This window comes from Panthera tigris, chromosome D4 (genome assembly GCF_018350195.1).
Source record: "Panthera tigris isolate Pti1 chromosome D4, P.tigris_Pti1_mat1.1, whole genome shotgun sequence".
NCBI lineage: Eukaryota > Metazoa > Chordata > Mammalia > Carnivora > Felidae > Panthera > Panthera tigris.
The window spans coordinates 87,532,501-87,665,000 of NC_056672.1; the positions used below are offsets into that span (position 1 = coordinate 87,532,501).

General features: G+C 53.2%; 3 protein-coding genes and 1 long non-coding RNA gene across 12 annotated transcripts in view; 3 read left to right on the forward strand and 1 right to left on the reverse strand.

The window, feature by feature from the left end:
• Positions 1 to 16,441, reverse strand: part of FNBP1 (formin binding protein 1) — a 140,297-nt gene extending 123,856 nt beyond the window's left edge. For all 6 annotated transcript variants that reach the window (XM_042963674.1, XM_042963677.1, XM_042963676.1 and 3 more), the window contains exon 1: positions 16,312 to 16,441. In XM_042963674.1, coding sequence (XP_042819608.1) covers positions 16,312 to 16,335 — 24 coding nt within the window. In that variant the 5' untranslated portion in view covers positions 16,336 to 16,441. The remainder of the gene's footprint in view (positions 1 to 16,311) is intronic.
• Positions 16,442 to 16,722: 281 nt separating this feature from the next.
• Positions 16,723 to 17,958, forward strand: LOC122233117. Its single transcript, XR_006210580.1, has 2 exons — positions 16,723 to 17,454; positions 17,627 to 17,958. It is a non-coding gene; the product is annotated as an uncharacterized LOC122233117 (long non-coding RNA).
• Positions 17,959 to 23,770: 5,812 nt separating this feature from the next.
• Positions 23,771 to 87,705, forward strand: GPR107 (G protein-coupled receptor 107). 3 transcript variants are annotated; one of them, XM_042965189.1, is made up of 18 exons: positions 23,771 to 23,827; positions 45,952 to 46,074; positions 46,409 to 46,459; positions 46,714 to 46,793; positions 47,548 to 47,687; positions 50,193 to 50,230; positions 51,673 to 51,729; positions 55,046 to 55,156; positions 55,482 to 55,615; positions 59,645 to 59,720; positions 61,483 to 61,556; positions 61,933 to 62,050; positions 64,485 to 64,615; positions 66,684 to 66,727; positions 79,049 to 79,098; positions 80,685 to 80,768; positions 81,086 to 81,204; positions 87,334 to 87,705. In XM_042965189.1, the coding sequence occupies exons 2-18, from the start codon at positions 46,009 to 46,011 to the stop codon at positions 87,428 to 87,430; spliced, it is 1,470 nt and encodes a 489-aa protein (XP_042821123.1). In that variant the 5' UTR covers positions 23,771 to 23,827; positions 45,952 to 46,008; the 3' UTR covers positions 87,431 to 87,705. The 3 variants fall into 3 exon arrangements, with proteins under 3 accessions (XP_042821123.1, XP_042821121.1, XP_042821122.1); XM_042965187.1 differs by lacking the exon at positions 23,771 to 23,827 and adding an exon at positions 23,958 to 24,298; XM_042965188.1 differs by lacking the exon at positions 23,771 to 23,827 and adding an exon at positions 32,842 to 33,813.
• A 24,311-nt stretch (positions 87,706 to 112,016) lies between these two features.
• NCS1 (neuronal calcium sensor 1) overlaps positions 112,017 to 132,500 on the forward strand; it is a 50,027-nt gene continuing 29,543 nt past the window's right edge. Inside the window, exons 1-2 of one of the 2 annotated variants that reach the window (XM_015536069.2) lie at positions 125,656 to 125,870; positions 126,489 to 126,554. In XM_015536069.2, coding sequence (XP_015391555.1) covers positions 126,509 to 126,554 — 46 coding nt within the window. In that variant the 5' untranslated portion in view covers positions 125,656 to 125,870; positions 126,489 to 126,508. Of the gene's footprint in view, positions 112,081 to 125,655; positions 125,871 to 126,488; positions 126,555 to 132,500 lie in introns of those variants that run through there. The other variant, XM_042964640.1, reaches the window with a different exon arrangement.

Here is a 132,500-nt window from a genome sequence, read left to right on the forward strand (position 1 = left end):
GTGGCAAAAGCTGCCACGTAAGAAGACGGTAAACACCCAATATCCAATCTGGGTACCTGGATATAATCTCACGAATGCAAGACTGAACAGAAATTGGAAGTCAACAGGTCGAAACGTAATCGAATACCCTGCAGTCTCTCTCAAGAAAGAGCAGATTAAAGAAAAAGGAATCATCGCCACAGCATGTACCAAATGGGCTTTATTCTACCCTTGATGTGGAGCTATCCCCTCTGGAAGGGCTGGGTTTCCACAGCTTGCTGTCACGAGCCAGTAAATGCGTCCAAATCTATCTTGACTGTATGCTCTCCAAGAAACTTTGTGTGGAATCCCGCCCTCCACCTAGATTAGCCCACAGGGAGAAAACGTGCAGCCGGGCATATAGGAAACACTGGCCTCTCTCTGGATATACCCCTCCTGATAAATTTAAAATCTGCATTTTGAGTTCTTCGTCAGTCTTGGGAATTTGGTTAGCGTGAGTCACCTCCAGGTCTAGCAAATCCGTTAGCTTAGTGAAAGCTGGGGTACAGACGCTGGCCAACCCCTGTCCAGACTGTACCACCTGCGCAGAAACAAAGGACCGGAAAGAAGCAACCGTAGGTTTTGGTTTTAGGCCCAACGGGGTTACAAAAGCTGACAGGCTATTTAACCCACAAGCCAAAGTGGTGAACTGGGCTCATCCTCCCAATCGCCCGGCTTGCTACTCAAGACAGACCCTACTAGGTGTTCTGTAGACATTTGAGGCCCCCCGAAAGTTCATTCTAGCCTAATTCCACCCATATAAAAGTAATACTGAGAGGGGCTCTGTACCCCCACATGATGAGTCCAATCAGCCTGTTAACACAGCCGGGTCTACAGCAACCTGCCTTCTTTCCAAGCTGCTCAAGGACAAGAACCACGTCTTGGCGCTTAGGAGATGCTCCAAAAATAGGTATTGTGGACAAAGTATGGATGTCTCCATCATTCACATCATATCTGCATCAATATATGCAGTATAATGGTTCAATAAGTCTATACACGACTCAGCACACATCGTGGAAAGTATACTCTTAATCACCTTTACCTAGCAAAAAAATTGTTTAAATGTTTATTTATTTTCAGAAAGAGGGAGACAGAGCGTGAGTGGGGAGAGGGGCAGAGAGAGAGAGGGAGGGAGAGAATCCCAAGCAAACTTTGTGCTGCCCCAGCAGAGCCTGATGCGGGGCTTGATCCCACGAACCGTGAGATCTCGACTTGGGCCAAAATCAAGAGTCAGATGCTTAACCAACTGAGTCACCCAGGTGCACCGCCCCCGCCGGCCCCGGCCCGCCTCCCCTCTGGGAACCACCAGTTTGTTCTCTGTATTTGAGATTCGGTATTATCCCTTTTCTCTCTGTTTTGTTTCTTAAATTCCACCTATGAGTGAAATTATATGGTATTTGTCTTTCTCTGACTTATTTCACTTAGCATAATACCCTCTAGGTCCATCCAGAGTCTCTCAATGGCAAGATTTCATTCTTAGGGGTGCATACATCTTTTTGAATTAAGAGTTTTTTGTTTTCTTGGGGGTAAACACCCAGTAGTAGAATAGCTGGGTCATACGGTAATCCTATTTTTAATTTTTTGAGAAACCTCCGTACTGTTTTCCACAGCGGCTGCACCAATTTGCCTTTTCACCAACAGCGCAAGAGGGTTCCTTTTCCTCCGCATCCTCACCAACGTTTGTTATTTGTCTTTTTGATTTTAGCCATTCTCACAGGTGTAAGGTGATATCTCATTTCATTTGCCCTCCTCTGACGATTAGTGATGTCGAGCATCTTTTCGCGGGTCTGTTGGCCCTCTCTATGTCTTTTTTGGGAAAACGGTCAGGTCTCTGCCCATTTGTTGATCAGATTATTTGTGGGTTTTTGGGTGCTGGGTTGTACACATTCATTATATTGTCTGGGTATTAATGCCTTATCAGACACATCATTTGCAAGTATCTTCTCCCACTCGCTAAGTTGTCTTTTTGTTTCGTGTGTTTCCTTCACTAAACAGAAGCTTTTTATTTTGGTGTAGCCCCATGCTGTTAAAATTTACATACCGCCCAAAGCTCTCTACAGATTAAAGCAATCCTCATCGAAAGACCAACAATGGTTTTCACAAAACAGAACAAATAATACTAGATCACTTACTTTTAAGGCCAAGTAAAATTTAAACGTAAAAATTTAGAGGCGCCTGGGTGGCTCAGTCAGCTGTGTGTCTGATTTCGACTCAGGTCACGATCTCACGGTTCATGAGTTCGAGCCCCGCGTTGGACCTCTGTGCGGACAACTCAGAACCTGGAGCCTGTCTCAGATTCTGTGTCTTCCTCTCTCTCTGCCCGTCCCCTCTTCATGCTCTCTCTCAAAAACAAAATAAACATTAAAAAAAAAAAAATCTTTTTTAATAATAAAAATAAAATTGGGGCGCCTGGGTGGCTCAGTCGGTTGAGCATCCAACTTCGGCTCAGGTCATGATCTTGCGGTTTGTGAGTTCGAGCCCCACATCGGGCTCTGTGCTGACAGCTCGGAGCCTAGAGCCTGCTTCGGATTCTGTGTCTCCCTCTCTCTGTGCCCCTCCCCTGCTCGTGCTTTGTCTGTCTCTCTCTCAAAAATAAATAAAAACATTGAAAATAATAATAATAATAAAATTAAAACTTAGAGTCATAGTGGGATGCCTGGCTGGCTCAGTTAGTAGAGCATCTGACTCTTGATCTCAGGGCCTTGAGTTCAAGCCCCATATTGGGCACGGCGCCTACTTAAGAAATAAATGAATAAAAATAAACATGTAGCGTTATAGTGAAAAATATATTTTACATGCACACGTATACTAACAAAATCCAAATTTTTTTTGCCCAAACATTGCCAGTCATTTCCATATATACCTATCCTAGTGCAAAAAATTTTAAGCTTCTTTGTGTTCTTTGTTAAGAAGAGGTCAATCTCTGGGGATGCAAGCTGGTGCAGCCACTCTGGAAAATAGCTTGGAGTTTCCTCAAAAAACTAAAAAAATAGAACTACCCTACGACCCAGCAATGGCACTACTAGGCATTTATCCACGGGATATAGGTGTGCTGTTTCGAAGGGACACGTGCACCCCCATGTTTATATAGCAGCACTATCGACAATAGCCAAAGGATGGAAAGAGCCCAAATGGCCATCCATGGATGAATGGATAAAGATGTGGTCTATATAGACAATGGAGTATTACTCAGCAATCAACAAGAATGAAGTCTTGCCATTTGCAACTACGTGGATGGAACTGGAGCGTATTAGGCTAAGTGAAATTAGTCCGAGAAAGACAAATATCGTATGACTTCACTCATAGGAGGACTTTAAGAGACAAAACAGATGAACATAAGGGAAGGGAAATAAAAATAATATAAAAACAGGGAGGGGGACAAAACAGAAGAGACTCATAAATATGGAGAACAAACTGAAGGTCACGGGAGGGGTGGTGGGAGGGGGGATGGGCGAAATGGGTCAGGAGCACTAAGGAATCTACTCCTGAAATCACTGTTGCACCATATGCTAACTAATTTGGATGTAAATTTAAAAAAATAAAAAATAAAACAATAAAAAAAAAAAGAAGTCAATCTGAAACTAAGCTGAGACGTAACATAATTCATCAGACGTCTCAGGCAGCAAACATCCAGCTTTTGGGGGGAAATAATGTCACTTCAGGATAACTTAAAAAAAAAATTGAGATAGAGAGGCTCTGGGTGACTCAGTCGGTTAAGCGTTTGAGTCTATCGTCTTTTATCATCTTGGTGAGATGGAGCCCCACATGGGGCTCTGTGCAGAGCGTAGAGCCTGCTTGGGATTCTCTCTCTTGCTGCCTCTCCCCTGCTCACTTTCTCTCTCTCTCTCTCTCTCTCTCTCTCTCTCTCTCTCTCTCAAAATAAGTAAATAATTGTCGACATACAGCATTATTAGTTTCAGACGTACAACATAATGATTCTATATTTGTATATAATGTGAAATGATCACCACAGTCTACCTAACGTACCTAATTACAACTTTTTTTTTCTCGTGATCTGTAAGAATAACTTTAAAAAAAAATTTTTTTAACGTTTTATTCATTTTTGAGACAGAGAGAGACAGAGCATGAACGGGGGAGGGTCAGAGAGAGAGGGAGACACAGAATCGGAAGCAGGCTCCAGGCTCTGAGCGGTCAGCACAGAGCCCAACGCGGGGCTCGAACTCACGGACCGTGAGATCATGACCTGAGCCGAAGTCGGACGCTCAACCGACTGAGCCACCCAGGCGCCCCGTAAGAATAACTTTTAAAAAAAAATGTGGTAATAAGAGCCAAAGAGAACTATTCCGCCTGGAGAGGGAACATTAAATTTATATCTTAAGTAGACCCACGTATATTGCTAAAAATTAGTATGGTTAGTGTTATGGAGTTCATTCTATATGTTAAAACAAAAACTTTTTTAAGTAATAAACACGCCTGGTCTCCTAAAGTCCAGACTTTCTTTCCAAAGCCAGGATTTCCAGGCATTTTCTCCTCCTATTATTTTATTTCATTGTTAACACGTAAAGAGAATTTTAGGTCAAAGGACAAAGACTTTACCGTGAAAACCAGAAGGCAAGGAGTGAATCGCTCATTTTTCATGAGTCCTGCTTGCAGCAGGGTGATTCTGCAGTTGGCTCCCAAAGAGAGTCGTTTTTTTTTTTCCTTCCCATCACCATACTACTTTGTATTTACCCATCACGCCTCATCGAACCATCTCAAAGCACTTTACAAACAACCACTTACCTTTCTGCTTTCTCACAAAGAGGAAGAAAGCATCATCATACCATTTTATGGGTGGGGAAACCAAGGAAGGGAAATGTGAGGGCTTGCCCAACACTAATGAGGGTTAGGTTAGGCAATCCGCGAAGGCCGAGTTGAGCTCTGCTATGCTTTCTCTCTCACGTGGGAACGCCCACATCATTTCTCCCAAGAACCTGTTGGGTATTTTAATGCATTTTAGGAACCTGCTCTCAGTTCTGGTTGTGCCCACACAAGTGTAAAGGGAACGGTTCCCTTTAAAGGTGCCACGTTTTCGGGGCGCCCGGGGGGCTCAGTCGGTTAAGCGTTCAACTTTGGGTCAGGTCATGATCTCACGGTTCTTGGGTTCAAGCCCTGCGTCCGGCTCTGTGCTGACAAATCAGAGCCTGGAGCCTGCTTCGGATTCTGTGTCTCCCATCTCTCTCTCTGTTCCTCCCCTGCTCACACTCTGTCCCTCTCTCTCTCTCAAAATTAAATAATAAAACATGTAAAAAAATTTTTTTAATAAATAAAAACGAAAAAAATTAACAAAAAAAAGTCACCACATTTCCTTTTGCTGTAGATAGGAGGGGAAAGGGTTAGCTTCTTAGTCTCCAAGAACCAAAACTTTGAAGGCCCTGCATGTGACGGCCAGAAACCCCCAAATGGTCAATATCTATAACCTCTTCATTCTTTCTCAATTTGATCAACAAAACTTTTCAACAACCATAACACAAATACTTTTCGATAAGACGTACTTTTGTTAGACGGGAAATCAGAACTTAATGTTATCTTAAGATTAACACCTTTGGGGTGTGAAGCATCTGACTTCGGCTCAGATCATGATCTCGCGGTTTGTGAGTTCAAGCCCTGCATCGGGCTCTGTGCTGATGGCTCGGAGCCCGGAGCCCGCTTCCGATTCTGTGTCTCCCTCTCTCTCTGCCCCTCCCCTGATTGCACTCTGTCCCTCTCTCTCTCTCTCTCTCAAAAATAAACAGACATTTAAAAAAATTACAAAAAAAGCGATACCTCTACAAATTAATTTCTTTATATTAAAAAAGAGAAAAAAAATAACTTTGGATTTGAAAGAATGAGGGAACCACTAGACACGCATGAGACACCTGCTGGTCTAAGGTTCATTCATCCCAGTTTCTGCTGGGGCTGCAGCGCTTAACTCCGTGAGTCACCGGTTCTCGGTGCTTCCCAACATGACTAACAGCAAAGGTTTCTGAAAGCAAAACATACATCGATGCTGGGGACATCTGAGCGAGTGGTGGGCAGAAAAGGGATTGCAAGCTACTAATACGGAAAATGCAGTTTTACGACTACATTTGTCTAGTGTCCGAAAAACAAACAAACAAAGCCAAACCTGAAGCATGAACTCCAGGGTTCTTAGGTGAGTCTGGTTAAGTCGCTTCACCTCTCTGAGGCTCATTTATAAAACGGGGAAAGCTATGAAGCTCACATGGTCCTTCTTAGGTCACGAAAGGAGACATCTAAAGCCTCTAATAGGGGTCCCTGGGTGGCTCAGTGGGTCAAGCGTCAGACTCTTGATTTTGGCTCAGGTCACGGTTTAGCGGTTTGTGAGATGGAACACTGCTTGGGATTCTCTGTCTCCTTCTCTCTCTCTGCCCCTTCCCTCCTCGCACTCTCTCTTTCAATACAAATACATTAAAAAAAAAAAAAAAAAACTTTGAAAAAATAAATCCTCTAATAAAGGTGTCCAGGGCACTTAACCATTGGGTTCTCTTCTGTCTTCAGATTTTAAAAGATGGGCAGAAGAATTTTGGTTCTCTGCCTGGTTCCTGGGAAAAGGGGAGGAGCTGAACAGCGTTACAATACGTGGGGGAGGGGCGCCTGGGTGGCTCGGAGGGTTGAGCATCCAACTTCGGCTCAAGTCATGATCTCGCCATCTGTGAGTTCGAGCCCCGCATCGGGCTCTGTGCTGACAGCCCAGAGCCCGGAGCCTGTTTCAGATTCTGTGTCTCCCTCCCTCTCTGCCTCTCCCCCACTTGCATTCTGTCTCTGTCTCTCTCAAAAATAAAAATAAACATTAAAAAAAAATTTTTTTTGGGGGGGTGCCTGGGTGGCTCAGTCGGTTAAGCGGCCGACTTCGGCTCAGGTCATGATCTCACGGTCCGTGAGTTCGAGCCCCACGTCGGGCTCTGTGCTGACGGCTCGGAGCCCGGAGCCTGTTTTGGATTCTGTGTCTCCCTCTCTCTGACCCTCCCCTGTTCATGCTCTGTCTCTCCCTGTCTCAAAAATAAATAAAAATGTTAAAAAAAAATTTTTTTTAATTAAAAAAAAAAATTTTTTTTAAATACGTGGGGGAAAGACCAAGGGTTCTAAACACACCCAGTGGGGCCAAGACGGGAAGAATGCCAACATTATTGATTACCTTCAAGCTGGGTGATGACTACAAAGGGTTCACAATAATACTTCCTGTAAGTAGATCTGAAAATGTCCCTAATAAAAAGTTCCAACAAGAATATTTTTGAAGACATTAACTTAAATTTTTTTGTTTATTAATGTTTTTCTTCTTACTGTATTTTTGAGAGAGAGAGAGAGACAGAGCGCGAGCGGGGGAGGGGCAGAGAGGGAGACACAGAATCGGAAGCAGGCTCCAGGCTCCAAGCCGTCAGCACAGAGCCCGACGCGGGGCTCGAACCCACGAACCAGGCGATCGTGACCTGAGCCGAAGTCGGATGCTTAACTGAGCCCCCCAGGTGCCCCTATTTTTTATTTTTTATTAAGTAATCTCTATGCCCAACGTGCGGCTCAACTGACGACTCTGAGATCAAGACTCACAGCCTCTTCCAACTGAACCAGCCAGGCAGCCCTTAACTTAAAAAATGTTTGAAGGCTGAGGAAGAGGGCTCTTGTATCCCACAGGTATGGAATTGCACCCCTACTTTCTACTCCGTGAACTTGGGCAAGTTACTTTATCATTCTGAGCTTCAACCTCCTCTCACAAAAGGGGACGATAAGGGTATGGCCATGGCCGGTGCAGAGATGTGCCACTCAGATCCGGCTTCCAGAAAGGATGCACCGCCCAGCTGCAAGGAGTGTAGCAGACAGCCTCCTTTGGGGTCTGCCTTATCTTGTGAGCCAAGGTCACGGTCTTCTTGTGGCAACCAACCACCAACCAAAGACGGACCAAGGTGGCAGCCAAGGTCACACCGTTCTTGGGGCGGCCCTTGGCCAACGAATGTGCAAGGCAGTACGAGGGCCTAGCCATTTCTGTCCAATGTGAAATTGCTTCAATGGATAATCTTCGCCCTGGAGCTCCTCACCGGCCTGGAAGAGACTTTTGTCAGGCTGCATCTTGGTCCAGTGGCCCCTCCTCGCAATCACCCTTCCCTCTTCTCTTCACGGGTGTTACTTCCTAATAAAACTCTCCACTCTTAACTCCTTCTCAACATCTTCTTCCCAGACGCTCGCATGAACGGTACTTACCTCACTGGATTCTTGAAAAGATTAAATGAGGTGATGGATGGAAAATAAATTTTTTTTATTTGTTTTTTTGAGACAGAGACACAGTGTGAGCAGGGGAGGGGCAGAGGGAGAGGGAGACCCAGAATCCGAAGCAGGCTCCAGGCCCCGAGCCGTCAGCGCAGAGCCCGACGCGGGGCTCGAACTCACCAACCGTGAGATCATGCCCTGAGCCGAAGTCGGACGCTCAACCGCCTGAGCCACGCAGGCGCCCCTGATGGAAAATAATTTGTACAGGACACAGGAGATGATAAGCTCTCAATAAACAGCAATGTTGATGATAACCACTCAACAGCATGTAGGACAATGGGGCACGGTGCACAGGTGAAAATACCACAAGAACTATAGAATTTATACAATTTATAAACTATTTCCGCTTATATAAACCATAGAGTAGAGAAGCACAAACAGAAACGGTAGCTGCTAAACTGTATACACTAAAGCCACAGGTGTTAGCCTAAGAGCCAATTGTTAAAAATTTCATTCTCATGACGAGAATGGCACGTTCTACATTTTCAAAAACACACAGTCGGGGCGCCTGGGTGGCTCAGTCGGTTGAACCTCCGACTTCGGCTCAGGTCACGATCTCGCGGGTCATGGGTTCGAGCCCCGCGTCGGGCTCTGTGCTGACGGCTCGGAGCCTGGAGCTTGCTTCCGACTCTGGGTCTCCCTCTCTCTCTGCCCCTCCCCTGCTCATGCTCGGTCTCTCTCGGTCTCAAAACTAAATAAAACATTTAATTAATTAATTAATTAATTAAATAAATAAAAACACGCAGTATAACTATTGTGATATTACAGATTAAATGTGAAGAGGTATTATAACTTTTGCAATAAGAAATTAGAAGTTTCACCTCTTTGTCGTTGTTGGGGGTGGGGGGTGGTGGTTTGAATCTATTTCCAGTATGGAACAACTGAAGTTGTTTGAGCTTTCCGTGAATTTAACAGACAACTTACAAACTGGATGAGATTTGCGAGTTGAAAGTTGGTCCAATTGGAAGACCAAGACTAAGGAACATTGTACACGCTCAATTAACTCTCTAATATAACATACATACATGGCCTTTTATGATTTTAACATTTTTTACGATTTATTTATTTATTTAGAAAGAACACAAACTGGGCGAGGGACAGAGGAAGAGAGACAGAGGATCTCAAGCAGGCTCCTCGCTCGGCACAGAACCTGGCGTGGGCTCGATCCCACAACCCTGGGATCACCCCCCGTGCCAAAATCAAGGGTCGGACGCTCAACCGACTGAGCCGGCCAGGGGCCCCTACAGATTTTATGTTTAAGTAATCTCTACACCCAAAGCGGGGCTCGAACTCACCACCCTGAGATCAAGAGTTGCCCGTTCCACCGACTGAGCTGGCCAGGTGCCCCGATTTTAACATTTTTTAACTAGACATATCGCTAGGCTGAAACCAGTACGTGTTACTAAAAAAGGAAACAAATATTTCATTACAAACACTGATTCCAGATTTCACACCCACGTTCTAAAATCTAATTAGATTAATTCCTGGGGCATTCATGGATTCTCGGTAGCTTGCAGTTTTTAAGTGTCAAAATAAAGCCTTGTTTTTCAATGTGGGCGGTGTTGATGAAACAAGTGTGAGTAATGCAGGAAACACAATATTAGCTTTAGCTAGGTAGTGGGTGATACTTGAATAGACCTCCAAAGAGCATTTTCCGTGTCGCCCCGACGTACAGCGCGAGTTTAACGTGGTCGCACGGCGAGCACGGGCGTTTACAAAACTCTTTTGCGGTACCTGAAATACAGCGTCACCTACCAAAAATGCAGTTTATACGAAATTTTCAGGATGATGTCTAGTGTGTAGGGAGGACAAGGAGGTGATGAGGGAATTAAGGCTGCCAGACCTCCCGTGTTTTGTTTCATAACCAGAAGAGGCGGGCAAAGCTGAGCAGGGGAGGGGCAGAGAGAGACAGCGAGACACAGAATCCGAAGCGGGCTCCAGGCGCCGAGCCATCAGCACAGAGCCCGACGCGGGGCTCGAACTCACGGACTTGTGAGATCGTGACCTGAGCCGAAGTCGAGCACTTAACCGACCGAGCCACCCAGGCGCCCCTGGGGAAAGCCTATTTTAATGGCAAGGCAGGGATGACAGAATTAAACTCCATTTCGTGTGTCTTCTGAAGCAGTTCTGCTCCACTCCCCACCGATCTGAGAGTAATGAATGTCTCCCCCGTTGGTCTCGCTATGTTTTATCCCCAATGGAAATCTCTGAATCATTAAGAATAAAGAGCAGAAGGTCTAGGAGTTGTCGTTAATACGGCCCTGCATTTAGCATTCTGCAGTGAGGAGAGGTACTCATCAATCTCCCAAACCTGGAACTTACTAAGTCAATTACCTCAAGATGAAGAAGGGATCGGTAGTGTCTAGTGTACAATTTTAACACTCTGGCAAGTGTTCTTATAATGAACACACACATGCATAGCAGGCATAAACAGCATGAACGACAGAGAAGAGAGAAACATTCAAGCCCTACTTTAAAAGTAAAAAAGGTGCCTAGGCCGTGCGTATTTGCAAACGGGGGGGGGGGGGGGGGGGGGCCTATGGGAAATCTCTGTACTTCCCACTCAATTTTGCTGTGAAACCCAAATGGCTCTAAAAACTGAAGTCTATTAAAAAATAAATAAATCAAAGACGCCTAGAATTATCAGACATGTTTACAACTGCCAGAGGGCAGAAAGGTGGGAAAATTACCCTCCCATTACTTAAAAAAAAAAAAAAAAAAAAGCCAATGTTAAAACAAAAGGGACAACAAGGATTCATTCATTTATTCAGCAAGTATTTACTAACTCCTACTGTGAGTCGGGCATTGTTCTCAGTACAGTTGGTAGATCGCTCTTTCATGGCTGCCTCTAAAAAACTGCATCCCGGGGCGCCTGGGTGGCTCGGTCGGTTAAGCGTCCGACTTCGGCTCAGGTCATGATCTCGCGGTCCGTGAGTTCGAGCCCCGCCTCGGGCTCTGTGCTGACAGCTCGGAGCCTGGAGCCTGTTTCAGATTCTGTGTCTCCCTCTCTCTGACCCTCCCCCGTTCATGCTCTGTCTCTCTCTGTCTCAAAAAAATAAATAAACGTTAAAAAAAAAAATTAAAAAAAAAAAACTGCATCCCACAGTCACCATATTCCTCCTAGTGTTGAATGTACATCACGTGCCTGGCAATGTCTTGGAAACTTAGGCTAAAAAACTGCATACAGTAGGGGCACCTAGGTGGCTCAGTCGGTTAAGCGGCCGACTTCAGCTCAGGTCATGATCTCACGGTCTGTGAGTTCGAGCCCCGCGTCGGGCTCTGTGCTGATGGCTCAGAGCCTGGAGCCTGCTTCGGATTCTGTGTCTCCCTCTCCCTCCCACTGACCCTCCCCTGCTCACACTCTGTGTGTGTGTGTGTGTGTGTGTGTGTGTGTCTCTCTCAAAAATACATAAACATTAAAAAAAAAATTTTTTTTTTAATTACACACAATCAACACAGGGGATTACTATGTTAACCAATAGGTATTATTCAGTCTCGCTGCTTGTTTTCTTGCTTTTGGCATTTGGGCCAGTCTATTTCTTATTAGCACCAAAGTAAAGAAATGATGATGGCAGAGAGGCCGCTGAGAGATAACAAAAGTAGGTTCTGTCAGTCATTTGTTAGCAGCAGAGAGTAGAATCATTATGAGGAAAGCTAAAATTTCCAACGGGTTTATTTATACTTTGCATTAATGAGCGAGCAAATAAAAATCTGAAGTGACACTTCAGTAACTTGTCACTTCCCTCTACTGAGTAACAAAAACAAACAAAAAAAACCCATTCAAATGTAAGAAATTCTTGCTTGGCCATTTCTCCCATGACCAGTCACAGTGTCAACAAATCAGGGCAATCCATTTAACCCTCTTCACATTACCTTTTGTAACAAAGTCTTGAGTAAACGCATTTTGGTTATTCTTAGAAACATAAATCTCTGTTTAGACTCTGATGTGGCAGACGAGAGTTAAAACCTGCTTCAATGCTTTCACTGAAATAGGTAGATATCCTTCAATGTATATAACAGGAGTTAGATCAGTGTCTTGCACACAGTGGCTGTTCAATAAAAAAAATTAAAAACTGATTTAAAGGGAGGGGCGCCTGGGTGGCTCAGTCTGTTGAGCGTCCGACTCTGGATTTTGGCTCAGGTCATGATCCCAGGGTCGTGGGATCCAGCTCTGTGTCAGGTTCTGATTGATTAAAGGGGAATAGTATGGGGGGGGGGGGGAGCACCTGACTGGCTCAGTCAGTAGAGCACCCAACTCTTGATCTCAGGGTCCTTAGTTCGAGCCCCATTTCTGGCGTGGAGTCTAACTTAAAAAAAAATTTTTTTAACAACAAAAATAAAAGGGACTAATGTCAAGAGTTGTACAGAAACGATTTAATTATACCCTAACCACTTTAAAGCAGCCATTTACACTTTGTTATGACCTTCTGATACAAAAATAGAAAGCCTCAATTTAAATACAAACGATCCCATGAAGTTATTACAAAGTACGGGTCTGAGTTCATTTTTACAGTGGTATGATAACTTCCTGAACATTGCATGATTTCTCAAGGTTTCCTGGAATATGAAAGTAAAGAAGAGAGAGAAAGGTTTCACTCCACCGAAAAGGAGGACATGTGTGGAGACCAGTCCTCGCGTGTAAAGGACCCATTAGAAACCCGTGGGTTTTAAAGGCCTGTGTGGATCTTGGCTAAAGTCTTAAAATGTGTGAGAAACGTGGTGGTGTTTGTGAAGGTCTGTGGAAACTGCAAGCACCTGTTACAAATAACTCATGGCCACCCAAACCATAGCGCCGTCTCACCCCACCTAGAGACGTAATTCTGACAATTTAGGCTTCTGCGCCCCATCGTTATCTTTTTTTTTTTTTTTTTTTTTTTGAGACAGAGAGAGACAGAGCGTGAACCGGGGAGGGTCAGAGAGAGGGAGACACAGAATCCGAAGCGGGCTCCAGGCTCCGAGCTGTCAGCACGGAGCCCGACGCGGGGCTCGAACTCACGGACCGTGAGATCATGATCTGAGCCGAAGGCGGACGCTCAACCGACTGAGCCACCCGGGCGCCCCAACCCCGTCGTTATCTTATTACCCGCGTGCCTGAGTCCAAGCCACCATTCAAGGAAAACCCTCAATGCCTGCTCTGTGCCGGACTGCTGGACACTGCCCACCCCTGTACTTCACCCAGTCTCCTACCACTGAAGGACTGGAGGGTTCTTTTTCAGAATCCTTCATTATTCCAAAGTTTTTCTTAAATCTCCTATACTAATAAAATAAAGCAACTGAAAAGAGACATTTTGTTGCTCTTATACTCCTGGGCATTTCACCTTAAAACTCCAATAATTCACTTCTCTTATTAGTGCAAATAACGTGTTGATTTTTTTCCCCTCTATTAAACTCTCAGCCACTCAAAGACAAAGCCCCCCCCCACCCACACTCGAGTGGAATGGTTTTTAGGGGTAACTCTTCACCGACATATACGTGCACGTATAAAACGGTAACTGATGTGTTCTTCCTTGTCAATCTATCAAGCAAAAAAAAAAAGAAAAGAAAAGAAAAAATTCCAAGTAGTACACATATACTCCCTAACGACCTTTTCCAATTACTTCTATTATAGAAAATTCCCAGCATGTACAGTAGCAAGAGTATCCTGGGTCCTTTGATGCTGATGGCCCAGCTTCAACAGTTACCAGCACACCCCCCCCCCACTCGTGCTTCATCAACATCCCTACCCACCACCCCTCCAATTTACTTGGAAAATCAAGGCTCCATATCATACATATTCCAGTTCCTATTTGTTTTCGGCAAAATTGTCTTTCCCACCCCTCTGCCCTCTAAAGAGCAAGGCAGGCGATTGGGGCTAACCGACCATTTTCTTCCCACAGCTACCTCCTCTTTCCGGATCACCTCTTAGGACATTCACTCACACCACTGAAATGGCCACACTGTGTTCAGTCCCTTTAACCCAACCTGTTTCGCCTAAAAATAGATTGCATTTCCCCCTCCTTAATCCCTCTCTCTTGTCTGAACCAGTGCAAAAAGAAATCGTGCCAGGATTTCTATTATCTGGATAAAATTTACTTCTGATTTGTTTCCCCCCGCCCCAGATAAGCTTAAAAAGAGCCAAAAGGAGTGGACAAGGAGTGGAAGAGGAAAGAAACACGGCACTTAAAAGGACAGATTTTTGCCTAAGTAGGTATGTTGCAAATACCTAAAACCATCGGTTAACTTTATTTTTAAAATGAGTGTTTGTAAACATCGGCGGAAATTTCGAGCCCGTTTAGACAGAGGATGTTTATCAAATGAATCGCTCTAATTGAAGGGAGCTATTGCCTTCAGGATTTTGCTATCAGTAACAGTAGCTGCTTCTGAGCCGGAGAAATGGTTATGTAAAAACAATTAAAGCCAAAAAAAAAAAAAAAAAAATTAAGGGAGGATGCGCTCCGTTTCTATAGCGGCTCCAACCTTGTTTCACTTTGATGCGAGATTTCTTGGCCTCGGCTCAGAGCAACCACCACCCCACACTTTTCTCCTCCACACCCTTTACAAATGGAATTCGGAAAGGAGGCCCTTTGGAGTTCACCATGGGGAAAGGTCTCCTCTTGAGAACATTTCTGGGCGACGATTGAGATTGCATCCACTTCTCCTCCTCCTTCCCCCCCCCCCCACCCCCGCCGCCCCCACCGTACTGCCCATCCCCTGCCCGGCCACTTCCCCAGGAATCCAGAGAGAGGCGGAGAAACCAGCTCCATCCCACCGGCCACAGCCTCTGCTCCCCGGGGAGGGCCTGCGCGCTGCCTCGGCGTCCCCAGTTCGCCCCGCTCCGGGGACGCCGTTTCCAGACACCTCGCCGCCTGTTTACCCATCGGCAGCCCCCGCTGGAGGGTCTCGGAGGGCGCCCCTCGCCGCCAACCTTCCCCATGTTAAACTGTTTCCTCTGAGCAGTCAAAGAACGGTTTCCCCCGCGAATGCCTCTTCCTGGAGACATCTCCCCCCAACTACTTTCCCCTCCAGGCCAAACGCCGCAGTCCCCGCGGCAAACCCAGGATCTGAGCTGCTCCTTGAGAACTACGAGCGCGCCCCGCGCCGCCACAGGTCAGAAGTCCTCGCCCCGAGAGGGAAGACGCACCACGTCTCGCCCGTGTACCCCAAAACCCAAGACCTGGGACCCGGCCGGGCCGAGGCCGCCCCGCCCCCGAGAGGAGCGCCAGATCGGCCCGCACTTCCACTGGGAGAACAGCCCTAGGGACCCGCGGCTGGGGCGCCCGAACGCATCACGCAGCCCCGAAAATCCGACGGCCTCCACGCCCCCTCGAAGCCGGTCGGTCGCGCATCGGTTACTCGACGCGAGGGATTAAGGCTGCTTTTTCCACACACCACTCTGAGCTCGGGGCGCGGGGGACAGGGAGGCCGGCCCGCGCCCCTCGACCAGACCGCCGCGGGGACCTGGATCCGCACCCCGTTCCCAAGCACCGGGGCGAGGCGTTGGGGAGGAGGCACAGGTCCGTGCTCCCTTCCCGGGCCGCTGGGGGGACCCAGATCCGCACCCCTTCTCAGGCCGCTGGAGAGTAGGGGGACCCAGATTCGCACCCCCTGCTCAGGCCGCCGGGGAGACCCAGATCCGCTCCCCCTCCTCAGGCCGCTAGGGAGTAGGGGGGACCCAGATCTGCACCTCCTGCTCGGGCGGCCTGGGGTCTCAGATCCGCGCCCCCTCCTCAGGCTGCTGGAGGGGGTGGGGGGTACCCGCACCCCCGGCTCAGGCCGCCGGGGAGACCCGGATCCGTGCCCCCTTCTCAGGCGGCCGAGGACCCACACCAGCTCCCCTCGCCCGGGAAGGGCGAATCTGGCTCGCACCTCCCGCTCGGGCCAAGGCCGACGAGGGGCACCGAGCCCCGCGTCTGCTCCCGAGGCCGCGGGGACCCGGACCAGCGCGCCATCGCCTTCACCAAGGCAGCTCGGCCCGCGCCCCCTGCCCAGGCGCGCCAGGCACCTCCCCACCACCCCCCCACCCCCACAGCCCGGCGGGCCCGGTCCCTCACTCACCCAGAGCTCGATGCCCCAGCTCATGGTGCAGGCAGGGGGCGGGAAGGGGCGCGCCGCGCGGCGGGCGCGGCTCTCCGGTCCCCCTCCCCGGCGATCCCTTCGCCCCTTGAGGTCCCCGCGATCGAGGAAAGCCCGGTGCGCGCGCGGCCGCCGCCTCCTCTGGCTCGCCGCTCCTCGCCTTGGGTCTCCTCGGCAGCTCCTCCTCCCCGAAGCTCCTCAGCAAAATGGCCCGAGGAAGCAGCCGCCGCCGCCGCCGCCGCAGCGCCCGCCCGCCCAGCACCCGGAGACCCAGAGGAGGGGGAAGCGAGGGAGGGGCTGCGGGCTGGGGGCGGGGCTACGCCGGGGGAGGGGCCGGCCTGACAGCTCGCGCACGCGCGCGCCCCGCCCCCGCCCCCGGCCCACCTTCCCGCCGGGCGCCCTCCGCCGGGCCTCCGCGGCGCCGGGGTCCAGAAGGACGCACAGGGTGGCGGGAGGGCCGGCGGGATCCGGAACCCGGAGAACTCGCCCTGCCGATTTCTTTTATTTCTTATTAGCGACCACGTTCTGTGCTCTTGGAACGACCTCTCGCCTTTGAACGTAGCCGGACTCTGTTATTAGCGGTGCTCTGCCGAGGCCTGGGGTTGCCCCACCGCGCCGAGCGCCAATTTGGACGTAAGGACAATACTTTTCCCTGGCGGCCATTCGCGCCGACCAGAGTTCGCTCGGGTTGCCCTTTTCCCACCGCCCGGCAGCCGCGGAGGCCCGAAGGGCCCCGCGGCCTTGCACGGTGGCAGTGGGGCCTGGTACGGCGATGTCTGCGCCGGATACAGATAGGGAAGTCGAGGCCAAGAGCGACCAAGCAGCTCTGAGGGGCTGGGGAAGGAATCCAGGGGCAGGCAACCAGTGATTTCTAATCTCTGAAACCAGTGGTTCCCAACTTGTTGGGCCAAGAAACGCTCACACGTGAAATAACGTCGCGGCTGAGTGGGTTATAATAGCAAAGGCGTTGGGTCCACGGATCACGCGTCAATCCGGCTTCCTGCACACACTAGCTGGGTGGCCTCAAGACAATGACTCCGCCTCCCACATGGAGGTTATAAGGATCCATCTCACCCAGTGCTGGAGAGGAACAGGAGATGAGCACCTGTTACCCGCCCAACGTTGGTAAACCGAGAGCTAATTTTTCTTTTAAGATTTTAAGTAATCTCTACACCCAAGGCGGGGCTGGAACTCACAACCCCAGGATAAACAATCTCAAGCTCCAGAGACTGAGCCAGCCAGGTGCCCCCAGAGTTGATTTTTAAGTTGATGCTCCCCTTTTCTTTGTGTTCCAAAGGTCTACCCAGATATTTCCAACGAGCTGTGTTGAATTGTGGAGTTCCGACTCTTTCCTCTGAATCACTACGTCCTCTCCTCCCCAAGTTTTCATTTCGCGCGTATCTAACGTTCCTGACTTTTCTGAGTAACTGAGAACTAAAATGGGCCCCATTTTAGAAATATTGCACAATAATGCATCTCTCCAATACCTACCACCCCACCACCACCAGCCTCAACAAGTTTATCATTCTCCTCCATGGAAGGGTGGAGATGAAAAACCCTTGCAGAGAAACCTACGAGTCTACTTCCTTTGTTGGACACAGTTACAATAAATTGAAACTGTCTAAGCTGTTGGGTTGTTTTGTTTTGTTTTTTTGTTTTTCAGTTACCAGCTCCCCCTACTCATTCGTTTTTAGCGCGTGTATTTAAACATTTTTGTCTCACAGTTACCAAGTCTGGGAACTCTTTACTCCAGAGCCTGCTAGATATGCAACAATCAGGGTGGCCAGTCTCTTACTCCCAAGGCAGATTAAGAGCCCGAGTGAATTGGAAGGCTTAGAATTTCAAACAATGCTGCAAAATTTAGTTTGCTATCTGGAAATGGTAAAGGAAATACAGGTTAGCTAACGAGACCTTGCTCAGCAATCAACTCAATTTCCCTTCCTGCCAAGGCTTGACTCTTTTTCCAGTCAAATACAATGATCTAATCTTGACTGAGTTCTTGGAGACTTCTCAAAAACACACTGACCATTTGTGAAAATATGCTAATCAGGAGAAAAAACAACCTGCTGCTCTAGAAGGGAAAGAAGAGGAAGGGACAGAAGAAGAAAAAAAGACCACATGACAATGAAACCTTTTTAAAGTAAGCAGGAAATAGTTATAGGAACCCATTAGAAGCCACAGTAGCAGAACTCTATGGAACCAGGTTAATTAGACCACACTGCAAAATATCTTTAAGTTCATTAAGTTTGGGTGGTACCTGGAAAAGTTTTGAAAATGTCAGAATCTTCAAGAAATAAAAATAAAGGAAAAAGGCACTACTGATCTCAAAGCAAGGGAAACCAACGGTTCAGGATTAAGAGAAGCCAGGGGGGGGGGGGGGGGGGGGGGGGGGGATAATTACAGCACAGTATTCTCCAGGCAGAACAAAATCCACTTCAGTTTGTCTTATAGTAAGAGAATAATTCTAAGACACAGAATTCTCACTATTGACACATTAGGGTGACCTGAGCTACTTAGGCATCAATTTTCACAGGACGTATTCCAAGCTCTATGTAAATGCTTGAATTACATAGAAGGTCAATGTGGGTTCAGCATACCTCTTTCACGCTCAGTCACATTTGAAGAACACGGATTTACAAAGTTACGATCTTGGTGGGTAACTATGAATTTCCACCAGATACTCTGTTCCTGTGGACATGATTAGAGACCCTGCACAGCCCAACAATTCCACCAGGGCTTTTTTGACAATTCTGATGCTTCTAGCAAATAATACACATCTCGCTCAGGGCCTTTGATGTATAGAGATCTCTTTTACCTAGTTTACAGGAGATAGGTTTTGTAACTGCTAAGTTGGGATTTTAGTGTTCCATGACTTATCAGATAGATGTGTTATGTGTGTGACCTTCCCAAGTCAACTTAAACTGGGTTTCAGTTTCCTCATTGGTAAAACAGGAACCGCACAGGTTGTTACGAGGCTGAATGAGGGGGCTGGCATGCACACAGGCTTTGGGGTCAGCCAGACTGGGATCGCCCTGCACAGACGGCTGCAAAGCTGTGGCCGAATTATTTTCCTTCTCTAAGCCTCAGTTTCCCACTCTAGAAAACGGACATAATGCTACTGACTTCAAAGTCACGAAGATTTGTAGTAGCACTTTGAAGATTAAGTGCCCCTGAGATTGGGGCGCCTGCGTGGCTCAGTCGGTTGAGCATCCGACTTTGGCTCAGGTCACGATCTCTCACGGTTTGTGGGTTTGAGCCCTGCGTCGGGCTCTGGGCTTACGGCTTGGAGCCTGGAGCCTGCTTCGGATTCTGTGTCCCCCTCCTTCTCTGCCCCTCCCCCGCTCATGCTCTGTCTCTGTCTCTCCAAAGTGAATAAAGATTTTTAAAAAATTAAAAAAAAAAAGAATACGTGTAAAATGCTTAGCACACTATGGGCACGAGTTATCAGTCCCTTCCTTTCCTCTTGTTTTCTGGAGGATTTTTACTTATCGCATCAAGGAAAGCAATGCTTTAAACACTTCTGATGCAGCAAAGCGGCCTGCCTGAACTACAACTAATTGGTTGTCTATTGCTGAAATACTATTCATAATGAACTTCTTGGTATTTTTTTTTTCTTTAAAATAGCTTCCATCAGTTTCCAGCTTAAAATTCTCCATTTGTTTAGCATCCAAACTTCTAAGGACCCAAGAAAGCAATCGAGTGGAAAAAGCTGGACTGGGATAAAAGTCGCAACTCTCTGGCGAGTAGAATCTTAAAACTGCGACCGATTTTTCACCTGATTGTGGAATTTCCCCCGAAGGTCTATGAAAATGTGCACGAAATCAGGAAAAACCAGCTGTCCTATGACCAAGCAAGTTACACACTGTGCCGCCAAGCTGAGAAGTGAATTTGATGTTTTTCTCCAAACCACGGGATTTAAGATGCGTCAGGGCCGCGTTTTTCCAAGAAGATCACTCTTCTGTAGGAACACCTGATGGACTTCCCCATGCCCCAAGAAACGAAGCTTCAAGCCAAAGAACAAGAGTGATGTTTGACTTCTGAATGTATTTATAGAGGTCTGGGGTCTTAAATAACAACTCTTTTGATAAGAAAAACATATGGCAATTATACCTTATTGCAGCTGGAGAACATTAACCCGCTAATTTCTATAAGATTTCTGGAAATTTCTGGAAACTTCTAAATGGATACCAAAGATGATTAATAGTACTAGGTTCAAAATACAAATTCAGCTACTAGTGGCAAACTTTGGTGGATCCTGCAAAGTTAGAGGAAGTGGAAAAACAAAACAGACTCGACTGAGAGAGCAAGGTTAAAAGCCAGCTTTGGGAGATCAGTCTTTGCAGCTCCTCCAGGCCTTTTCAGGCGATACCTTAAAGTTCAACGTCCCTTTGAAAATGTTGCCAGGGAGAAGCAGGCATAACTTGTTCTATTGCTCAACATGTCTGTTTCCAGTTACAGCATCATGATTATGCAAATAATCTTTTCTTGAAACTCTGAAATTATGTGCCCGAATAGGATTGTCAAGAGAGTTTTCACCTTATTTGAAAAATAATTATCTTAAAAAAAAAAAAAAAGAAAACCACGTCACTTTTAAGTCTTTGTAATTAGCCTTCCCTTTCATAATTCTCTCAATTTTAAACTAATGACTGGCACCATATAGTTCTCAAATACGTGAAGGAAGATACTACTTATAAACTTCTGGACAGATACCATTGGTATGTGACCCGGTGAAGGTCACAGAATAATTCCCAAGGGGAGAGAAGCAAAGAGTAAGAATCCAACTTTAAGCCCTTGTAAAGTTGTTCCCCAGAAACTTAAAAAAAAAAAAAAAAGCTTTCTATTTTATAAACTATTTAAATGTTTCATGACTATTATATCACTTAATGAAAGTAAGACTCTTCCTGGTCATTCCGTTTTTAGAAGACAATTAGTATGTTCAAATTAAAAACCAGAGAGTCTCACAAATGGTATCTCACTTTACAAAGTATAAAAACCAGCGGTGCCTGGGTGGCTCAGTCCAACTTCAGCTCAGGTCATGGTCTCGCGGTTCATGAGTTCGAGCCCCGTGTCGGGCTCTGGGCTGAAGGCTCAGAGCCTGGAGCCTGCTTCGGATTCTGCGTCTCCCTCTCTCTCTCTGCCCCTCCCCTGCTCATGCTCAGTCTCTCTCTCTCTCTCTCTCTTTCTCTCTCTCTCCTTCAAAAATAAATAAACACGTTTTAAAAAGTGTAAAAACCAGAAATACTCTAAAGCATTGCAGACTGCCTTTAAAAATGAAAGTGCAATTAAAAATCACCTTTTCCTTGAACGGCTTGTTTCGTATTGACATGAGAATCAGTTAACTGTTTTTGAAGTCTCCTCTTGATACCGAAAAAGAAAGTATCATTTATTTTATATTCTTACTATGTTCTTTCATATTGCTGGTTTGTAAAATACGTTCTGAACATTTTTCTAGCATTTGATAACACACCAGTTACTTATATTCTGGGCTTTTAACTTTTTGAAATATTAAAACGGTGATAATTAGAAAACCATGTAGGGTTCAGTGCCAGAAGCACAGACTGGGCTTTGCGGTTGGGCCCTGAATGAGAGTTTGAGAGTTCCATCTGGGTTATTTGTGAATGAGGAGCGGCCTTTGAATAAGTCGCATCTTTTAAAACAGGAATCAAAACATACATCTTTTATAAGGTTTTGGTGACGTTAAGTGAGATAATGCATATGTAAAGTACTGAGCAAAATTTTGGCAAATTTAATCACTCGATAAATGAATTTAACCATTATTATCTCCCTGTGTGGATTTGCAAAATATTAGTTTCTTGTGCCCCGTTTCTTTATCTGTAAAATGGGGTAGTGAGAGCCGATAAAACTTCTGTGCAAAGATGTAAGGTTACATATTTGTAATAGATGGCCAAAGATCAGAGCTTGGGGAAAGATGTGCCTCACCAGCTGGTAAACAGTGCCTCTCTCTTCCGGGCTCCACCTCAGTGGCCTACTTTCGTCCTTACAGTGTGACAGAATTTGTACGGAGTGCTCATTCAAGGGAGGAATTCATTGATTCATGATGTTACCAAAATTGCACACAGCTAAAAAAAAATCTAGGACCTTCCCTTTCTCCCATCCCCCTCAGGCTTCCTTCTCCTATTCTGTATTTGACCGATGTTTTTTAAAAAAAATTAATGTTTATTTATTTTTGAAGGAGAGAGAGGCAGAGAGTGAGCGGGGGAGGAGCAGAGAGAGAGAGAGAGAGGGAGACACAGAATCCCAAGCAGGCTCCAGGCTCCCAGCTGTCAGCACAGAGCCAGATGTGGGACTGGAACTCACAAACCGTGAGATCATGACCCCAGCGGAAGTCAGACGCTTAACTCACTGAGCCACCCAGGAGCCCCACCCCATTTTTTTTTTTTTTTTAAACCTGAGTGCAGCCCATTCAACTAGATCATGTTAATTTCAGTTCCTCGTTCCAGGTAAAACTTTAAAAATCGGACTGTGCCATACAATACACTAGTGTACTAGTTTTTTACTTTTTCCTCTTTAATGATTTCACACGAAGAGCACGCATTACTTGCGTGCCAAGCTACAAACGAATCTAAAAACTAAATAAACTTGTCTAGTTTATTGGCAATTTTCATGATCATGTTCCTTTATAACTTTTATTTCAATTTTTTAATGTTTATTTATTTTTGGCACGGACAGAGAAAGACAGACAGAGTGCGACTGGGGGAGGGGCAGAGAGAGAGGGAGACGCAGAATCCGAAGCGGGCTCCAGGCTGCGGGCTGTCAGCACAGAGCCCCACCCCGGGCTGGAACCCACCAACCCGGAGACCAGGACCTGAGCTGAAGTCAGATGCTTAACCGACTGAGCCACCCAGGCGCCCCGTGTCTCTAGCTTCTTGATAAAAGGTGGTGAGAGAGGGAACCCACTACTGAATTCGCTATTGAAGATCTCCCTACAAATCCCAGATTGGAAGCAAAGAAAGTCTCCACGCAGAACTCAGGGACAAACGTTGACCCTCAGGCTCTAGCCGTCGGATGAAATAATGTGGGGCCATACAACACAGTACTTGGAAGTTTCCGTGTGATTCTCAGCTCAACCTGGAACAAACGACTTGATTTCTCAGAGCCTCGGTTTGCTTACCTGTAAAGTGGGGATAACGGTCCTGCCTACCTCCTACCTCGCCAGACTGCTCCAAGGGTTCAACGCAGTAATGCAACACAAAAGGCCTAAGCACCTGATAAGGGCTCAATAAATCGTCTTACTGCAAACATTTCGTCTGACACTTTAGTGTGAGGTGCCTCCACAAAACCAAGGGCCCTACGACAAGCCCCGAACTTGGAATTTTCCACCGAGTCCCCGCCGCTCCCGAAAGCAGGCCGATCGTCGGCGGGGCACGGTGCTGTGGCCACAGCGTAAGACTCCCCGCCCGCAGACAACCCGGATGGATCCCCCTGCGGCCGCGGTCCTGCAGGCCCCAGGTGGCTTTCAAAACTCCGCGGGGCGGAGGTGAGGCCCCTGGGTGGGTGGGGGGGGGGGGAGGGTTTCCTGCCCGGGGCTTTTGCCATGGCAACCGCCACAGACTCCTCCACGGGGGGAGGGGAAAACTCCACCTCTTCCGGCGAAACAGAGAGTCTGCGTCCGAGAGGCCAACTGAATCGCCCCAAGGCGGCCGCTCTCAGCCCCTCGGCGACCTCCCGGGCCGCACGCTCCAGGCAAAGGCCCACAAGCCCCCGGCGGCCGGCCTCCGAGCCCCGCTTCCAGGCCCTTCCGGGGGCCGCCGCCCTTTGCCCCCGGAAGTGGGCGGGAGAGGAAGCGGCTGGTGATGCTGGAACAAACATGGCCGCCCCGGCGCCCGTCGGCCCCTCGGGCTCCTGCCGTCCTCCGCTGGCCGCCGGCCTCCGGCTGCTGCCGCTGCTGGGGCTGCTGCAGCTGCTGGCTCAGCCCGGCCTGGGCCGCGTCCACCACCTGGCGCTCAAGGTAAGGCCGGCCAGGGCCGCGCGGGGGGCGGAGGCCGAGGCCGAGGCCGCTCTCCGGGGCTGGGGGCAACTTTGGCCCACGGTGGGCGGGAGCCGCTGAGCGCTGGCCCTCCGCCCCTCCTTGCCCCAGGCGCCGCCTCTTGCCGAGGGAGGGTTCTGCGGGGAACTGTGGTCACGGCGGGGGTCCTCGGACCGTCTGGAAGGGGCTGGAAGGTTGGAGCTGAGCCGCCGAGGGGAAGGGGCTGAACTGCGGCGTAACCCCAAGGACTCCGGAGGCCGCCCTTGCTGACTCTCCTCGCTTCCCGGCCGAGAGCGACCAGCTGTCCAGCTGTTATCCCCGATTCGCTTGTCCGCGGTGCCCACTCTTCCATCCTCTTGTGCCCCTTGAAGGGACGCGAAACCCTAGCCTCAGTTTCCCGGTTTGGCCTAGGGCGCTCCCTGGACTGATGAAAGCGGGGATCTCCTGGAGGAGTTGCAAATCGTTGTTTTTAAGGAATTTCAAATCTGGCCTGAAATACACGACCGGCGTTCAAAACGTGTTTCTAATTAGAGGGCCTGCCCTTTCTTCCCCTCGCTCCTGTCACTGTCAGTCTAGGGAAGAGACTTACACAGGCCTGGAATGATCTTACTGTACAGTTCACCGCTAAGAGTCGTCTGAGGCTAAAACGTGCCTCCAGGCGATTCAGCAGGTTAATATATCTGAGGAGTAGAAAAATAAATCGTTACGACCCACAGCCTTGTACGTTATTTTCACAACGTACAGTTTTCTAAGAAGTTGTGGGATTGTAAGCACTTTGTCTTATAAGAACACGTTACTTGAAAACCACGAAGCATTGTTATATTGTGACGGTAGAGTTTGAAGAGTATGGAATCCAGGTGAAAAAGCCTGGCCAGACCCATGCACCCATACTTTGGGTTATCAGCTTTTGCTGTTTGTTAAGTAAAAAGTATCCTGATTAAAATGGTTCCTAAGTGCAGGGAAATAGGTGAGTCTTGGCTCCTTTTGAGAATCTGTTGAAAACTATAGGACCTTTCCCCAGAAAAGTGCAAGAAGAAATGTAGACAACACATTCAGGGGGAATTTCTGCGGCTTTATAAGCCCCAGATGATTATCCATAGGCCCTAGTCCCCAGGCTTATGACTGTGACTCCAGATGTACAGAATTCTTTCTTTTATAGTTCAGGATCCTTGGTGTTAGATTAAGCGGTGGAACTGAATTCATATAGGTTATAAATTGGAGACAAAGCTAGTAATGGCCGCAGTGGACCGTGGCTCTTGGTTCCCAATCCAGTGCTCTTTGTAGATGTTTGGAATTAAAGTGTCAGGTGTTCAGCACCATTGGGTAAATACTGACGGTATTGACGTAGGTGAAAACGTACACTAACCTCAGTGGTGGAAGCAAACCGAATTGGTGTGATCCTGGTGATGGGTTTCTTCCTGTTGTGCTAAATTACTTAATGTTTTTCATCCGTGTACGTGATTCGTAAGTACTGTGGTAGTTATTCCATAATAATACTGTAGTGGTTTCTTTCCTCTTTGGATAAATATTCTGACTTCTTTCCCCAAGGAAACAGAAATCACCTGAAGAGAGCCTTTCAGAGCAGCACCATTAGATGGTCTTGTTTTGCTTGAGACGGCATGAACGAGGAGACTTGATCAGGATATAGACCTAGAGTGGCAAGAATAACGTGAAGAAGTCACTGAGCATTATAAATATGCATTGATCAGTTTGAAATACTTCATGGAGTTTTCATGGGGAAAACTTCATGGAGAATTTCAAACAGACATCAATAGCAGCCAGAATGAACTCCCATGTACCTGTCATCCAGCCTCAATAACCATTAACCCGTAGCTAATTCTGCCCCATCCCCATACACATGACTTCTCTCTTGACATTCTTTTTTTTTTTTTTTCAGTTAGAAATGAGTCTTTTCATTTTTTATTCACTTTTCTTATCCCATATTATGCTTTTCTTTCTTTTTAAAATTTTATTTATTTATTTATTGGGTGCGGAGGGAGGGGGAGAGAGAGAGAGAGAGAAAGGGAATCTTAAGCAAGCTCCATGCTCAGTGTGGAACGTGATGCAGGGCTCGAGCCCACGACCCTGGGATCATGACCTGAGCTGAAATCAAGAGTCAGATGCTCAACTGACTGCACCTTTGGGCGCCCCTCTTCCTTTCCTTTCCTTCCCTTCCCTTCCCTTCCCTTCCCTTCCCTTCCCTTCCCTTCCCTTTCCTTTCCTTTCCTCCCCTCCCCCCCTTCTCTCCCCTCCTCCCCTCCCCTCCTCTTCTCTCCCCTCCTGTCCCGTCCTTCATTCCTTCATTCTTCTTTCCATAGGCTCTAGGCAAAACCTGGGGCTTGAACTCATGACCCCCAAGATCAAGAGTCTCACGCTCTACCGACTGAAGCAGCCAGTGTTCATCTATCCTTTAAATTGTTAATCGGATGTAGAGGCTTGATCATGTTGAGGTTTGATTCTGTTGGCAAGACCGCTTCATAGTTAGCGCTGTGTGCTTCCACTGGGAGGCGTAGTGTGCGATTTTCTTTCTGTCACGTTTGCCCCATCGATGCCCGATGCTTATATCTCTGTGTTCATTTGTGTCTTAGTCTTTTCAAGCTGCTGTAACAGAATACCACACACTGGGTAGCTCATAAACAACATAAATTTATTTCTCACAGGTCTGGAGGCTAAATCCAAGATCGAGGTGCTAGCTTTGGTGAGGGCCGTCTTCCTGGTTCCTAGCGGGTGTCTACTCACTGTGCCCTTAACGGTGGAAGGGGTGAGGGATGTCTGTGGGGTCTCTCTTACAAGAACACTAATCCCATTCATGAAGGCTCAGCCCTTATGACATAAGTACCTCCCTCCTAATACCATTACCTTTGGGGATTAGGATTTCAACATACGAATTTTGGGGGAGAACAAACATTCGGACCGTAGCAATTTGGCATTTGATCTTTACATTGTCTGGTGTCAAAGTGTAGGACTGTCTTGATTAAGTTATATGTTTTATTGTATAGTAGATCTGGTTGTATTTCTCAAATTTGGCACACAAGGCAAAGTGTATTAAGTGCAAACAAGTATTGTTCCTTAGACGTTTATTTGCTCGGGAAACATTTATGGATCACATGTATTAGGCGTAATCCCTACCCCCAGGCTGACCAGGCATGGAAGTTTCAGACCAGCAAAGAAAATAGATACGGTCCTCCATATTCTGCGTTGTAGTATAGACTTCTCTATTGATGGAAAATTTTCTCAAGTATTTTAATACTTCTTGACTTCATAAACCTAAGATACGGGATAAAATTAGCTTTTCCTGGATAATGGGTGGTTTCCATTCATTTATTCACTAAACGTTTGTTTTCTGACTCCTAACTTTGAACAGATGGAATGTTTATTTAAAAAAAAAATTTTTTTTTATTGTTTATTTGACAGAGAGAGAGACAGGGTATGAGTGGGGGAGGGACAGAGAGAGAGGGAGACACAGAATCTAAAGCAGGCTCCAGGCTCCGAGCCGTTAGCACAGAGCCCATCGCTAGACTCGAACTCGCAGACCACGAGATCATGACCTGAGCCGAAGTCGGCCGCTCAACCGACTGAGCCACCCAGGCGCCCCTGAAGTTTCTTTAGGTTGGGAGTGACCGAATGTACATTTTAGGTAGGTTTCTGTGGGCACGTGATCGGGGGGCAGGACCGGAAGCAATAGGAGCCAGTGATGACTCTGGGTACAAGATTAGGGCTGAGCGTAGGGCGCTGTGGGGAGGAGGGGGGAGAGGGAACAGACCACTAGCCGTTGAGAAGGCGAATGCTGGGCAAATGTGGAGGTGAAGGAGGAGGTGATACCTAGGTTGCTCGCAGAGGTTATGAAGGTGGACACTGGTGCCACCACCTGACAGGCCATAGGAGGAAGATGAGATAATCCTGTTAACACGACTTCGTAGCCGGGCAGGGAACACGGGAGCGGCGTGCGTATTTATCCTCAGACTGTAAACACACGTCCTCTGCCTCCCACTCGCATTTGAGGTAGAAGGATTAAGTTTGGGGATCTGATGATCCAACCGGCATATTTTGCAGGGTGTGAAGGGCACTTCCTGCGTAATTACCCATTTGCGTAGCTGAATTACTCTTGTCCCTCCTATTAGACCAAGAGAGTGAAGCGCCAGTTTGGCTTGAGCACATGCCGTCCTGTGGTTCGTGGGCCTGGCCAGAAGGCAGCGGGTTCCCATTTTGTTTGGGCTTGGGTAATGCGAACATACGGACTGATCCCGCGTCCCGTCCTCATTTTTCATACGTTCTCCTGCCTACTTTCATGCACCGAAGCGGAACGGTCTATAACACTCGGAAGGTTCTTTTAACACCGGTACCTGGCATTTTTAATTAGCCTCCTAACTTCAGTGTATGCTTTAAATGGCTTCTGTTTGTTTGTCTGTTTTTAATGTTTATTTTCGAGGGGAGCCAGAGAGTGCGTGGGGGAGGGGCAGAGAGACCGAGAGGGAATCAAGAGAATCTGAAATAGGTTCCAGGCGCTGAGCTGTCAGCACAGAGCCCGACGCGGGCTCGAACTCGCTAACTGCACGATCGTGACCTGAGCCGAAGTCACACGCTTAACTGTCGAGCCGCCCAGGCGCCCCTTTAAATGGTTTCTCACACGCGCCTCTCAGGGTTTCATCCCTTTTAAGTACAACGATCTATTGAGTATCTGTTCCTCGGTATGTGTGTATATGAGCACATAAGGTGCCCTTTTGCAGTGACTGTCGTCACTGCACGTGTGCTGGTTTGCTTTCTTCCGAGAATACTAGCACGGAAGAATCAAGTATTTGATCGGTAGAGTTTCTTTTTTTTTTTTTTTTAATTTTTTTTTCAACGTTTTTTATTTATTTTTGGCACAGAGAGAGACAGAGCATGAACGGGGGAGGGGCAGAGAGAGAGGGAGACACAGAATCGGAAACAGGCTCCAGGCTCCGAGCCATCAGCCCAGAGCCTGACGCGGGGCTCGAACTCACGGACCGCGAGATCGTGACCTGGCTGAAGTCGGACGCTTAGCCGACTGCGCCACCCAGGCGCCCCGATCGGTAGAGTTTCTTAATAAGACAGCCCTGGAAAATTCTAGTGACCGCTTTGTCTTTTTTCCACTTTTCCTGCCCCTGCCCCTTCCACGGCTGCTGTTATACATTTTTGCTGCTGCTGCTTCTTCTTCTTATTCTTCGTCGTCGTCTTCTTCTTCTTCTTCTTCTTCTTCTTCTTCTTTTTGGTCTCCCCCCAGTGCACCCTCACATGTAGTTTACTACTTTTTTAACTTGTAGAAAAAAAGCTGGGGTCAAAAAATACTCTCTGGACTAGCCAGCAGGTTTTCTTTTCCTTCACCTCTTTACTTGAAGGATGACATCTACATGGGCCAGGTAGGTAGGCGCTGAAACACTTCACTGTGAATGATTAGGAAGATGGATAGATGTGCTGCGATGACAAGTGTCCCTCCAGAATGAACGTCTACCTGGAACCTCAGAATGTGGCCTTGTCTGGAAATGGGGTGTTCGCAGGAGTGAGTGGTTCAGATTAGGTCATGCTGGCTTAGGATGGGCCCTAATTCCAGCACGACCGGTGTCCTTACAGGAAGAGGGGACACACACAGAAGGAAGAAGGCCATGTGAAGACAGAACAGAGATTGCGGTGAGGTATCTGTAAACCAGGAAACTCCAGGGCTTGCCAGCAGCCTCCAGAAGCACAGAAGACACGGGGAGGATTTTTTTTCTTAGAGCCTTTCCAGGGAGAACAGCCATGCCCAGGCCTTGATTTTGGACTTGTAGCCTCCAGAACTGTAGGAGTAGAAGTTTCTGTTGTTTTAAGCCGCCCAGTCTGTGGGTATCCTGACAGCAGCTCTCGAAAGTCATCAATATGTAGCAACCTTACTTCAAAACTCTACCTTCGTGGCAATGTGTTATTACTTTGTGTGTGCGCGCGCGCGTGTGTGTGTGTTTAATTTTTATTTATTTTGAGAGAGAGAGAGAGAATCCGAGCGCAAGCACGGGAGGGGCAGAGAGAGGGGAAGACAACAGAATCCGAAACAGGCCCCAGGCTCTGAGCTGTCAGGACAGAGCCCGAACCCACGAGCCATGAGATCATGACCCGAGCTGAAGGTGGACACTCAACTGACTGAGCCACCCAGGGGCCCCACGTTATTACTCTGTTTTTGAGCAATAACTTTCAGAGAACATCTTTAGCAGTTTGACGTAGCGGTGATCCCCGGTACGTAAGTCCAGTCCCTCTCTGTACAAATACTCGAGAACCCGGTCGCATTAGCCTTCTATGGTGGATCTTCCTTAAGCCAGTGGCTACAGCCCCACTGCACAGACTGCTTTGTGAGGCCCCCTCACCCCCAAGAGTTTTCTGAAGAGTTTTGGGAAATTAAGAGAGCATCTTCCTCCTCCACGCCATGCCCCATCTCAGGGCGGGGCCGTCCCGGTAAACCTCAGACCCTTCCCGGGCAGCCTCCGGAACCGTGGTCAGTATGTAAAATGAATGTGGGTAGCCTTGTCTGTCCAGAGTATTGATCAGGGCGGTATAGAAAAGGATGCAGTGTGTTCTTGCAACAGCAGTGGGAGGTCAGACCCGTTACGTGGGCCTTGTGAGCATTGCACAGAGCTTGGTCGAGGCAGCCAACAGCCCATCCAAGGCAACGCAGAGCGAGACACGAAGGAGCTGGGACGAACGTGACACTGAGGTAGATGCCGTTGGCACATTCATTGTTGTCTTAAATCTTTTTTTTTTTTTTTAAATGGTTATTTATTTTGAAAGAGAGAGAGCAAAGTGAGCAGGGGAGGTACAGAAAGAGGGAGAGAGAGAATCCCGAGCAGGCTCCACACTGTCAGCACAGAGCCTGACACAGGGCTCGAACCCACGAACCATGGGATCGTGACCTGAGCCGAAACCAGGAGTCGGACGCTTAGCCGACCGAGCCCCCCGGGCACCCCGTGTCCCTCTTCAGTGTGCCTCCAGGGCTCTAGTATGTGAGACTGCCGTGTTCACAAGACGGTGGACCCTGCTCCGGTGTCCAATGTTCTAGGCTCACTTGGAAATCAGGTGTTCTACAGGATCTAAGTTTGAAGTGGTGGTGACAGCAACTCGGTATTAAAGTACCCCCCGTAAGCCAAAGACTGGGCTGAATATTGGATGTTTTTGCTCATTGACTCCTCATAACAGCCCTTTGAGGTAAACGTTACCGTTCCTACTTTGTAAATCGGGAAAACAGAACTTGGGTTACAGAAGTGGAGGTGACAGAATCTGAACCCAAGACCGGGGCTCCTCCCGTCTTCCCACTTGCACTGGGTGAGCAGCCCTCAGTGACTGTCCCCGAGGAAAGCCCTGGTTGCCAAGACCCCAGATTTCTGTGTTTCTGTGTTTCTGTTTTGCATTCTCTTTCAGCTTTTTGTGGTTTTTCTCTCGTGTATGCTTAGCTGTCACAATTTTGCTTCTTTGAGGAAATTGGACCGCATTCCTTTTGTGAGTTGCTGCCTAAATACAGTGAGCCAAACATTCAGATATTAAGCTTCTTACGGGAATGTTTCCTAGCATTAATAGTAGGCAGGCAAGGGACAGGATGCTAGATGGTGTTATTCTTGTTTTTCTCTGGAGTAGAGAAATTGATTGTGGGTGCCTTTTGCTGAAAGGCACTGTGGCTTACCTTTGAGATGTGATGTTTGTTTTAATCTGAGGTCCCCGATTTAGATGCTGCTAGAAGCCAGCTAGAAACTGTGAGCAGGCTGGCTCCAGGGGACCCCGGGGTCACGGCCGGCTGAGGGGCACCTGTTCCTTCTACAGGGGGCTGCTTCTCTGCTTTTGCTGCACTGGAATGTGGCCCAGACATAGTGGGTCTTGTGGGTTTTCTCCCCCCGCCCCCAAGAAAACCTAGAAATTTCGCCTTTTATGTGAAATTAGCCAGCAACTAATTAAAGTTAAAAAACCAAAACCACCATTTTAGCCAAATAGAACACATTTACGGGCCCACACAGTCTCACTGCCAGTTGGTGAGCTGTTTAAAACGAAGTGGCCAGGTAGGTGACCTTGAGCTAGCTCAGTCAAGTGTTACTGTACTTACCCTCTCAAGTTCAGTTCATGAGAACAACTAAACTGAAGCATCATTATTCTACTTGCTTTATATGTGAAAACAATTTAATGTGAAATTGTTGAGGAAGTTAAAGCAAAAACACTGCTTATATCCTGATATTTAGTCCAAAGAACGGGATCGTCCGTAGAAAACAATTATTGTTACAGGGAGGAAAAAAGGAGAAAGCACACCAACATAGTAGTTTTCATTAGGGATTATGAGTGGCTTTTTTTTTTTTTTTTTTTTTTTTTAACGTTTATTTGTTTTTGAGAGAAAGAGAGAGTGCTTGAGTGTGTGAGCAGGGGAGGGGCAGAAAGAGAGGGAGACCCAGAATCTGAAGCACACTCCTGTTTCAGATTCTGTGTCTCTCTTTCTCTCTGCCTCTCTCTCTCCAAAATAAACATTAAAAAAAATTTTTTTTTTTTTAATAAAAAAAGAAACAGGTGCCCCAAATTCCTGAAGTATCAGGAAATGCAGCTGAATTAGTGTCCGCAAAATGGAATGCCTGACGTCAAGGTTCGGTGAGGATGTAAGGAGGAAGCTCTCCTATACCTTGGAGATCCCTTTGGCAGTTTCTGGCAAATTGAAAATGTGCACATTCTGTGTCCCAGAATGTTCACGCCTGGGCGTACGCATGTACTCCCGATCTCTGCACAGATAGGTGTAAGAAGGCATGTACAGGGATGTTCATGACAGCATTGTGATGGCAAAAGGTTGGAAATTCCCTGAATGTACGCGGATGGGGAAATGGATATACCGATGTTCCTCGACTTACGATCGAGCTATGTCCCGATAAACCCACTGTAAGTTGAAAATGCCTTGATACGCCTACCCTCCTGATCATCAGAGCCTAGCCTGGCCCACCTTCAACTCCCGGAACACTTACATTTGCCTACATCTGGGCAGAATCACCTCACACCGAGCCTGTTTTATACCAAAGTGCCGAATGCCTCGTGTAATGTACCGAATACCGTCCTGAAAGCGACAAACAGAACCGTCGTCCGTGTAGGGGTCGGTTACGCTTGTGACCGAGGGGCTGCCTGAGAGCCGCGGCCGCTGCCACCGCCCAGCATCCCGAGAGAGGATCGTGCACACCTCTAGCCTGGGAAGAGAGCCAAATCCAAACCTCAAAGTCCGGTTTCTACCGCGTATGTATTCCTTCTGCACCATCGAAAGGCCAGAAAATTTGAAGCTGGACCGGTCTTCCTGTGATGTACGTGTGGTGAAATATAAGCCGGTAAAGTGGGACCCGGAGCATGATAAATGTATCAACACAGATGGGTCCTCAAAAACAGTGTTGTCTGAAAATGCAAGTTACAGATGTGCTTCTACGTTATGACACCTTGTATCCAAAGTTTTAAAACACTGAATGATACTGTATGATGTTTACGGATATGGATAGATATATCTAGTAAAGGTAATGTTATTATTATTTTTTTAACGTTTATTTATTTTTGAGAGACAGAGAGAAACAGAACGAGCAGGGGGGTGGGGGGGCGGAGAGACAGGGAGACACAGAATCGGAAGCAGGCTCCAGGCTCGGAGCTGTCAGCACAGAGCCCGATGCGGGGCCGGAACTCGAGCTGTGAGACCATGACCTGAGCCGAAGTCGCACGCCTAATGACTGAGCCACCCAGGCGCCCCCGTAGTAAAAGTACTTTCAAAGGGAGAGCAGGAAGGCACCTAATCAGTTCATGAGCACAGGGAGGGGGGGATGAGAGGGGACGAGGGTTCGACAGAGGGACGAAGGCATTTTTCTTTGTCACCAGTGTTTTATTTTCCCTTCTTCACACCCTCCCTTCCTGTGAATCCAAAGCAGCTGCAACATAGGCATCTAATAAGCCTGGAGAGCGGGGGAACTGGGTATTTGTTGTTACTCCTTTTACTTTTCTACAACTAGGAGGATGGGGAGGCCCCGGAGGCCGCAGGCTCGCTTGTCCGGCTGACCGCTGACGCCCAGTGCCCGACACGCGGTGGGGCTTCAGCAGGCGTTTGTCGAATGACGGAATGAGTGCATTTCTGTGTCCCAGTTTTTCTCAAGTGAACACTTGTTGCTAGAAAAGGTATCGTTGCCATGTTCGTTAAAGTAGAAGTTCTCTGGGTCGCCTGGGTGGCTCGGTCGGTTGAGTGTCCAACTTCTGCTCAGGTCATGATCTCGTGGATCATGGGTTCGACTGCTCAGTGCCTGGAGCCTGCCCCTCCCCTGTTTGCGCTTTGTCTCTCTCTCAAAAATAAACAAACATTAAAAAAAAAATTTTTTTTTTAAAGTAGAAATTCCCTGAACCTGGGTGGTGGGCTTGTGAGCGCTCAGCCCTACACGCCTGATCTTGTTATGGATGCCACCAAACAGCAAGATTATACATTGTGGCTGTGCTTATACCTTTCTGACATGTGTGCGTGTGTGTGTGTGTGTAGACACACACACACACACACACACACACACACACACACACACACAGAAGATTTGAAGCGGGCTCCACGCTGACAGCAGCGAGCCCCGATGTAGAGCTCGAACTCACAAACCATGAGACCCAGTTGGTTTATTTATTTTTAGTAACCTCTACACCCAGCGTGAGGCTCCAGCTCTCCACCCCAAGATCAGGAGTTGTACCTCTTCCAACCCAGCCAGCCGGGTGCTCCTCTAACATGGTATTTGGTTGCTGAGTACCAGTTCAGAGCTCTGATATCTGAAGTACGTGTTTTACATTTTCTTAGATCAAAAGGAAAACCCTGAACCGTTATCATGACTTATCCCTGAGTGGTAAGGTTGCAGCTACTTTTCTACACGGTTCACTTACGTTTTCTCTGACCACGTACAGGCTTTATAATTCACAATAACTGATGGTAAAGTAGGTGAGGAGCTTCCGGGGTGGCAGGCCTGTGGGGGTGAGGGGGGAGTGGCAGGGAAGCTTTGCACCCCTTCCTTCCCGCATTTCTTTCATCTGACTCTTGAGTTCTAGTCTTTTGTAATAACTCTGTTCTGCGGGGCGCCTGGGTGGCTCAGTTGGCTAAGCGTCCGACTCTTGATTTCAGCTCAGGTCATGATCTCACGGTTCGTGAGATCGAGCCCTGTGCCGGGTTCTGTGCTGACCATTGAGAGCCTGCTTAGGATTCTGTCTCTCTCTCTCTCTCTCTCTCTCTCTGTCCCTCCTTCCTTGCACGTGCTCGCTTGCTCTATCTCCCTCTAAAAACTAAACTGAAAACAATTTTAAAAACCAGTGAACTAGTGAAGTAACAGTACATTAAATTCCATTAAAATAGATTAGAGGAAAATCTCCAAATTCTGAATGGTTTTCACACATTGGTGAAACGAGGTACCTTTTTTTCCTTTGGCTTTGGCTCTTTTTTTCCCTAATGTAGGGGAAATTTTTATATTTTTAAAAATATATTATTAATTAAAACAGTTGTTTTTAAATTTTAAGTAGGCTCCACACCCAACACGAGGCTCGTACTCACAACCCCAAGATTGAGAGTCGCACACTCTACCAGCTGAGCCAGCCAGGCACCCCTGTCATTTATAATTTTTAAAAGTTACATTTGATTGTAAAAACGATCCTAAATCTCACTCAAAGGTAAAATAAAAATGATTTTTTGAATATAACGCTTCATTTTCGGAGGCATAGTTTATAGAAAACCAGATTTTCATTTGGGTAAGTACACATTAGAACAGCACAAGTTACAATTACCTTTCGTAAAGCATTTGAAAGAGGGGAATAGTTTTTAGCATGTGACAGGTGACCTTTTCCTTTTTGCTGATCCAAAAGCTTGTCTAACACAAGAGGATGACGGGCGTGGTGAAGAGTCCTCTCTTCTCCCCATCCCTGTGGGTGGGTTCCTCAGACTTAACCACTCTCACCCTCTGTGGGTCCTTCCACGTTTTTCTACATAACTTTAAAGATCTTCGTCTGCACATTCCCCACTTGTAGGTTTCTTTTTTTTCTTTTCTTTTCTTTCTTTCTTTTTTTTTTTGGCATAATCACACTTTATAAAAATCTAAGGTCAGGGGGCTCCTGGGTGGCTCAGTCGGTTAAGTGTCCGACTTCGGCTCTGGTCATGATCTCACGGTTTGTGGGCTCAAGCCCCGCGTCGGGCTCCATACTGACAGCACAGAGCCTGGAGCCTGCTTGGGATTCTGTGTCTCCCTCTCTCTCTCTCTGCCCCTGCCCTGCTCACACTCTCTGTCTCTCAAAAAGTGAATAAACATTTAAAAAAAAATTTTTTTTTTTACTTTTTAGAAATGTATTTATTTTGAGATAGCACGAGTAGGGGAGAGGCAGAAAGAGAGGGGGAAGAAAGAATCCCCAACAGGCTCCGTGCTGTCAACACAGAGCCCGATGCGGGGCTCGAACTCTCATGAACCGCGAGATCATGACCCGAACTGAAGTCAAAAGTCGGATGCCCAACTGACTGAGCCACCCAGGCGCCCTGCCCTGCCTTTCGGTGACTTCTAAGCCAAAGTCCAGCCACAGCGGTGTCTTGTTGTCCTCAGTCCACCGAGCTCCGTGCCAAGGTCCAGAACATCCTTCCCGCTGACGTCTGCATGGCCTGTGCCCTCACTCCGGTGCCTTCTCAGTGAAGCTCGGACTGATAGACCGTGGCCTTCACAGTGCGTGTGTTCTCGTCTCCTCTCTCCACTAGATGGAAGCTCAACAAGGCAGGACTTTCTGTTCACCTCACTCAGTGCTCCATTGTCACAGCCTAGGGCAGTGCCTGTTCAATGAATGGCCTTGGCTCTTTCTTTTTTTTTTTTTTAATGTTTACTTATTTATTTGCGGGGGGCGGGGCGTGGGTGCAGGCAGAGAGAGGGAGACAGAGAGTCCCAAGCAGGTTTCCACGCTTAGCCCGGAGCCCGATGCAGGGCTTGATCTCACGACCCGAGGATCATGACCTGAGCCAAAATCAAGAGTCAGACTCTTAACCAACTGAACCACCTGGGCACCCCATCTTTTTCTTTATTATATTACAGGCTCGCTTTATGTATGTATGTATGTATGTATGTATGTATGTATGTATGTATGTATGTAGGCTCCCTGCCCAACAGGGGGCTTGAACTCACGACCCTGAGATCAAGTGTTTGCTCTACTGAATAAGCCAGCCAAGCGCCCCTCTCTTGCAGTCTTTTCTCAAATGTTGGGATACGCGGGCCTACATCCTTCTTTTTAACCACTATGATAATTCTTCATTGTAAAGAGGACTCAGCATTGGTAGAAATCATTTGTTTGCTGACAGAAATGTATACTGCATTTTGACTGCTTGATTTTAGCTATTGTAAACAGAGCTGCTTTGAATATTCTTGTAGAAATATCTTTATATTTCAGCTCTAGTGTTTCTGTGGGGGTAGATTCCTAGGCATGGGATTACTTTAAATGGAAGGTACCAAAGGTTCTGTCAGCTCACGCTACCGCCAAGTGGCGTGTAAGTGTTTGGTGTTCATTTGCACACGTACGTCACAAGGCATCACGTTGTAGGTCTTAACTTCTACCAACCTGATAAGAGAAAGGTGCCATTTCGTGTTGACTCCTGGTGACGTTCAGGATCTCAAGCGTGTTTATTGTCTTTTAGTTTCAGACTTTCTCTGTAAGCCAGAAATTTTAGGAAAACTTATTTCAATGCGAGTTTACTTCTCGGCGTGTATGCACTCTTAAATGCGAGGAAAACTTTGGTGGTGGTAAAAATAAAGGTGTGTGCAAACAGAAAACAGGAAGAAGAGGGGAAACGTATGCATCCATAATCATGCCCTGAAACCGCACATTTTAAAGTGTACTTTTTGGGTAAAGTTTTGGTTTAGAACTTTGATAGCGATACGATGAAGTTTTAATTTTACAAGTAGTTTATTGAAAATAGAGACAACCCATTTAGAATAATCTGAAATAACTCAGAATAATCGGCCGGTGCCACATTTTCTCTAATTGGATCCTCTGTAACAAATTAACTACCCGTTTTTGTAGATTGTTTCTTCATCACTGTCATCAGAGTAATGCTTAGGTCCTTATTTGCATTAGTGCCTTGGAGATTGTAATTGTGTTTCCACTGATTTCAGATAATAAAAGTCGACTAGGAGAGCAGGAGTTTACAACCAGCCATAGAGATAAGTACCTGAGAACAGGCCTGTGTTTTATGTTCCTGTAAACGTCTTGTGGATGAACAGTCTTGTTTACCTAACTTGATAAGCAGTTTATTGTGGTTACGAATATGCCATATTATCATGGTTATGTTTTTTAAAGACGTTCTCATCAAACATACACGGAAATATTAATGGATGAAATGATAGCACATCTAGGATTTGATTCTGTTGAATCCAATCTATTGATTGGAGTGAGATCCTATTTAGATGAGATTGGGGGTGGGGAGAAGTACAGAAGAACAAAGTGGACCGTGAGTCGATGGTTTGAAATTTCCTATAATAAAAAATGCAAAACAAACAAAAGATAGACTGGTTGGTTGGTTGTAATAAGTATGAGGTGGCCAAAACCATAGGTTGGGGTTTAAACAAACCTGAGTTTGAATACTGGCTCTGTCGCCTACTGACGTTATGACTTTAAGCAAGTTTTACCACTCTGAGCCTCTATTTCCTCGTCTATAAAACGGACATAATAACACCTGCCTTGTAGTGTTGGCGATAAGAATGAGTGGCGGTAGGGGTGCCCGGGTGGCTCAGTTGGTTGAGTATCTGACTCTTGGTTTCGGCTCAGGTCATAATTTCAGGGTTTGTGGGATCGAGCCCTGTGTCAGGCTCTGTGCTGACAGCGGAGGCCTGCTTGCGATTCTCTGCCCCTCCCTCCATGCTCGCTCACTCTCTCTCTTTCAAAATGAACAGATAAACCTAAAAAAAAAATGAGTGCTGGTAGATAAAGCTCTTAGCATAGTACTGGCTACAAGGTCAAGTGTTTGCAGTCTCTGAAATCCTTGGGGAAACAGACATTACTGCTGTGTCAGTGCTAACAGAATTAATGGGGGCGGGTGCTTCTGGCTGCCTTAGTTGGAGCACGAGACTCTTGATCTCAGGGTTGTGAGTTCGAGCCCCATGTTGGGTGTAGAGCTTACCTTAAAATCTTACCAAAAAAAAAAAGTGTGGTTGTTGAAAATGTAATTAAATCTTCTTTGTGTCTGATATTGTCATTCTCACCCTACTCTGGCACCCGCCCTGCCTTGTGTCTCCTGTTTGCTTCCTCATCCAGTCAGACTGACCTCGCTGCTCCTCCTAGGAGAGTGTCTAGAGGGAGAAATGTCACGATTCTGACTCACTCCTACCTCCTCCCCAGACGCCGGCTGGAGCACTCTGGCATAGGAGTTACGGAACAGATGGGGCATTTGTCCCAGAGTACCCAGGTCTGGAAGGAGTGGTTTTTTTGTATCCCTTTGCACTCAGAACCGACTATAGTCAGTTTTTTCTGGGACTGAGTATTTTTCACGTTTGGGGCCTCAGCCATTAGTGGTATCATGTGAATGTTGGTTTATTTCCACTGCATCGAATTAATGAAGTTGAATGAACAATTAGAATGGATGACCTTCCTGGTTCCTTCCAGTTTCAAAGTGCCCACGTGTCTACGGTTTGTATAGTAAAACAGAGTTTGTACAATGCCTTCCACACACACCTTATTTGACACAGTGACGCGATAACTTAACACGGAGGTTAGGTTAGGTGCAGGTCGTACACATGATACTGGCAAATGGTAATACTGAACACTTTTTTTATTTTTAATTTTTTTTGTGTTTATTTTTTTTTTAATTTTTTTTTAACGTTTATTTATTTTTGAGACAGAGAGAGACAGAGCATGAACAGGGGAGGGTCAGAGAGAAGGAGACACAGAATCTGAAACAGGCTCCAGGGTCTGAGCTGTCAGCACAGAGCCCGACGCGGCGCTTGAACTCACTGACTGCGAGATCATGACCTGAGCCGGGGTCAGACGCTTAACCGACTGAGCCACCCAGGCGCCCCATTTTGTGTTTATTTTTGAGAGGGAGAGAGGGAGAGAGGAAGAGAGAGAGAGAGCATGAGCAGGGGAGGGGCAGAGAGAGAGGGAGACACCGAATCGGAAGCAGGCTCCAGGCTCCGAGCTGTCAGCACAGAGCCCAATGCGGGGCTCGAACTCAAGAACCGTGAGATCATGACCTGAGCCGAAGTCAGACGCTTAACTGACTGAGCCCCGCCAGGTGCCCCGATCCTTTGCCCATTTTTAAGTCAGGTTATTCGGGTTTTTTGGGGTTTTGTTTTGTTTTGTTTTGCTGTTGAGTTGAGTTCCTCATGTATTTTGGGTATTAGCCCAGTATCAGATATATGATTTGCAAATATTTTCTCTCCTTTCAAAATGTTGTCTCTTCACTCTCTTGTTTTCTTTCCTGTGCAGAAGCTTTTCAGTTTGATGCAATCCCCATTTGTCTGTTTTTGCTGTTTTTTTTTGGTTGCCTGTGCTTTTGGGTTTTACCCAATAAGTCATTGCCCAGACCAGCATCAAGAAGCTTTTTCATATGTTTTCTTCTACTAGTAGTTTTACAGTTTATAATCTTACGTTTAAGTCTTCAGTCCATTTTGAACTGGTGTGTGTGTGCATGGAGTGGGAAAGGGTCCGGTTTATTCTTGTGCGTGAAGAGATCTAGTTTTCCCAACGCCATTTGCGGTGGGGACTGTCCTCCACTTGGTCAAAGATCCGTTGGACATACGTGTGTGGATTTATTTCTGGGCCCCTTGGGTCCTGTTCCGTCGGCCTCTGTTTTCGTGCCATTGTCACACCGTTTGGATCACGGTGGCTTCGCAATAGACTTTGAAACCAGGCAGTGTGATGCCTCCAGCTTTGTTCTACTCAACTTTGCTTTGGTTATTTGGGGTCTTCTGTGGTCCCATAGGAGTTTGGGGTTGTTTGGTCTACTTCTATGGAAAATGCCGTTGGCATTTTAGTAGGGTTGACGTTGAATGCGTAAGTTGCTTTGGATAGCATTGACATTTTTACAATCGTAAGTCTTCCGATCCATGAACACAGATTATTTTTCCATTGATTTCTGTCTTCAGTTTCTCTCATCATTGTTTTTATGGTTTTCAGGGTATATATAGATCGCTCACTTCCTTTGTTAAACCTATGCCTAAGTATTTTATTGCTTTTGATGCTTGTAAAATCTTTTTTCTCTCTCTCTCTCAGATGCTTTGTTGCTAGTGTATGGAGATGCCACTGATTTTTTTTTTAAGTTTATTTATTTTGAGAGAGACAGAGACAGTATGAGTGTGGGAGGGGCAGAGAGAGAGAGAGAGAGAGAGAGAGAGAGAGAGAGACACCGAGCATCCCAAGTAGGCTCCGAGATGCCAGCACAGAGCCCGATGCGGGGCTCAAATGCACGAACCGTGAGATCGTGACCTGAGCCGAAACCAAGAGTCAGACGCTTGACCAACCTCAGTGCTATTGATTTTTGTATTTTGCAGCTTCAAGGAATTCACGTATTAGTTCTAACAGTGGAAGCTTATTGTTTTCTATATAAAATAGCATGCCATCTGTAAATAGTGACAGTTTTACATCTTCCTTTGTAGTTCGATGCCTGTTATTTGTTTTTCATGCCTGATCGCTCTGGCCAGGACTGCCAGTACTGTGTTGAATAAGCATGGTAACAGTGGGGAACCTTATTTTGTTCCCGAGCTTAGAGGACAAATCTTCTGCTTTTCACTGTTAAGGATGATGTTAGCTCTGGGCTTGTCATTTATACGGCCTTTTTTATACTGAGGTGCGTTCCTCCTGCACCTGATTTGTTGAGGGTCTTTATCATGAAATGATGTTGTATTTTTGTTGACTACTTTTTCTGCATTTATTGAGGTGATCATAGGATTTTTTTCTCCCTTCATTTTGTTATTGTGATGTATCACATTTATTGATTTGCATTATATTCAGCCATCCTTGCAATCCTAGGGGTGAGTCCCGCTTGATCATGGCGGATGATCCTTCCGTGTGCTGTTGAGTTCAGTTTGGCGGTCTCGTGTTACGGAGTTTCTCGTCTGCGTTCATCAGGGATATTGGCCTCTACTGTTCTTGTCTTGTAGTGTCCTTATATGGCTTTGGTTTCAGGATAAAGCTGGCCTTGTAAAATGGCTTTGGACATGCTCCTGCCTCTTCGGTTTGTTTGGAAGAAGTTGAGAGGGGTTGCTATTAATTTTGCCTTAACTCTTTTTCCTGTTTGATTGGTCTCCTTACTCATTATTAGTTTGTTCAGATTTTCTCTTTCTTTAGGAGTCAGCCTTGGGAAGTTGTGTGTTTTTAGGAATTTGTCCATTTCTTCTAGGTTGTCCAGTTTGCATTTAATATCATGTCGTGATTACCTTTGCATATTGGGAGGCAGTAGGGTGAAAATGGCTTTCGCGTCAGATCTGTGTTGCAATCCCAGCTTTACCACTGATAGTCTCTGTTGTCTTGGGCCACGATTTCACCCCTGAACCTGTGTCTGCGTCTCTACCGTGGAGCTGCCGCCCTGAATTACACTGGGCTGGGTGAGGATGGGATGCCCTGGGAAAGCCCTCGGCCCGTAACCCGTTTCTCGAAAGGTGTGGAAAATGTGGAGTTATGATGCTGTAACGAATGTTTGAAAGGAAACTTGGAGATTTTAGAGGAGTATTTCTCAAAATGTGGTTTCTGCATTATAAGTAGCCATAGTGTATGTTAAATATGATGATTTGTGTATTTTTACCATAATTTAAACAATAATGGAGGGGCACCTGGCTGGTTCAGTCGGTTAAGCGTCCGGCTCTTGATTTCGGCTCAGGTCACGATCTCGCAGTTCATGGAATCGAGCCCCGTGTTAGGCTCTGCGCTGATAGCGTGGAGCCCGCTTGGGATGCTCTCTCTCCCTCCCTCCCTCTGGCCCTCTTCCACTCGCGCGTGCACACGCACGCTGTCTCTCTAAATAAAAAGCAAAAATAAAATGATTCAAAAACATGTATTTTGTGGCAGTGTTTTATCAAGTGAAATGCTAATATAAAAGTGAGAAAAAACAATAAAGGAATGTAATGTTTAAATAGAAAAACAACTGTTCTAAGCTTGCTATTGAAACATTTTCCCCCAATCACGCAGAAAATATCTTTGGTGGACTGGATGAGTTAAGCATTTTTTTTTTTTTTTAACCAGGCTTCCATTTTGCCACGTAGCATCTAAATGCTGGATAAATCAGAACAAGCATACTTGTAGGACTTAAACCTTCGTGTAGAATACACATGCTAAAAAATAGTCATTATTGGCTCATAACTTGGTGAATTTCCACAACGTAAATAAACACACTTGTGCAACCACAAGAGTGTCACCAAGCGCTTCCGGAAGCTCCTTCCGACCCCCTCCTGTAGCCGCTGAAGTCTCTTCCTGCCAAGGATCCCTCTCACCTGACTCTATTCCCGTAGACAATTGCCCTGTGTTTGAATGGATCGTACCTACGGCGGCCTCGTTTAGCTTAGTGTTCTGTTGTGAGGCTCCGCTCGGGGCAGGAATTTGTTTATTCATTCTGTCCCTGGGGATCCTGCCAGAGCCTGAAACCGCAGTGTCCTGAGGCGTCCGTCACATGGAGTTGAACTGATTTCTCTCCCGTGCATCTAGGACTGTGCTAGTCTTGTGCCTTCGGGAGCATTGAGAAAAGAGGCACTCACATCATTCTCTTAGAATCCTGAAAAAGGATGTGAGCTTTGGCATTTTGGGTTTTGTGGTCGAGCCTTCCAGCGGATGACTTCTAATATCTTCTCTGCTTCTCTTGTCCTCCCTGGGAGTTCCCGTGTGCCGCAGGCTACTCTGTCCCACCCGGGAGTGGGAGTCCAGCGACGTTCTCTAAATGCACGGCTGGCTCCTAGGAAAATTAGGGAAACTCCTAGAGGCCAAAAAAAAAAAAAAGACAGTGGGGGTGGGGAAGCTGCAACCTCTGGAGCCAAAGCCTTGGGTGCAAGGAGGCAGAGGGGGTGGGGTGGTCAGGGTGTGGCTGGAGCTGTGTCCCTCTCCTTAGCCCCTAATATTATAGGACCCTCAGAGCTATAGTCCTTGAATTGATGAGTGGGCTAGGAAACATAACCCTCCTAATGGCAGTAAAGTAAGTGTTTTAGCTATCGTGTAGGGGGTTACAGTTTATGATTTTTTGAAAAAAATGTTAAGGTTTATTTATCTTTGAGAGAGTGCAAGCAGGGGAGGGGCAGAGAGAGAGGGAGACACAGAATCCAAAGCGGGCTCCAGGCTCCGAGCCGTCCGCACAGAGCCCGACGCGGGGCCCGAACTCACGAATGGCAAGATCGTGACCCGGGCCGAAGTCCGACGTTCAACCGAGCCAGCCACCCAGGCGCCCCCAGTTTATGATTTGAATGCTGTAGACTGATCCACAGCCTCTCCTCCGAGGCCTTTGGGGTTTGCGATTTTAGACTCCCTCTGATGTCCGGGAGACCCAAGCCTAGAGAGAAAATTAGCACTCACGCGAAGAAAGAGCCAGCTGTGAAAGCCCACAGAGAACACCGGAAGCAGAATTAGAGCCCCCAGAGCATCTCAGTGGATTGTAACGTAGTTTATGTGTAAAACTGGAAGAGACAAAGGGTAGAATTAAAAAACATGAGCCAGAAGCAAACAGTAACAAAAAGGACTGTGCAGATTGGAGGAAGAACCAAATGTAGGATTTAGAAAAGTGCTCGGCCTAGTGCCTTGCATCTAGAAGCTTCCTAATTAATAACTGTTAGCTTCTGAAGGTGCTCAGATTTAGGCACGTGATTCTCAACATAAAACTCCTGACTTACCAATATGCACTGTCTTCATGGAGCCTCCGTTTTAGAAGTGTTCCCTAGAGCTTTTGTTCTTTTGGCCTTAAAATGTATTGACTTGGTTGAGATTGGAATCCCAACTTTGAGATGGCTTCAGGCGGCCGTGGTAGCACCTGCCCACGTGTCGCAGTTTCAGCAGATCTCAGGGCTGTCCTGTGTCCGAGACATCGCCCTCCACCCGGCCAGTGTCCGGATTCCTGCTGCATAAGGCTTTGTTTCCTGAAACCCCATCGTGTGTGACACCATTTTAGATGCAGATGTTAAAAAATTGTATCGTAGGTCAGAAAAATAATGTCAGGTGTCCTTCATCGTCCCGCAGTGGGAGGAGCCGGGTAGGTGCATAAAACTCTCATAGGAAGATTTATATAAGTGAGTGTATTCTCGGAGCACCTTTGGCCACTTTTCCCCTCCCCCCTCCCCTCCCCCATCACGTTTTGAGTGCCTCCTGATGCCAGGCCTTGTGGCAGCGGGAAGCTTGTGAGGATGACTAAAACATTGTTCCTCCTTCCCGGGCAGTCACATTCCGCTTGACCACCAAGTCTGCCCCTGGGGCCCTTACAAATGCACGGGGATGAATGGAATCTATTGTATGCCTCTTTCTGCAAAACTGTTGATATCTTATGAATTTCTGATGAGTCTGCTTCAGCTTTTGGAGCAGGAAGGTATATGTATTGTACATATTGCCAAATACATGGAAACGTGAGCTTGCTAGCTAGACACTGTAGTTTTTCAAGCAATAAATCGGTTAAATAAATCAAGTTAACTTCTCCCTTTGACTCATTCCACCACGGCAAATCTTTCTAGGACGATGTGAGGCATAAGGTTCATCTGAACACCTTTGGATTCTTCAAGGACGGGTACATGGTGGTTAATGTCAGTAGCCTTTCAGTGAATGAACCTGAAGGAACCACGGACAAGGACACAACCGTAAGTGCCTTCCAGGAGGTCAAGGGCTTTACCCGTTTCTGTTGTGTAGATGAGAGCTTCAACCCCCCCCCCCCCCCCCCCCCAAATATGAAGTATCCCAATGTAGAGAAAATTAAACTTGGGGGCGGGCATCAGATAGTTTTATTTTTTAACACTTAAGTTGTAATTCTTGAATAATTTTTCGTAACTGGGGTTGCTTCTTACAAAATGAATGCTCAGAAGACCAAGAGAAGGCTAGGCCAAAGAAGCGCCTTTTCTGCTCCTTGAGTAAGCAAGGTGTGGATGCCAAAGCTCTGCGTGGACACTTACCTCTGCCCTTTCCGCCCCCTCTTAGATTGGATTCAGCCTGGACCGTACAAAGAACGACGGGTTTTCTTCCTACCTGGTGAGCATCCCTTGCATGACCCGGTTCCCCTCATCACTTTGAGCCCAAGACGCTGGGCGGGAGCCTCCTGCTTTTGTCAGTGCTGTGCTCCTGGCGGTGGGGGCTGCTTTGACTCCCTGGCATCTCTGAGCACCCGCAGCTGTGTGGTCTGGGGCGGAGCACGGGTCACTTGCTTGCCTTGGTCCTGAAAACTTTCTGTTCTTGTTCTGACGTGAGTGAATGAGATGATGTACCCCCGGGGCTTCCTTTCTCAGGATGAAGATGTGAATTACTGTATTTTAAAAAAAAAGTCCATCTCCGTCACCCTTCTAATCCTAGACATCTCCAGAAGCGAGTAAGTAATTGCAGTGTTCCTTCAGTCCCATCCTAGAGGAGACTCAGGGGGAGTTGCGTAGCTACGCTGACGTTCGCGGAGCGTCTACCGGATACTGGGCCGAAGGCGGGACGTCAAGAACATGATGGGGGGGACAGAGGCGCCGCCCCCGAGAAGCGTGCAGATTAATGACGGAGACCCAACGGCAATACACGTGGTCACAGCAATAGAGACAGGAAGTAGGGCGGAGAAACGGGACTTAGAGAAGAGGAGGGAAGGCTTCAGGCAACCGTTGGCTCCTTGGCAGGACGGGGTCTGCTGAGCGGGGAGAAGGGAGGGAATGCACGTTCGGCAGGCCGCGCATAGTGCCCACTGCCCTTCACATGCCCTCCCAGAGTTCCCTTTAACATCTTACTTGGTGTTTTACCCCTCGCTCCACTTCCCTTGTGCGCCAATTCGTTGAACACATTGTAGACACTAAGGGGGAAAATACGTTCATCAGAGCCGTGTGGTCGCTAGGAATGTAAGCTTCGGAGTGAGAATGTCAGGTCCTCGCCCGGCTGCTTCCGGCCTCACCACTCTTGGGCGGGTTATTAACCTCCCCGAGCCCCCATTTCAGCAGGTGTACAAAGCAGACAGTAGAATCCACATCAGGGACCTCGTAAGGACTACCTGAGATGATGGGTTTAGACCCCGGGACAGTGTGTAACACGGGGCGCTCAAAGGGCCCTAGCATTCCTTTGAACTTGTTTACTTTTCTCTTATTTGAATTTAGGGTGAGAGTAAGATCTCCATCAGACGCTGGGCCCCAGCTACCAAAGATCATCTTCAGCAAGGATGAGAAAGTCCTCGGCCAGAGCCAGGAGCCTGGTGTTGACCCTGTTCCGGCGGGCAACCAGACTCAGCAGAAACAAGGTAAACTATAAGGTGGAGAAGAGCATTTTCTTTACCACCCTGCTTCGTAGATTCTTCTTTGTCCCCAGGTAAAAACCACACACAGTCATAGCATTATTTTATTTTGGAGCTTGTCCAAAAATAAATAACCATCAAAGAAAAAGGTGGAAACTGGGGGAAAGGAGAAACAGAACAGTAATTTCTCTGATCTTGTTGTGTTAGAATTTTAGTATTTCTGTTTTCTTTTTCTTTTTTTTTTTTTTAAGTTTATTTTTGAGAGAGTGAGAGAGAGCCCTTACACAAGTGAGGAAGGGGCAGAGAGAGAGAAAAACCCAAGCAGGCTATGCACCAGCCCAGAGCCCACTGCGGGGTTCGAACTCAGGAACCGTGAGATCGTGACCTGAGCTGAAGTTAGAGGCTTAACCGACTGAGCCATTCAGGTGCCCCCGTATTTCTGTTTTCTTCTGAGCTGTTTCCTGGGTGGGTCTAGAACATTTGATTTTTATTTCTTGTAAAAATTCTTTTAATGTTTATTCATTTTTGAGAGAGACAGAGTGCAAGCAGGGGAGGGCCAGAGAGAGAGGGAGACACAGAATCTGAAGCAGACTCCAGGCTCTGAGCTGTCAGCACAGAGCCCAATGCAGGACTCGAACCCACGAACCGTGAGATTGTGACCTGAGCCAAAGTCGGAGGCTTAACCGACTGAGCCACCCAGGCGCCCCTGATGTTTAAAAGTCATAGTCATGTTTGTAATTTCCTAAGCATCCCTGTTCACTCAACTTTAAGATAGTTCATTCTTACCAGCCATCCCATTATATGGATACTGTAACTTGCTCAAGCTTTCCCCTTAAGGAGACGTGTTTCCATTGTCATGCTATTATAAATATTGCCGCACTGGAGGTTCTTTATTTTAGAACTTTGGTCATTTCTAGAACTTTCTTTAGGATGGGTTCCCTGAACTGGAATATTCGGTTCAAAGGATAGGAGTACTGAGAGAATATTGGTACTGTTTTCAGCTCCTTTCCAAATGAGTTGTATGAATTGATACTCCTTTTGGAAAATATATAAGAATAGTGCCCACATCACCTTGTCCTAGGCAGGACTGGGATTTTGGTGTGTGTTTGTTTGTTTTGGACCCAAAGTAAAAGGCAAAAAGGACTCCTGTTTGGGTATTTACTCTTAACTACCGAGGTTGCACTTTTTCTCCATATGTTGAGTAACCAGTTTATATTTATTGCCTCTTTTATTAATTGTCAGGTTTATCTGATAGTTTAGTTCTTAAAGAGAACTTACTCTTTATTATTGACACTTTTTTTCCTCAGTGTGTCAAAACTCTAATCCCAATTAAAACACATACAGAAACGTTGCCTTTGCGTGATGGTGCAGTTTAGTGTCTGTGTACATTTCCTCCTCGTGCTGGTTTCTCACGCTCACGTACACATTCGCTGCACGGAAAGTATCCTTTTCCTACTGTTATTTTGAAACTCTCTCCCTATAGCGAGGTTGAGATCCTGTCTTCCCCATGAAGATATCTTAAATAAAAATAAGGCCCAGATGCCCTCTCTGTTCCGTGAAAGAAGCCATTAGCAATCTTAACACTCCCTGCTGTCGGGAAAAAGCATCAATTATGCTGCTGTTACTTGCTATGAATTTTTCCGTATGTGTAAATAGATGTCATACACACACACACACACACACACATATATATATATATACATATTTTGTTGTTGTTTATTTTGAGAGGGAGAGAGTGTGTGTGTGCATGCAGAAACGGGAGGGGCAGAGAGAGAGAGAGAGGGAGAGAGAGAAGATCCCAAGCAGGCTCCACGCTGTCAGCACAGAGCCCGATGTGGGGCTGGAACTCAGGAACCATGAGATCGTGACCTGAGCCAAAATCAAGAGTCGGATGTTAACCAACTGAGCCACCCAGGCGCCCCGTGTGTACATATTTTGAAACAATGATCTGTTTTTAAATGTGATTACTTAGAAAATGAGGAAGGTCACTCCGTGTGGCATCTCTGGCAATAACATACATTAGATTATTCAGAGATGAGTTTCCCTGTTGGGACTGAATGTTATCCTTTGTTAGAGAGCATTTATGGGGCGCCTGGGCGGCTCAGTCGGTTAAGCGTCCGACTTCCGCTCAGGTCATGATCTCGTGGTTCGTGAGTTTGAGCCCCGCGTCGGGCTCTGTGCTGACAGCTCGGAGCCTGGAGCCTGCTTTGGATCCTGTGTCTCCCTCTCTCTCTGCCCCTCCCCTACTCGTGCTCTGTCTGTCTCTCAACACTAAATAAACCTTAAAAAAAAATTAAAAAGAGACCATTTATAAGCTCCAATTTGCTGCTTCTGCAATTGAAGAATCGTTTTAGAATCTGAGGAGTTGGCATTCTACAAGATAGCATACGGCCTCACCTTGTTTGTTCGATTTATTTGATACTAGACAAGCTAGAGCCTTGTAACGTGATACTGTGATATATCTAAGAGCTGAATCATGCAGTAACATCTTTTAAATGTTTCTGCTTCTAGACGGTGGAAAGTCTAAAAGAAGTACGGTAGATTCCAAGGTAAGAACTGACCACCCACTGCTCAGCTTTTCTGCGTGTATTTGTAGCCGTGTGTACATGTGTGTGGCTGTATATGTAAGTGACCGTATGCGGGGATACGAATGTGGGTATGAACGTATAGACGTACACGTAAGCAGGTACACACAGGTGCGCGTGCCTACCCCACGGGGCGTTGCTCTCCGTCGGGAGAGCTGTTACTACACTGGAAGAATAAGCATGACGGGTGCCGGGCGCCGGCCTGTGGGAAATAGAAGGTGTGCCTTGAGCGGAGAGGGGGATCTTAGTTAATGTAGGTCCAGACAATAGAGGCTGTTTATTGATGCACCCAAAATAGGAAGTCCTCAGGAGTTCTTGGTCAGGAGAGACTGATACGGACGGTGTTTGGGGCGGACGTTGCCCTGCAAGTAATGTGCAGAGGAGCCTGGGAGTGGGGGGGAGTGGAATCAGGAGGACCCGGAAGAGCGCCCGCCGTGATAACACACGGTGCCCTGACAGCGGCGCGAGGGTCTGCAGCCAGAGCAGAGCCTTGGAATGGGAAGCAAGGGCTGGGGGCGAGGCAGGGGAGGGAGGTGTTTCTCTTCTACTGTTTGTAGTAGACGAAGAGATGGTAGAAATCGCGGAAGGAAAAACCGGCAGCGTTTGGGTTTGGGGTATCTTGAATTTTCCGCGAGGGGGCACCCGGACGGCAGCGCTTCGTCGGAACCGATGCGTCGAAGGGTGACCGTCATACGGTTAAGCGCACACTTTGAAAAGTTTCGCCCTAAGCGTCCACCTGTGAACCCGCCACCACGATCGAGACCGTGCACCCATTCACGGTCCTGCAGGTTCCTCCTCCCACGCCCGGCAACCGCCGGTCCGCCTCTGCAGATCAGTAACGCAGAGCTTTGTAGAAGTGCCTTATGCAGCCCGCGCCCCGGTTGTCGTCTTTGACTCCGCGTGACCGTTTTGAGTTCGGCCATGTTGTCGGCTGTATCCGGAGTCCCTTCCTTTCCGGTGCTGAGAACTTGTCGGTTGCGCCGATGGCAGTAGGCCGGTGGTTTGAAATCGGGAATGGCGTCCAGGTGGTGTGTCGGGGTGTGACCTGGGCAGGCATCCGTAGTCTTGCTGAAGCCGTAAGAGCAGAGATGTGCTCGGGGGTGGGGGTGGGGGCGAGATCGGGAGGGCGGGGCAGGGAATAGGGGGTTATCGGGGAGGCAGAAGAGACCGCAGAGAATAGGAAGTAGGTGAGGAGGAATTCCCATTCTCTGGGAAAGGGGATCTCAGACATCTTGAAAGGATGGTGAATTTTATTTTCAGAGAGCTTTTGAAGGTCAGCCAACTCCGGATTTTTTTTAAAAGGATGTGTTTTTGGTTTCGTTTTTCCATTTCCATTTTTATGAGCATACGTTTTTTGCCAGTGTCCTCCTAAAACAGGCGATTGTGTTTTGTTTTTTGTTTTTTAGGCCACGGGAGAAAAATCCTTTTCTGTTCACAATAGCGATGGGGCAGTTTCTTTCCAGGTATGTATTCTCTTGGAGTCATCTCCGTAGGATTTATCCCTACAGCGTAAATGGGTGAATTTGTGAAGGAAGTTTGAGTTTAGGAATGATAGTTTAGGCATGCTACACATCGGTCACTCGAACGCGGTAGCTCTTTCCCTGGCAAACCTGCAAGGTGGATACGGTTACCCACCGCTTGCCAGATCATGTCTCTGAGAATGAGCCACTTTGTGAATGTCCAGCGTGAGTGACAGGGTCCAGATTCCAGCCCACATCTGCCCGGCTGTCCCCACACCTCTGCCTCTTTAATCCCGTGCTGCCCCCTATTCAGAGTGTTCTAGAAGCACAGAATTCTGTACCTAGGAAGACCTGTGGTGATCATGGACGATGCTGGTAGGACTTGAGAGATGAATTCACCGGGGCCCCTAGGCCTTGAGTGACCGGCCCAGCCGGTCCCGCTGTTCGGTGCACGAGAGCACGTGTGGCAGCCTTACAGCCTTGGGAGGGGTCCAGCGCCCACTTACTTACTAGGTGGTGACCTCAGACAACTCAGTTAACTCCTGAATCTTGCTCTCCAATCATCTGAAAGTGAAACATGATGGAACCTATCTCATAGAGTTCTTGTAAGTATCATTTTTAAAGATATAAAAGTGCTTTGTGAAACACTATGCAAATAATCTTTTATCATGAATTTGTAAGAATCGCTGTCTCTTTTCTAAGCAGTTTTCATTAATTGAGCTCTAATTTGCTTCGAGTGAAACGCACAGGGCTTACACACGCAATTTGATCAGTTCTGGCAAAGGCACGCACCCATGTAACCCACTCTCTGTGGAGATTTCCGGTATTTTTATCACCTCAGCGCCCCCCATCCCTGCATCCACTGTCCTGATTTCTTTCAGCATAGATCATTTTGCCTCTCTAAACAATTTTATATGTTCTTTAAATTTAGTACCCCCAGGTTTTAGTAGCTAATTGAGAGCCCGTGGACGCTCGTCTGCTCAGAACCCTTGGCGGCTTCCCATCTGCCTCAGAGCAAAAGCCTCGAGCCCTTCCCGGTCTGCAAGGCCACGTGGTCTGGCTGCCGTCTTGTCTGTGACCTCGGCTCCTGTTTTCTGCTCCAGCCGCGGAAGCCACCTTGCTGCTCCCTCCCAGAACCGATCAGGCCCGAGCCTCTGCTGTGGCTGTGCCCCCTAGTGGGAATGCTTGTCCCTCAGAATCCACATGATTAATTTCTTCCTCTTTCAAGCCTTTGCTCGAACATCATCATCTCACCAAAGCTTCCTCCGTTCGCCCTGTTTTAAACACGGCTCCCTTCCTTCCCCTGTCCCTGCAGGCTTCCCCTTAGCACTTCACCTTTTGCCAACCTGCTGTGTGTACTCTGCTTATTTATTATGCTGATGTTCTGTTGCTCCCGTTAGAAGGTAGCCCTAAGGGAGAGGTTCTTTTAAATCTGTTTTATTACTGATGTAGGTAAAGTCCCTAACCTCGGGCCCGGCCCATAATAGGCTGTGTCCGTTAGTAATCATGGAGCCAAGTACCTGGGTCCCAGGCGTGGCGCTGAGCACTTACACGTTGTCGTTACCCCAGTTCATCCTTCGAGCACCTCTGTGAGGTAGGCACTGTTATCATTCCCCTTTTACAGATGAGGAGACTGAGGCTCAGAGAGGTTAAGTAACTTGTCCAAGGGGAGGATTCAAACCCAAGTTTGTCTGACTCCAAGGCCCATGTGTTTAACCACTTTGTTCACTGCCTCCTTAAGAAAATATAAAAGGTACTTTCCTCTTTTCCTTCTCTCATTTTAAAATGCTTGCTAATACAGTAAGCTTTTTGAAATTTCTTTAAGCCGTTTCTTTTAAAATCACCAAGGAAAGAAAACGTGGTGGGATTTACACATTTGTCACTTACTGACGCTCTGTGTCAGGGTGGGTGTCGTGGGGAAGCAGCTCGTGTGATGGTTAAGAACGTTGAGATAGCCAGTTTGCAGGGTTCTCGGGATCAATGCGACAGGCAGTGGATGGCCAGTCTGCCTTCTCTCTGGCTTCCCTTCTCCTCGTAAGAAGTCGGTAGATGACCCCTTGCCTTGCTGTTCGCTAATTTTGGACAAGGCAGTCACTGTGAGCCTTTCTACCCCATCCACGGAGCAGGAATGATAGTTTATCTGCCTAAAGCAGGAAGGGGACCGTTAGGCCTTATTCCTACTCTAGAATGTACATTCGTGCTTGATTTTGTTTGCGGGTCAGGTGCCTCCTGTGATCGGCCATGATATTTCTGCTGACTTTTTTAGAAATTTCTATTTCTTAGAATCTTCATGGGCATCTTACTTTTGGAACTAAAAGTTACCAAGACGTTAAGAGTTTTCTGGCTACCCTGCGTGGACTAAGACATACACTCTGACGTTGACAGCTGAGCTTGGGAGATGATTTAACAAAGGAATGATTCCAGCTTGAATACCTTCGGTCTCTTATTTCCGTCTTCTTGTCAGATACCTGTTTTTTTTCCCTATCCTGTCTAAGTGGACCTTTGTAACCATCAGCGGGGGCCAGAAATAGAACAGTGCCAGCACCCCAGAAACCCCGTGTGGCCTTCACATCCCTTCCCAACTGTTAGGAGAGATGTTATAGCCCCGTCAGTTCCTCGCTTCTCCTTATGGTTTATCGTGTATCTGTGTAGCCCTCAAGAATGTATCTTAGGCTTGTAGCAAAGTGCTTTTGACCAAGGAGTCGTATTTTCTAATCTTATCTACAAAATGTCTTTGGATTTACGTTAAACTCCGTTTGAACACCTGAAACATGCAAGAAACAGGAAAGTGTGCAAATGTAGAAAATACGGCCTGTGTCCCCGTTGTCTGAAATCACAGGTACACATTTTAACGAGGGAGTGTTGGTCCCCTGCCTTTTCAAGTAGCAGGCGGGCCTTCTTCCTTCTTCGGGAGTTTTTTGTTTGTTTGTTTTTGTTTTTAACCTAAAAGAGCAAGGCGACACGTCGACTGAAAAGTAGGTACCTGCATCGTAGGTCATCCCTGCGGCCCCCAGCCACACCTCCCACAGCTGGGGAGTCTGTGACAAAACCAGGGTGGTGGGGAGCGGACCGTAGACCCCAGGTAGTGGGCACGCGGGTACTCACCAGCCACTTCCGTCCCCTTTCCTGTCGCCTGGACAGAGACCGAATCGCAGAGGAAGAAAACACCTGTTTGGTCTCTGCCCTGGGGGAATTCGGTTAGGTAATTCGTCTGTCTGTGTTTGTTTCCGCCCTTAGCATCCCTGATCTCTTCCTAAGATTGAAACACGTCGCCCGGGATCTGGGCATATTCTGAAATTTCTGTCCTCTCCACTTACAGTTTTTCTTTAACATCAGCACCGATGACCAAGAAGGCCTCTACAGTCTTTATTTTCACAAATGCTCCGGGAGCGAACTGCGGTCTAGCGACGAGCTCTCCTTCAGCCTTGATGTGAGTACTGCGCAGAAGGTGTTCCACGTGGGTTTTGTCAGCCGCGTAAAACGTGAGGCATTTGTTTCTTTGTAAGAGTGGGTTTTAACAACCCTTAAAACGGAGTCGGAGAAAAAAATGGCCGGAATCTCACCTCTGCAGAGGATTCCTAAGCTAGAAAATACAAAGCAGTTTGGGGTGTTTTTACACTTTACGCCGTGCGTTAGGAGTGTGGCTATCTGCCGGTACTTTCTTCGGCCCGAGTGAAGCAGCTAAGGCGACAGACTGCTGGCTGTGGGGTGATCTGTTCTTGAAAAAGAAAAAATTAATCTCACGTTCGTTGCAGATTGAGATCACAGAGAAGAACCCTGACAGCTACCTCTCGGCGGGAGAGATCCCTCTCCCTAAATTATACATCTCTATGGCCTTTTTCTTTTTCCTTTCTGGGACCATCTGGATTCACATCCTTCGAAAACGACGGTAAATTGTTACTTCCTTGAGCCATCCAGCTTAGAGTATGTTGAGATGTGTGTAATTTCACCTTTTGCTGGCTTCTGTGCCTGGGGGGCATTGGCTCTAGCAACCCTGCCCTCCTCAAAGGGCATCTTCCCTGAAACAGGGAGACTTTGCAGTGTGTGGAGGGGCTTGGCATGCCGTGGTGTTTTCTTCCCTTTGCTTTGTTTATTTCTTTATGTTTAAGGTTTGTTTTTAACATTTTCATTTATTTTTGAGAGAGACAAAGCATGAGCAGGGGACGGGAAGGGACAGAGGGAGACACAGAATCTGAAGCAGGCTCCAGGTTCTGAGCTGTCAGCACAGAGCCCGACGTGGGGCTCAAACCCACAAACCGTGATCTGACGTTCTGAGCCGAAGTGGGGCACTGAACTGACTGAGCCACCCAGGCGCCCCCCTCCCTCTTTGCTTTGTTGAAACAGCAGATCCAAGTATTTTGATGATTCAGGGGCTGTTTGTTCATGAGGAGGAGGAGGAGAGTGGCAGGGAGCCACAGCCTGGCTGAGAGCGTAGCATTACTGCCCGGTGCTCGATATTGCCCGTCTACCGGGCAGAGGTGTTGGCTTCCAGAGACTTGTCACTGGAGGAAAAACTTCAAAGCCCACCTGCCCGGCTCTTGGCCTCTCTTCTGAAACCCGAAGGCTTTATCTGCCTGTACTCGGTTCTTGAAGGGAGCAGCTGCACGTGTGTGTGGGACCAGCGTTTAATTCTGTCTCCTTTCCCCCCAAAAACAGAATAAAATACTACTTTTCAGTTAGAGAACAGTATGAGCATTTGTTACATAAGATCTGTAAACTAAGTAAAGGACGGTATGTGCATATGGCATTGTAACGTGGCGTCATTTAAATTCATAAGATAATTAGGCATCCCAAATACCGAATACCTCTTTCTGTGGAGCATTGGGCAGAAATCGAGACCTCTTCAGTCCCCGGGGGCCTGTCTTCTGGCAGACATGCTCAGCTGGGGTAGCGAGCTCGGGCCGGGGCAGTGCAGGCTCCGGTTTGTTTTAAGATTTGGATTGATGGAAAGAGCCACTCGTCTACTTGTGAAGGACCGTGCATGGTTGTGTTTGGGGTAATCAGTCAGGTGGCCATTCATAAGAAAACAAGAATCTTAACCAATTCAGGCTATAAAAAGGTTTTTCAGTGAAGTGTTGATTCTTCCTTTATTAGAAAAACCAGGACTGGGACTCAGAGACCCAATTCCAGGTGTAAACACGGACCGCTCCCACCTCTGTGTCTCGCTTCACTCCCTGGGCCACAAAACTGGGACGGGGTCATTGCCCTGCCTTCCTCCGAGTGTCTTAGAACCTTAGGTGTGTTGTGTGATTCCCCCCCCCCCTTCCCCCCAAATCCTGTGCGCCAGAGGACTTTGCAGATCAGGGCACTATGCAAATGCGAGGTGCATACGAAATACCTGAGCAGACAGGTGCTCAGGGGTATTTCAGTTTCTGTTAGTTTAGCGATGAGTCCGTCCCTGTCGCTGGTCCGCTTACATGAGATGACGGTGAGTTTTAACCGTGGTCAGAAGAGGCGCACCTGCTGCGCGCAGCACGTGTGTAGTTCACGGCACTTCGCGTGGAAGGGGAGGACAGACAGCCGCTCGCTTTCCAGTGCCTGCTCCCTGCCCAGTCCAGCGCTCGATGCGGGTTCTGTCCGCTCACCTTCCACCTCCTGGAGGTGGGCGATGCCCCATCTTCAGCAGAGGTTACTGGGGGCCGAGAGGGGTGAAGGTTGGCAGGGTAGAACCCGTGTTCGAGCCAAGTTACTGGGGCTCTCTCTCGAGCCTCTTATCCCTCCCGTGTCATCACCGCCCCGGCCTCTGGCGCTTCGAGCAGGATTGCAGGTCGAGGGGGCCGGGGTGTGTGAGCGAGCCGTCTTGGCAGCGGGCGGTTCTGCGCTCTGGGTAGGTGTCGTCGCCACGCTGGAGTGGCAGACTCGTCTGGCCTTGACTTCCTTTTTGACCTTGGAGTAGGTAGGCGTCGGAAGGGGAAAGGACGGGGGGAAATCGGCCGGAAAGGGAGCGTGCGTCAGTTTGTGACACACCCTCCTTATCGGTCTGTGCCAGGCCCCTGTTCTTCATTTCCCCTTCGTCCCGACCCCCGACCCCTCTCTCGTTCCTTCCCGGCTGCCCCGGTGCACGTGATGTGTGTTGTTGGGCGTGGGTGTGTGTACTGTTCCTGCATGTTTGTGACTTTCGTAAACCATGCCAGCTCTAGATTGCCGTTCGTACCGTTTGTCACGCAGTAGTAGCTGTTTCAAGGCCTAGTCACACTGCCGTGTGTCCGTCCGGTTCATTCATTTTTTGGCTACCCCGTAGTGTGCATCCCCACGTTTTACTCACCCATCGCTTTGGTGAGGGACCCCTCCCTCGGCCTCCCCCCCACCCCGGTCCCCCCAACCGTGTTGTCATGACCTCCCACCCCCTCCCTGGCCTGTCCCCTTATGGCTCCGTGCAGCCTCTGAGGTGCGCTCCCAGAAGGAGGTGTGCTGGGCAGGGGGTAAAGTCTTCCTTGATTTCGTTAAGCGCCCACCACCAGATGGCCCGTACCAGCTTCTACTCCTGCCAGGGGTGCAAAGGGTCCCTGTTTCCCCAGACACCACTGGCATCTTATTTTTGGGTATAAACTGGAGCTTCATTCTATTTTGCATTTGTCTGACCACTAGTGACGTGAAATCTCCTTCCGGGGCCCTGTTAACCATCTGGGTTCCCCTCCTTGTGACCGTCTCTATGCTTTGCACATTTTCTTTGGGTTTTCTGTCATTTTCTTGTCGCTTTACATGCGTTTCTTGCATAATTTGGACATCGATCCTTTGTCTGTCCCAGACATGGCAAATTTCTTCCCCCAGTCTGTTAAACCTACCTGTGGTATTCGTTGTTGAACGGAAGTCTTTCATATTAACGGAGTCAAAGCTGTCTAATCTTGGGCGGGGCTTCTTGGAAGAATCCTTTTCCTACTCCAGAGTCACAAAGGATGTAAGTTATGTTTGGCAGTGAAATCCATCTGGAGTCCTTCTTTATGTAAACGTGAAGTGGGGACACGGCTGCACACACACACACACGCACGCACACGCACACACAGGGTTGGGCGGATTTTCCCCATGCCAGTTATTAAATGGTCCATCCTTCTCCAGCCGGTTGGCTGCCCCTCGTCTGTCGTAGGCCAAGCCTCCATACACGCAGGAATCCGTTTCCAAGCTCTCGGTTCTGTTGGCTTATTTGTCGGACGCTGTACCCCTTCCACACTTTTTGCTGCTGTGGCTTCGCAGAATGTCTTGCCGTCTGAGAGCGTGACTCTCCTCCGTAGCTCTTACTCAAGTCTCCGTGTACTTTCATAGTTTTAAATCTGTCTCCAAAAGCGTCTTGTGTCCCATTAGGTTAGTTCCTAGGGTGAGGTCAGAAAGGGTAGAGGAGTTGAATGGCTGGCAGCCCGAAGGTGGGCGAGTACCTGTGTAGGCCTGGTGGTGGGAGCGGGCGCTTCTCCCCACTGGCCGGTCCCAGCCCTGAGGGCGAGGGGACGGGGCACCACCCCAGGGCCCTCCCTTCCGCCCTGCCCCCCTCCGGGCCACAGCCCGCCCCTACAGCTGCGCCCGCGCCCCTTCTGCTCTCCCAGGGAGAGCTCTCGCCAGGTCCCTAGATCCCGCCGCCTCGTTCTCTCCTCTCTGGCCTTTCCAGGGTGGTTTCTGGGCACGAGGCTGGCCAGCTGTGTGGATTTCCGTCTTTTCGGGAACTGGAACTCGTCCTGTCTGGCTTCGGTGCCTGACGCTGCTGCGGTCACAACAGAGACCTGTGGCCTTGGTGCCTGACGCTGCTGCGGTCACGGCACAGACCTGTGCGCGAGAGGCGACTCTGGGGCTCCGTCGGGTCTGTTTCTGCTGGTGGAAACTAGGTCTCAAAAAAGGCTTCGTGTTTCTGGTTTGCTTAGGTTGTATTTACTGCTTCCTTGTAAATGTATCTGATGACTGTCTTTTAATTCTTTCTTTTCTGTTTTTATAGGAATGACGTATTTAAAATTCACTGGTTGATGGCAGCCCTTCCTTTCACCAAGTCCCTTTCTCTGGTGTTCCACGCGGTACGTATTAATATTTCGGGTCATTCATGAAATGATGTGCTGTGCCTCTAATCAGGAAAAATGAGTTGGAAGGAAGGGGGGAAACAGTAGATTAAAGAAGTCCTTTTGTCACGGAGCCTCCTTTGGTACGGGAGGGATCATCACAGGGATGAGTCATTACACCCTCCCTGACCTGGCCCGAGACCTCTTCTAATACTGCCTACGTTCCCAGAGTTTTCCTAGAACGCTTCCTTGCTTTTATTCCCTTTTTTTTTTTTAAGTCCTTTCTTGGGATTAGAGTGCCACCTGCTGAATTGTTTCCGCGATTTTACTTTTCTAAACATCTTTCCATGTTCCCGTTTGATTTGAAGCCCAGTGTTAGCATAACTTCTTCAGGGGGAAATGATGCCCTAAATACTGAGGCGTGTGAATCGAGCTCGCACTTTGCATAGTTAGTCCAGGTGCGAACTGAAGCGAGCCTGCCCGAGGGAGGAGTGCCACAGCCTGCCGGGTTTTTAGGCCCATGAGGCTCCCGCGGCTGCGCCTTTGAGGGTGACAGTATCCAGACATGCGCTCTCCTGCAAGTACAAGGGTTGTCGTAGGCGTCGTGATGTGTCCACTTACAGCCTCTAGAAACGACAGTCGTTTGGATAATTTCCCATTTGGATCTAAGTTAAAAGACTCTTTCTGGGGCACCTGGGGGGCTCAGCCGGTGAAGCGTCCGACTTCAGCTCAGGTCATGATCTCATGGTTTGTGAGTTTGAGCCCCGCGTCGGACTCTGTGCTGACAGCTCACAGCCTGGAGCCTGCTTGGTATTCTGTGTCTCCTCCTCTCTCTGCCCCCTCTCCCGCTCGTGCTCTGTCTCTCTCTCTCTCTCTCTCTCTCTCTCTCTCAAAAGTAAACATTAAAAAAATTAAAAAAAATTCTTTCTGGAACCTTCTAGATGATGAATGGCAGGATCCTTGAGTCACTTTAGTATCTAAGCTGCCATTTGTGATAGAATGAAGAAATTGCTGTCAGCGTTTGTGAGTTGTGCCAGGAAGCATTTTGGGTGTGCTTCTGAAACCTGCCACTTTATTTACTTAAAAAAAAAAAAAAAATATTTTTAATGTCATTTATTTTTAAGAGAGAGAAAGCAGGCACATGCCAGCTGGGAAGGGGGCAGAGAGAGAGAGGGAGAATCCCAAGAATTGCTAACAGCGCAGAGCCCCACTCGGGGCTCCGCCCCGTGAGATCATAACCTGAGCTGAAAGCAAGAGTCGTTGCTGAACCGACTGAGCCCCCAGGAGTCTCTGAAACTTGCCACCTCAATTAACATACACTGGTGACTTTAAGTAGCTCTAAATTCACAGATTTCTTCCAAACAAAAACAGTTGAACCTAGATAATTCCACATGCCTTTTTTTGCTGACCGACTGACTGACGTATAGAATAAGCAGCTGGGGTAGGCAAGGGGAAGTTCTCAGCTGGGATCCCATAAAAACCTGTGGCCTTTGGGCGGTGGAGATTTTAAAGACCAGAACAGGCAGCCGTTTGCCCCCCGTGAATCCCCTGCCCCAGAAGAGGGACCTGGCCTGCGTGTTGGCGTTGAAACCTCGTGGCTGGTTTCTCATGCTTCCTGACGTTCCTGTCCTTAACCGTGGATAGACGAGTGAGGGATCAGGGCGTGAGATGGAGGGGACATCCCCCGTCGTGAGGTCCTGTGATGGCATTTCCTGTTTCACTGTGCACACGAAGACACGTGGTAGGTGGACCTTTCTGAAAGACACTTCTCTGGTTGCAGATCGACTATCATTACATCTCCTCCCAGGGCTTTCCGATCGAGGGTTGGGCTGTCGTGTACTACATCACTCACCTGTAAGTACGCAGAGGGACCCGCGAACCCTTGTCGCGTGAGATGATGCGCAGGAGAAGTTGGGGAGGCCGTGGGAGCAAGAGCCCTGCCCTCCCGTGGCGGCCTCTCTGGGTTCCTGCCGCGCCAGGGGTGTGTGGCACGCGGGTGGCTGTGCAGACGACAGCCCGGGGCCGCTGGCCTGCTCCCGGGAGGGGGCTGCCTCCGTGGGGGGGATGGGCTGCTCAGGTAGTGGGGTGCACAGCGAACTCAAGAGGCGTTTCCCGAAGTTGGCTGCCTCTCTTTTCCGAGACACGCACGCAGTCGCGAACGAGCTGTGCGGCGGAACCGGCAGAGAAGGTCTGGAGAGACCGTTGGCGTCTGAAATGCTTTCTTTTCCAGTTTGAAGGGGGCACTGCTGTTCATCACCATCGCGCTCATCGGCACCGGCTGGGCTTTCATTAAGCACATCCTCTCCGACAAAGACAAGAAGATCTTCATGATCGTCATCCCGCTGCAGGTAAAGGGACCCGAGTCCCGCGTGTCCTGGTGGTGTCCTGGCGCTTCTCAGGGCTCAGCTCCCGGCCTGTCCGGGAAGAGGGCGTCGGCTCACCCAGAACCGCAGCTCGGGCCCCTGGGGCTTCTCCCTCTGCCGTCTGGCCGACCCGGGCCTCGGGTCGTCGCCCCGAGAGCTGTCCGCCGTCACTCAGCTGGCGAGCGGTGTGTGGACGCCTGTGCCTTGAGTAGGGAGCTGCTGGGAAGTCCGGGAAGCTGCCGCCTGCCTTCCTGCGCCAGGCTCCCCTCTGACAGAATGGTCCTCTTAGCCTTGCCCAGGCACGTAGTGATTTTATTAACAGTGATTTTAAAACCGTGAACGACACCGGTGAGGCTTCACAAGGTAGAATACTAAGCGGGCCTCAGGACAGCTGTTCATCAAGCCCTTCCTGGTTCGGGACCCTGGGCTGAGGCCAGCCTTCCCCGGTCGGGAGCCCCTGGGGACAGGAACCTTGTCGCCTGCGTAACAGTCTTATTGGAGGCAGACACTGGGCTTGGAGAACTCACGAGAAGCAGAGAGGGCCTGGCAGGGGTGCAGGACTGCTCTGCTCGACCGAGGAGCGTGGGTTTGGTGAAACTGTTCTCGGCCGCCCTCCCCGGGGAGCACGGTGTGGGTGTGGCGGGCGAGGGGAGGGCGGGCACCTCCCTGGGCCCCCAGGTCCGCCTCCTCACCCTGGCGACTGGTGCTCTGGCAGCATTTGCCCCAGAGCCACCTCCACGTTGATGACGCGGGACCTGTGTTCGCGCCGGATGAGTGGCGCAGACCAGTTGCTGTAGATGTCCCAGGAGAGACTCGTCACCCGAGTCGGAACGATCTGGAAGGCTGCAAGGTAGAGAAGGGCCTTGCCTAGACCTTTAAGGAGAGACCCGTGGCCGGCAGAAGAGGAGCAGTGGACGCGGGTGGTCCTGTTGCCGAGCGAACTTTCAACGGCAGCCGGAGAGCTAAGACTCTTTCTTCGTGGCCACGGGGAGCCGGTGCACAGCTCTGAGCGAGGAGGGAGAGGTGCACAAAACGTACGCACAGACCTTGAGGGACACACCAGGGAACGTTGTGTCGCGTGTCGAGAGTGTCGGCTGAGGACGGAGGGGAGTTAGGGATTTAAGGAGAGAAAGCCTTTGTTTCCACTTTGTCTTCAGAGGTGGAGTCCCACGTGCAGGCGCGCAGGATAGAGGAAGGCCCGAATTTCGGAGTAATTTTTGCATCCGTACCAAGTAAAGTATGGCTTCTGCGACCGTGTCACTAAAAGCTCCCAGACAGGAAGACCTTACTTTGAGATGTCCCGAATAGCAGCGTGGCAGATTTTGCACTCTTTGTCAAAGTGTGCAGGGTGACCTTTACGGCAGGCGAGCACGGTGTCTGGGACAGAGGACTTGTGATCTGTGCATCCACACCCGCCGGAAATCCCCCAGAGAGCATCTCCTAGGTTCTGCAGGGTACTGCCGTCCCAGCGTAGCCAGGCCCTGGGGCCTCTCGCAGCGCACTCGTGCCGGGACTGAACCCCCAGGGCCAAGTGGAGCGGGACGCGGTCGCCGGTGCACCTCAGGGGGAAGAACTGAGCCATGTCCCACGTGGAGGGGACCTGGGTGGGGTTACTTCTAAGGAAGAGCAGCGTGGCCTCTCAGGCACCGGGCCCAAACCTGCCATTCTCGTCGCCCTGGTCTCTGATAACACCCTCTGGTACTTAAAAGCCTGTCTCTGAGAAGCGGCAGCAGCTGCCCAGGGAGAACCCGGGCCTGAGGAAACTGGGCGTCGTGGCTGAGCGCGGTGCCACCCGTTCAGGCCACCGCCTGGCCCTGCTCAGGGGGCCTGAAAAGCAAAGCAGAGGGTCCCAGTGGTCTGTGCTGCGTCACAGATCCCCCCCCAAACACGGTGGCGATAAGCATGTATTCTCTTCGCGTTCGGTGGGGGTCAGGAACTGAGGCGTGGCGGGTCCGACGGGGGCCCTCGCGCAACGAGTGAGACCGTGGCTGGGGTCACCTCAGTCTTCACCTGCCTCCCCTGGGTCGGGAAGACTCGATGAGGCGGGGCGAGAACAGCAGGGGCTCCTCCGCCTTTTTTCCTCTGCCTGGTCTCTCCACGTTGCCAGCCTCCGGGTTGCCAGAGACAGACTTCCCCCGAGAGGCCCAGCCAGAGGCGGCGGCCTTTGTGCGACCTACCTCGGAAATCCCACGGCCTCACTCGCGCCTGACTGTCGCTCAGGGCAGTCGCACGCTCAGGAGGAGGGCACAGACACCGCTCCTGGATGGGAGGGTGGAGTGTTCTGAAAAGCATGTGGCCCTGGAGGGAATGCGGTGGCCGTGGTTGGGGGCCCGCCAGCCCGAGTGCCCACCCCCCTTGGGGCCGCTGTTGTGGAGGCCTGCCCTTGCCTTAGGGCCTCAGCGACTTCTCGTGTCCGTAGGTGCTGGCAAACGTGGCCTACATCATCATAGAGTCCACCGAGGAGGGCACGACGGAGTATGGCCTGTGGAAGGATTCTCTGTTTCTGGTAGACCTGCTGTGCTGTGGGGCCATCCTCTTCCCCGTGGTGTGGTGAGTACCCGCAGGAAGGGGGGGCCGCGGTGCACCCCGAGGCTCGTGCATCCGCCAAGTCCAGACCCCCGGATCAGCCGTTCCCAAACCGGTCCGAATCACACGGGGCATCGGTTTAACAAATGAGCTTCCTGGGTCCTCAGGCGGACCTGAATCCGCCTCCAGGAGCAGGAGCCTGGAGTTCGGGTGTTGATCTTGTCCCTCCGTGGAATCCGATACGGCTGATCTGGCACCTTGGCTTTTAGCACAGCTTGGATCATAGAGAAGGGTCTGGAAATGAGAACTCAGGGGCGACATAATGGCAGCACGAATTTGGAGGGAGGAGAGTTGAAGAAATCCTGTAAACAGCTTTCTTGCCAGGTAGGCGGAAGGTGAGGAAGTGCGTTAACGTAAACCAGCGAGAGTTCCCAACGTGCTCTCATGTCAGAGGTCTTCAGAATGGCGGGCTTCAGACGCACGTGTTGTGCTTTGATCATGTGTGAAGAAATGTTAGTGCCAGTGGCTGTTGAGAGAAGATATCCTCATTAAATCTTAATGCCACGTGAAGGAAATTACCGGTTCAGTAGGAAGCAAGGAGAGGAAAAAAGGCTAGCAAAAATTAAACACCCTTACAGTGATCTAGGTCCGTGGCTGTTTGAAAGCGGTTACTCCTTTTGGAATAAAGTCTTAAAAAGTGGACTTACCTGTGTTGTGTTAAAGGTAAAGTGGTCCACGCTGCAGTAAACTCCTATTTTTCAAGATCCTGGGGCTTATCAGCTTATTCTGTCACTCCGATTACTTAGAATATGGTACCAGCGGAGGGTCATCCTCATTCCAGCCGGTCAGACTCACTCTTGACCCTTATTCCATCGTACGTGACACGTTGTGCATACGTCAGTGTAGCCGGCAGCTTCCAGAAGATGGGGGGGGGGGGTCTCCCCGATCTCCCCCACCTCCCTGCGTCGTGCCCGGGACCAGGTAGCCCAGGCATCCGTAGCGGGATGACCAGCACCGTCTTCGGGTAGAAAGAAGCGTCTTTCTGTCCGGAACAGAGTGCAAGCCCTCCTCTTCGTCTGCCGCCTTCGGCAGAAAGAAAGGACCTGGAGGTTTGGGGAAGACGCAGGGGAGCGATAGGGCTGCGGGTGGTCATTTCCCTCGCCTCCTTCGTTGTGGCGCGAAGGGGCAGATGTCACACGGCGATACTCTCGAGAGCGCATCTTCTGAAAGTTGCCGTAAAACGAAAAGCGTCGAGCACCAGAGGTAGCTTCAGGAGCGGCACCGATGACTTGGGAGCTGGCTTTGTGCTGGCTCACTTTTGAGTGGTGTGCCATTCAGATCTCCCAGGTGGGCAGGTGAGGGGGCGGGCGCGGGGCTCTCAGGAGAAAGCCCTCAGCCGGGGTCAGGTGGAGGGTGGGTGGCCCCATCTGTGAGCCCCCACCGCCCGCCTCTCCCCCCAGGCCGTCCTCATCCTTTGGAGACAGACCTTCCCGTAGCGCCTTTAATAATGTTCGCGTTCCCGTCCGAACAGCGATGACGGTAATTAGTTACCTGGCACATCGCAGCAAGAGAAGAGGCTCCCTGGAGGCTGCCACTTGGCAGCAGAATTCCAGACAGCGAAATACTGAGTTTGCAGGAAGCCATGTGCTCACAGGCTCCTAGACCTAGACCTAGACCTGAGAAATCAGCCTCCGGCCTCCGTGTGCGGGGGTCCGTGTTCTGTGGGCAGCAGGTGCGCTCCAGTGCGGTGTCAGGGAGTGGGGGTAGTTGGGGAAGTGAGAGATTTTAGGTGGAGAGAGAGGTCAAGAGCGTCGAAATGACCGCATTTTGCTTTTTCTCCTCACACCCAGGCCCCTGGCAGACCTTTCTCAGCCATTAGAGGGCGTCCTTAACGCTCGGACTCGAGTACCGTACGCGGCCAGGTGCCGGGTGTAGAGGTCACGTTGATTCGGGAGAGTGCTCCGAAACCATCTAGTCCAGCCCGTCAGCTTATGACTGAGGAATTCAGGGCCTTGAGTTACTAGTGTTGGAAACACAGAAGAGTGCAGATTGGTGTGAGCTAACCTTTTGTTCTCCAAATGTTCATTTTTAGGTCAATCAGGCATTTACAAGAAGCGTCAGCCACAGATGGAAAAGGCAAGTTTCCTTGTGCCCCTTTGTGCTGCTGGGCCTTCCCTGAAGCCCCTGCCCGGGCGCTCCCGGGAGGCGGAGGGGCCGCTGTCTCTTGGGGAGGAGTCTGGGGGAGCCCCGGGGGCTTTATGAGAGCAGCCGTTGGAGGGGGGGGTTGTTTGCTGGAGAGGCAGGTGGTGTACGTTGCGGAGGTCAGTTGTGTAAGGAGGCGTGGGGGCGATTGCTGCTTGCTGAGATGATTCATTGCGTTTCCACGTGTGAACGTGGTTTTCACCTTCTCCGAACTGAGTCAGGAAGAGAAAATCTTGTCTGGGAAGGACCGGATAGCACTTCGCTGTGAGAACAGGAGGTATGATGGATTGGGGATGGCTCTGTGTAAAGCACCCCTTCCTGCTGATTTAACACGCTTTCAAAATAGACGTGTCGGTATTAATTTAAAAGGAGGCTGATGCCAGAGAGAAGCTCTGAAGCTCTCTGGCTTTTAAACGGCTGTGCCATCAGAGCCTTCTGTAGCTCCTCGCTTTTCCAACCGAGCCTCCTAAGGAAAGAAGCCACAAAGAAAATGTTTTGTGTGGTTCTGCGCGTATGTGAATAGTACCCGGCCACAGGCCGCTGTGGCATAAAGGGGGAACCTCAGGCCACGGGGACCACGGAGCAGTGCTTGCTCTGCTCTGAGCTGCCTCCGGGTCTGGGAAATCGTGTTCTTGAAGGCAGATCATTCCTTTGGTGGCGTCCGTAAAGTTTTGTCGCCGATCTGTGTTTCTTTTATTATAAAAATAACGTGGATGCATCTCAGGAAAATTGGAAATCGAGTGATAGGTACAAATCTTATTTCATACTTGCCATAAAGTTAATACCGTGTTATTTTCTTTAAGTTGTACTAGACCCGATTTCAGGGCTTCACCCCCGGGTCCAGAGAGATCCCGGGTTCTTCTGTGGAGCACGGCCCCCAGGGCATCTGTGGCTCCTGCAGTTTGGGCCCACAGTGGTTGCTGGGGGGACCCCCGCCATCCGGCCCGCGTAGCGCTCTGGCTCTGGGCGGCCTGGCGTGTGGGGGTCCTGCCTCGGCTGGGAGCCCCAGTCAGTGCGGAGTCCAGCCTCCCCAGCCCGCCCGGCCTCTCGGTGGGTGCAGGCTCCACTCGCAGAACATGCCAGCTCGTGTTTTCTTTCTAGGCCCGGGAAATAGCTCTGATTTTCTCCCCTTTTTTCTTCAGAGGAACTGGGTTCCCTTCTCCCTCTGGGACAGATTCTTGCTAGTGAGTTTCAGCTTGAACTTTGCCTAAATGTGTCGCTTTCAGCCTGACTGCAGCGCCTTGCCCTGAGCCAAGGAGCTCAGAGAGCGCTCTGCCTTCTTGGAGTGGGGGAAAGGGAAATTACAGAGAACAAAACACAAACTAGAATCTTCCTAAAGCGCCCGCCGTAGACGGAAAAACCCAAAGTAGAAAATGAAAACTCACCTTCTGGGAATAACTGTTGTTTGGGGATAGCCTTGTCTTTTTCTCCTTTTTCTGTGCCTGTCATAGCAAAAGGTGGCTTTGTTATTATTTTTATAACAGCAAATTGGTCGTTCTCTTCTTTTTAACACATTGAGGGCACCTGGCTGGCTTGGTCTGCGGGGAAGCGACTCCTGATCCCAGGGTTGTGGGTTCGTACCCCACATCAGGTTGTGGGCAGTACTCAGAATTTTTTTTTACACACTGAGATGAGACATTCTACTTTTTCATCTTGATGCATTTCAGTATTTCTGAATTTGTTTTTCTTACTCCTTGGCTGAAATATGTAAAAATTCCAAGGGTGATGTCTTTCGGTTGATGAGTTTTGTTAATACTTTTCTTCCTAGTCTCGCCTTTTCCCCTTGTGGGTTCCTCTGGCCCTTCCTCACCAGCTCCCTTCCCCCCCCCCCCCCATCATCCTGCATCATCCTGATCCCTCCAACTGCCTCTCTGCCTTCTGCGCCCAGCTCTTACCCCCAGTTTGGGGGTAACCGTGGTAATGAATTGCATCTGTGACCGTTTATTCCCCGAGCTCTTCATCAGGTATTTTGCCTGGGGTGGATAGCACAGCAGGTGACGCCCAAGATGGGGTTGGAATTGTCCCCAAGCAAGCATCTGTAGTAAAGGGAAACCATCGAACTGGAATGCTCTTGTCATCGCCTGGTTCACACGCAGTTTCTTGTTTTTTCCACCAGGTGACAGCATGGGACCTCTTCAGCAGAGAGCGGTCCCATGAGCACACCAGGGCTCTCCTTCTTGGGATGGCAGACTGTTGAGAAAGCACCCATTTCTCATCAGCAAACATCACAAACCCTTTGAGGGGGGACAGAGTAGGTTAGATGGGGGGGTGCCTTGATCCGCATTCTTTCCCGGAGTTGATCTGTAGGCCGTGGCTGCTTTTTAGCTAATCTGCAATTGTGTATTTCATTCGGTACTTTGAGAAATGGTTACACCTGTAACAGTTCTGGAGTCAGGGCGGCCACGTTCCCACGGTCAAGTCCCCCCTGCAGAGAACTCTCAGGAACAGCATCCCCCCCACCCCTCCCTGGCATGCCACCCAGGTGTGACTGCAGAGCAGGCCAGGTCAGAGCTGGGCAGAGGCTGGAGTGGGGACACGGGCCACCGCCCGACCGCAGCTTCCCGGGTGCTCTGAGTGACCCCCCGTGCTCCTCAGTCTGCCCTTCTGAGATCTAGCCCGTCCCAGAGGCAGCTGGCAAAGTGAAGGCCACGGGCAGTAATGTCTCCTGCTAGATTTGGAAGCATTTTTGCTGGATGGAGGCTGAGGCTCCGGGTCCTGTTTATAGGCTCGTTAGGCCATTGACTCAACACACAACCTTGACAGTGACTTGGGCGTAAGACTGTCCGAGTAAGTGCAGTTCGGGCCGACTTCGGCGGGGGGAGCGCTGCGTGTGGGCCGGTGGGTGGCTTTCGGAGTGCTTGTTTGGGTGGTGGTTACTTCTTCGTCTCTGGAGTCCTCCTGACTGAACCGGGGGGGAAGCGTTAAGGATGCAGTCACCCGCTGGCCTTCAGCTGTGTCTTTGTCCCTCTGTCACACGCTGGTGCTTCTCTCCACTCCCGTGTCATTTAGAGCCTCTGCCGCGCTGCTGCGCTCCCCGAGAGGAAGCTTAATTGAGTCGCACGCAGACACCCGAGCTCGGGTTCTACTGTGTTCTGCCTGCCAACATTGCCTGGCTGTCACTGCCCTTGAGCCTGGACCTGCTTCCTTCTTTCTCCAGCGTCCTTCCCTTAGGGGACTGGCCTGGGGGTAGATGTTGTTCACTGAATTAACAGTCTCTGCTGCTACTGCTCTTATCCGCGCACACCCCCCCCCCCCACTCCAGGTTTCTAAGGAAGATTCAGAGGAAGGGTTCTGAGGCCTCTGGGCTTTTATGTGAGCTTCAGAGGCCTTTAAACAAATGGTGATGGGCTAGCTGTAGGGCTTGTAGAGGAATGGCTTCATCCTGAGCTGCTGCCATGCTCGGGAAGTTGCTGTGGCCGTGGGAAGTGTTTTTCAGGGCAGCCGTCCTCAAGAGGGCCCTCAGGGTCAAAACAGTTTTCATCACCGGACGCGGTCATCCTTTTTTGCTGTTGATGTTTGCACTTGATGGTGCAGGAGGGACGGTGGGTGAGACAGCTGGTGCCTTAGCGCGACTCAAGGCGGTAGCACAGGACTGTGTTAGTGGCCGTTGCTCTCGGCATCAGTGCTGCTCGCAGGGGGTGGGAGAGGCTCGTTCCACTTAAGAGCGGCCTCGATGAAATAGTAAAAACGACTGGTGTTATTAAACCTCAACCCTTAGGGACGCCTTGGTTCAGTCGGTTGAGCATCCAACTCTTGATTTTGGCTCAGGTCATGATCCCAGGGTCATGGGATCAAGACCCACATTGGGCTCCACAGGAGTGCGGAGCCTGCTTAAGAGAGGTTCTCTCCCTGCGGCGCCTGGGTGGCTCAGTCGGTGAAGCGGCCGACTTCGGCTCAGGTCATGATCTCGCGGTCCGTGAGTTCGAGCCCCGCGTCGGGCTCTGTGCTGACAGCTCAGAGCCTGGAGCCTGCTTCGGATTCTGTGTCTCCCTCTCTCTCTGACCCTCCCCCGTTCGTGCTCTGTCTCTTTCTGTCTCAAAAATAAATAAAGGTTTAAAAAAATTCTTTTTTAAAAAAAGAAGCTACTACTTGTTAAGTTTTCATGTGGAATCCAAGACTATTCACAGTTATCTGGAAAGGCCCGCGTCTGCACAAGGCCGTATTTTCTTCACACCCTTCAACCAAAACAGCTCTTGGACAGCACATCGACTGCAGAAGCAAATACCAGAGTCCAGCTGTGTTCCATTAAGCCAGACCCTAAAGAGATTTACAAAAACAGAACATGGTTCCACGCTCCTCGTAAATTGTTTTTGAGTGAGTTATTTTTTATTAAAAAGATATTTAACATGAACACGTACTGAATTCCTTCTTTCAATTTTGCATCGATTATGAAATACTTCGAAATTTGTTTCATTTTCTAATTTGGTGAATAATGACAGACGTTACCAAAAACAAACGTTCTTTGAGGTCCTCAGTAATTTTTAAAAGCGTGAAGGAACCCTGAGGTCAAAAGTTTGAGAACCGTGTGTTAGAGATGAGGCTTGTTGAATCTCTCGTCACGACAGTCACGACCGAAAAGTCTGCCTGGTTCTTTTTTCCTGTGCCTACAGAGTTTATTTCAGGCTTGGCCAGATTCTTCGTTCTGGGCCTCTCGTGCCAAAAAAAAAAAAAAAAAAAGTTTTGTTGGGTGTGTTCATGTAAACAGACCTAATGAAAAACCCATTGATGAGAAAGGAAGAAGAATTCCCCTCGCCTGTTTTTGTAAATAAAGTTTTATTGGAATGCCCCGTGCCCACTTGTGGAAGCATAGCCCGTGGCCGCTCCCTGTGCTTCACTGGCAGGGTTGAGTGGTTGGGGCAGAGATCATCTGGCCCACGAGGGTGCTCTCCAGCCCTCTGCAGGAAAAGTTGGCCATCTCCTGGCTGTTGGGGACATTGAAGAGACACCATTTTTAAAAATCCTAGATGTAATACGATGACGTTGATACACTGACTGCTCACTCTTTACTGGGTGCTGTGAGAGCTATAGAGCTCGCAGAGGTCTAAGAAATTACTGTTTTTAAGTATTTACCGAACTCCGTCTTTGTGTCCAGAACAGTGTTCTTTGTTGCTTGGGGCAGTAGCTTTTGCATCATTATCCACTGTGATCTTTTACCTTATTACTCTGATGGGAATCTGTGCTTTTCTCTAACAAGATGGCTTTTGACATCAATCACCCTCAGTTCACCAGCAGGGCTTTGGGTTAGACGTTTCGGCCTGGGCTGATGTTTACGAGCACTGTCTTCCCTGACTGCTTTGACCCGGTTCCTGGTTATAACTTCAGGTGCGTCCGATCTTTATTTACATTTTCCAAGCAGAAACCAAGGTGCCCTGCGGCCCACTGATGCTCCAGGCAGTGAGGATTACTATTAGGTTAGACCTGGGGACCCTAAGTCAGAAGCCCTAGGCTGAGGAAGGAGGTCGGGAGAAAGGGGAACTTCCCAGCTGCACTGTGATCTCCCTTCCCCAGCATGCGGGGATGGCTCTAGGACCGGGTGCAGCCTGGGAAGCAAGGAGCTCCCCTGGAATTACACTGTGCTGTTGTCTGCACTGCTGTTGAGGACGGCATGGGGATTACCCCCCGTCCGGAGCACTCTTTCAAGATGATAAGAGTGGAGAGGCAGAAAAAATGAGACGCCCGAAGTTTCATCCTTCCCTTTGTCCCTGGGTATGTAGCTAGAGCGTAAGCTCGTAATCGTCTCCTGTCCCTGAAGCTGCGGCAAGAGTGTACCGTAAGCAAGTCTTCTGCTCCAGGAAGGCGCCTTGCTGGCAGGCGGAGAACGCTCTCTCTCTGGCTGGTGTGGTGCAGGGGCTTAGAGAGCTCATGCATCTCAGGAGTGAAATAAAATCAGATAAAAACAGAGAGGGAGGCAAGCCGTAAGAGACTCTTGACTATAGAGAACAAACGGGGGGTTGCCGGAGGGAAGGTGCATAGGGGGATGGGCTAAATGGGTGATGGGGATTAAGGAGGCTACTTGTTGGGATGGATGAGCGCTGGGTGGTATATGTAAGTGATGAATCACTAAATTCTACTCCAGAAACCAAAAAGAGAAGGAGAGGGGGAGGGAGAGAGGGAGGGAAGCTTGCGCATCTCCTAGGGCACGAGGTAGGGTGGCATTCTGTCCTGCACTCAGGGCCACCTTAGGTCACGTATGTGTGTGGCCAGCCATCTAATTGGCATGTTTTTCACGGGGCATTTGTGAGTGCGTCACAGGAGGGGGTGTGTGGTCGCCAGAAACTTGGTGAGATTTTGTGCCTGTGTGCATTTACCCGGGCAGAGGGTTCATGGCCTTCAGCAAATTCTCAAAGCTGTCTGTGACCCTAGAAAGGCTAAAACCACACCTAAATAGACTATTATGAAGAAATAAAGAGAGAGAAAAAGGATCTGATTAGACTGGCTTAATGCAATGATTTTTCATTTCTTTTAATCACCAGATTCCCTCTCTTCATTACTTTCCCCTCACAGATCACCCCAGATCACCCCTTTAATGTCATCAACATCACAGCTTCAGCTCAACATTTCAAAAGAATCAACCTTTGTCACCACCCCGAGTTAGTAGAGTCTATAACCAAAAGCAATGAGGCCTCTATACGCCCCGGCCTGAGAAACAGCCACATTGTGGACACATGCCATTTTTTAAAATTAAGCCTTTAAAACATTCGGCACCTTGCTGTCTGGGGAGGCCCTTGGCCGCCCAGCAGGCCTGGTTTGCGATCTCAGTTGGTGTGCCCTCTCTGCTTCTGGACGTGGTTCTCCTGCCTCGTGGCCTTGGCTTGCATTTGACCTCCGTGAGTCCTGAGACAGCAGTGGAAACCACGTCTTCCTGGCTGATGACTGCAGTATTTAGGGAGACCCGGGTCCCTTAGGGAGAAGGTGTTGTCTGCTGTTGACCAGGCTGTGGCATAAAGCCTGTGACCAAGCAGTGGGACGTCCCACTGTGACCAAGCAGTGGGACGTCGGGCCTTCTTCCTCGCCCAGCTCATTGCCGGCCGCGAGTCTGTGCCGTGGGCAGCTGGGGACAGCCGGGGGCAGCGGTGTGCTCCTTGGCCGGGCCCAGCCTCAGCCGTGACGTCAGACTAGCGAGGCTCCTGGTATCGCGCAGGCTGCAGGCTGGCCGAGAGACGGGAGGGGAGTCAGATCAGCGCGGGTCTTCAGCACCCCACCCCCCGCCCCCACAGGGCCTCTGATGTGGTTCTAGAGCCCACGGGCAAAAGCAGAGGCTCAGCAGATGGGACAGCAGAAATCTTAAGAGTTGTTAGCCTTCCCCTAGAGCGCCGTGGTGGTCGGCCAGTCCGTTGGGCCGTTTCTGCTTCTTTCTTTTTGCTGTTGCCGTACGATAACGTTTGCTTCCAGTAGGACGCAGAGCCCTTAACCGTGCAGTCTGGTGAGCTTTGCCCACTTCTGGATCACGGTTTTAAATGCATATTGGAAGCATGTCTTGTACCACTTCTCACGTGACCCTCAACAGTTTGAAAATCAGGGTGTCCTTGTCTGCAGCGTTCTTGTCTTATCACGGCCGTCCCCATACTTGCTCCCGATACCGTCTGAGACGGATTCGTGGGATCTCCTCTTAGGGCAGGCCACGGGGCGCCTGGGGAGCCGCTCTCTCCCCCAGACGGATGCTTTCAGACCAGTGTGGGCCCGGCTCAACGTGCAGCCTGGCTTTCGGGCCTGGGAGCGACCACGAAGATGGGGGCCGCTGCTGTGCCCTCCCCTGCAGAGGGACTTGGGCTCGGAGCTGAGGCAGACTGTGGAAATGCTGAGCTCGAGGGTGAGTCAGAGCGACGCCGACACCATCCAGCCTTCGCCATCATCCTTATTTCTTTAATTTTTATGTTCGACTCAGAATCCCCCCCCCCCCACCGAAGCACGCCAGGGAGGAAGCAGGAGAAAAGGGCGTGGGGCAGGCGGGGATGGTTTTAAGCCTCACGGCTCTCCTTATACCCAGGGAAGGGTCGTTTGGGAAATTTTTCACCCTTTAAGAGACTGTCATGGGCCTTTGTGTCTGTGTGTCTCATAAATCCTCTGGCATTAAGTTCTCGAGATGGACTGCTGCGTTTCCTGAGCATTGCCGAGCATTTTGAGCCGTGGGCTGCCAGGGGATCCCAAAGCTGTGAATTGCCTTTCTCTCGGTACAGAGCGTGGGCACGGAGAGCACGGTCCCTCGAGAAAAGTAGACTGGGTTGGGAGTCCTGGCCTCTTCACCTACGAGCTGGGTGACCTCGGTAATTTGCTGGACTTCTCCAGGCCCCGAGGCTTTTCCTCTGTGAGGCAGTGGTAACGGCAGCTCTTCCTTCGTGGAGGCCGTCGTGAGGTTTGCACCCGGCGAAGCGTGAGAGGTGCCTGGTGTGTCTGTGATTCCCTCTCGGTCGATGGTGACGACCAGTGTTACGGTTCCACGACCCCCCAGGGGAGTCCCCTGGGAAGGAAGGGGACCGTCTGTCTCCTTGCCGGCCTCTTAGTTCCTCTTGGGTGTACAGAGGCGAGGTAAGAGTCTAGGGAATGGACCGCACCTCCTCGAGCCGGGCACATTTGCTCTCGTTCCTGGTCACAGAGGTGGCTGCCTTGGTGAGCGTTTCAGACAGCTGGGTGCTTCCTGTCTCCTGGCACCTGTTCCAGTCTCATCAGTAGAAAGTAGTTGCCAGCATCGGGTCCCTGGTCCTCCGTCCCCGGGAGGTCCTTCGGAGTCCTTCCGGCCAAGCCCTGTTCCGTAATAGGGGCGGCCGGGCCTGGGCACCGGGAGAAGCCCTCAGGGTGATTCCGATGCTCGCCCCGGCGAGAACCCCTGCCACGAAGACCTCCTCCTGCCCGTGAGCAGACCGGGGCCCGGGAACGGAGGGACGGGCCACGGAGGTGCAGGGGCCGGAACGCAGGGCCCTGGACTCCCGTCCGAGGCTTTTTTCCTCCCGCCGGGCTCGCTCTCTGACCGTCTCTGCCGTTTGTCGCGGTGGGGCCGGAAATGGCCAGCCCGGGCTTGAGGAGCCCCAGCTCCCGGGGAGCCCGGCCTGCTGCGGCCGCTGAGCGGTAGGCTCAGCAGCCTGCTCCGCTCCAGGGGACAGCTCGTTTGGAGCAGAGCAGGAGGCGACTTGGGAGTCGGGGCTGTGACCTGTGCCTCTCTGCTCGTTGCGCAATTGCTGGTGAGGTTTCGCCGTCCGGGGCCGGCCCCTCCCCGCTCGGTCCACTTGTACCCACCGGGGCCCGGGCTCCTGGCAGCCGCCGCAACCCCGCCGATGGCCCGCTCGGTATCGGGTGGATACTCCGTCATCCTAATCCTGGGACCTCAGACACTGAGTGCTTACCGGCTGCTCTTTGCTTTCCGACGGCTGCCTCGTCAGTTCTGCCGACAACCCTAGGAGTAGGTGTGGTTATCCCCGTTTTACAGACGAGGAAACTGAGGCCTGGCAGCTCTTTTCAGCCCACGGGTCCTGCCCCCGTGCTGTGATAAAGCCACCTTTTTGCGCCAAAAGGAAAAAAAAAAGGGGGGCAAAAAGAAATGGAGGCCCAGAGAGGCTAGGAGGCTCCTCTGAGGTCACACAGCCAGGACGCAGCACAGTTGGGATTTGAACCCAGACGTTCAGAGCTGCACTGCCCTCGCTTCTGTCTCCCTGCCTTCGCCGCCTCGGCTGTGACTAGAGCACGCACGGGGGGGGGCCGGCAGACTTGTCACCAAATGTCTCCCGTGTGACTGGCAGTGGTGTCCGTCGTGACCGTGGGTTTTGCAAACAGCCTCGAGCTTCGCTTTCTGTGGCTGCATTCCCTATCGCCGCTTGTCCCCAGGTCTGTTTGTCCGTCCTAGCGAGTGTCCTGCTGTGGGACAGTGCCTGGGCACGGGCTCATCTCTGAAGCACCTTGTGGCCTGCCTCGGCCCAGGGTGTCTTAGGCGGCAGGGGGGACATTAGAGCGGCGTCTTCCGCACCCTTCTCACACGAGGGTCCTCGCCCTGCAGCGTCCTTCCCCCTGTGCTGCCTCTCACCCGACCCCAGACTCTTCACCCTGCTGGGAGGGAGGGGTCATCAGACTTCCCTTGTCCCTCCCAGGCGGGATCTGCCTCCCCCCTCTCAGGGAGACCTCCACCAACTCGAGGGTTTGGGCCTCAGTTGGGCTCTCTTTCTTGGTTCTTAACATCCTTTCTCCAGAGAAGTTGTTCTCGAATGTGGATGTGACCAAGGCAGCCGCTGCTCCAGACCCTTCAGGGGCTCCCCGAGGCCCTCGCCACCGCCAGGGAGGAGAGCCGGTGGTGTCTCTTTTCGGCTCTCCCCACGGCCCAGCCCCCGGCCCCCAGCCTCTCCACAGTGCGGCCTGCTTCCTCCTCCCCGCTTGGTGCTCTCCCCCCTGAGCCGTCGTATCTGTTCTTCCCGAGCACTCTGCCCGCTGGCTTCTCCGCTCTTGCTCCCTCCCAAGCCCCGCTCAGACCTCTGCTGCGACACCAGCTCCTGTGGGAACCCTCTCTCTCGCCCTCGTGCCCCTGGTCTAAGTTGGGAGCCCTTCCTTGGGCGGGGCCTCCACAGCCATGGCCTGTCGTGGCCCCTTGGAATCTAGGACTCAAATCTTGATGCTTCTGTCCATCTGGCTGACGGTTCTTGCCGAAGTGAAGGCAGGAGTTTCATTTGTAGGATTTCTTTCAGCCAAGGAAATTCGCAAGACACTTTGCAAGCGTTCTTACTTAAGTGGTCTCCTTGTTAATACTGTCCTTTCTCAGTGATTCCCAAGGAGAATCGAGCATTCATATTCCAGAACTAGTTGGCTGGTTTGGGAGGGCGGCCATCCCCTTGCCCACGTGAAAAAGAAATACAGAAGCAATCCTCGTTCACACAGACGTGCGAGGCTTTAAATTCGTGGTGGTTTAGCCTTCTGACACTTCTTAGTCCTAACGCTTGGTCCTCAGCGAAACTCTGCCAGCCTCTAGCCGGGCAGGGGCACCTGCTTGCGTCACAGGCTCGCATCACACTCGCTGCCCTCGACGCGCCTCGCATCGAGTGTGGAGCTCCTCTGTGCTGCGAGAGGCTCGGGGCCTCTCTTTCCCTGAGGGACAGCAGCCGCCCTGGGGACAAAGGCCACAGCCGCCCCGACTCGGCCTGGCCCAGAGACAGAGTGAATGGCAGAGTGGGTAAGATTTGATTTTAAAAACAAGACTGCCAGATAGGTTGCTAGATAAGAAAGCTTTTGCTGATCAGCCTGCTTTAATGTAGCTTCTTTAAAGGTTGCGTGCGTACGTGAGTCCGTTCCAGCTCGAGACGTGGATGTCATGGCCGCTCAAATCTAACGTGGGGTTAGATTTTCTGTAAAGATTTTCTGATGCTCCCGTGAGGGAGGCATTCGGTTCCTCCCAGGAGGTTCTCGCAGATACTGTTCGTTGGTAATCGTGTTGAAGGTTAGCATTCCAGGGATTTCTGTTGGAACCCTAAGCTTGACTGCCCCCCACTAATCATGAGCCAGAGGAGGGGGGAGGGGAAGGGGAGCCTCCTCCACCCACGGTGCCATTGTTAAACGGAACCAGTAATTGAATGCTATTAAGCCAAATTAATTTGCCTCCTGCAGGAAGGTCTATGATGAATGAAAGGCTTGCTAATCAGGGAGGGAGCCAGGCTGCCCTCTGCGGTCATCAATATTTCATGGCCGTGGGCGGTGGCAGGAAGTTAGCTGTCCTGGCTCCCTGACCTTGAGCGATCCAAAGGTAGGACACGGCCAGCAGGGTTGTATTTAAAGGGCTTGTTACAAGTGAAATTTGCAAGATGCGCCCGTGGGTTCATGGAATTTATACCCTCAGCTAGTGGGAGGTGCGGGGACCCACCCGAGACAGGCCCTGGTCCCTAGTGGGGAGTGCAGCCGTGTCGACCACGGTGGCAGAGCTGAAATGTTTAGCAACGGCTTTGGGGGGTAGGGGGCCGATCTGTAGTGTCTGCCGATTTCTGTGGTGTCCGCACACCCCCAGCATGGCGAGTTCAAAGCTGCTGAACCCAGACTGGGGAGATGTACACCAGCAGACTGCCGGAGCTGGGGACCCCAGCCTGCTGCTCCCACAACTCCCTGATCCTCCCTGGGGACCGGGGGGAGAGCCTCCCAGGCTGTTGCGGCTGCAGAAATGTAGATGTGCCCCCGGCAGCACTCACCTGCATTGGATTTGGCCTCTTGACAGAGGACGCTTAAATGTCACTTGCTTTGAAAGATGAGAAAAGAAGTTAACGTGCCTTTCATTTTGTTCTTTCTTCTCCCTAGCTGCTATTAACTTAGCAAAGCTGAAACTTTTCAGACACTATTACGTCTTGGTGAGTAAAAAAAAAAAAAAAAAAATCCTAGATCTGTAAATAAGCCCAGGACAAGGAGTAGAGCAAACAGACTTCCCAAGAATTGGCAAAAGCCCAAGAAGTGCTACCTGGAGCCGTGTGGGTTTCATTTTATCCGACCGAACTGTGTCTTTTGAGAAGAGAAATTGAACAGCTGAGTCACTTCTTTTTAAATGTTAGTTTTCGGGGCGCCTGGGTGGCTCAGTCGGTTGGGCGACTGACTTCGGCTCAGGTCATGATCTCGCAGTTTGTGAGTTCGAGCCCCGCATCGGGCTCTGTGCTGACGGCTCAGAGCCTGGAGCCTACTTCGGATTCTGTCTCCCCCCTCTCTCTAACCCTCCCCTGCTCACGCTCTGTGTCTCTCTGTCTCTCAATAATAAATAAACATTAAAAAAAAAAAATTAAAAAAAAATGTTAGTTTTAAATTTGGCTTTAAATACTCAGAGAAGTAACACATGCTTGATGTTTTCCTACAATGCAGGGACTATAGAGACAGAGCAAAAGCCCTTTCTGACCCTGACCTTCTCTCCCTCCCCTCCCCTCCCCGTAGGTCATGACTGGTCCCAGTTTGGTGATCATTTCTCTAGCTGCTCTTCAGGCATATTCCATACACGGCCGTCCTTTGGCTTGCTCGTTTTATCCGTTTGCAAAAACGAGATCACGCCTAAAATCTGGACGTGAGAAGTCCCTGTGAGCGGACGCCACAGGCGGGAGTTGCTGTAACTTCTTAGGGTAACAATTTCTTGGAATATACGAGGCGTAAGCTCGCCCGGTGTTCGCTTCCTGACTCGGAAAAGAAAGTTTCTGAGTCGTCTTCCACCTGTGGTTGGACCTTTCCTTCCCTGCAAGCGCAGCCACCCCGGGCGAGGTCCCAGTGGCCATCTCGGCGAATCCTTGCCTCGCTCTCCATCACTAGAGTACTTAGTGTTACTTAGTGTCGTTGGTACTTCCTCTCCACGTGGGCCTCAGGCGCTCACAGCGTCTGCTCAGGAGGCTAAAGCAGCGTTGCCATTACTCCTCAGAAACATTCCTCAGAGCCTGGGAATAAAAAAAAAACCTTCGGGGATGGAGATCAATGGGGTGTGTGTGTAGAAAAGGCGAGGGAAGGGTGACTGGGGAGTTCAGAGCAGCCACACCAAATGTTTTGTCCCCCCAGCGTTGGGTGGGCACCTGGCGATGAGAAGCCTGTCTCTGCCCACGTGTTTTTTGGTTTTGGTTTTTTTTTTTTTTAATGTTCATTGATTTATTGTGAGAGCGAGTGAGCGGAGGAGGGGCCCAGAGAGGGGGAGACAGAGGATCCCGAGCAGGCTTTCTGCTGCCGGGGCAGAGCCCGATACCGGACTCAGTCTCACGAGCCGTGAGATCGTGACCCGAGCCGAAATCAAGAGTCGGACGCTTAAGCGACTGAGCCACCCAGGCGCCCCTCTGCCACGTTTATTAATTAGCCTCAAACGGTTGTGCTCGGGTAATTCTGTTTCTCCTCTGTGGTTCCTTGGCGAAAGCCAGTTGCTGGAAGTGCTGTGATTTCTGTGTTGATTTGATTGCTTATTTCTTTTTTCTCCTCCTAGATCGTATGTTACATATACTTCACCAGGATCATTGCGTTTCTCCTCAAACTGGCCGTTCCGTTCCAGTGGAAGTGGCTGTACCAGGTGGGTGCACGACACGGTGACGTGGAGACTTCCTAGAGCCACTCGGTGCCAGAGGGCGCTGTAGGAAGCGCAGGGATGTGAGGGGCTCTGAAAAGATACCTGTGACGACAGGTTGAAGCAGGGCGTCGTACGCGTCCTCTCGGGGCAGCGTGCTCCTAGCTGGGGCGCGGCACACCTTCCGGGGAGACCCTGCCCTGGCGTTTGAGCGGCCGGCGAGCCGGGGGTCGTGGGGGGGCTGGGCTGGTTCGTTTCTAGTTCCACGGCCTTCCGAAGAGCAGCGTGCTGATCCCTTTGTGGGGGTGGGTTTTGATTTGCAGCTCCTGGACGAAACGGCCACGCTGGTGTTCTTTGTCCTAACGGGATGTAAATTCCGTCCGGCCTCAGACAACCCCTACCTGCAGCTCTCTCAGGAGGACGACCTGGAAATGGAATCAGTGTAAGACATCTCCTTTCTCGCGCCTCCTCCTTTGCCCGGGGACCCGACGTAGCGCAGAGCAGTGCGGTGTGACCTGGGGCAGCTTCTCCGTGCGTCGTGTGGCCCCAGAGACGGTGCCTCTGTATTTAGCAGAAGGACGTGGACGCCTAAGCCCCGGGCTCTCCCACTCCTTGCTTGTTGACCGACAAGCTGTGATGGGCCAGGTCCCTTGAGGTGTTTGATGATTAGCCTGAGGCCGAGTTTCAGAGGTGCTCCCTCCAGCCAGACAGGTGGCCTTTCGACTTGTCCCGGTTCAAAGGCTGAACCTCTGCCCGTGCTGGGCCCTGCTGGGCCGTCAGGCAGCGTAGGACCGCTGTGTGTGCTCAGCCCCCCTGCGGGAACAGTGACCGGAAGGCAGATCCCAGACGGGCCCCAGACAACAGCTCTCTGTGGAAGAAGAAATACCTTTTTACAGATAGCAGAGGGGTAAACGGTAGGACCATCGGACGTTCTAGGAAGAGCAGAATCTGAGCAAATAACTTGGCCGAAGGGGCCCAGATGAAAGTCCCGTGAGCGGCTGCGTGACCAGCAGGCCGTGCTGGATTCATCCGTTCCCCTCACGGCAGGGCTTCCCTGGGGGCCACAGCTAGAAGCTGAATGGCTGGGTCATTTGATGTCCCCCATATCCTTTCCATCAGCCATTGCATCGGAAGCAAGGATGCACTGTGAAGGTATTTTTGTCTCGTGGCAAAAAATAAATTTTGAGAGAGAGAGAGAGAAACCGCACATGCAAGCAAGGGAGGGACAAAGTGAGAGGGAGACACAGAATCGGAAGCGGGCTCCGGGCTCCGAGCCGTCAGCACAGAGCCCGACGCGGGGCCCGAACCCACGAACCGCGAGACCGTGACCTGAGCCGAAGTCGGACGTTTAACCGACCGAGCCACCCAGGCGCCCCACATGGCGGACGTTTTAATTTTGTTTTAGGTTTTGTTCCTCTGTGGCAACACGTGATGGCGGTGGTGACCGTTTTGGCAGAGGGGTCTGTGTGTGTTCAAGTCGGGGCAGGGTAGTGGGGACAGGGGGCACGAGTCAGGTGGAGCCTGGAGAGGGTGTGGCCTTTATCCTGGCGGCTTTGGGAAAGTCGGGATGTCGAGGGTTGTCCATTGGTTGCCTCAGCTGCCGCTGGCATTCTGAGGGAGGACCACTCTGATGGCGCCGTCTTCTGTGGCCGGTCAAGCGTGAGCTGTCCTGTCGTCGTGAAGGGGGCTGCTCTTCGGTGGCTGAAAAGCCAAGTATGTACCAGCCAGAGAGTCAGACCACAGAGGGAGGTTTCGTTGAGGGTGGTGCCCCTGGAAAGGAAGTCGGGGAGCCGAGTGAGGCCAAGTGCCTTTAAGTCAGCAGAGAAATTGTCCTGGGGCTTCCCTTTGGCTGAGAGAAAGTTCTGCCGGAGAGAAAGCCCCGTGGGCTTAACACGATGTGACAGAGCGGAACGGGCCCGAGGTGGAGGGACGCTGCCGTGACAGCCTGCCGTCCGCACTCACCCGCAGCTGGGTGTGAGGGCCGATGGTAGCTTCTCGGGGACACCACCGCGCCCCAGGCTGCCCGCTCCCTCTTCTGCTTGGAGCTGCTGTTCTGAACGGCACCTCTTGAGTCTTCCAGAAACAACCGAAGCCAGAGGCGAGCAGAGCCACTGTGTTTTCTAGAAGGTCGGGAGCTCTCTGCCATCCCCCTCGGAGGGTGTTTCCTCAAGAAAGGAGCTTGCTCTGATCCTCACCACAGAACAGATATCGCTTCCTCTTGGTGGGAGGGACTACTCCCTAGGCCTCACACACCCGAAACCAATCCTCCTGACGAGTCTTCCCCCCTGGTGGCACACGAACTCTGCCCTGGGCCACTCACCGACCTTATTGACTTGCGATTCCGGGTAGTTTCTTTTCTTCCTGTTTTCGCTTCCTTTCTCTGAAGTGCGGTACATCTGGGAGGTGAGTCTTGACGGTTGAGCCCAGGACAGGCCGTGCTCCTCCCGGGGTCGAGTGCTCCCACCCTTCCTCCGGCTCAGGCCTCGTCCGGCTTCTCCCGCTGAGCCTGCAGAGTGAGGGTGCAGTGAGAAGTAGCCGACTTTCTGTCTTTTTGTCCTTTTACTTCTGTGCACACCTCTCACTGGGCTAACCAGAGCCTTGCCCATTTTGATAAGAGAATTTATCCTAAAAAACTCAGGTTAGAAAGAATGGCGTGCGTGCGGTTTTCGGCGTTCAGACTTGGCCACAGCCCCCTGTGCTTTGCATGTCCTTGAAGATCTGAATTATTTTCTGCTGTCTTGAGAAGTCAGAACGGAAGAAACATTTGGTGTGGGTTCCAGGGCCGGGAAGCTGCCTCTCTGGGGTTCCCGTTGCAGAATGCTGGCCTCAGGGTTGCGGCCAACCTTTTCCCACTCAAGTGGGTATGTAACAAAAGTGGAAATGGGAATTCGAGACTAGTAGAATTGTTTCTCGACCAGTCCTCCCCACGTTTCGAGTCCAGAAAAGAATTTTCAGTTGGGTTGTACTTTACAGTTGGGTTCCAGAAACGGATGTGTCCGGGGGCCACTTAGGCCCAGGATCGCGGTCTGGTGCAGCAGAAGGGGCAGCCGGTGCCCGGGGCTCCCTCTTTTATCTTGCTTGTGTCCAGTAGGCCTGTTCCGTTGCGAACGCAGATAGGGTTCTGCTAGGAAAGGAGATGTAGAAGGGAAGTGGGAGGCGGCCGTGGGACCATCTGCTGTCTCCAGCTCTGTTACACTCCCCTGCTCCTTCTCTCAGGCACATCCCTGCCCCACTTTCCTCTCTGTCCTCCACACCTCTCCCGATCCTGCAGGGAGCACATCAGCTGGGCTCCACACCTGCCACCGTCACTCGGGCCTTGAGGCCGGTGGCCTCCCCGAGTCAGGAGTGGCCACTTGGGCTCGAGGAAGTGCTTCCCCGAGCAGGCACCGGAGGCCACGACAGCTCCGGGTGGCTCCGTCAGCCCCGCAGGCGGTTTGGAACCCTGCCCCCAGGGAGCTCCCGGTGTCCCTCGGGAACGGTGTGCCGGGGCGCAGACCGCACCGCCACAGGGGGTTGCGCCCGGAGCCCAGAACAAGGGCGACGAGGAGCTAGTGAGGCAGAGAAAGAGCGAGCAGAGGTGAGAAGGACAGAGCCCGCCCTCTCCCGACCTCACTGTCCCCGTTTGGGAAGTGAAAGGTTACGGGCGCGTGGCAGCCCCGGAGGCTGAGCCTGCCTTCCCAGAGCTGCTGTTGGGGCTGGAAGTCACTGCGGCCCGTTGCCTGACCTGAGCTCGGAGGGGCCTCTCCTCGCCGTGCACCGCGTCGCCGAGCTCTGCCGGCTGTGCTGCGGGTGCTGCTCCGGGGGCCGGTCACCTGGTGGCTTTTCTGCCGTCGTCCCCCCTTAGGCATTTGCGCTCAAAGTGGGACCCGCAGGGAGGTGCCCGCGGAGCCCCGAGGTGGCCGGAGCCTCACCTCCCGTCCCTGCGTGCGGGGCTTTCGGGCGCCTCCTTTCTCCTGCCGCAGCGTCTGAGCCCCAGTCGGCGGGGGCCGGCCAGTCTCGCCTGCCACACCTGGGCACCAGATGTCCTCCTTGCTTCCCAGCGGTTTGCTGTGCGACAGGACACGGAGGCCCGCCGGCGTCACTGCCATCCGCTGTCTTGACCTGCTTCCGCCCGCCTCCCGTCACCTGCTCTCGTTCCCCCTGTGCCGGCGCACACCCCGATTCCTCCGGCCTTGGGGTCTTTGCCCTCTTCTCGGCGGGTGGGCGCACCCGAGCCCAGGGTCGCCTCGGCCGTCTCCCCACTGACCACTCCCCAGTCCCCGGCTCCGGCCACGTGCCTCTGGCCGTCTGCCCCCCATCACCCAGGCTTGCGCCCCCTGCATCCCTTAAGGGCCTCAGCGGCACAGCCGGCCACCCGGTCACCACCGGCAGAATATGGCGGTTGACCTCAGCACCTACCTCTTCTCAGCCCACCTGGAGTGAGTGGCCACTTCTCGGGGACCCGATGTCGTGTCTCCTCCCCCCGCCCCCGCTTACCCCAGCGGCCCCGCCTTCCTCCGGCCCGCACGACAGAGCAAGGGTTTTCTCGGCTGGTTCACCAGCCAGAAAGCTGCATCTGATGAGGGAAAGACAGGGGGCAGGTGTGTGTCCCAGGCCGCAGCCCGAGCCCCACTCGGGTCCCGCGAACGGGCTGTGCTCTCTCTGCAGCCAGGGCCGTAGCCCCACGCGGCTGCTGTCACCTCGAGCAGCTCTGGGAGACACGAGGCTGCGTTTCTCGTCAGAGACCTCCGGCGTTTGGAAAGGCTGTGCTGGGTGTGGAAAGCCTCTGGTTCCCCTGGGCCTGCAGCCACTCCCCCCGTCCGTCCCAACCAGAGACAGCCGGTCCCTTGAGGAGCAGCCGTGCGTGCACGCGCCTGTCGCCGGGGAGAGCCGTGCCCTGCCTCCCTGGCCGACGGGAAGTGACGCTGGGTCACGTGGCCAAGTGAGCCGGTTTCCTTTGTCCGGGGGCCGCACGTACACTCACTGACCGCCTCCGCGGGAACCCCCCGGTTCCCCCGAGGTCTGCGTCTTGGCGGCCCACCTTGTCCTGACTTTGCCAGAAGTACAGCCAACCCGTGAGTCTGAAGGACTCTTGTCTGAGAAAAGTCCCAACTCTGGAGACGACTGGATGGCTTTGAGGCTCGGTCACAGCAGCAACATGGTGGCAGGAATGAAGGGTGGGAAAGGGTGGAAATTTTCCCTTCCCCCGTAAAATCATTTATTTGCCTTTAGCTCCAGCTGGACCGACTCTAGATATGCCACGTATAGGGCCACCGAGTTACCATTTGTAGGTGAGAGGATTTGGTAGCTGGTGGAGGTGGGTGGGGACGACTGAGTTGCCTGAATTTATTTTACTCACTGGGAAATTCTCGTTGTTCTGGGCACATAGGTGCCTCGTTGTTTTCTAGAGTTCCCCTAGTTTCTTTAGCTTCCAGAGGTTTCCTGTGTGCTCCTTGCCCCCCACACGTAGCCTCCTGGGTTACCAGCATCCCCCTCTAGAGCGGTAGGTACGTTTGTGATAGTCGATGAACTTCAGCCTGACGTGTCGTCGTCACCCAGAGTCTGTCACTTACCTCAGGGTTCTCTCCTGGTGGTGTGCGTCCCGTGGGTTTGGACAAACGTGTCATGCCATGTATCGGTCTGACGGACTTCGAGTGGTTTCACTGCCCCGTGATCCCTCTGAGCTGTGCCTGCCACGTGGAGCCGTGTCTCTGCGTGATGTCTCCTGCTCCAAAGCCGCCCGGTCCCTTCCTGGGTCCAGAGAGCATCAGAACCTGTCCAGCTCACAAACTGTGAGGCGGGGGGTTGTCCTGTCGTTGACCCCACCCTCTCGAGAGATGCCGTGACCCACTCCCTGGAAAGGGCCGCTGTGCTTGGCTCGTCACGCTCCCGAAGCTGATGTTCTTGCGTGTCTGACCTATGCATTCGGCACAGGGCTCCGTGGTGCCTGCTCGCCTCTAGGCACCGGCAGAGATGAGGCCCCTGTCCTGGGGTCACAGTGTGGAAGCAGAGCCACGTGCTTGTTGAGAGCCGCGCAGCCTGGCCCCCCAGGTTTGTAGGCAGCCGCCGGTTCCCCATCTCTGACGGCCAAAGAACCTTTGGGCCAGAAGGTTCCTCTGCACCCGTGGTTGTGTCTCATGACTCAGAAAGGATCCGCGTGGCCGGTTGTTACGAGTGACGACACCTGATGAGCTCTGTGTTCGCAAAGTTCTGATACAGACGTTGCTCTCGTCATCTGTGTAGATCTGCAACATAAAAACTCGTGGAGGCCGCGACAGGGAGAGAGAAGGAGAGAGGCCGTCACTGACCGTAGTAATAACAGCTGGTGTGCGTTGATTGGGTGCTTTGGACAATCTCTTCTTTCTCTGATGACGGTTCTGAGAAGCGTGAGTCATTTCTTATACTTGAGAACAGGGAGGTCAGATGACTTGGCAGCGGTCACACAGCCAGCCCGGAGCGGGGTCAGGACCCAAACCCAGGCCGGTCTGTTTCTAGAGCCGACACACGTAAACCACCCGGCTGTGCTGTGGTGACGATGGCCTTTTGCTCCAAGACTGAGATTTTCCCAATTTTTTTTGTTCTCCTCATTCAGAGTGACGACGTCAGGGGTGATGGAGAATATGAAGAAAGTCAAGAAGGTGACCAATGGCTCGGTGGAGACCCCAGGCGACTGGGAAGGCACCGCGTGATGCAGCAGCCTGGCGGCGGGGACTGTCGAAGAGAACCTTTAATTTATTAATCGTCCTAGTGGTGACCCGGGGCGGTCGGCACCTCCCGACGGTGACACCACAGAGCACGTGGCCGGGAACAAAGCGCCACGGAAACCTAATTTTTTACTCTCTTCTATGGAAACTGGACCTGTGGCTGGTTATAGGCAGCTAGAAATCTCCTTCAGGTGGGAATGGTTTGGGGGGGGGCAGTGTAGCCAGGAGGAGGATAAAAGGAAGACTCTGTTTTTAATTTATATTTCTTTCTTTTTTTCACCGGGAACTCTCCGGAAATAGGTAGTCACGCCCCAGGTGTGTCACGGCAGAGACCTTGGGCGAGGGGGCAGGGGGGCGGCGGTGCGAGGCCGGAGCTGGTCACGGCTCGGGAGCAGGGTCGCAGGAGCTGAGCACGGGCTGAGGATACAGGGACAGAGAAGGGAAAGAGAACGTATCATCGCAGCTTTGGGGGACAAAAAGGAATGAAGTTAGGTTATTTTAGAAAGCAAAGCCCAAGCCCAATTTAGTTATATGGAGCCTGCCCCAGGATTCCTGGCCCTGAGTGTCGCCCCAGACCTTGATCCCAGATTCTGAAAGTGACCAGGAACCAGCAGCTCTAGAGGCCCGGTGGTCGTCTTCCCAAAGGGGCTCTGTCGTCTGAGGGCTGAGTGTCACTGTTAGAGTCACGGCTCTGGGACCGTGGTGGGAAGTGCTTTTCTTGATTGAAGGGTATTTAGTGTTGTCTGACGGGTGGGCAGAAATGTATTTTTCAGCTCAAGAAGCATCATCCAGTAGGGTTTCCTCAAACAGCTGGCTCCTCTGACCGCCCAGAGCAGGGCCACCTCGCTTCCCTCTGTGCTTGTGTTCGCGTCTGTCTCGTGTCATCAGAACCTGGGGAGAAATGGGGAGGAATCTTCCTTAAGGAGCAGCTGAGGGCAGAAAACGTAGTGTTTAAGTAAGTACTTAAGTACAACTAAGTCGTCATCGTTAAAAAGCTTTTGCTGTAAACCGGGTAGGCTTTCCAACAGGAACGGAACAGACTCGTGCCTGTATCCCCGGAGCGTGCATGCGAAGAGAGCAGGTGTGGTTGAGCAGAGCTTTACCCTCAGGGACTGGCGATGGCGACGGCGAGTTCTTCCTCAGACCCCGCAGAGGGCCCCTCCCAACTCCCAGAGCCTAGAGATGGACACAGGTAGCCGCTTCCCCGGGGGGACCGGTGGTGCAGCTGGTAGCGAAGTCATTTGGATAACGGGACAGGCTCGGAACGTCCGCTGTGACGCAGGGAAGGAGGGCTTGGCAATGATTTCCCAACGTGGTTTTGGTCGTACGGGCCTGGGGCAGGAGGCTGAAACGCGGCCCCGTCGGGAATGCTCCCGGGGTACCGGGACCCCTTGCCTGCCTGGGCCTCTCGGGGGTGGACAGCGGCCGTCTGCCGGGGTGGTTTTCTCACCCCTGGCTTGGGGGAGTCCGTCAGAAGCCGCAGGACTTGGGGGTGGCACTCAGGACCCCAGGCTTGGGCACCTGAGCAGAGTCCTCAGAAAGCGGTTGTTTTCCATCTCCTGGGCCGCTTTCTCCCCCGGATGAAGGGGCAGGAGAGTTTTCACGTGCTCACCTTAGTCCCCTCTGTGGTCTGTGAGGCTCTTCCTGCTCGAAGTTCTGTCGTGGCCAGGCCTGTGGTGCAAGGAGGCTCCTTCCCGGGCCGCTGCCACTGCTGACCCTGCCACAGATTATAGGGAAGGGGCCATGTGTCTCCCCACCTTCAGGAGTGAAGAAATCTGCCCGAAGTATTTACTTAAGGGACCTTTTCTCTTTTGCTTCCTTCCTTCCTCCCTCCCTCCCTCCCTCCCTCCCTGCCTGCCTCCTTTTCTTTCTGTCTCTGTAGTCAGGTTGGGGCTACAGGACAGAAGAAGCAAATTGCAGGGAGGACGGGAACATTAAGACTTTGCTTTCGTGGCATAAACACGGTTCCAGTGCTTCTGAAATGTGTCTTGTGCTGTGGCCCAAACCCCCGTAGGCGCTTCCCTCTGAGGGACGCGTCCGCTGTTTTTCCTGCGAGCAGATGTTCTGGAGCGGGCCGTCGTAGACTTCTTGGCAGGACCCAAAAGTGCAATGAAAGCTTCCCCCTGGAAGGGTCCCCGTGGAAGCGAAGCAGTGAGGGAGCGAGGGAGGAGGAGAGCGGCCGTGGGCACCGCCGACCTGACGGCCGTCCCGGAGCCGGCCGTGGCGCCCGCCTCCCTCTGGCAGAGCCCGAGCCTCAGCCACCACGGCGGGGCGTGAGCCAGCGCGTTGGGCTTGTCTGTGCGACACGTGTGCCTCTCGGCTCGTGCACACCGCAGCTGAGTGGCCGCACGTGACCACCTGACCCCTCCGGAACCGGAAGGTGCAGGCGAGATAAGGCAGTGATTTAGGAACAAAGGCTGACAAGTGGGTCGTCTGCCCGCAGCCCATGTTGTAACTGGCAGGTATGAAGCGAGGCCAGGGATCAAGAAGAATCAGAACCCCCGCCCAAGATCAGGAAAACTGGTTCTCCCGCATTTTTACAAGTCATTTGTGCTCTCCATCCTGTTCTGTAAAAATATCCTCTCTTTGTCCGTCACGGAGTAGCTGTGGCCGGCGTTCAGCTCTGCCCCCGAGGGAAGGGCACCGACCGATGGGTTCCAAGCCAGGCAGGTGCGCCGGCCCCTCCAGCAGCCCGGTATTCTCGGCTACGCGGGCTCCCCGGGACGCGGGGCTGCAGCGGTTAAGCCCTTCGGTATTCCAGGGATCGGGCCGGAGGGACTGGGTGCACGTCGTGGAGTGATCGGCAGTATTTATAGCTTTGTTGTGTGCTCCCGCTGCCCGTTTCTGCCCACGCGTGCTACCCGTGCTTCCTTTGAGAGCTCTGCTGTGGACGGGAAGTGCGGCCGGCCGCGAAAGTTCAGGAAGGAAGGGGGTCTGTTTTCCTCCAATGAGATGTGTGCGTTTTGCTAGAAAGCTACTACTTCGACGATAAGAACAGTCCTCGATCTCTTAGTCCTGGCTCTTAACGGTGGCCGGGGACTCCACCAGCCTCCTTGTCGGTTCCTTGCTGCTTTAAAATTTCAGTAGCAGCGCACTTGAACCTGCCGAATGCAACTCGGGTGAATCGGAGGCCCATTCTCCCCTTAGGAGGTGCTTCCTCTAGTGTAAAAAATGGTTTCTCAGGTCGTAGCCTGAGTCCGTTCCGTTTTCTTCCAAGAAACCACTTTGGAGTAAACTATCCAGGTTTGGTTTGCTTTCGCCCGGACACAGCCGGCCGGCCAGCCCCAGCGGCGCAGTCTCGTCGTAAGTCTGCTCCGGGCGCCTGTCGAGGCGAGATTTCTGCGCCTGCCTTACCATCGCATCGGGATATCTGCTCTGTCCTGTTCCACAGCTGCCCTCCTTCCTCCCCCTCCGCCTCCCCCTCCCCCTCCTCCCCACACCTCTCTTCCTCCCCCCTCAGCCCACGGCTATCAATCCCACGGAGGCCCCGTCTGGGAATACGGGCCGAAGGCTTTGGTGCATTGCAGCATTTGCTCCCAGTCGCTGTGTGAAGGATGTGCTTCCTGAGCTAAGGAGAATTTTGTCCAGAGCGTGGGTACCATGCTGTGTTTTATGCTCTGGACCCTGCGCTCAAATGTGTGCTTCTTTAATGCTGAAGAGTCTGTTACCAGGAGCCAGTCCTTACGGACCAAGAAGAGCGTGAAAGATGCCTGTTTGAACTGCGAGTGGCGTTCTGGCCGTCTCCCACATCCTGTGGCGTCTTCTCCGAGGAAGGTCCCTAGCACGTTCGGCGGTCCGATGACGTGGTTGGTCCTGCTCCGTAGCGCCCGTGGAACAGCGGAACCGGCTATGGCTCATGCTGACAAGGCGCCGAATTTCACGGGAGGCAGACCCCAGCCCCCTCCTCGGCCCATTCCCACACTCCATGCTCCCCGCTTTGCTTCCCCCTGACCCGCCCCGGCCCGCCCCGGCCTTCTCACAGACTGAGGGTGTGCTGAGTGCACGGCGCCCCTGGCCTCCTGCCTGTTCCTCCTGTTCAGGATTCCGTAAACGAGTAGCTTCCGCACGAAAGACGTTAGGCTTTGACTTGCTCCTTCTTGGTCTGTCGGGAAGGTATTCATCTGGACCATACCGTATGTTCCAAAAGATCGCTCTTTACTCCAGGTTTCTCCAGGGTGTCTTGGGCTGGAGGTCTTTAAAAGAGACCCGCCTGAGTTGACGCTAATACTTGGCACGCCTGGAGTGTGGTTCCTGATGGGCGTACTGACCACTCCAGGGTCCGCAGGGCCCTTCTCTTATAGCCTGGCGTTGCAGCTGTGCCCCGCTGTAGGGTTTGTGCTTGCAAAATGCTTCTCGGTGGTTCTCTGCTAGGGTATGGGACATTACATCCCCTGAGGCACCGTGTGAGGGAAGCAGGCTGGCAGAGAGGGACCAGGCGTTCTGGGAGCAGGGATCTGGTCGGGCTGCACCAGGGACTGTTGGAATTCTGGGGGCAGGAAGTCTGCAGGCAGGCCACCTGGGAAGGAGGAGTGCTGGACAAAGTCAGCAAGGGTCAAAGCGAGACAGAAAAGCTAACTCACTTCCAAAACAGTAAGCGGATTTCGAGGCAAGCCTTGAGGTTTTGCGGTGGACAGCCAAGTCAGACGGGCGGGGGGGGCGGGGCAGAGAGTCAACCTTCTTAGCATTTAAGACACTTAATACAAAAGGATCCCCAGATCTCGTCCACGTGGGGGCGGTTCTTGACGCCCTAAGCAGCTTTTGCCCACCGTCATTTGGATTTGCCTGGTCACTTGACCCCCAAAGAAGTCAGACACATCCAGTCCAGAAGTAAGTTTCATTTGGGGGACAAGATGTCTGTAAATATCATTTGCTTTTCAGGTTAGATTGGGATGCAGGAGTTTGCAGTATTTTTTTTTTTTTTTAACACTGCTGGTCACGGAAAAGTATTTATGTAAACACGTAACGGGTGGGGCTTCCAATCAGGATGAAGTCTGGGACGGATTCTCTTGCTGTGATGCAAACATAGTCCAATAAAGATTCTCTGACGGAAAGGTACGTTTGTAATCCTGGAGGGAGTCGCTGACTCCTGGCTGCTGTCTCTCTTCCTCCCCCTCCCTCTCACCATCATTTTTTGGGATTCTTGTTCATTAAATTAGTGAACTGCCTCCCACCTGCTCGCACCGCCAACAGTGACTCCTACCAAGAGAAGTTCCATGCGCCTCAGCAGACCCCGCGGCTGTGCTGAGACACAGACGTGTGACTGCAACCCCAGGGGCTCGGTTTCGGAACAGGCTAGAAATCCCTTGTAGTTTCCGGGACGCCCCTGCCTCCACGGGGCCCGTGAGCGCCTTCCAAATCGGGCCCTGCGGCTGCTGCCACTGGAGGGGAGGGGACCGCGCAGCCTGGGGGCAGATCCCTCACCGCGACGGCCTCCGGTTCGCCCTTCCCGGCACAAGTTATCCCACGGCAGGATCCCAGAAATCCAAGAGTTTAGACTCAAAGTGTTTTTGTAGAAGTCGTGCCCTTAGTTAACCACAAATGTTCTACGTTGAGGCGTGACTTAGAGTAAAATTCACCCTTCAAGCGTATGGTGGGAGGGATTTTGACAGGTGTGTATACACTTCTCTGGCCTCCACCGTAATCGGGATGGAACGTTCCCTTGTGCCCCTTCTCGGCCGGAAGCGCCTCGTCTTGGCCACCGCCACACCACGGCTTTGCCTGTCCTGGAGCTTCGTGTGAATGGGGTGCGTCCGTCTGTCCTTCGTGTCCGGCTTCTCCACGTGGCACACTGCGTTGTGATTTATCCATCCAGCGCCCTGGCTTTAAAGCCACAAGAATTGGGGCCAGAGAAGGCTGTGCCCCCTCCCCACGCCTCCTGGCTCCGGCCTCGTTGGGGTGGTGAGGATCACGTCGAGGGCTCGGCCCAGTAATGGCTCTGTTGGTTTCTGTTTACAGGAACGTGAGAGTGGTCCTCATTCACCTCGGCGGAGGCAGAGACAGGGGCCTTAGAATCAGTGTCATTGGCCTCGGTTTTCCACTTAGCGGCCACGCTTCCCTCCCTGCTCTCGTTCCTGATCCCCTGGGGGGCTTGGGTCACCAACAGCGGGATGAGCAGTAGGATGGGGCCTCTAATGGGGATCCCAGGAATCGGGCAAGACTCTCAAGGATGAGCGATGCCGGGGCCACCCGGGAAGGGGCAGCCGAGGGGAGGCGTGGCAAGGACCTTAGGGACCACCCAATCCAGGCTTCTCATGCTTGAGCAAACATCAGAGTCCCGGGGTGGGGAGGAGGGCGGGGGGGCAGAGTCTCCCGTGGGACCTGAGAAGTAACTGCTGGCAAGCTCCCAGGTGAGGCTGCCTCCGCCGGTCCCAGATCACACGTCGAGAACCACCACGGCAAGCCAGCCAGCTCCCTCCTGGAGACCTGCCTCCGCCACGGGTAGGAGCAGCTCTCGCACACAGCCCCGGCTGCAGGTGCAGTCAGCAGCCAGAGCGCCCCGGGCCCGGGCCTGCCGGTGGGGCCGCGGCGGTGAGCACGGAGGGGTGCCGGCAGGGACTGACAGCCGTCAGCTGGTCAACACCGGCTTCCTCCTCCCCGGCAGCCAGGCTGGGGCTTTCCCGGTTGGAAAAGCAGCCGTCTAGGCCGGAAGCCGCAGAGCCTGCAGCTCGGGACCTGGGCTCGGCTCAGGAAGGCCTGTGCCCGCGCCCTGTTCTGATGAGCCGCGGAGCAGGCTAAGTCAAGAGCCTCCTCGCTGCCTCCCGGGCCCGGGACCCTGGCGAAGCCCTCCCAGGGCCCAGGTGGGCCGCCTCCCCGCTGCAGCTGCCGGTGGGTGACCTGTTCTTCCCGGGGACTCGGTCGGGCCCTCGGATGGATAGCCGCACATGCCCTCCAGCCGTGGAACGGTGAGGCAGGTAACAGGTGTAAGGAAAGTGCGGACTTCCCTCCTGCAGACCTGCTTCTCCTGGCATCACGCGCGCGCACTGGGGCACTCCTGAGAATTCGCAGAGCCCCCGGGGGCACCCGCTCGCACCCACCCGCCCGCCCCCGCCTGCCAGGAAGCCGAGTTCAGGGGGCTGGGGTGACCTGCTCAGGACCGTGCCTTATACGGGGGGACGCTGACCTTCACGGAACGAGGAATCCGCTCACTAGAACGGATGTGCAGGGACGGAGCCCGAGGCTCCCAGGCTGTGCACCGAGAGCAGCGTGAACGACCCTCGGGGCTGAGAGTCGTTCTCCCCACACCGCTGTTTGCAGGACACCCACGGGGAGAAGCGTGGGCCGCGCCGGAAGCCCCCGCCCCCCCCCCCACTTCCTCCCTGTCCGTTGGGACAGGCCCCTTCCAGTCTGCAGCACAGCTCAGGCTGAAGTCTCTCCACCCAAAACGCGTCTCCAGCTCGAAGGCCGAACCGCTCAGGCGTGCCTCACCTTCCAGTTCTCCCAACTCCCCGCAGGCCCGTTTCCACTGGCCTAAGTCACCTACAACCCCTTGGGGCTCCGCTACTCTCTGCAGCGACTTGAGCAGCCGGTGAAAGGTAGGACTCCTCCCCTCTTGAGCTGCACCCTCGGCTCCCTGTGCACCTGCCAGGTTCGCCCTCCTGCCGGTTCCCTTCTCCCTCCAGCTGGGCGCCCACAGCACTCTGGGGTCCTCAGCCTGTCCCCGAGCTCCCCCTGGCCATCTCCTCTGCGCTCCCGCTCTCCGGCGCCCAGGAGGTTGTCTCCAGCCTGGAGCTGCTCTGGGCCCCTGGTGGCTTGTCCTGCTGTCTCCCGGGCTGTTTTAAAGGCACCTCACGGCCACACGTTCCAAATGAAATTGCCACACCTCTTCCTCAGTCCAGGCCCAAAACCCGGGCCTGACCCTTGGCCCTTCCCTATCCCCCAACCCATTCCTGCATCCATTTGTCTCCCCACTGCCCCCGCAGGGCCCCCTCACCCGCCCCCGGATTACACCACCAGCCGCTGCCTTCCAGCTGGAGGCCTGGCCTCCAGTCTGGCCCCACTTGGCTGCCAGCCCTGTGCCATGCCGCAGCCCAGCGACCTTTTAAAAAGTGCCCGCCTACTGGTTCAGCAGAGAGACACAAGCCAGCGAGGAGGATACAAGATCAATATAAAAAAGTTAACCACATTTCTATGCACTTGTAGCGAACAACCCCAAAGTGAAATTAAAACCATTCCATTGGGACGCCTGGGTGGCTCAGTCGGTTGAGCGTCCGACTTCAGCCAGGTCATGATCTCACGGTCCATGAGTTCGAGCCCCACGTCGGGCTCTGGGCTGACAGCTCAGAGCCTAGAGCCTGTTTCAGATTCTGTGTCTCCCTCTCTCTCTGGCCCTTCCCCATTCATGCTGTGTCTCTGTCTCAAAAATAAATAAACGTTAAAAAAAAAAATAAAAAAAAAACTGTTCCATTGACATGGGCGCCTGGGTGGCCCAGCCGGTTGAGCATCTGACTCTCGGTTTCAGCTCAGGTCATGATCACACAGTTCATGGGTTTGAGCCCCATGTTGGGCTCCACACTCACAGTGTGGAGCCTGCTTGAGATTCTCTCTCTCCCTGCCTCTCCCCTGCTCACATGCTCTCTCCCCTCAAAGAAAGAAAAGGAGGGAGGGAGGGAGGGAGGGAGGGAAAGGAAAAGAGTCGTATAAAAAACCAGTTCCTTTTATAGTAGCATTGGAGAGAGTAAAATACTTAGGAATACACTTAACAGAAGTGCAAAACTTAAACTCTGAAAACTGAAACATTGAAAGAAATTCAAGGAGATCCAAATACATACAAAGCCGTCTATATTCGTGGATCAGAAGACAATATTGTTGGGGCACCTGGGTGGCTCAGTCAGTGGAGCATCTGACTTCGGCTCGGGTCATGATCTCGCGGCTCGTGAGTTCAAGCCTCGCGTCAGGCTCTGTGCTGACAGCTCAGAGCCTGGAGCTGCTTTAAATTCTGTGTCTCCCTCTCTCTCTGCCCCTCCTCCGCTCGCTCGCTCTCTCTCTCAAAAATAAACATTAAAAAATGAAAAAAAAAAAAAAGATGTTCAACCTCACTGGTCATTAGGGATATGCAAATCAAAACCACAATGATACCAAATCACAGCCATTTGGAGAAATTGCAACCCTTGTGCACTCACTCCTGGGGGGATTATAAAATGGTGCACCCGCTATGGAAAATGGTTATGGCGGTTCCTCAAAAAATTAAACACAAAACTACCATATTATCCAGCAATTCCACTTCTGGGTATATATACCCAAAAGAACTGAAAGCAGAGACTCGGATAGATATTTGTACCCTCATGTTCACAACAGCGTAATTCACACCAAAAAGGGGAAGCGATCCAAGTGTCCATCGGTGGATGGATGAATAAACAATGTGGTCTATACGTCCAATGGGATATTACTCAGCCTTCAAAAGGAATGAGATTCTCGTACATGTTGCAACATGGATGAACCCTGAATATGACGCTAAGTGAAATGCCTTTTCAGATCTTTTGCCTATTAAAAAAAAAAAGGTTTATTTTTGAAAGGGACAGCGGGGGTAGAGGAGGAGCAGAGAGAGAGGGAGACAGAGGATCCAAATTGGATCTCAAGTGTGCCGACAGCAGAGAGACGGATGCAGGGCTCACACTCACAAACGGTGGGATCATGACCTGAGCCAAAGTCAGACACTCAACCAACGGTGCCACCCAGGCTCCCCCCTGTTGCCCATTTTTAAAATGGGTTATCCTTTTATTGAGTTGTAACATATCTTTACGTATTCTAGAAATTTGACCCTTATCACATACGTGATTTCCAAATAATCGGGTTGTCCTTGCACTTTGTTGATATGTCCTTGAAGCACATAAGCTTTAATTTTGATCAAGTCCAGTTTATCTATTTTCTTCTTTTATTGCTTATGCTTCAGTGTCATATCTAAAAAACCTTGCCTAAATACAAGGTAGTGAAAGCTTAGTCACTTCCTTCTTAGAGTTTTATAGTTTTACGTGTATGATCCATTTTGAGGTAATTTTAGTATATGGTGTGAGGTAGGGCTACATACTTACTTTCTGCATGTGGATGTCCAGTTATCCCTGCACCGTTGGTTGAATAAAAAGATGATTCTTTCCCCACTGAATTGTTTTGGCATCCTTGCCAAATATGAATTGACCATGAACGTGTGGGTCTTTTTTGGACTTCAATTCTAGTACATTGAATAGAATTCTATTCAATTCTATTACATTGAATACTATACATCTCTACTTATGTCAGTACCACATTCTCTCGCTCTCTCTCTCTCTCTCTCTCTCTTTTTTTAATGTTTATTTTTGAGAGAGAGAGCCAGAGCATGAGCAGGGGAGGGGCAGAGAGAGAGGGAGACACAGGCTCCGAAGCAGGCTCCAGGCTCTGAGCTGTCAGAGCCCGACACGGGGCTCGAACCCATGAACTGTGAGATCATGACCTGAGCTGAAGGCGGGTGCTCAACCGATTGGTGCCCCTTGAGGTTACATATCTTTTTGCATGCTTATTGGCCATCTGTATATCTTCTTCAGACACATGAATATTCAAATTCTTGGCCCATTTTTATTTTAGTTCAGTTTGACTTTAATTATGGCAAAATACCCATAACATAAAATTTACTATCTTAACTATTTTTTACTGTGGAATTCAGTAGTGTTCAGTACATTTGCATTGTTGTACAACCAATCTCTAGAACTTTTCATCTTGAAAAACTGATACTCTACACCCATTGATCAACAACTCTCCATTTTTGCCCCGCCACCCCCCACCCCTCCAAACCCTGGAAACCACCATTCCAGGTTTTGGCTGTATGAACTTGACAACTAGGGGTACCTCCTATAAATAGAACTCTACAGTGTCTGTCACGTTGTGACTGGCATGTTTCACTCAGCATGATATCGCGCCTTTGCCCATTTTTTAATTAATTAAAAAAAAATTTTAAGTAGGCTTCACGCCCACCATGAAGCCCAACACAAGGCTTGAACTCACGACCCTGAGATCAAGACCTGAGCTAAGATCAAGAGTTGGACACTTAACCGACTGAGTCGCCCGGGCGCCCTTGAACTGGATTTTTTATTACTGTTGAGTTGTAAGAGTTCTTTATATATTCTGGTTATTAATCCCTTATCAGATAGAGAATTTGCAAATATTTTCTCCCACTCTGTGGGTTGCCATTCATTTTCGATAGTTTCTTTGATGCACAAAAGTTTTAAATTTTGATGAAGCCTAATCTATTTGTTTTTTCTTAAATTGCCTGCGCTTTTGACATCATATACAAGAAATCACCGCCACATCCGTCAGGAAGCTTTTCCTCTACGTTTTCTTCTAAGGGTTTTATAGTTTCGGCTCCTGGGTTAGGTCTTTGATTCATTTTCAGTTAATTTTTGCATGTAGTGTGAGACAAAGGCCCAACTTCACTCTTTTGCATGTGGAGATCCACTTTTCCCAGCACTGCTGGTTGGAAGAACCATCCTTTCCCCACCAGATGGTCTCGGCATCTGAATTGGCGGCCGGCAAGCACAAGAAAAGATGCTCCACATCATTACTCACCAGGGAAATGTAAGTCAAAATTAGTGAGACACTGACTCACACCCACTGGTGTGGCTATTAAAAACAAAAAACAAAAAAAAAAACATAAGAACAGGTACTGAGGAGGATGTGGAGAAGTTGGAGCTCTCATCCATGGCTGATGGGGACATAACATGATGCTCTGGAAAAATCTGACAGTTCCTCAAAAGATTAAGCATAGTCACCGTGTGACTATTCCACTCCTGGGTACACAGTCAAGAGAAATGAAAACAGATGTCCACCCAGAAACTTCTACATAGTTGTCCATAGCAGGATGATTCCTAGCAGCCAGAAAGTAGAAATCACCCAAATGTCCATCACTGATGAGTGGATAAAAAGAAGCGGTCTCCCCAAAGGATTATATTCTTCATCCATAAAAAGGAACGAAGACGTGACATCTGCTACAACTTGGATGAGCCCTGATAGCATTATACGAAGCAGAAACAAGCCAGACACAAAAGGCTACCTCCTGTATGATTCCATTTATATAATATATTATATATCTCTAAGTCTGTAGAGATAGAAAATACGGGGGAGGGTGTTGTTTTTTAGTTTATTTATTTTTTAATGTTTTGTTTTTGAGAGAGGGGCGGGGCAGGGAGGGGCAGAGAGAGAGGGAGACACAGACTCCGAAGCGGGCTCCAGGCTCTGAGCCATCAGCACAGAGCCCGATGTAGGGCTCAAACTCACAGACTGTGAGATCACGAAGCTGAAGTTGGATGCTTAACCAACTGAGCCACCCAGGCACCCCTAGTTTAGTTATTTTTGAGAGAGAGAGAGAGAGAGAGAGATCATAAACGGGAGGGGCGTAGAGAAAGAGGGAGAGCGAGAAGCCCAAGTAGATTCAGTGCTGTCAGCACAGAGCCCGATGTGGTGCTCGAACCCATGAACGATGAGATGACCTGGGCTGAAACCAAGAGTCAGATGCTTAACCGACTGAGGCACCCAGGTGCCCCCCTGAGACAGAAAATAGGTTAGTGGTTGCCAGGGAGAGGGGGTTGTGAGGGGTAACTGCTAAAGAGTACAAGGTTTCTTTTGGAAAGTGATGAAGATGCCCTAAAATTGTGACACTTGTGCAACTCTATGAATTTATTAAAAACCATTAAATGTACACTTTACATGGATGAATTGTATGTGACTTATATCTCACAAAAGCTATTAAAAAATACAAGGGGGGGCACCTGGGTGGCTCAGTTGGTTGAGCATCCGACTCTTGATTTCTGCTCAGGTCATGATTCATGGTTCCTGGGTTCAAGCCCTGCGTCAGGCTCAGCACTGACAGTGCGGAGCCTGCTTGGGATTCTCTCTCTCTCTCTCTCTCTCTCTCTCTCTCTCTCTCTCTCTCTCTCTCTGTCCCTCCTGGACACTTTCATTCTGTCTCTCTAAATAAATAAACTAAAAAAAAAAATACAGTGGGGGCTCCTGCCTGGATGGCTCAGTTGGTTAAGCACCCAACTCTCTCTCTTTTTTTTTTTAACGTTTATTTTTGAGAGAGAGGGCACGAGCTGGGCAGGGGCAGGGAGACAGGGAGACATAGAATCAGAAGCAAGCTCAAGGCTCTGAGCTGTTAGCACAGAGCCCAACGTGGGGCTCGAACTCATGAACTGAGAGATCATGACCTAAGCTGAAGTCGGACGCTTAACCAACTGAGCCACTCCGGTGCCCCAAGCATCCACCTCTTGATTTTGGCTTAGGTCACGATCTCACCATTTGAGGGATCGAGCACCAAGTCTCGGGCTCCTTGGGATTCTCTCTGCCCCTCTCTCTGCCCCTACCTCTGCTCATGCTCTCTCTCTCTCTCTCTCTCTGAAAATAAAAAAAAACAAAAAAAACCAAAAAAACCAACAATGATCCAAGCTGAGAGGTGTCTGGCGACACAGAGCCTGGGTCCCCAACCCCGGCTAGGTCAAGCAGAGCTTCAGGGAGGAAGTACCATCCTGTATAGAATGAATTAGCTCCATGAAGCCCGTGGTGGTGGACAGGTGTTCAGGCAGGGGGAACAGCATGTGCTAAGGCCCGTGATGAGAGAGAGCCTGGCCTATTTGGACAAATCCAGTAGAGCTGGAACCATGATGGGAAGTAGGGAGCCGAGAGGCGAGGCTAGAAAAGCAGGCGTGGCTTGACCGCAGTAGGCTGCTCTCTGCTGGAGTTTGGGCTTACCCCAAGGGCAGTAGGGAGGCACTAGGAAGCTTTAACAGGGAACGGACGGGGTCAGACGGCACCGTGACGGGCACCCTGGGAACTATAGCACCAAGGAGAGATGTGGGGGGACATCTCTTGGCTGCCTCTCTGGCTCCTATCCCCACTTCTTTATCCCAGACTGGACTCCTCCTTTCTCAGGATTCTGGGTTGGGGGGGACTGACCCCACATTCCTGCCTTTAGACTTGAGCCCTGATTGGTTTAAACGGATCAGTATATATCCCTTGTCCCCCTGCCCCACTACCTTGATTGGAGACTAGACCCATGACCTCCTTCCAGCCATCTGAGACCATGAGGCATCATCTTAGGGTCGTGGTTGGCAGGGTGAGGAGGAAACGGGTCACTTTTACCAGGATGTCCTTAGAATGGCCCCTGTGCTGAGGAAGCAGAGCCAGACATGGAGAAAGGAAACCCAGTTCCCGTCAGCTGAAGGCTGGATCGAGCCTTGCCTGAAAGCAGAGACTGCTGGACTCCTGAGTTACACGAGTCAACTGAGTGACACGAGTCAATAAAGTTCTCTTTTGCATTCGTTTAGGTAGGTTTTCTGTTACTACAAAGCACTGGACAGAAGAGACTCACAAGGCACAGGTTGCCCTGGAAAGTCCCAGAAGACTGCCCGGAAATGCTAGGGCAGAATTCTGAAAGAAGAGAAGGAGGTAATTAGCAAAGGAGGTGGAAAGGCTGTCATGGAGAGGAATGGATCATTTGTACAGTGTCTTTCCTGAGAATCTGCTAATGACATTCATTCATCATCAATACCCGGAAGGCAGGTGGCCGGGGGTGGATGTCATCAGCCCGTCAGAGGGGGGCCCTCACCCCCGACCCACACGGAGCATGAGACCCCTGCCGCCGAATTAGCTCATCCTCCCTCGCTGCTCCTCCCCATCCAAGGCGAGGCCCCAGGGGGCAGATGATCGGCCCACGGCCACACAGCAAGTGCTCGGACCTGGAGCCCAGGCGTGCTGTCCCCTGGGCTGAGTCCTTTCCACTCACCAGTCCGGAAGCCACGAACCTTCCAGGGCCCAGTCTGGGAACAGCTGATGTCATTGCTTTTGAGACAAAGCTCATTTACCCCATCTGGAATTCACACGCAGGCTCCTTTGACCGGCTCCTTACCCGTGGGGCCCCTGGCTGTGGCTCCTGCCTTTTCACTGTCGCGGCCTCATCAAACCCGTCAGTGGGTGGCCTCGCTGACTCCCAGCCGGGCTTGACCTCCACGTAATGAGCCTCTCCAGGCCCCTAGGAACTACTCTTAACGCGGATCATCCAGAGGTTCCTGCACCAGGCTCATTCAGAGTTATTAACAAGGCTGTGTTTACTCCCCCGGAGGGGCTGGCTGGGGACCGTGACCTTGCCGCAGAGCAGGCGAATCGGGGGCCACTCGGGCAGTAAAGGGCCGAGTTATTATAGGGCTTCCCCACCCGCAGCCTCAGAGACCAGGCGGAGACAACCCGGAAGGGGCAGGGTGGGGCGGGGCTTGGCCTCCCCCAGGCCATGAGTTCACGGGGAAGGAGCCCAAGTTGCACCTGCCCCTCACTCCGCGCGTGTCGTCTTGCGTCTCTTCCCCGGCCCGTGAGGGTCACCGAAGGGCACCCGGGCGGGCTGCTCGGCGTCGGTGGGCTTCCTTCCAGGGGAGCCGGGAGCAAAAGTGGCTGGGGCAGGAAGCCCCAGGGAGATGGGGGCTGTGAGTCCAGGAAAGACGTTTCGGGAACTCCACCCCCAAACTCAGCCCTGTGCCTCCCACCTACCGGTGGAGCTTTTCCTACGTCCTCATCGACAACATTCCCGGGACCCACGGGAAGGCCCAGTCTGAGCCCCCGCAGCGGGCGGGTCGTTAGAGGGCGGGAATCCTGTGCTTGGCACGGACTTCCCTGGGCCGGGGGTGGGGTGGGGGCGATGGGGTGCCCACCGTCAGCATGTCAGGATGTTCCTGACGCCCCAAGGCCACCGAGAACGAGGGCTTTAAAGATCCACTTTAAAGTCCTGTTTGCTGGGCTGTCGGGCCCCATCTGCAAAACTTCGGGAGGCGAAGAGCAGTCCCCACCCCCAGCTCCCCCAGGGCTCACTCATCTACACAGCAGTAAGTCCTTGGTAGCCCCGGATCGTGCGGACCCCCACGTCTCTCCGTAGCCAGATTCCGGGATGTCTCTGTGCTACAGAGTGAGCTCCCAGGCTGCGGGTCAGACAAGCCTGACTTGAATCCCTAGGGCCGGTCAGCAGCTGTGTGGCCCAGGCTCGGCCGCTCAACCTCTCTGGGCCTCACTGCTTAATTCACAGGATCCTGCGAGAGCTCCGGGGCCGATGGCACGAGAAGCCCTCGGCCCGCCGCCAGGCACCCTGCGAGGGTGCCGGTGAGTGGTGGCTGTGGTGGTTCCCCGGGGACCTGCTCTTTACCAAGTTCAAGTCTGAAAGCAAGAGAAGCTGAGGGACTGCAAGGGAAGGAAGGTGTCCTGCTTCCATCCCGGTCGGTTCTGACCCTTCGAGACTGGACCCCGACCCAGAACGGTTACAGCACCCAGTGGCCCAGCTGGAAGGAACCTCAGAGCCCCGCACTGTACAGACAGGGAAACTGAGGTCCAGCGGGTGACAACAGCTGTCTAGGTCTGCACCGGAAGTTAGTGGACCTGGGCATTATGGGATTCTGTGTGTGGCTGACCTCAAGGGGGCGGATGGACTTCATGTCATGGCCAATGAGGAGGTGAGGGGCTGGGGGGTCACCCCCGACCCATTTATCGCTGTTGTCTGAGCTTCCCGTCTGGGTTGGGCCCAACAGGGTGCGTGTGGTCCAGCCTTCCTGGGGCCCCTGCGTTGGCTCAGGGGTAACTGACGTATGGGGGACCAGCCCCCTACATCGGGGGCTCTTCGAGGAGCCACCCCTTGGATCTGCCCAGGGGAGCCCATATCCTGTTCCCTGGCCCCGGCACCCCCTGGGATGAGGAGGGGCTGGGCCCGGCTCAGAAACCAACAGGCATCTCGCTGATGCCCTGGGGACAGGCCAAGTGGCGGGCAGCTCCCTGGCACTGAGGGTGGTGATGGGCTGCTGGCCTTGGGCCTCCAGAAGAGCTGCTCCTCGCTCCTGCCTCCCCTCCCCGCTCTGATCATCTCTGAGCTTGACCCTGGGGGAGCCCGCTGCTTCCCAGAGGCTTCACCCTGCATCTGGCAGAAGCCACGGGAGGTGGCATCTCCTCTCTGCCATCTGGAAGGGGGGCACGTTGAGGGTTCCCGAATTGTGTGGTTGGTGATATTTGGCGGGTCAACCCAGCTCCCCTTTCCTGAGCGCAGACCTCGGAAGCCCTGAGCATGTGACCTGCCCCTCGTTGGCCAGGGCTCGTCGGACCCGGGCGAACACCTGACTCGCGTGGGCCAATCAGACCCTCTGTCCCAGAACCGGGCCCTGTGACTCACCAGTCGGTCTGGTGGGCAGGTGCTGGAGAGAACACGAGACCCAGGCTGGGGCAGGAGGCGCCGGGGAGGCTGCCTGCAGACAGAGAAAGTGCCCGGGTGTTTTATCGGATCCCACCCCAACGCCCCAACCGTCCCTCCCCATCCTTCTGGAAAAAGCACCCGGTTCCTGGGGGGAATTTCCCACCCCACGTCCGGTGTGGTCCCGAGACCCCGGCACAGCCCAGACAGTCTCTCTCAGGACTGCACTTCGAGCACAGACAGGGCCGCAGAGGGGGAGGCAGGGACCCGAGCTGATGGCTGCCTGAAGACACTGTTTTTCCTCGTTTTTGCCGGCGGGTCCCACATCGTGGAGATCGGGGGGACCTGCCCCTCAGTCCCCTGACGCTTCTGTGTGCCCCTTCTGCTGCCATCAGCTGCTTTGGGCTCTGTTCCCTCCCAGGGGTGCCCTGACCCTCGGGTGCCCTGGCTTGTCTCCTGTCCTTCTGATGAATTGGCCCACGCTGAGACAGCAGGCGACGGGCGGCCAGCCGTCCACTTGTAGGAAGAGCCTCACTTTGAGAGCCTCGCCGAAGGCCGCAGTGGGGAAGGTGAAGTTCAGACAGGGTACGTGCCCCCGGGCTCACGGGGCAGAGAGACTGTGAGGACCGGAACAGTCTGCCTGTTAGGGGTTGTCCTTCGGCAGGATGGCCGCGAACTCCCGGAGTGAAGAGACCTCCTCTCTCTTCCGGGGCATCCGAGAGAACCGAGGGGGGGAGGCCTTTACCCCCGGGCCAGATGGGCTCGGCACCTGTTTCTCGTTCCCGAATGTGCCCGCTCAGCTGTTCCACGCCTCCTGCCACCAGAGAAAGCGGCTCCGACCCGGGGCACCGCGGTCCCCGCTCACACATGAGGACACCGAGGCCCAGAAAGGCCACGTGCCTGAGCCCGGGTCCCGCAGGCAGGACCAGCACGCGGGCTGCTGGTTTCCGTGCTTTCCACAGATGGCTCCATTAAAGCATTGCTTTTCCCCCTTTGTCTATCACAGTGTGGATATTATTAAAATAAAATATTAGTCATCAGTAACAACAGCCGATCTTTACTGAGTAGTACGAAGTATTTTACACACATCACCTGACTTGATTCTTTTGTCAAAACTTTTAAAATTTTTGTTTTGAGAGGGAGAGCGGGCACGCCTGAACGTGCCAGCAGAGGAGGGGCAGAGAGAGAGGGAGAGAGAGAGAGAATCCCAAGCGGGCTCTGCACCGCCAGCAAGGAGCCGGACGCGGGGCTCGAACCCACGAGGCGCACGATCATGACCCGAGCTGAAGTCGGACGCCTAACAGACTGAGCCACCTCGGCCTCCCCCACGCTTGATTCTGATAATGGCTTTGTGGGGGAGGTGGTATCTTTGTCACGCCCATTTTCCAGGTGTGGAAACTAAGGCTTAAGGAGTTTAAGCAACTCGCCTCAGGCCACATCACCAGTAAGTGGCTTCGGGGCTGTGCCAACTGCTTCCCTCAACGGAGAGGAAGTGATTGGCCCCTTCCCCAGGCCCCTAAAACACGAGGCTGGCCAGAGGGCCCTCTGACACGGGTGGATGGTCCTTCCTCTCTGAGCCCAGAGTCCCCTGGTCCTCTCCGACTGCCATTTCCCCTGAGTGGGTATTTACTTAGGACTAACGATGCAGCAGCTCCCCGGCAGGCAAGATGGGGGGGTCAGACCAGAGAATTCTCCCGAGGGAACATCGGGAGGCTCGAGGCCCAGGCTGACCCTTCCTCCCGTGACCGTGACCCACAGCACGGGGGTTCACGCCACTCTCTCCAGCCACGCCCACCCTGTGAACACACCTTCTGAAGGGTGACTGCTTTACCTCCATCCGTCTAACCCTCGTGGAGGCTCAGTGTTGCCCCACTTACCTTGAGGGCTTGCTCTCCCCATCATGTCTCCCAGGGGGGTCGGACCCATAAAGCAGTGGGTTCCTCGTGGTTATTTATTCCACAGGACACCAATTTTTCAAATGCTAATGGGAGTTAAGGGGGGGGGGACAAAAAGGAGTGCTGGCCAAATAAGTTTAGAAAATACTTCAATAGAAGAGATTCCTTCCCTGCAGGACTTCTCAGAGCCTTTATGGTACTAACCTACACCCTGACTTCTGGAGGGAGGGGGTTTATAGCATGGCGATTCCCCACAAGCAGGGGAGCCCTCCTCTTCCCGTGGGACGCATATACCGCACAGACTGGTGTTTTAGGAGGCACTGAATTACATACATTTAACAATTCTTTTTTACTGGAGAAAAATATGTTAAAAACTACTTAATTAAAATACTCAATGACGTACATACGTTTTTTTTCCCCCTCACATAGTTGGGATCATCCTGTAAGTTTTTGAAATCTGTGTGTGTGTGTGTGTGTGTGTGTGTGTGTGCTGTAAACAGATCTACACCATGTGAATAGCTTTCCAGCCATGCTATAATATGGTGTAGAATTCCACGGTTTGGTAGGTGAATGCCTCCTTTGGGATATGCAGATGACTTCCGTTTTTTTACTGTCGTTATTATAAACGCTGCTGCAGTCACATCTTTGAGGCTTGACATTTGTACGGATCTCTAATTGGTGGCTGAGGATAATTTCCTAGAAATGGAAGTGCTGAGTCAGAGAATATGGATATTTATTGTCAAACTGTTCTTTAACGGGACGTACCAACTTGCACCCTGCTTGGCGATGTCCGGATGCCCATCTTCTGGCTCCTTTGCCAACACTGGGTATGATTATTAACTTTTTGTTTGTTTGTTTGTCTTGGCCGATTTGTATTGTGCTTCTTTGATGGCTTGTAAGGGACAGCTTTCCTGTGGACTGGCCACTTGCATTTGCTTTCGTGTTGTCTAACCGGGTTCTTTCCCCAACTTTCTAATGAGGGCTCATCTTTTTCTTGGTGGCTTAGAAAGTTTTTTTTTTTTTAATGTTTATTTATTTTTAAGACAGAGACAGAGACACAATGCGAGCAGGGGAGGGGCAGAGACACACACACACACACACGCACACACACGCAGAATCCGCAACCCCAAGGACCAGGGGGGCTTGAGTTCACCCGGGGGAGCCAAGGAGTCTCCACGGAGGTGATGTTTACGTGGAGACCTGAAGGGACATCAAGGAGCACTGCTCATCACGTGCAACTTTTAAGTTTCTAGTAGGCACTTAAAAGTTAAGATACCGAGGGGCTCCCGGGTGGCTCAGTTGGCTGAGCGTCCAACTGTGGCTCAGGTCATGATCTCGTGGTTCGTGAGTTCGAGCCCCGCATCCGGCTTACTGCTGTCAGCGTGGAGTCCGCTCTACTTTGGATCTTCTGTCCCCTGGTCCTCCCCCGCGCCTGCTCTCTCTCTCTCTCAGAAATAAATAAAGCATTAAAAAAAAAATTAAGATAGTGAAACTTTATATCCAAAGTATTACCAGTTCGATATGCAATTACCTTTTGAAAAATAGGAATGAGATATTTTTCATTCTTTTTATTTTGTACGCACCTTCAAATCTCCTTGGGATCTGGCGACCTTTCACGTGCTCAGTGGCATTTGCACGGGAGGGGTCTCTGTGTTGGACACTGCACGTCTAGGCGGTCGCTACAGCACGGGAGGAGACAACAGCCCTGGCGGAGCAAAGTCGATGAGCGGCGAGTCAGGAGAGAAGGCGGCTCAGAGAGGGCAGTGGCTGGATTAGCCTGGCTGGGGGTGGGGGATGGAATAAAGTGTTCAGCCTTGAGGTCTATTTAGGGAGTGACATCCAATGGCCGAGGTGCATTGGACGGTTCTAGAGAGTGGGGTCCCTGGGAGGGCAGGGGGTCTAAGATGTTGTACATTTCTGGCTAGAGCCAGAGTATAGGAGAAGCCATTTGCCCCAGGAGAGAAGATCCTTTTCTGGGGGTGGGGCGATAAGTTATGTTTCTGGCCTGGTGGATTTGGGGGACACTCAAGTGGACACGCCCTGTGGCACATCAGATACGCAGGCTAAGGCTCGGAAGAGACTGGGCCGGAGCCGGGAAGGTCACCGTCGCCCAAGATGCAGTGACATAGGGAATATCTGATCCAGCCCCTGCCTACCCCATGTACGTCATTTTTGTTCCCTGAGGGCTTTCTGGAAGAACTACTGAGCAAGCTTCTGGGGTCACGCTCCCAGGCCAGCTTATAAAACAAGACCAGGGATTCTCTGCTGAAAGGCAGGGGGAGATCTAGAGGCTGGGTTAAGATGCGGATTCTCGGGCCACGCCCCCATCTCGTTCAGTCCCACCCCTGTCTGGATGGTGTCTGGGCATCTGGGTCATCGATAGACTCTGGCAGGTGACTCGGGAAGGCACCTTCCCTGGGCCACCTGCACGTGAGCAAAATGACTTGACCAAATGTTTGTCTTATTCAAAAGCAGTGTGTTTAATTGCAGAAAACAATCTGTCTAAAATACAGAGGAGTTTCTGAATTTAGTAGTGGCGATGGTCGCACGACCCAGCAAATATGCTGAGACCACACAACTGTGCGCTTTAGAATAGTGAATCTTATGTGAGTTACATCCAAGTTTTTATTTTATATACTTTATTTTTATTTTATTAAAAAAATTTTTTTTAATGTTTTTATTTATTTTTGAGACAGGGAGAGACAGAGCATGAGCAGGGGAGGGGTAGAGAGAGAGAGGGAGACACACAATCCCAAGCAGGCTCCAGGCTCTGAGCTGTCAGCACAGAGCCCGACGCGGGGCTCGAACTCACAGACTGTGAGATCATGACCTGAGCTGAAGTCAGACGCCTAACCGGCGGAGCCACCCAGGCGCCCCGTTTATATACTTTATTTTTAAAGAACGTGAGCAGGGGAGCGGGGCAGAGGGAGGGGGAGAGAGAGAACCCTAAGCAGGCCCCCACGCTCAGCGCGGAGCCCATCGGGGGTACTCGATCAACCCCGGGATCATGACCTGAGCCGAGATCAACAGTCGGCCGCTCAACCGACTGAGCCCCCCAGGCGCCCCCAATTTTTTAAAATACAAGGAAAAATACAGAAGAGAACAGAAAACAAAGTGATCTGCATTCCCACCTGTGCTGGTAACAACTGAGACAACACCCAGGGGGTGTAGCCTTCAGACTGCTTTTCACAGGGGTACGTAGTTAATTCGATTATACTATACGCACGGGTTTATAACCCTCAGGGAGCCGCCCTTGACCCCCTTCCCCACCCAGGGACCCATCCCTGTTTCTGAGGGCTCAGTCCTCATGCTCCCTCCTTAGCGACCTTATCCTGCCACACAGCTCTTGATTCCATCTGTCCCAGGACGACTCCCCAGCTTATCGCCACAGCCTCCGTGACCCTGAACCCCAGGTGCCGGCATCACCTGCTTCCTCGGCATCTCATCCAACCCGCATCCATGCTTCACACGGCCAGAGCCGGACTCCTGCTCTGGCCGCCTCCACACCTGTCCACTCCCCACCCGAGCAACGGACAACCTGTCCTAACAGTGGCTCGGGTTCAAATCCTTGGCATTGACCTTGACTCCCTTTCTCCTTGTCCCCCACCCAGCCCATCAGGCGATCCTACCGTCTCTGCTCTCAAAATATAACCTGAGTCTTAACTAGTCGACCCCACGTCCTCACCTGCCTCACCGGACCGGCCACCGCCACCCTGGCTGGCCATGCGGCGCCCTCCCGTGGGTCCTGCCTCTGCCCAGGCCTGCCGGGAATCGGTGCCCTGAGCAGCAGCCAAGGAATCCGGTTAAACGTCCACAGATCCGGAGTCGGACTCCCCTCCCACCTCCCCCAGGCTCTCTAAGCCCCACCTCGGCCGTCACCTCCTCCTTGCCTCTTCCTCCCGCGCCGTCCACCCCCAGGCCCCCGGCACCTTCTCATCACAGAGGTTTGCTGAGTGACCACTGCAGAGTCAGGTGCCTTGTCGTTGGAGCCGCAACTACACAGATGAAACAAGAACGCTGCCCCCGAGGGGCCTGGCGCTACGGGGGAGGGGACACACGCGACAGAAATACAACCACCCAGTGACACAGACAGTCTGTGATGGTTGCTAGGGCGTAAAAGGATAAAGCTGGTTAAGGGACAGGAAAGGTCCCAACATGTTGATATGGTAGCTGGTGTGGCCAGGGACGGCCTTGTGGACTCTCTTCTCTTGCCTCTGTCCGTCCAGGTGGAGCCCTGGCCACTGGCCTCAGCCTCAGCTCCCACCCGGAGCGCCCCTCCACAGGGGGGCCACCCCTCTGCGCGGAGGCTGGAGAAGATCTGACCCTGCCCCCCCTCTGCTTCAAGCCCAGAGGCCCAGCTCTTTGAGGAGGGGTCAGGCCTGACCCCACGGGCCCTGGTCCTGGTCTCGGGCATCGGCTCGTACCCCGCCTGCGCCTGGGGCCCTGTGCTCCGAGAGGAGCGCTCCCTGGGGTTCAGGCCTCCCCTCCTTCAGGTTTTCGGGGCCTGGAACGCGGTCCCAACCACCCACCCCTCCCTCCCCTGGCCTCGGAGGTCACCTTCCCCCGGGCCGCGGCAGGTATCCCCCATCATACATGTGACATCCCGCAGTGGCCCCCCCCCCGCCCCGCCCCCCCCCCCCCCCCCCGCGAGGGCTGGGACCGCGCCCGTCCCGTTCCACGGCGCGTCCCCAGCGCCCGACAAATCCGCGTCGAATGAATGAGTTTCGCCGCGCAGAGAGACTCGGCCTCATTCGCGTCAGATCTTCCGGGCCCTCCCCCACCCCCCACCCCGGCCGCGCCGCGGGGGTGGGGGTGGGGGGGGCCGGAGCGCGGGAGGGGGGCGGGGTGACCGTCCCCCTCCCGCCGCGGGCCCGGCGAGGCCGGGGTGGGTGGGGGTGGGGGGTGGGGGGTGGGGGGCGCCCCGGCCGCCGGCCGCCTCCGTGGCCGCGGGGCCGCCGTTCCGCGGGCGCAGGCCCGGCCGGGCGGGTGCGGGGCGGGAGGTGGCGCCGGGCGCTGAGTGGCGGCTCCGGGTCCACCCCTGGCGCGCCGGTGCGAGCGGGAGGCGGGAGGCGGGGAGCGCAGGGGCGGCGGCGAGAGGGAGCGCAGCAGCGAGCATGTGCCGCGGAGCCCAGTAACCAGGGACGACCGCGGCCACCCCGCGGCCCGCGTCGGCGCCCAGCCCAGCGCAGCTCCGCGCCGCGGCGCCCGGAGAGGGCGGCGGCCGGACGGCCCGGGCCTGCGAGCGGCCCGCCCCGCGCCCCCCGGCCCCGCGCCGCACCCCGGGGGGGGGTGGGGGCCGAGGCGCCGCCAGCCGCGCCGCGCCGCGCGCCGGAGCCCCCGCGCCCGGGCCCACGCGGGCCCGGCGCAGACAAAGGCGCGGCCCCGGCCCCGGCCCTCCGCGCGCCCCGCCCGCCGCCCGCCCCGGCCCCGCGCCGGCCGAGCCGCTCCCGCCGGGCGCCCCGACGGGGTCCGGCCGGGGGGCGGGGGGCCGCGGCCGCCGAGGATGGGGAAATCCAACAGCAAGTTGAAGCCCGAAGTTGTGGAGGAGCTGACCAGGAAGACCTACTGTGAGTGCGCGCGCTCGGACCCCCGCCCCGCGCTCCGCCTCCGCCCGCTGGCGCCCCTCCCCCCGCGCGCGGCCCCCTCCCCCCCGACCTCTCCCCGGACCCCCGCGGCCCTCCCCCCTCCCGGCCCCTCCCCGCCCGGCCTCGGCGCGCGCCCCTCCGCAGCCCCCGGCCGCGCCCCCCGGCCCCACACCTGGGCCTATTGTTCTAGGGCACCCCTCCCCCCCCCGCCCCCCCCCCCCCGCGCCCGGGACCGGTGCCTCCTGGCCGCGCGCGCGGGGCCACCCCCGGGCCGGGAGGGCCGGCTCCAGCCCACCCGCCGCCCCCCTGTCTGCAGAGCTGTCCCGAAGAGCCGGGGTGTTCCCCGGGCGAGGGGCGGTGGTCGGGGAGGGGGCTCCCGGTTGCGCGGTGGCTCGGACTGGCACGGGCGCAGCGGGGTGGGTGATTCATGCATCACGATGCCTCTGCCGTTGCCGCCGCCGCCGCCGCCGCTGCTGCGAGGTTGGCCTGTCGCCCCCTCCCTGGCCCGGATCGTGTGTGTTGGGGTGGGAGGGGGGGGGGCAAGGCTTGTCAGAGAGCTCCAGGCGGCGGCGGCGCGGGGTCCTGGGTGCCCGGTGGGCTGCAGGCTTTACGGGGTGAATTCTCCCCTGGCCCTGATCCCACCTCCCCCCCCCCCCCTTTTTATCCCTTGTCTGCCACACCGGAAAATGGGTTTATACAGCGGGGGAGGTGGGTGATCTGGGCGATCTCCACAGGTAAGCATTCGGGGCATCCCTGGGACCCCCCTGTCTGCCGATTTCGGACTTCTCTAGAGCTGTCTCCGTGTCTCTCCACTTGGCCCAACTTCACAAGTGTCCTGTACCCTCGGATCTTCGGTGTCTCCATGACAGACCTGTCCCTTCTCTGCAGCCTTCCCCCTCCCCCCACCGGGGGGGGGGACACCCCAGCTTGCCAGGGGTTAATGGTGCTGGGTCCTGACGGCTTGCTCTTTTATTTTGGGGACGGGGAGAAGAACCATGCCACGGTCTGGAAGGGCTTCTGCCTGGGTGTCTGACTCGGAAGGGGACCCTGGCCCTGGGTATGGGTTGCAATTCGGAGCGGGCACCTGGGCAGCAGCGAGGGTCTAGCCCCTCTGCACTCTTCCGGGAGGCAGCAGACTGACTGCCAGCCTCCTGCGTTGATGGAGGCCGGGGAGGCAGCTTCTGGTGGTGCATTGCACAACCTCTGCCCCCCTCCCCCCTCCATCGGTCTTCTGGGCACGTTTGCAGGTCTGGCCAAGCCCACGGTTCAGGGCCAAGCCCACGGTTCCATGCCCCTCGCCCCCGTGTGCTGGGAACAAAGGGGGCTCTCCTGAGTGGGTGCTAGTCCGCTGAGAGGCACTGGGCCTTCTCCGGTGGAATTCTCCAGCAAAGAGCTCACATCCCAGTAGCTTCTCCTTGAAGCGTGGAGGCTCTGGGGACCGAGACTCAGTCCCTTACTGCTCTTACCCTCTTTCCTGGGGTGTGTGTGTCTGGGGGGGGGGTGCTTTCCAGTTTGGCTACTGTTTTGTGACATTCGCCGGGCCTTCCCTCAGGCTCTGTGCAGGTGTGGGCCGCAGCTGTCCGCAGGCAGGCGGCAGGTGGGGCTTCCCAGGTTCCTGTGCCCGGGGAGGCAGAGGGCACCACAGGCTTTGCCAGGAGTGGTGGGCTTGGGTTGCACCGGGGCGTCCCCGTCGTGGTGGAGCCTGAGAGCCACCTGCGAGCTGAACGAAGCCAGGTTGCCCGCTATGGAGCGTGTGACATGCCAGCCTCTTTGCGTCACCAGCTCATAGGATCGTCAACCGCCCTACACACGGTGGGCACTGTTACCAACCTCATTTACCGATAAGGAAACTAAGGCTCCCAGGGGTGAAGTCACGTGCCCGGGATCCGCCCGGGATCCACCCGGGACCGCGGGTGGCGGCAGGACTTTCAAAGTCCAGTCTGCCTCCAAAGTTCTGCCCCTTAAAAGACCTCACAGCTCAGGCCGAGAAGTCCGGAGGGGGTCTTCTTATGTGTGTCCCTGCCCGGTGGCCGCCATCCGGCAGTGATGGTGGATTGTGGATGGGAAGGGGCGTGGGGCGGTCATTTTGTCCACCCCCCCCCCCTCCCTGGGGACATCCGTCAACTTTGGGAGAAGTTGAGTCAACAAGGCTTTGTTAGGAAGGGGTCTGGTGCTGCTGGGCTGGCCTGGGCTATTTTTAAAGGCCTTTGGAGACGTGGAACAGTTTTGATCGGAGAGAGCGAGCGGAGGAGTCCTTTCCTCGGTAGAGCCCTTATTAGGCGTGGGCTGGGGGAGGTGGCGGTGGGTTCATTTGCCTCCTGTCCGTCTCGCTCGCCGATGCTTGGGTGTGCTGGCACTTAGTAGGTCCACAGATATTTGCTGATGAAAGGCCTCCCAGCAGGAAGAGCAGAGAAAGCCTCCGGCTTGTTCTAGGGCCCTAGATGGACTTCCTTCTGATGGGGACTGGAGTCATCTGCTCTTTGTTCGGGGGGGGGGGGGGGGAGGGGGTGGGGGGGAGGAGGGAGGGTTCTATGTGTGAGGTCAAGAGAGGAGCACTTAGCAAGGGCCGTCAAATGTCAGAGTCTCCTGGAGAGCCCGTTAAACACCAAGCGCCCGGTAGCTTCGCTCTGAGTTCTCGCGCTTAAGGTCTGGGCCGGGTCCAGGGCCTTGCATCCTGACGGATGTTTGTCATGCGGATCTGGGTTCCCAGGAGCCCCAGTTGGAGCCCGGTACTGGTTCTGGGGGTCCTGGCATGCGTAAGCATCGCCCGGTGTCCTAGGCCACCTCGGGATACCGCAGCTGGCCACAGCGCCCGGAGGGGAGCCCAGATGTTCGCACCTGAGTCATTGCTGGCTGTCGCCCTTGGTGGTCATTCTCCTGCTCCCTGGGAAGGACTGTCCTGCTGGTGTGTGTGTGTGTGTGTGTGTGTGTGTGTGTGTGAGGAAGTCAGAGAAAGTCTACGAACACATCTGGATTCAGCCTAGCTAAAACCCTCCGTCTTTCAGGCTGAACACTGCAGAGGCTTTTTTCCGCCTCTGCAGATAAGATTTTGTAAATCATCCTGCTCCATAACCCAGTCCTCACCCTTCCTGGCACGGCGCGTATCCAGAAGCAGCAGGAGGGGCTCCGACACTGGTGGGGGCCCCCCTGCCCAGAGCAGCAGTCAGCCGGCAGCCCGGTTTCTTTGAGGTCTGGCCCGCTTTCTTCCGGCTCGTCGGTGGGGCTGATCCCTGCGTGCCCAGGCTGTGGCACAGGCCGGCCCCTCTCCGAACCGCACCTCGCTTGCCTCATCCGCCAAATGGGTATGTCATGGCTCCTGGCTCCCCAGGGGATGTAAGTCGGCAACAGGACAATTCCCTTAGAGCCTGATTCGCGGCCTGTGGCATAAAGGGTCCTCCTGAATGCACGACAGCAGTTGTCAAGGAGGCACGGGGGCCGTCATTACTGAGGTTTTGACTACACAATTCAACTTCATCTTGAATTGGGCTTAAAGGTATCTCGCGGGCAAAGTTCGTCTCTCCCCAGAGGAATCCTCCCTCGGCCCTGGACTTGGTGTCTAACACACAGGAGGCATGGAGAGGAAGGGGGGGATCTTTGGTTCTCCCGAATTTCAGCAGCTTCCTGTTTTACCTGCAGTGGTCTCCCCACACCCCTGCTTGTTAATTCTCGGTCTGCCCGGACCTGCCGTCCCCTGAGCGCTCGCTCCGTGCCGGGCGCCGACGCTGAAATGTGGGGAGAGATGTGGTTCTTGCCTTCGGATGGAAACCAGCCAGATGGCCCCAAACACCAGGCTTACGGGGCTCGAGGCGTTGGTTGTGGCCTGAGATGCATTGGTTTAAAGGCTTCTGGGCCCCAGCCAGGCAGCCCCAAGAGGCAGACCCCTCCACCCTGCCTCCCTTATCCTCCCCAGGGGAGGCCCTCCCCTGGGACCCTCTGCCCAGGGCCCAGAGGAGGTCACCTGCTCCTTGTCGCTCTCAGTCAGCCCAGGCTCTGCCTTGACCTTGCTTGCCAACCTTGAGTCTCTGCAGCCTTTTTCCTGATGCCCAGAATGGTGCCCGACACGCGGCAGCTTGTGGAGGGGAGGGGCCTCCAAATGGGAGGTCCGGGGAGCCGGCGGCTAAAGCCTCTGCCACCTGGGGCAGAGAAGGGGACCCTTGTTCACGGTCAGGGGCCTGGGGTGATGCTGGGTGTCACCATGACCCTCTGGCTTTGGGAAGCGTCCCTTCGCGTAAGATGAGGAATATTCTCTGATGATCACTCCCCCCACTCAGTGCCGCTCAGCCAGAGGGGGCAAGACATCGCCGGGGGCGGGGGCGGTATCTGGTACCCAGTTTGGGACAAATAAGGGGCTTGGGGTGTGAAGGGCCCCACGGCCAGGCTAGGAATAAGCCACCCAGGAGAGGGAGGGCCCAGAGGGAGGAAGGCGGCTTCTGTGATCCCTGTGCGTCCTGGGTACAAGAGGGGAAGACCGAGGAGCCTGGCTCCCTCTCTGTCCTGAGGGTGAGACACAGCGGCAGCCACAATTGAGATCGGGGTCTTTACGCCAAGGTGGGCATCTGGGCAAGAAACGCCAAGTCTGCTGTTAGGAAAGAACTCAGCATCCTGGAGAATGGAGCTGGGGCCTCAGTCGGGCTCTGTGACCTTGGGCAAGTCACTGACCCTCTCTGAGGCCCAGCTGGCTCGTCTGTAATACCTGCTCACGTGACTCCGTGGGTCCAAACGGGAGGGTGCTTTGAGGTCCAGAGCGTGGGCCAGAAAGGGAAAGGGGGTTGTTCAGCGGCAGGGTCTCGGGGCGGGGGTGGGGGGTGGGGGTGGAAGGCCTCTGGGACCAGATGTGTGGGTGTTCTAGCTCCTGTCTCCTGCAAGCTTTCTCCCAGAGTTTTCCTTTCCTCCCGGGGAAGACGGGCATCACAGAGGCCCCAGAGTTGGATTCACGGCCATGTGAAGGGTTTAGCCCGGTACCTGCTTCTGAGGGGACCCTTGAAACTTCTGGTGGCACTTGGTCCTGGGGATACATGTCCTCTGTCTTCTAGAACAGGACACGCCGAGTGGGGGGTCTGCAGCCTGCCCCCTTGTTGTGCAGAGAGAAGCAGAAGAAGCCAGGGAAGGACGGGACTTGTCGGGGGTCCCAGAGCCCAGGCTGCCTCCTCACACCTGTTCTGGCACTTTCTTTTTTTTTTTTCTTTAATTTTCTTAACGTTTATTCATTTGTGAGAGAGAGAGAAACGGAGTGCAGCCGGGGGAGGGGCAGAGAGAGAGGGAGACACAGAATCCGAAGCAGGCTCCAGGCTCCGAGCTGTCAGCACAGAGCCCGACACGGGGCTCGAACTCATGAACCGTGAGATCGTGACCTGAGCTGAAGTCAGACGCTTAACCGACTGAGCCACCCAGGCGCCCCCCTGAAAACATTATTTTTTAGTGGTGTACCGTGTGAATGCAACATTTCATTTGATCCCCGGCCATTGGACAGTTAGGTTGCTTCCTTCCTTCCTCCCTCCCTTCCTTCCTTCCTTCTTCCTTCCTCCCTTCCTTCCTTCCTTCCTTCCTTCCTTCCTTCCTTCCTTCCTTCCTTCCTCTTTCTTCCCTCCCTTCCTTCCTTCCTCCCTTCCTTCCTTCCTCCCCCCTTCTTCCCTTCCTTCCCTCCTTTTGCCAATATCAACAGTGCTGTGATGAACATTCTTGTACTAAATCTTTGTAAGAACAGCTTCGCAATAAATTTTGCACCAACTCTTCCTGAAGTTAATGCCCCAGAATGAAGCTGTGGCATTAAAGCCTGGGGACATCTTAAAAGGCTTCTGATGGAAAAATTGTTAAATCACTCTCCGGAAAGTATGTTCCCATTTACATTTGCAGGGAACATGGACGAGAGGGTGCCTGTTGGCTTGCATTCTTGCCAGCACTGAGTCTTGCTGCTTTTCTGGATTATTGCTGATTTTGTGGGGGAAGAAAGGAGTGGCTCGCTGTTTCAGTGTTCATTCCCTTGATTAGGGGAGGGGCAGAGAGAAAGAGGGGGACGGAGGATCCGAAGCAGGCTCCGTGCTGACCGCGCAGAGCCCGACGCGGGGCTCGAACTCACAAACCGTAAGATCGTGACCTGAGCCCAAGTCGGGCGCTTAACCCACGGAGCCCCCGAGGCGCCCTTGATTACTGTTCGATAGAATTCTAGAATCTCTGAGCTAGAGGGCACTTTGGGGTCATGTAGTCCAGTGCCCTTTTTTACAAATGGAAAACCCTAGTCTCAGAGAGGCGAGGTGTCTTTCCCAAGGTTATGTGGCAAATACCAGGCAGAAACCCAGGACGGCTGGCTCTCGTTGGGGGCGCCTCTGGTGAGGTCTTGCTTTTTTCTGAGATGGTTCGTCTTGTCCTAAATATCTCTTACTCTCGGGTAAGGAGAAAACCGGCATCCATTAAAAAGAGCATCCTTTTTACTGGCATCGTGAGACGAAATGCTTCGCACGTCCTGGGTGTGGTCTATTTACCAGGGCACAGAACCTCATAAATTAATGTGCCAAGTTTCCAGGTAGCTTGAAATCGGGGTCAGATTCCCGGCTGAGGGCAGGACAGCAGTGTGTTGAGGGCTTGTGGGCCAGCTTGCTGTCTTGTGGCCGTGGCCGTCCAGCCCCTGACCCCTCTGAGTTCTGGGTGTGCGTCTGGTGTGCGACACGGGGATGGGCCGCAGGGTTCTTCCCAGCAGGAGGACACAGGGAGCGGCATGTAGTAAGTGCTCAGTAAATACCGTCACAGGAAAGAGGCCACATAGCTGTTGGTGTCAGGGGACCGCGGTCCTCGGCCCCTCGCCTGGGTGGTCACAAGCCCTCTGCCAAATTGGGAGGGAGTGGCCAATAGGAGGGCCTCTGGATTTGGTCTCGCTGGCTGGTGGCAGGATCATTCTGAGTCGGGGAGGGAAGGCCTGCTCGGAGACGCTGGCCTTCCGATCCCTTGCATGGACGTGGCCTTGGAGGGCTGTAGAGACACCTGCCTGGGCTCCAGTCCCAGAACCCTCGCAGCCTGGACAGTGACTGTGGAGTCACCAGCGCCCCCTGGGACTCAGTTTCCCCTTCTGTGCAATGTTCACATTGCCAGCTGGCGAGACTGTTGTGGGGCGGCTACACCGGGGCCCCCGGGGACGGAGCGCGCCCCGTGTCTGCCTCTGGTGTCTGCCTGGGAGAACGTGCTGTCGCGGCCACAGGCACAGTTCTTAGTTTCTCGTGCCTTGGTTTTCCCATCTGCGGGTTGGGTCCGCTGTGGGTGAGGTTAGGGATAGCGGAGGCGTGAATTTGGTGGCTCATCAGCGAGGGGGGAGGACCCGTAATCAACAACGCACGAGGATCAGCGGCCGTCTCTGCAGTAGGTTCGTGTGAGTGGGGGGGGGGGGGGGGGGGGGGGCGGGGCTCAGGGCTCCCATGTGCCCATCACCAGCTCCTCCCAGGAGTCCCTGGGGCAGGGGGGGAGGGGGTCCTCGCTTACAGATGAGAAACCGAGGCCACAGGGGATCAGGGTTGGCCCCAGGCCGCCCGTCCGCCGAGTGAGGCAGGTGGCCCTTGATCCCGGGCCAAGTGCGGGCCCTCGTGGGCGGGGGTGCCGCGAAGCTGCCGTGGCCGCGTGTGCGGGCGACCGTGAGCAAGCGTGGGCGCCTGGCGTGGGTGTGCGGCGGGGCGGGGGCTGGGATCACATGCGCCAGCCCCGGTCCCCGTGGGCGTGCTCTGGGTGTGAGTGACGGGGTCGCGGCGCGTGTCAGGAGTGGGCGGGCCGGCTCGTCTGGGCACGCACGTGTGCATGCTGGTGTGCGTGAGGGCAGCTCCGTGCAGGTCGTAGATGTGGATGTGCACTGGCGCGGGCGGGGGGGGGGGGGGTGGGCAGCCTGGGAGCCTGAGTCACAAGCTGATTGCGCAGTTGCCGGCCCTGGGACCTGGCGACCTGGCTGTCCCTTCTCGGCCTCCTTCTGCCCTCCCCACCGTGGTCTGTGGGGGCCCGTCTGTCCTGGGGCAGTGGGGGGGGGGGGAGGGACGTGAGAAGAATAACAAAGGTGACATCCCCCGTTTACCAAGGGAGCATGCGGTGCCCTGAATCCCGAGTACAGATTTATCCCCGCTGTGGTGTCACCGCGACCCGGGGAGGAGGGACTGTTGTGCCCACTTTACAGGTGAAGAAATAGAGAGGCCCGGGCAGATTCAGAGACATGCCCAGGGCCTCCCCGCCGGCCAGTGGCCAAACTGGGGCTCAGGCTCGGCTCTTCGTCTGACAAAACAATGCCCCCCACCACGTGCCTGCCTCCCACGGTCTCTGTGAGCCTTACGACCTTGGAGCTGCCGAGGAGGGTGGTGAACACCCCCCCAGCACCGGAGGCATTCAAGCAGCTGTTGGACATCAGATGCTGGCCGGGCGTCCCAGCTTCCCGGGCCGGATGTGAGCTCGGACAGCGGGTGGGATCCTTCTGGTTCCGTAGCCTCACGCACGGCCCTGCTGGTTCCAGATGTTTCGCCTCCTGCAAGGGATCTGGGGCAGCCTCGGCCTTGGCTGCCCCTGGGAGTCGGGCCTCTCTCTCGGCCTCTGCCCATCCCCGCGGAGGCTCTGGTGCTCGCTAAGTGCCCAGCGCTGTGCTCGCCTCACGGAGTCCTCCCGGCCCGTGAGCTCAGGAGCGGCGTGTCCCCTGGTGCGGTGCTGGCCCCATCCCTGCTCCCGGGGAGCCTGCGGGCTGGGGCCGGGAAGCAAGAGGCCGCCCAAGGATACGGCCGGCCGTGGAGAGCACTGGTACCCCTGGAGCGCCCCCAGCTGTCCTGACCTGCCAGTGCCTGGTGCGGCCTGGGTACCTCGAGAAAGGTCTGTTGGGCGAAGGAGGAGACCACAGGTGCAGTGTGAGGCTCGGGGACATAGCAACAGAGGGGGACCTCAGAGGTCTGGTAAGCTCCTTGAACGTTGGGACAACGTGCGGTGGATTTGTTTTTGTGCAGTGCCCAGCCTGGAGCCACGCACAGGGCAGGCCTGTGAACACCTCCGTGTAAGGCTTTGGGCTTCCCAGAGTGTCCGTGTGTTGCTTTGTTTCGGTCGTCCCCCGGCCAGGGTGGGACCTGACTGTGCTCCTGACCCACAATCAGACGAGGCCCGGGGAACCTCCAAGGGAGTCGGGGTCTGGGGTCCTGGTTCCAGCCAGACTTGCTGTGGCTTTTGGCTACCCCCTCAGGGTCTCCATTTCTCCAGCGTCCTGCTGTCTGTGTGATGGGATGTCACCTTTTCTTTTAATTTTTTAAAATGTTTATTCCATTTTTGAGAGACAGAGTGCATCCGGGGGAGGGGCAAAGAGAGAGAGGGAGACACAGAATCCGAAGCGGGCTCCAGGCTCCGAGCCGTCAGCACAGAGCCCGACGCGGGGCTCGAACCCACGGACCGTGAGATCGTGACCTGAGCCGAAGTCGGATGCTTGACCCACTGAGCCACCCGGATGCCCCTGGATGTCACCTTTTCTTAGCCCAAGGGTATCCTGGTGGGGCCACCTAGGGGGCAGTACTCCCCAGGTTGGGGGTGCCCAGAAAGGGGTGCAGGGCAGCTACTGGCTGTGGCACTCCTGGTCTCATGCGGTGGCACCGGGAAGCTGGCGGGGCGTCCAGGCCACCAGGCCACCGTGCTCTGGATTCCCTGGCAGGGGAGAAGGAGGAGGGCGGGAGGAATGTGGCTTTGAGGAATGTTTAACCCAAAGCAGAAATAGCACTCTGCTTTTTTTATTTCAGGCTTGGGTTTTCAGCTAGGAAGTGGGCTCAGAGTGCGCCTCTCTCTCTCTCTCTCTCTCTCTCTCTCTCTCTCTCTCTCTCTCTCTCTCTCTCTCTCTCTCCACCCTCCCCCGGCTTCCCTACTGCTCTGGCCTTTTGGGGACAGAAGGTGGCCTCTTTTCTTTTTTTTTTTTTTTAAACGATGAAGCTTCTGCGGGAACCAGAAAGGGCCCTGGATCTGGCGGCACCCAGAGCCGGGTTCACTTCCCATCCCTCCTTCTTGACCTCCCAGCCCCGACTCCTGACTCCGCTTTCTCTTCTGCGGAGCAGGGGTGGGAGGGGTGGGGGTAGGGGGGTGGTGGGGGAGGACGACGGCAGCTGAGATGGCTTGTGCGCAGTGGGGCGTCAGGCGCTCCCGGGCAGGGTCCTGCCGGGCCTGCGGGTGAACCCCGGCTCCTCTCGTGAGCTCTGGGACCCTCGGCCAAGCTCGTTCCCTCGAGCCTCCTTACTTCACCTGTGAAATGGGCAGATGATGACAGTCCCACTTCCCAGGATTGTGGCCCGAACGAGTATGAAAATACTGGCAAAGGGGCCTGGCCGGTCCCAAGTTCCCGTACCCCTTCCTCTGAGCCCCGACGGCCTCAGGGGATGGGAGATGCCTCTTGTAGGCTCGCTGCCAGGTTGAATGAGGGTCCGTGCCCCGGGCGAGGGGTCGCTCCGAGGCGCTTTTCACCCTCCCCTCCCCTCTGGTTCACCCTCTGCTTGTGCCAGCACCCAGCGGCCCCTTTACGGCAGGTGCCCAGAGACCGGCCAGTGGCCTCCCCGGATCGGGTGGTGGGGACACCTTCAGCTCGGCCCCTTCTCACTCAGTGATGAGCACCGTGAGCATGGACTCGTCTGGTCACGGGGGTCACCGCTGTCCGCCCCCCCACCCCCACCCCCCCCCCCGGCTCCCGGAAAGAAAGGAGCCCCGCGCGTAACTGTTGGAAGAAATGAACAAACAGGAAAACGCACAAGCTAACAAGTGAACGGAGCTGCTTGTCCCCCCCATCGGGTCTTCACCCTCCGTTCCTGTGTGGCCCCCTCCGACCTCCTGGGCTGGGGCTGGGGGGCTGACCCTGTCTGGGGGGTGGGGGCGCTGAGAAGGCAGGCCTGGCGGGGACCTGGCCCCCCTCTCCTTCCGGGGCCAGGAGACGAGGAAGGGGTCCAGCCGGCCCACAGGGCCGCTCCTTTCAGCAACCCCCCCCCCCCACCCCGCTCCTGTCTCTTTGTTAGGAACCGAGAGATTCCTGTTCAAAGGCAGGAGATGGGGCTATTTTTGGCACTGTGGGGGAAAAAGCGAATGCTTCCCTTCTGTTCAAAAATACATGGTGTGTGTGCTGGGCAGACGAGGCTCGACAGAGCTCAAAGCCCGTGCTGCCTGGGCCTCTGCCCCCGCGGCCCTCAGGGTCCTGCCTCCCTCCCGTCCATGGCTCAGTAGCCCCCACGGCCCCATGGGGAGGCAGTTATTTCCAGACATGAGGACGCCCTTGCTGGGCCGGAGCGCAACACGATCTTAATTAAAACTAACAGCAGCCGTCAAAATACAGAAGAGGGGCCTACGAGCCGCCCTTACCTGGATTTGTGTTTCCTTGGCCCTGGCTCTGTGGAGCCGGGGGCGGTCGTGAGAAGTGTTCTGGGCGCATCTCAGGAGAAGGAGGCCCAGCCAGCTGGGAGGGAGCGGCTGGAGGGCCTGGGTGCCCGTGCGGGGCGAGTTTGGCCAAGGGTATCGCCGGGCCACCTTGCCACCCTTCGCTTCAGAGGCAGAACACCTCTGCGGATCCGCTGTCTGATGCCAGGTCCTGGGGGCGCCAGGACGCAGGGCAGTGGGATGGACGGATGGATTTCTGGTCTTCCGGCATTCGGAGCCGGCCGGAGAAACACGAGGCTAGGATAAGCGTCAAGACAGGACGTTCTGCAATGCTATGGGAGGCTACCAGGTCTGGGGTGGGGTGGGGAGGGGCATCTGGGAGGGCTTCCTGGAAGAGGTGATGTTTCAGTTGAACCCTGGGGATAGGGTTGCCAGCCATCCTAAACAGTTGCTCGTTGTTCACCTGAAATCTAATTTTAATCAGGCATGCTATATTTTTATATGCTGAATTTGGTGGCCCTACCTGAGGGAGAAGTGGAGAAGGCACAAAGAGGTCTTGGGGGGATTGGTTTATGGGGGGGGGGGGTGTCGAGAGTGTTTCGGGCAGAAGGAGCGGCGTGTTCCAGGTCTGGAGGCATCTGGGTATGGCAGCTCTGAGGGGCTAGGGAAGGTGTAGGGGCCAGAGTGGAGGGGAGGCATGTGGGAGGGCAGAGGCCTGCCTCGTTAGCCCTGTGGAGGGGGGCCGACCCCACCTCGGGGGAGCGCTGCTGGGGGCCGGTCTGGGGACCGAGGTGAGCCACGCGAGGCCCCAGGCACGCCTGGGGAAGTGGGCGCCCCTCTGGCCTCCGGTGGGTTCTGGCCAGGCCGACAGACGTGTGGCTATGCTTCTCTGTGCCCCATGACTGCTTGGAGTCCCAGTGCTGGGGTCCTCCTCCTGCCTGGGACCAGGAGAAGGACCGGGGTGGGTCATTTCTGTGAGGAGGGCCCGTCAGGGTGACTCTGCCCTCGGTTCTTTTATTTTATTCGTTTTTTTTTTTAATATTTTATTTATTTTTGAGGCAGAGACAGAGCATGAGCAGGGGAGGGTCAGAGAGAGAGAGGGAGACACAGAATCCGAAGCAGGCTCCGGGCTCCGAGCCGTCGGCACAGAGCCCGACGCGGGGCTCGAACTCACAGACCGCGAGATCACGACCGGAGCCGAAGCCTGACGCTCAACCGACTGAGCCCCTAGTTTTTTTCTTTTTATTGTTATTTTTTGAGTGCAAGCTGGGAAGGGGCAGAGGGTAAGTGTCTGAAGCAGGCTCCACGCTGGGGCTCGATCCCATGAGCGTGAGATCATGACCTGAGCCGAAATCGAGAGTCAGACCCTCAACCTTAACTGCCTAACTGAGCCACCCAGGCACCCCAGCCCTGGGTTCTTAAAGGGCCAGAGCCAGAGCTCGCAGCGCTGCTGACCCCAGGGTGCCTGGTTCCCATTCCCGGTACAGCCCCTGCTTAGTCTCAGTATCCCTGCCAGTGCTGCCTTCAGCGACCTGGTATGTGAGGGGGGGGATGGGGGTGGGGGGGGGGGCTGTCACCTTCCCTGGGTCTCTCAGCCCGCCCCCCTCCCCCCCCCCCCCCAGCTGGGTTGGGCTCTGTTTACACAGATCATTAGATGGCTGTGCTGTCGTGTGCTTTAGGTCCGTCTCTCCTGTTACATCGGAGACTCGTGGGACAAGGACCTGTGTCTGGGGCCAGTGCCGTGTTCCAGCTCAGGGCCTGGCCCATACGCTGCTCGGCAATTCGTTATCGAATGCGTGAAGGGGGGAAAAAAACAAATCCCATTTGTTCTAACTACCCTGTTAGGAAGGTTATCGTTGCCACCATCGCCCCCGTTTTACAGACGAGGACACTGAGGCCCAGAGAGGTGAATTCCGTTTCCCAAGGTCACAGAGGGGCTAATGATTCCGCTCAGGGGCGCCCGGGGGTGGCTCGGCCGGTTCAGCGTCCGACTCTTAGTGTCGGCTCAGGTCACGGTCTCGCAGTTCGTGGGTTCGAGCCCCACGTCGGGCTCCACGGAGCCTGCTTGGGATTCTCTGTCTCCCTCTCTCTGCCCCTCCCTGCCTCAAAATAAATACATAAACATTAAAAACAACAAAAAAGAGAAGGATACAGTGCAGAAAAAAGACCCCTCCTGCCGACCAAGCACCCCGGTGCCTCCCACAGCCTGCGGTCTCGGCAAGTGCTTGGAAGAGGTTAGTGGACTTGGGCCGAACCGAGTCCCTAAGCACTTGGTTTGGTCCTCCACGGGGAGTCCTGAGAAGACCCTGTCCGCCGACCTTCCCCCGAGGCCTCGAAGGAAGCAGGAGAAGGCGTGTGGTTCACCTCCTTCAGGACCGACTCCCGTGGGAGATTCAGAGATCCCGGGTCTCCTGACGAGGAAACCGACGCTCAGAGAGGTTAACTGACGTGTCTGAGGTCGCCCGGCTGGAACGCAGGGGAGCTGGGGTTGGTGGCTGCGAGCGGGCCTTGGTCTGGATCGCTCAGCCAAAGCGAGCTGTTAATAGATCAGCAGATTTCGAGGACCTTTGCTTCCCAGCCCGGGTGGGGAGTCAGAGAAGCCGGGGACTCGGGGCCTCTTTTGAGGAGCACCAGATGAGGCAGTTCAGGAGTCAGGCGGGAAGTGAAGAAGGGGACCCCCCGAAGGCATTTGTGGGATGTTTGCAAAGCTGTACTTCTCCGGCAAGTTCGGGGAGTCACGCGGACCCTGCTTCTGGTCCCAGCCTCCCTGCAGACTGACTTTGGTCCTTGGGCAGGTGGCTTCACCTGTTTGTGCTTCAGTCTCCTGATCTGTAGAAGGGGGGTACGAAGTCCTTGTCGGGTGGCGTCATTCGGGCACTGCTTGTGTTTAATGCCTGCCAGGTGTTTAGTGCGGGTGGGTTCGCGGAAAATGCTAACAAATGGAGACGTTCCGCACGAGACAAAGTACATCTTCCTGCAGTTTTGACAGTTTGTGGGGGGAGGGGGAGTTATTTAACTTATATAGAAATTGATATATTTTATGACTTTATTTTTAGGGTAAAATAACTATTTATAAATGATGACGCAGAATGCAGACCTTGTGGAAATAGCTGAGCTGGAAAGTAAGATTTGTTTTTTTTTTAATGTTTATTTTTTTGAGAGACAGAGACAGAGCACAAGCAGGGGAGGGGCGGAGAGAGAGAGAGGGAGACGCAGAATCCGAAGCGGGCTCCAGGCCCCGAGCTGTCAGCACAGAGCCCGACGCGGGGCTCGAACCCACGAACCAGGAGACGGTGACCTGAGCCGAAGTCGGACGCTTAACCGACTGAACCACCCAGGTGCCCGAGGAACGTAAGATTTGAGCCACACCTTGCTTTTGGTGGCTTCCCTCAGAGGCTCTGGCGAGGGTGCCTTCCGGGAGCCCCTGGACGCCTCCGGCAGGCGGCCCTGCCCCGGGGACCAAGCACTTTCACCCCGCGTGAGCCGGTTGGAGCACACATTCTCACCCCGTTTGTCAGACGAGAAAACAGACGCGAGAGGCATGACACAAACTGAGCTTTATCTGGAGGATGTAAATGTGGGGAGGGTCTCAGTGCCCAGGAGAAAGGTGGAGCCGGGAGCCTGGTTCTCAGGGGAGGGAGCGGCACGGGCCGCTGTGACGGTCGGCAGCCCCTGCTCCCTGCAGGACCATGGAGCTCACACTCCGTGCACCCCGTGCCTGGCCCGCCGCAGGTGCTCGGTGAGCGCTGGCCTCAGCGGGTGGCCCCCTCCCTGGGGTCAACCGTCTCCAGGCTGAAGCCTCTTTGAGCACGCGGGCGACCAAGCTGGAGGGACCTGGGCACCCGCCTCTACTCCTCCGCCACCGACTGTGACCTTGGACGATTGCCTTTGCTTCTGTGAAGCCTCAGTTTCTTCACCAGCTCGGTGGGCCGGCAGGGACCCCCACGTGTCAGCACGGGGCCTGTGGCAGCGGGAGGGCTCAGCCAACCGAGCCGGAGCCTCAGCCACCTGGGGAGAGGGAGGATCCTGAAGAGCCGGGAGGGAACAAGGGGCACCTGAACTGGGATTTGAGCGGCCCTGAGCAGCCTCTCCTCCCACACCTCGGTTCCCTTGAGGGCTTGGCTCCTCTCTGTCTGGGTCTCATCAGCCCTGCCCCATCTTCTGCCGCTGCCCCCACGGCAGTGAGACCCCGGACGTCTTATTCTGATACCATGGCCGTCATCGTGACGGTCCGTGTCCCCGTGTCCCTCGTCACGTGCCGGGCCCGGTGCTTTTGGCCTGCACCCTCTTTTTTGGCTCTAACGGCGGCTCCATGAGGGAGGGGGGACCAAGGCTCAGAGAGGGGAGGCCGTTGGCGGAGGTCACGCAGCCGCGAGAGTGTGGCGGGCCTGTCTGCGCGAGGCCCGTGGTGGGGGAGAGCCTACCTGCTAGGGCTACGGGCAGGTCAGCCAGAGGCGGTCCCAGCAGCCGGGGGAGGGGGAGGGCCTAGAAGGCGGGGGGTGGGGGGGCAACTCACCTAGTGCTGGCCAGAGCTGTGACCCCTGGCTTTACAAAATCCTGGGTGCAAAGGGCTTGGTGAGGGGCTAGACAGCTCGCAGATCTGGCCGCGGTGGGCCTGCGGATGCCCGTGGGTCCCCGCAGGCGAGCCGGCACCGAAGGTCCGGGGTCCGGTGTGAACGCGTCCCCGCAGGGGGCCGTGGGCCCCAGCCCACGCGGGTGGGGATAATGCAGAGGAGGCTGGGCGTCCGTCACCGTCACCCCCGCCACCAGTGGGGAGAGGGGACCCAGAGGGGCGGGCTGGGGGTCGGGGGGAAGGCGGGGGGCCCAGGGCTCGGGGGGGAACTTGCTCCTTCTGGGTCAGCTAGAGGGGCTTCCGGCTCAGCCTGGAATGCCCTGGAATTCTGGGCGGGAGGCCAGGCGCCTTTCTGATGAACTCAGGCTGGCTCCCTCCAGCTGGGCATTTATGGAAGCCAGGAGAGGGGCGGGCGGGGGGCTGGCGGTCTGTCTCCCCGGCCTGGAGGAGGCGTGGAGCGAGGGTCAGCACCAGTGACCTGTGCGTGTTGTTGGCTTATAGCTGATCTCTGAGGCAGCCCCCTCTTACAGATGAGCTCCCCCCGCCGCCCCCCACCCCCCCGGCCAAGGGCACCTAGCACCGTGCCTCCGGGACCTGGCCCGGGTCGTCTGGCCCTGGGCATGTGCCCCCCTCCCATTTCCGTCACGCTCCTGGTGGGTGTCCACAGCCTTCTCCCCGGGACACGGGGCCTGTGGGGTCCGCCGTCATTGGCTTACTGCCTGCGGGTCACTTCATGGGGTGCGGAAGCCGGCGACTGGAGGTCTCTGGAGACTGTGTGGCTGAGGGCGGCCGAGTCCCCTGCCCCCGCAGGAACACGAGTGTATTTCCACGTTGGCTGTCGTCTGAGCTGAGCGCAGGGGCGATGGGAAATGACTTGGGGCTGCGGGGAGGGGGGGAGTTGAGGCACCTGGACGCTTGGGGAGTGTGGGTGTCTGCTCACCCTGCCCTCGGGTGTGGCCGGACCCCAGGGAGGGTGACTCCCAAGCATTTAACTCTTTCTTGTCTCCCCACCTGCGTGTGTGTGGCCAATGTGCGGGTGGTCCCGTGTTTTCTGCCAGGGAGAGCAGGAAGAGGGGTGTCCCCAGGAAGGGGAGGTCCAGGTCCTTATGGGCCACGTGGAGCGTGAGGGGCCCCTGGACCACCGTGAGGAGCGTAGACAGGGGCTGAGCTAGAGGGGGGTGCGGGGTGCACAGGCTGTGCCCCCGGACAGCCGTGTGAAGAAGGGGCTCAGACGGACCCCGGTACTCGGAGGTTGAGCAAAGGAGAGGCCGGGGGCCCGTGGGCAGGGTGCCGCCCTTCTGGAAGCTGCCCTTGACTTCTGAGCACTCTCTTTGTCCGAGTGCTCAGAGGCGTCAGGACGGACGGAGTGTCAGATTTAGTGACAAGGGGCTGCCGGTGGCCAGGCCCGAATTTCCCCACTTCCTCTTTTTTGCGTGAATCGAACCAGAGAGGCCTCCTGGCTGCCCTGGAGGTGGGAGGTGCGGGTGACCCTGGCCCTTGATCCAGCCTCTGTCCCTGGAGAAGAAAACGGAGCCTGGGGCGGTCACAGGATGGTGGCCGAAGGGGCCCAGGGGAGCGTGGTCCGCCCGCCATCCCTCCAGGGCCTCTGTGGGGGCCGCCAGCCCCTGCTTTCCGTTCCCACCGTGTTTGAGCTGAGCCTCAATCAGCTGAGAGGTATTTTGCTTTAGGGAAATCAAAATCAGACTCAACATTTATCCTGGGCTCCAGGGACCGGCTCTCTCGCGTTCATTCCTGGCAGACAAGAGCTTCGTGCAGGGGGAGGAGGTGCAGGGAGCCGCCTCGGGAGCGGGGGGGCTGTTCCTGCTCTTCCTCCTGGGTGTGGCGAGGAGAGGTCTCTGTCTGCACCCCTGCTGCAGGGCGTGCGGGCTTAGTGGCAGCGAGCCAGCTGGGGGAGAGCTGGGCAGCGGGCAGTGGCTGGGCCCCTCCCCACTCGGGGCCATTGAGCCACCCACAGGCCTTCTCCCCGCCGCTCCCCCTTCTCAGGGAGGTCCGTGGGAGGGGAGGGGAGGGGAGTGGAGGGGACACCCAGCCCCTCTCCTCCTGGCTCTCTGCCCTCTCTAGGCTGGGACTTTTCTTTCTCTTGTTTTCTTTTAAGATTTTTCTTTTTAAGTTGTCTCTATACCCTACGTGGGGCTCAAACTTACAACCCCGAGGTCAAGAGTCACATGCTCCAGTGACCGAGCCAGCCAGGCGCCCCTAAGCTGGGAGCTTTCTCTCCACCTTTTAAGAAGCCCTCCCAACGGCCGTGTCGAGTAGGAGTTTATGTAAACCCCATCTTTCAGATGAGGAATCAGAGGCTCAGAGAGGTTAAGTAACCTGTTCAGAACAACACAGCCTACAAATGGCCAAGACAGCGACGCTGACCCCGAGCCTCCCAACGCCTCAGCCTTGGGGTTGTCAATACTGGTTTCCTATCGAGTCCGGGCTCCCCCCCACCCCCCACCCCCGGCCTGCCGGCAAGAGCGAGCTGGAGAAAGACAGTCACAGGTTTCGTGAAGGTAAACCTGTACGTGAGAAACATAGTGTAGGATGTGTCCCAAATGCAGCCGGGTGGCTCGGTGACGGTGGGAAATCACCCGGGGTTTGTTCTCTGCCTCCGGTGTGCAGGAGGCTGGGCCGGGTGCCGAGGGCGATGCTAGGGTATGCCTCGGTCTCTGAGGGCTTGGCATCCAGCCGGGTAGAGGAGAAAACTGCTTCTGTTGAACACCTGCTAGATGGCAGACGTCGTGCCACGTGCTTTAAGGACACCCTCCTCTGATAAGACAGAGGCTGTCACTTGTCCCATTTTCAGATGAGCAAACCAAGGCTCCAAGGTGTGGAGTCATTGTTCAAGGCCACACAAGCAAAGCCCTGGCCTGGAGTGCTGGCCGAGCCGACCCCAGAGCCCTCTCTGCGGACCTAGCCGCTTCAACCGCTGTCCCCCCTCGCCGACTTGGCCCTGGGCGGTCAGACAGACCGCGTGGCAAGCAGGGATTGCCATGGATCGGGGCGTTTCAGAGGGGGCCGTGGCAGGCGGGAGGGCTCTGTAGGAAAGGGGCATCCCAGCCTACTGAGGTGCTACCGAGGTGAAAGAGGTAAGGACGAGTGTCCTGGGCAGAGGGACAGCACGCGCAAGAGCCAGGAGGCGGGGGATGGTTAAAGGGCTTGGAGGCAGTGGTCCCGGGGCAGACAGCCCTGAGGACAGCCTTCCTTCCTGCTGGGCCCTGAGCCCTGAACTCCAGCCTTGAGCACGGACCCGCCCGTTACAAGTGCGGTGTGAGCGACGCCTGTTCATTTCTCACTTGGATGCAGGTTCCCCGGGGGGGGAAAAAACGAGCCTGGGAATGTCGCTCTGGTATCTGGGTGGGGCGTGGAGCGGGGGGACCCCATGATGTCCCCCCAGCCCCCTCCTCCCGCCCTCCCAGTGTCTGTGGTAGTCAGAGCTCCAGGACCCCCGGCCCTTCTGGCGCTGTGGGTGGGGTTGCGCACCCAGGCTGTGGACCCGAGGACTCTAAAAATCTCTCCCCCGCCCGCCGCCCCAACTTTTTATTTTGAAAAATCAAGAGAAGCAATTGAGAGGACGGCGCAGCGAGCACCTGTGTGTCCTTCCTCTAGAGTTGCCGGTGTCGACGTTTTTGCCAGGGTTTGCTTCTCTTTCTGTGTGTGTGTGTGTTTCTGAACCTCGTCCAAGAAGCTGCCGGTATCGCCTCTGGATCCTTCAGGGCACATCTGCGATGAAAAGGGACATTCTCCCCACATAACCTGGGTGTCACTCCTAAGAAGATCGGCTGCGAGTCCATCAGGGCATCTAGTGTCCCCCCCCCCCCACCCCCGCCCCGGTGGAGTTTCCCCAGCGCTCCGAATAAGGTTTGCTATTGTTGGTCTTTAACGCCAGATCCAGGACCCCATCCAGGCTTTGCGAGTTGCATTTGACGGCCTTGTCTCTTTTTCTGGAACAATCCCCTGCCTTGTTGTACCTTTCACGGCGGCCCACTTACTCAAGTGTCCCGGCCAGCTGTCTTGTAGACTTGTCCCGCCTTCTGGATTTGTCTGCTGCTGTCCTCATGATTAGACTATTCTAATAGTCTATTAGAGTCTAATAGCCTAATAGGTTGACTGTTTCTGGCAGGAGAACTCCGTGGGCACCACGTCCTTCCACAGCACCAGATTCGGTGGCGGGGGGGGGGGGGGGGGACACATGCTGTCGGCGTGTTTCCCTATCGGCGAGGCCAGGTTTGATCAAGGATGGTCATCTTCATGGTGATACTTCTGTTGTGTGTTAGAAAAGATACGACCAGCACACGTCACGGGTGATTTTACGGCTGTTAGTGCTGAGGCTGAGGCTAGATGAGGCAATGAGTGAGCTGAGTTAGAGAAACGTCCCGAGTGAATCATCAGACAGGTGGTTAGGGAGGACTCGAGAAGGTGGTGCCGGGACGGCTGAGCTCCGGGAAACCCAGACAGAGTGGTCTCGGCATCGGGCGGACCTGGGCAG

Coding starts and splice junctions, on each gene's coding strand:
- GPR107 (XM_042965187.1), top strand. CDS start 24,158: ATGGCCGCCCCGGCGCCCGTCGGCCCCTCGGGCTCCTGCCGTCCTCCG. Junction 55,616..59,644: donor CACATCCTTCGAAAACGACG/GTAAATTGTTAC, acceptor CTGTTTTTATAG/GAATGACGTATTTAAAATTC. Junction 62,051..64,484: donor TGATCGTCATCCCGCTGCAG/GTAAAGGGACCC, acceptor TCGTGTCCGTAG/GTGCTGGCAAACGTGGCCTA.